Here is a 135,881-nt window from a genome sequence, read left to right on the forward strand (position 1 = left end):
TGGGATATCCGCCTAATATACGGAATAATTTCTGTTCTTTTAAGTCTTAGTGTTGCTCCTTACTTTCAGTTGAAGAAAAGTTATTTTAATCACTGAAAGGTAGAACCAATTCTCAGGGGAAAACATTGATATGTTGCTGATTTGAATAGCCAAAAATAGCCAGTAGTTTATTTGGCTTTACCCTGAGCCCGAGTAATTCCAAATCATGGTTTTTGTAATATACGTTCATGTAATAGAAGTTTTTGTATCTTATTCAAAATTTGGGGGGAAAATGTGCAAAATACTCCTTAATTAGAAATTGTGTCATTGAATTTTGCCAAAACCTAATGTTAATCTGAGCAAAAAAACTGATAAGAAATATCGATATATCGATTATCGAATATCGAAAGTAAAAATATCGATGTATCGTTTAATGAAATTATCGCCAAACACTAGCGCAAAGTCGCAGAAAGATATTTAGTGGATCACTAGAAAGCTACTGTCGCTGTGTACTTGTCTTATAAATTCGTCTTAAGTCTATCGTAAAGTGGTCCAACAATTACAGTTTTTGGTACCATTTCTGGAATGGGAAGAATAGTAAGGCTGCCTTTGTAATCTCCACGGCTAAAAATCCTTAATGGGAGGTTTATGATCCCTCTCCTGTACCCCTCACTTAGTTTAAACTAAAAACATAGAAAAAACTAACTAACGCAAAAATTATTCATTTATTAATTTTTATTTTTACGAAAAGATTGAATTTCTTTGATTTAAATTCTCTAATATACTCATAACATTGATTAAACTGCACAAATCAAAGGAAGTGCACTAGTGTTGCCTAAGTAAAGAGCGATGCCGCATCTATATGTTATTTTGTTGGTTTTTGTGTTTGTTTCTTACCAGGCAGATTCGTATGGAAGGAGTGTTCTTAGAAATTTTGAAGGAGGCGGATTTGATGGGGAAATGAAACTTCTAGTGCCCTTTTTTGATATTCAGAAGGGATTGGAGGGTAGACAACCCCCTCCCTCGCACTTTTTGTTATCTATTTTCTTTAACCCCTAAAGACTCCCGATCAAAAAAATTTATAGAGCCATTTTATTCAGAACACTCGGTAGGTTCAATAAATATGCCCTTAGGATGACAGGGCCTCCATAACCCCTGGGACAAGGGCTGTTGAATATATGTAAGCTCCATTTGTTTTCTATTAGGTTTCATTATGGAAAAGCTGGTCGCCGTGTTGAAACTCTCAAAGATCGGTCTCTAGGCCAAGAAAATAATTACTCTGTAACAGTTGAAACTTTCAGGGAATGTTGAGAGGATATGGAACAAAATTAAAAGACAGTATGTGCATCCAGGTTTTCAAAATGGCGGATGTGCAATATTTTTGGAATGGTTACGGGTATTAAGCTGAAGCTTCCAGGGGTTACTGAAACAGTTCAAAAGACACTATGGGCATCCAGGTTGTTAAAATATTTATCTACAAAATTAGATGTATCAAGATATATCTACAAAATTAGCCCAAATAAACTGACTTGTGGTATTTTCTAATGTTTGTAGAATTATAAAAACTAGAACTATATTGAAAACGGAGCTTGCTGAGTTTTTTTTAGAGAGCTAGGATTGTATACTAAAATTTATCGATATCGCGACAGGCGAAAGACTATTCAATGCCTTGTAAATTAGTCTCGTGCATGTTTTCTGCAAGCTATTTATGGGTTTTTGTTCCTGTTAGAAAATTCTATTTTTTAGTGGATTTCCTTTGTGTTTTCAATAAAGCACCCGTTTTTACAATTTTATCGTTATTGAAAAATATCACGATTCAGTTGGTTTTTTGGCCAATTTTGTAGATTCATCTTGTGTAATCTGTGAGGAAATTTTTATTAGTTTTAAGTTTCAACTTTTCTCTTTATCTCCGTAAAATGAAATGGGGCATCCCTCACCTCTTAGATTTTTCCGCCCCTATCCCACCCAAAATTTTGAGAAATCTATTTCTCTGATATTTTCCTTTTTGAGATTTTCATTAAAAAAACACCATACTCCCCCTCCTAGATTTTTAAAGACGTGCTCTCCCTTTTTCCTTCTTTGGCACCTAAGTGGAAAGACGTCACCCCTTCGGGATGAATAAAGGCTTTGTTGACGCCCTTTGCGCCACCAATAGCTCCAGAGAAACTAAGGTCTCCCCAGCATTTTCATGAATTTGCACCGCTGTGTAAGGTGTGAATTTGCTGTCAGAAATGTAATAATGGACGAAAGGTAGCTTCTACAGACTTAAACTTTTACAGTAAGTTTGATTGTTCCAACAAAAACCCTCTGAAAGCAAAAATAATCGGTCTAAAACCAGTTCAAAAAAATTCTTTGGTTGTCACTTGATTTTCCATTGTTTCCTGTTGGACAATATGGCGCTAGCTTACTACCAACCATTGTGAACTCTCACTGTTGAATCAGTTTTTACTGCCAGTTCGGGTCTCCAAGTATTAGAAACAGGAACGGGTAGTACTTACGTCATATATATCCTCCCCCCTTGGAAAAAGGCGTGAAATCCACCCATTGGAGTTCAGAGCCATTCAATAATCTGAGGACAATCATGTTGTGTTATTATTTAGCTAGTATTTCTCTAAAGTACATTTCAATCAGACTCGGTTGGTTCTAATCTTCAGGGGGTATACTTTTTTATGCCTAAATCATGAAGGCAAGCAAGTAGTGCATACAGCTACGTTTTATGGGGGTGGGTGTAAGAACATTGGGATTCGGTCTCTGGGTAATGGGAGAAAAATATCATTCTCCAGTCTTCACAAGAATTGTATAGGCAATGAGAACTTTTGTTTTTTAGGCCTCCCTTAAGATTTCGGTTCGAAATCATTAATTAATTACATTTAACTTGCAAAAGAGTTTGTGAGACGACAAACATAGCAAAAGGAACGTAGTGTATACACCTCCGTGGGGACTGGGGAAACAGAATTTTAGTCTCTTATCCTCCCCCCCCCCCCAAAAAAAAATCAGATTCAGCTCGACCCACTAGTAATGAGACAGAACAGGATATCAAATTCCTTGTATTTTGGGGGAATTTAGTAAAGAACCATATAGCTTCTATACAGTATTTTTTTTTACCCACGTCATATAGAAAGGGTGTCCATAAAAACTTAAGAGAAGGTTCGTTCAATTGGAAATTGAAAGTTATAGTGCCCTTTTTTTTCAAAGTAAAAAATGATTGAATCAAATTGAGATGCGATTATTCGCCAAAAAACTACATATTTTGTTACCTTTTACGTATTTTGACACTTTTCATCTCAAAACAGCTACCCGTTGATGCAGCATAATACCACTGTAAAAGCCTATTGAAATTAAGAAAAGTGGAGCGAACTCATTAAGCAGAGTAAAAAAAAACGTCACAAGAGCTTACTGAGTAACAAGAATAATAATAATTTTATTAACCCATTAAAAAAAAGTACATACAAAATGCATAAATGGAGAAACAGAGAAATAATAGAAAAAAAGAGACACTAATGCAACAAATTCACACAACACATGAAAACAATCAATTAAAAACAAACAGCTATTAAAATGAACAGCAACTCAAGAGATTATGGCCAAATTTAGGCTAAAAGATAGATCTAAAGGTCTTCGCAACTTGGCTTGGTTTTTCAAAATGGCAGCAACTGGCTCCGCGGCACTCTGCATATTACTTAAAAATGAATTTTTGGCCCATAGAGGAACATTCAATAGAGACTTTACAAATTTATAGAATGTAGAACGAAGTTTTGCTTTTATCCTTCAAAGAAGAAATCTTCCAAAACGGATCCAGTGCTAAAACATAGGGTATTATTAGTGCATTATATAGTCTAGCACGGATTCGGAGATTATATTTTACCTTTGTTGAACCAAGAGTTCCGTACGCTTTCCTGGATTTTCCTGAAAAATACAAAGTGGGTCAGCGTGAGTAGTAATCATATCTGGGTTTATTGGCAGTCCTAAATACATGATGGAACTAGATCCTATAACTTGCTTATTTCCAAATTTACAAACAGCACCAGAGGAATCACCATTAAAAACAATAAACTCGCTTTTACTATAATTAAACGACAGGCCAATCCCTCCATACTTTTCATTACGAATATCAAAATTCTCTTCAATACGAGTTAAAGATCTACTTATATTAAGAATATCGTCTGCATAATGTAATAACGTTATATTTACGCCGCGAAATATAAAACTTGGTTTAGCATACTTTTGCGCTTCTATAATGCTGGTATTATAAAGTAGAGGCGATGATATTACACCCTGCCTAATACCCTTCTTCACTTGGACTATTTGGGAAGATAAAACTGGACCCTCATTTGACGGTATATTAATGTGTACTTGAAGATTTTTATACATATTTCTAAATGCTAATATCACAGACTGGTCAACCCCGCGCTTAAGGGCCTACAGGAGTAGGTCGGAATGAATCCCCGAATCGAAAGCCCGGTGCAAGTCGTGACTTGCGAGTATAAATCTTTCATTTAAGTCATGTGCTTCTGCCATTACATTAGCAAGAATATAATGCACATGCTCGCGGCTAACCCCCTTTTTGAAACCAAACTGGGAGTCGGGAGTAGAACACTTATCTATGAGCATATCCACTACAAGTAGTTCCATTAATTTACATAAAACTGGCGACACGGTTATAAGACAGTACAATAAACAGTCAGATGGATTTTCCCCCTTTTTTAGTATCGGTGTAATTACCCTCCTACAAAATAAATGTGGAACAAGACCAGAGTTAAAGACCATCTGTAACAGTAGCTGCAGATGACAAAGCAATTTATCACTGGCATGAACTAAATGTAAACCACATAGTTTATCAGAACCTCTAGATTTCTTCTTTTTCAGCTTTAAAATAGAACAAACAAAATTAGAAATACCTACAACAAAACTGTACCTAGACCTACACAACATAAAACACTTATCAAGCTCCCCATTAAACTTATCCTGGAGCACAGGATGAGGGGATGAGAATTCAGCTGTAAAGGGAGATAATCAATCATGTTTATTTGGGGGAGTAGTTTCAGACTTTATAACTAATTTTTCGTTTAAGTAGTTTCCATAATATATTTGGCTCCTAACTAATCTTCTCACTATGCTTATGAATAACGCCACATTTATGCATAGATAAAAGCTGTCCAAATTCACGTTTACTATAAAGACAAATCAGGTTAACAACACCAGATCTAGGACGATCACATTCATTTCATATCCCAAGCCAAAATTTTTCTCGACGACAAGCTTCACTCAAAAATGGGTTCTGCGACTACTTAGGAATTTCAGTACCAACTTTGACCTTGCGTTTTGGGACAGCAACCGTTTCAGCACATAATAAAGCATGAGTTATTTCACTGCAGTAAATATTAAGTAGCACTTGTCTCTCCCTATCTGGTTGATGCACACTGTTGAAGCAACTGAAAAGGCGCTTTGATCTTATCTAGAATATTATCTAACATAGCTTGATAGAGGATAAGTTCAATCTTATTCCAATCTTCTCTGGTTACACCAAAAAGTGGATACTTTTTGGTGTAACCAGCAGTAGCTGCTTTAATTATTTTAAAACTGTTTATAATTGGAAAATGATCTGATACGCAAACACTCAGGTCTACATGAGAGTTGTTATGCCTCTCAATTATCGATGAACTTAACATAAAATCAAGAGAAGAGGTAGAGCCAGAATTATGTACATAAGTAAAGTCAGAATCATTGATGGTCAGGCACAGATCATCACAGGAGGCTAACAATAATTGGGTTCTTGCACTATTATTATTTGTTAAATCACAATTCATATCTCCGGCAAGAATACATTCGAAGCCTTGACTAAGACAGCTGCTAATAGAATTAGAAACCTTACTGCATGCCCCACTAAATTTCACTTCAGATTTACTGTTTCTATAGTCAGTAGGCATATACACAGAGAATACGATTGTCTTATGAATCTTAACAGCAGTGAAAAAGTCAGATGTCTTATATAACAAAGAGTTTAATGCGCCACTAACTAAGATGGCCACCCCACCAGATGCTCTGGTGGATACTGGATACGGGTGGATCGATACTGGTGGCTTCTATTGAAAGGAAATGTTCCTGTAAACAGACTATATCATTAAAACACAACAATCTCTCCAATAATGGTATTTTTTTCATCACACCACCATTTAAGTTCCATGAGGCTACGCGTAATGTATCGAAATTCATTGCTTAGACAGGACTTTCTGGGCTTCTGGACATTTAATACTGTAGCATGGATGCCTATCAGATCCACACAAAGCACATTTTTGAGCATTTTGGCAAGGATTAGCCCGAGAATTTAAATGACTTCCACCGCACCTGGAGCAGATTGGAGGACTGATGCACGATTTAGCTGCATAACCGAATGATTGACAATTATAGCATTGCATAAGCTTAAGTTTGAATTCCTTTACTGACAACCTTTCGTAACCAAAAATTGGTGGAATATCCATTACAGAACTTAACTGAAGCTTGTTATCGAACTGTATCTTAAAGGATCGAGTATTATCCCTCTGTATTAGTACAATTTGGTATCATTGCACAAAGCTCTTCAGCTGAAATATCATTTGGAACATGACGAATAATTCCAAAAAACGAAGGGCTTTTTAATTTTGCATTTACTGTTATATCTTTTACACTCACTGTTTCAGCGAGTGATTCCGCTGCACTTTTGCTGTTAAAAAAAAGTTTCCATTCAGTTTTTCTTCCTTTTAATTCGAAAATATTGAACTATTATCTCCACATATACTGTCTAAATATGCTTTTCGCGCTTTAGGGTTTGGTAGATCTTTAGGGGGATTCTTTAAGACTACAGTATATGACGATTTCGCTGCAGTAGAATGAGACTCAGCAACATACAGAGGAGGAACAGGAACATGAGAAGAGGGAATAGACTCAACAAAGTTGTTAAACTTGACGCACAATTCGTTTACTTTTCTGGTAAGAGTAGCCGTGGTCCCGCCTGTGATTATTGGAACTTCGTCGGGCTCGAAAATTACAAAACATGCAAACAAGTCTTTTTATCTTCACACGCATGAAATACTTTTATTATATCCAAAACATTGTTTATAATTTTAGTTCGCATAGTAACACGAGTAGAAATTCCTGCCAGAGGCCACAAAAATTCTTTGGCATTAACAGTCGAATCCTCTGAAAAAAAATCCACTGCTTTTCGGGCTATATCGTCAGAGCGATTCCCGTCTTTAATTGCCCGACAAATGTAATTCAGAATAGGATTCCATATAAGATTGTCGTCACTCATTATTGTAATAGCAGAAATTGTATTGTATTGTAGCAGAATGTATTGTGAAACTACCACAAATCAGCATCGATAAATAAATGAAACCCAAAACGAACAGAAATTACAATAAATAACCGAGTCAAACTCAAAACGAGCAGAAATTAACATGAGTAGGGCTTTCAACCCTTATGCCTTCCCAAGGCCAGAACAAAATTTGCACTTTACTGAAAAAATATAAATGTTTTTCCTTTCATAACTTTAATAAATCAAATAATATTAACGTTTTGATTACTAAATATCAGTATATTAATATTGAACTGAAAATTCACATTCATTTGTATTTTTTTCATTAAAGTGCAAATTATGTTCTGGCCTTGGGCAGGCATGGGGGTTTCAAGCACTACTCATTTTAATTTCTGCTCGTTTTGAGTTTGACTCGGTTATTTATTTTAATTTCTGTTCGTTTTGGGTTTCATTTATTTATCGATGCTGATTTGTAATAGTTTCGAAATTGGTAGATTATTTGATTTTATTTTTGCTCATTTTTGATTAATGGAGTTCTTCACTTTTCTTTGAAAAACTTATTTTGTAGAAAAAGTTTTTTAAATTAATTTCTCTTCGTTTTATATTGACATAGTCTTTACAAGGAAAAAGAAAATAATACTTAAAATCTTTTCTTTTTTAAGAATTTATAGTTTGACCTGCTATTTTTATGCTGGAGAAAAATTTTCAGCAATTTTTAACAACATACACCCTTTTAAAAGTCTGGACACAAATAGTAGTGTTTAATTTAGTTTCATACCTCCTCTAGTTGACATGAAATACAAAAATTGATACCATTCACAAAAAAAAATCTGTTTACTTTATTTGATAGCTTGGATACACTTACGCTATTTTGAATTGGTTAAATTTTAAGAGCAGAAGTAGCCCCGAAAGTTTGAGTATAATATCCTCAGTGGTTCTTGTGATGGCTGAGATGCCTTATTGGTAATTAGTATTAACACAGTGCATTTTGATTTAGTTTTTAAACATAATAGGAAGGTGGGCGTGGGAGGGGGACTAGTTGCCCTCCAATCACTTTCGACTATAAAAAAGGGCATTAAACGGGGTTACTTGAACTAAAAGTACCTTTTTTTCTCCTTTATTTCGCAATAAATTTTGTAAATGGTAACATAACAACCTAGAAACACATTTCCATATGTATATTTGACCGCTGAAGAGGGTGGACGTTACGTATTTTTTCTATCCCTTCCCACATGGCCATAATTTTTTTTTTTTTAAATGGTGTTCAAAGTTACCCACACTTCGTCCAACTTTGAACGACGTTATTTTATTTTATGTACTGTTCATGTAGTTTCCTAATTTGTTCAAAGTTGGCAATGCTTTCGGTAAGTTTGAACAACCACTTCTTTACAGACTTTTTCCTCTAAGATTCAATGTAAAACAAGTCACTTGAACAAAATAAAAAAAAAATACAGAAAATTAGACTATGATCATGTCAAAAAACAGAGCTTGCAGAAAAATTCCGGAAAACCGGGGGCTAGAATTTGTGTTCTTTGAAAGTTTTTTGTATGACTTTGTAACTTCACGGTGCCCCTGCAATTTGGAAGGGGCCATGTCCTTTTCGAACGAGTGGTCCAGCGAAAATATATTTTTCTTCAACAACACTGACATCACCTTTCTTGGGCCAGTTTTAACTGAAGTCAGCTTTGCTCACACGTTCCATAAATTTGAACTTCACCATCCCCTCATCTGGAAAGTCTTCTGTTCGCCCAATGTAGAAATTTTTCTCCTAGAAATCAGACAGTTTAATTGGGAGACCTGAGTACTTCTTAGAAGTAGAATTGTCACCAACTTCATGCTCACTGTTCTGGCCTTCATCCCAACTAAGTTCACTGAAATTGTCGCACAGTTTTTTAGGTAAGTTGTCTGATGCGTCGTCAGATGAGCAGTCTAGATTCAAGACCTCTCGTAACTTGTTTCCAGCTCCCTTTCCTTTATTCGGCTTCATTTTAGCTTCGCCAGATTTCACTTCACTCATCCTTGAATCCTCAAGATTCATGGGCGTGAGAGGGGGTTTAGTTGCCTTCAAATCACTTTCGACTATTTAAAAGGGCACTATCTTTTTGAATTTCCAATCAAATGAGCCCTTTTTCAAGTTTATATGACAAAGATTTCAATAAAAACCTTATATGCCTCCAGGTTTTAACTTATAACCCTTGCCCTGAAGACTGTGGGAGGAGTGTCCTGCTCAAAGGTATAATTTCCTGAACTTTGAACTGCATGGAAAAAAATGGCTATCTCAAAATCTTTATTGGATGTGTTTGGGAAAATGGTGGGCGTGAGAGGGGCATTAGTCACTCTCCAATCACTTTCGACTATTGAAAAGGGCACTAGCCCTTTGAATTTCCAATCGAATGAGCCCCTTTTGAAGTTTCACGACAAAGGCTTCTATAAAAACCTTATATGCCCCCAGGGCATAACTTAAAACACTTGCCCTGAGAGTACTGGGGGAGTGTCCTCCTCAAAAATATATTTTTTATCCAGAAATCAACTACGCTGACCAAAATGGCTATCTCAAAATTTTGATTGAATGTCTTTGGGGGAATGATGGGCGTGGGCGGGGGGGGGCTAGTTGCCCTCTAATAACTTTCGACTATTAAAAAGGGTACTAGCCCTTCGAATTTCCAATCAAATGAGCCTGTTTTGAAGTTTCTACGATAACTCCTTCTATAAAAACTTTATATGCCCCCAGGGCATAACTTAAAACCCTTGCCCTGATTGTTGTGGGGGGAGTGTCCTCAAAAACATATTTTCTATCTGGAATTCAACTACGCTGAACAAAATTGCTATCTCAAAATTTTGATTGGATGTGTTTGGGGGAATGATGGGCGTGGGGGGCGGGGCTAGTTGCCCTCCAATCAAAGGAAAAAATAATAAATAGTACATTGTGTCAACATCGTTTTTATATGCCCTCTGGGCATAACTTAAAACCCTTGCCCTGAGGGTTGTGGGGGAGTGTCTTCCTCAAAAACATATTTTGTATCTTGAAATCAACTACGCTAAACAAAATGTCTATCTCAAAATTTTGATTGGATGTGTTCGTGGAAATGATGGGCGGGGAGGGGGGGGATTAGGTGCCCTCAAATCATTTTTGATTATTGAAATGAGCAGTAGCTCCTCTAATTTCCAATCGAATGAGCCCTTTTCGAAGTTTCTACGACAATTTCTTTGATACAAAGTGCCCGGGAATGGAGAAAAAAAAACATTGTGCCCACACCGTTCTTTACTTAGGCAGCGCCAGTGCGCTGCCTATGAAACAGCCAACAGTTGATGCGACATCATACCATTGTTGAATCCTATTGAAACTAAAAAAAAGGAATAAAATCAGGATTTATTACGAAAAAAAGAAGCAGAACAAGGAAAATATAAGACCATGAAAGTGAAATAGCATGGGAAATAATGAATACAGGGTCAATATGGGGGATCATCAAAATGAAGAAATGAAACAGAAATTGGCCGAAACCACTGTTATTTTTTAAAAACTATAGTTTCTGCAACTTAATCGAATGACTAAAATAAAATATTATATATATATATATATATATATATATATATATATATATATATATATATATATACATATATACATATATATTTAAAAAGAAAAAAAAACTAGGATTTACAACCATTGGTGAAAAGCTAATTTGACTCCACCTATTAAAAGAAAAAAATATACTTAGGGAGATTATGTAAGCACTTCCTAACCCCTTCCCCTATTAAGAAATACACTGTGTTTAGAAGATTCCAGCCGAATTATAAGAAAGGGTTCATCTTTTTCTTGTTTTAGTTATTATTATAACTTTTAAAATCAGTCTATTTTCTGATTTTTTTTTATTTAGAATTTATATTTAGAATGTTTATAGTTAAAAGGGAATCTATCTTAGACCGTCAAACCCAATCCCTACGTACCCCTTACCTTCCTGAATATTGGTGGAAAGGTATTCCTGGTGGTATTTGCATCTTTTTTTTAGTATCAGTTTTTTTTATTTTTTTTATCTTCTGTATATACTAATTTTGTGACAATATTTAATTTTGATGGGAACTGAGTAATAGGAATCGGATGAGAGAGTCGTGATAACCATGGTTTCTCAAAAGATCAGCATCGAATCGGGAATTGGGTGAATTTTCTAGATTATTAAGACAATTATAATGTGTAATTCATCTTTTTACACAAAAAAGCAATCTCATCTGTCATATTCTTAAGGATCCTTATTTAAAAACGAACCGAGATTGACTTAAGATTCTATTTTTGGACTGAACTATAGCACTACATTCAAAATTGTTTGAAAAAAAAAGTCAGATTGCAATTAAAATCAACTCAGTTTTATATAGTGTACGCGTATTTCTATTGCACCAGTGAACTAAATAAACCCGGCCCAAAAAATCAATTTTTTCTGTCTACAGACAAGAAGTATGTAATACTTCTTGTCTGTGTCAGACGTTGCGATTAAGTCACATTTTATTCGCTTGGTAAATACCATACTGACAACCCTGCCGAACTCTGAAAATTTTAAAATTTCAAATGGACGAGGGCATTCTAGTTGACTTAAATGATTGTTCTAGCCAAATTCCTCTCATGGAACCTACTGAAAAAGATAGAAATGCTGTTGGTTTTCCTGGAAAATATCTTAGTAAACATTTGAGTAAAGAAGTAAGCAGCCAATCCAATGATGGTGTAAAAATTGAACAGGATTTAAGAGACACATTTGGGTTTCTTGACATTCCTTCAAGACACCAAATCAATCTTCAGTCAGAATGTAAGTATTATATTTTCCATAAAGAGAATAACATTTTCTTTCATAGTAATTTTTAAAGTTCAGTACAAGGGGCTTTGGTAAATTTGCAGCTTACAACAGAAGTTAGGTAGGATGAAAGTGAATACATCACTTAATGCCTTTTCTTATGCTCTTTCATAGTTCAATAATTGTTTTTGGAGCAAATTCCATTTTGAGCTCTTGGGGGTTAAGGGTAAAACAGTCCATAGCTGCCAAAATTTTAAAAACATGTTTAATATCAAAACTGTTGAGCACGAAATAATTGCCATTGGGACTCCATCCTTTGACTATTGAAAAAAATTACTTTACAAGCTTATATAGAATGGTACTATCCAATCTCCTTATAATTAAAATATTTTAGTCTTCTAGTTGGAAAATTTGGCCCATCTGTATGGGAGAAATCTATAGGGTCGTTTTTTAGCACTGAGATCTTTCATCTTTCTCCAAGTATTATTGTTTTTTCAACTCATCTTTGTTCTAAGATCTTACAGCTCACTGATGTTAGCAAAAAGCATGAAAGACACCATCTTTCTGCCATATAGAACAATGATGAGAGAACTTTGATGATATACTCATCATTGTTCTCAGACTGCTGATCAGAGCAGAATGATGAAAGATGTTTGCATAAAAAACACAAGAGATGTAAGATCTTAGTTCAAAGATTTCACTTTTAAGCGTTTTCTGACAAAAGATGTAAGATCTTAGCACATTGAAGAGTGAAAAAGCAGCCCTTATATCTGCCAACTAGTTGACAATAAACTTTCCTTTTCCAACTAGTTGATTAATAACTTCCCGCCAGCAAGTCTAAACAAAAAAAAATATAGGCTAATAATACATTGTATCAACATCAATCTCTACTATAAAAATGTCAAGCCTTCTAATTACTTTTACTATTAAAAAGGCCACTAGCCCTTTCAATTTCCAATGAAATGAGCTCTTTTTGAGTTTCTACATCAATGCTTTCTATAAACACCTTATATGCCCCAAGGGCATAAATTATAACCTTTGCCCTGAGGGCTGTGAGGGGGCTGTCATCCTCAAAGACCTAATTTGCAGAACTTTCATCTGTATTAAACAAAATGGCTATCTAAAAATGTTGATTGGGTGTGTTTGGGGAAAAGGTGGGCTTGAGAGGGGGGTTAGTTGCTCTCCAATCATTGTCAACTATTAAAAAAGACACTAGCCATTTCAATTTCCAATTACATGAGCCCTTTTGAAGTTTCTATGACAACACTTTTAATAAAAACTATATGCCCCCAGGGCATAACTGACAACCCTTGCCCTGATGGCTGGGGGGGGGGGAGAGGTGTCATCCTCAAAGACCTAATTTCCAGAACTATCAACTATGCTGATGAAAATTGCTATCTCAAAATGTTGATTGGATTTGTTTGGAGAAATGGTGGACATGAGAGGGGGGTTAGTTGCCCTCCAATCACTTTCTGACTATTAAAAAGGGCACTAGCCCTTTTGATTTCCAATCAAATGAGCCCTTTTTGAAGTTTCTACTACAACAGTTTCTATAAAAACATTACATGCCCCAAGGCATAACTTAAAACCCTTGACCTGAGGGCTGTGAGGGGTTTGTCATCCTCAAAAACATCATTTCTAGACCTTTCAACTATGTTGAACAAAATGTCTATCTCAAAATTTTGATTGGATGTGTTTGGGGAAATAATGGGCTTGAGAGGGGGGTTACTTGCCATCCAATCACTTTCAACTATTAAAAAGGGCACTAGCTGTTTCAATTTACAATTGAATGATTCCTTTTTCAAGTTTCTACGACAACTCTTTCTATAAAAAAAATCTGATATGCCCCCATGGTATAACTTACAACCCTTGCCCAGAGGCCTGTGGGGGGAGTTTCATCATCAAAAACATAATTTCCAGACTTTGTAACTACATCGAACAAAATGGCTATCTCAAAATTTTGTTTGGATGTGTTTGGGGAAATGGTGGGTGTGTGAGGGGTGTTAGTAATCCTCCAATCACTTTTGACTATTAAAAAGGGCAGAAGCCCTTCTAATTTCTAATCAAATGATCCCTTTCTGAAGTTCCTACAACATAACTATCTATACAAAACCTTATATGCCCCCAGGTCATAACTTACAACCCTTGCCCCGAGGGCTCTGAGGGGGTTATCATCCTCAAAGACCTAGTTTCTAAAACCTTTAACTTACGTTTGAACAAAATGGCTATCTAAAAATTTTGATTGGATGTGTTATGGAAAAAGGTACGCATGAGAGGGGGGGGGCACTAGCCCATTGAATTTCCAATCAAATGATTCCTTTTTCAAGTTTCTACAACAAAGCTTTCAATAAAAACCTTATATGCCCCCAGGGCATAACTTACAACCCTTACCCTGAGGGCTGGGGGGGGGGGGAGTATCATCCTCAAAGATATAATCTCCAGAAATATCAACTACTTTGAACAAAATGGCTATCTCAAAATTTTGATTGGATGTGTTTGGAGAAACGGTGGGCATTGAAGGAGTGTTAGTTGCCTTCCAATCACTTTTGACCATAAAAAAGGGCACTAGCCATTTCAATTTCCAATCAAATGAGCCCTTTTTGAGGTTTCTACGACAACACTTTCTATAAAAAAACCTTATATGCCCCCAGGAAATAATTTAAAGCCCTTGCCTTGAGGGCTGTGTGTGTGGGGGGAGGGGGGTTGTCATCCTCAAAGACCTAATTTCCAGAACTTTCAACTACGTTAAACAAAATGACTATCTCAAAATTTTTATTGGATGTGTTTAGGGAAAAGGTGGGCATGAGAGGGGGGTTAGTAGCCCTCCAATCACTTTTGACTATTAAAGAGGCCACCAGCCCTTTGAATCTCCAATTGAATGAGCCTTTTTTGAAGTTTCTACAACAATGCTTTATATAAAAACCTTATAAGCCCCCAGGGCATAACTTACAACCCTTGCCCTGAGGGCTGTGGGGGAGTGTCCTCCTCAAAAACATAATTTTTATCTGGAAATCAACTATGCTGAACAAAATGGCTATCTCAAAATTTTTATTGGATGTGTTTGGGAAAATGTACGCTGTAGAAGGGGTGTTAGTTGTCTTTCAATCACTTTCAACTATTAAAAAGGGCACAAGCCACTCCAACTTCCAATCAAATGAGCCATTTTCGAATTTTCTATGATAACTCCTTTGATACAAAGTACCCTGGTCTAAGACCAAAAATAAATAATACATGGTGCCAACATTGTTCTTTACTTAGGCAGCACTATTGCGCTGCCTATGATATGTTCACTTTTGTCCTAGCTAAATTATGTTTTAAACTCCATGTTTAATAGGGCTCTTAGGAAATAGGCATCCTAGGATCAGATACCCAGGTGGACAGCTAATCACCACTTCAACAGTTAAATCATTGTAAGATCTCATTTTGACAATTCATGCCACTCTTCCCTGATGATCCCAGAAGAAGGCTAGTCCTAGAACATTTACAAAACTAATATGAAAACACTGAAAAAGATTTTTGACTTTAAAATGTACAGTATTTTTTTTGTTAATCACATCATCATACTTTTTTCCATTGTTGTTTTTGTTTGGGGTTTGACATGTTTGACCAATTGGTCAAATGTGTTTGTATCACATGATTAATCTGTGCCTTCTGTAATCACTAGCTTTCTTGGGTGTCACTTCAGTCAGTATTCATTGAGCCAGATGAGGTGTCACTTATTGTGCTATTGGTTGGGGGTTATTCACCTGAAGCAAATGCCTGCATTGAAAAACGGGAATCAGATTAATCCAGTTGTGCTTTTCATAAAACAATTAAAATACATTTACAATGCAATTAAAACAAATAATGCAAATATACAACATTCCTGTCACATACGCCAAATATAAAAAACAAAGCTGATAAAACAGATAAAAAAAGAAAAACTTAAAGGGAACAAACCAAACCAGTAGTCTTAACAAATCTACCTAAAAGGTTTGTGCTTAGTTGTCTAGCCCAAGGAGGAAACATTTGATGTCCCATAACAGAGTGCATTGTGAATGGCTTAAATGCCTTCTCACAGCAATTCCTTAGTATTTCTCTCTCCTTTTTGTATTTTCTATAGTTGAAAATGATGTGACATATGTCTTCATACACTCACATGTGTTGCAGTTGGGAGAAGGGGTAATTTTCCAATGGAATAGTGTTGATTTTGTCTTTGCATGGCCACATCTAAGATGAAAGAGACAAGTTGAAAGGATGCGAGATGAGAGGTACATTTCTTTTGATGGCTGCTCGTAATCATAGAGATCCAGGAGCTGGGTAAGGAAGGAACGGAGCCAAGCCTCTTCTTCCTCCAAAATTTTTGAGCTGATTGAAGACAGGAATTTAGGACCAGTAATTGGGGTTTGAGTGATCAGACCCAGATGGAAGGCCTCTTTTGCAGCCTGGTCTGCTAATTCATTTCCTGTTATACCACAGTGTGCTGGAACCCACATAAATTGTACTGATAAACCCTTATTTGCAAGTTGTGTAGCCAAATTTTCAATCTCCATGGCAACATTCCTTGCTTGGTGTTGCTGGTGTGAAAGGTAATCCAGAGCTGACAATATACTTCTGATGTTTGGTCTCTGTTTGGCTTGATATGGCTTGGAGAGCCATTGTTATCCACATTCTAGAATAATGTTTTATCCAATAATTCTATTAGAACCACAAACTTTATCTGACAAAACATTAGCCTATACACATTCCTTAAATCAAGCCAAAATTGCAATTGGCAATGCGTTCTGAAAATTTTGTTCAAAAAAGAAATTCAAGATACTATAATCAAGTTTGCTTTTCCATTGCTTTCACAGTTCCAATTTTCTTATTAGTGCTTTCACTTTGTTTTAATCAATATATACATTTGTGGCTCTTGCATTGATTTATTTAAAAGACTTCATTTTCTAAACATTTCCACCAAATAGGTAAGTTTAATAATAAAATCATTATCCCTAAACATATTTGCATCATCATTTTCTTCAAAAAATTGCAATTTTGTCTTTGACTTCAAGTACCCAATGACTAACTTTTGTCCTAAATAGCCTGCTTACTCTACAATAGTACAGAAGTGATATGTAAGAAGTTTCCATATACACAGTGCTTAGAAAATACAGGAGGGGGGCTGATTTGTAATAACAGTCTATTGGACTGTTTTTTATGTAGTTTATAACTTCCATTATCTTCATAAAATTTATTTAATTTTCTTGCTCACGTTTTTTTTTTTTATATACAATAGCTTTTCTGTGGAGCTTGCAGTGTGCTCAAAAGATATTGCATGTTTTACATTTAATTGGTGCTTATTGGCCAGTTTTGTGTTCGTACATTGACTATACAGTAGGCTATCTATACAAAGCCCAATGCAGTTATGCCACAACATACCATTCCCATTACAAAATTGTCAATAATATTAACAATTTCACTGAATTTGGCTTTGTCAGTTAGGTGTGCAAAATAATATATCTTCAGCTAGCCAATATTATTCTCTTCAACATCTTAAAAAAAAAATGCAATTAAATGTGCAAATTTAGCTACATCACTTGCTTATTCTACTTATAAGACAAATTTTTAAGTGCACATCTGAGAAACTAATTAATTGCAAAGATCATTGAATATATGATTCATTCTTCTATCAATTGTATTATTAGCTAGTGTGATTTGTTGGAGTCATTTTGCATATGATTTGTCAAGCATTGTTTTGACCACATCTGCTGGCAAAAGTAATGTATATCCTATTGTGTGTACATTTTTCATAACTTATTATCAACTGTTAAGCATCTTGAGATATTTTTCATGACTGTGTAGTTTTAATTTCACTACTTTTCAATCCTGACTAGTATTTGCACCCTCCCCCCTTTAGACTTGTCTGTGCCTCCCTAGAGAGGTGCACCTTCTAGGCTGGAAAATTTTGTTTTGGATAATCAATTTCTTTTTGAAGACTAATTTCTTTGATGTCAAGAAAGCATTTGGACAAGGTTTATGTGAATACAACTTCCAAGGATCTTCAGAAATTGATATTTCAACTGATTTCTTAAAGTTTTAATCGCTTGTTTCAACTACTCTCTTAAAATTGCAAAGAACATGTGCTCAGAGAGCTATTGTTTATCCTAATTTCATAATACTTGAAAATAATTCAGTGCTAACCTTCAGACAAAATTGTAACGTTGTCAAAAGAATGATCAGATCTTTTATCAGTGGTGCTGTAAAACCAATATTAGCCACAGTCCACAGTGGTTGTGTCTTCAGTGGAATGAAGTTGTATCTAAAAATTTGTGATCTATTCCACCTCTCTGTACATTTCCTCTAATGCCCAATAGATTGGCACAAATATCATATGCTTATTTCAAGGTATAGAGAAACTTATTCATACCATATGCAAAATGTACTAAAGTACATCATTTACTAAAGTGGCTGCAAAACTGTTTTAACTGTAGTCCAGTCTGGTTGGACTTGTTAACTGAGTGCAATAACAGCTGTATAGTTGTAATTTACTCTTCAGTTAAGGGTATACAAATTAGGTAATATATGACCATCTAAAAATATGTATTTGACTTCAAATAAAGATAGTTTGATGAGCAATGATAGCCTTCTGAAATTCAATAAATATATACCACTGCAGAAAGCACAAACTCAAGAGTTAAAAGTTTCAACTTCAGTAAACAGTATTTAGTTAACTACAACATACTAATCCATTTAATACTCATTTGCTGCTACACAACCTGTGGCTTAACCCTCCTTCATAAATTTTTAACATTCCCTCCTGTCAAATAAATCGCAATTGGTAAAAATAAAAAAATATCTTTTGGACCCTCTCATATTTATATTAGAATGTCTGCTAGGGAATTTTTTATGATTAATGAAATTGGCTCTTGTTATAATTGATGAAATTTGTAATCCTTCAAAAATGGAAATGAAAGTCCACACTTGACTTGACTTATGTCCCATCCGTCCTTGAAGGTCGTTTTGCGGCCTCTTCTTTAACCAGTTCATTGATGTGCCTCCTGTAGGTGCTTCTGTTGTCAGCCAGGCGGCAGAGTTGTGGCAGGTTGTAAGGTGAGAAGTTTTCCTTCCATCTCTTCGGAGGGCGACCTCTGGGGCGAGAGCTGTGTACTGGTCCATTGTAGTCTATCATTGGAACATGAGTACTTGCCATGCGCCGGGTATGTTCAAGTAGTTTGAGTTGCTCGAGGGTTATTTTATCCAGCGTTGTATATTTGACTTTCAGATTATGGAGAAGTTTGAGGTTAGAGATTCTGCCATAGTAGGTGATACCAGCGATGCGTCGTAGGGATTTGGTTTCAAAGGCAGCTAGGCGGCGTTGATCGTCTGTTTTAAGCGTCCAGGATTCACAGGTATAGATGGCGATCGGACTAATGAGGGAGTAGAAGAGTCTCGTTTTGAGAGTTGTTGTTAAGTTCTTATTCCTCCAGATGGGCATCAGAGCTTTAAAACTGGAGTTCGCAAGTGTCAGGCGTCTCTTGATGTCTTTCAGTTGGTTGTTATCATAAGTAAGTAAGCTCCCAAGGTAGGCGAAGCCTTCCACCCACTCAATGGTACCTTCACCAAGCTGAAGGCTGAGATTTACCTGTGAATTGAACTTGCGTGAACAGCGCATGGCTTTCGTTTTTGAGGTGTTGATTGCCATCCCGAAGAGGTTGGTGGACGAGTGAACGCTGTTAGCCTGAGATTGTAGATCTTGAAGGGACTCGGCTATTAGGACTATGTCATCAGCATATGCCAGTTTGTCTATCACCACTCCTCCGACAAGGGCGCCGGGCGGGTTATCTGTGAGTGAAAGGGCTGCAGTTAGGAAGAGATTGAACAGCTCCAGTGATATTAGGCAACCTTGAAGTACTCTGGTAGAGGTTTTGAAGCTCTTAGCAAGTCCTTCTCCAGTCATGATGCGGCTACTTAACTTCTTATACATGTCTTTGATCAGCGAGATCAGGTTGGATGGGATGCCAAAGGGCAGAAGGATGTGCAATAGACCTTCTGTCCATATCCGATCGAAAGCTTGTTTAAAGCCTATGAAAAGGAGGTAGATGCTGCGGTCAAGTTTGCTATACTTTTCCATGATTTGCCGAACAGTGAGTATCTGATCAATTGTTGATCTATTAGGTCGGAAGCCGGCTTGGTATTCCGGAATGATCATTGAGGAAATGGCTTGTATACGCCCGAGCATGACTCTTGTGAGGATTTTTGCTGCGTGGCTGGTAAGACTTATTGGGCTGTAGTTGTCGCAGACAGCTTTAGAGCCTTTCTTATGCAGGGGGATTATCGTGGCTTTGCACCAGGGTGAGAGGAAGTGACATTTTTCCCAAGTAGGTGTGGCAATTTTGTGGTAAAGGTCAAGGAGTGATTTACAGTTTACTCTCAGTAGTTCGGGCTGGATTCCATCGGGGCCGGCAGTTTTGTTTGTTCTCAAGTCTCTGATAACTGCTTCTATTTCAGAGTGAAGAGGGGGAGGACTTGGATCTGTAGAGGTTAAAGGGAAAGTGTCGAGAATTGTTGGATCTGGGTGGATGTCCAAATTCAGTTTATTTTTAAAATGGTTTTTCCATCGAGAGCGGATTCCGTCTGTGGATTGTATTTGGTTTCCATGTTTGTCGAGAAGGGAGAACGCTTTGATGTCCTTCTTTTTGGCCAATTCCCGCACACTTCTATACATGTAGTGGGGGTCTCCTTTCTTGAAGGCCGATTCACATCGATCACACGTTTCTTTAATAAAAGCACGATGAGCACGTCTGATGGATTTCTCAACAGCTCGTTTGAGTTGCTTGTATCGGTCCCTACTTTCTTTATCTTTATCTTTTGAATTTTATCAAGCCAAGCTGAGTCTGTTTATCTGTAATATTTTGGTTAAGTTGTAATTTTCTTTTGCATTATAGTAATTTCGTATAGTACTACTATTGATGCATGAAAACTCGTAATAAATTTTTGTTTTGTTTATAGCTTGTGTAAAGCTACAGGTCTCAGCCATTTTGCATTTAATAATCAGAGGTAATGCTAAAGCATTGTCTATAGTAAAGGCCATAAGGGTTCAATGTCTTATTGTTTCTTTATTTATTTATTTTTTCCACAGGCACTGAATATGGAAGGGGTGGTTGTATAAACTTCAAAGGGGGCTCATTTGGTCAGAAATTGGAGGTTCTGGTGCTCTTTTTAAGCATCAAAAGTAATTGAAGGGAAACTACCCCCCCCCTCCCCAACTTTCTTTTTTCCCCAAACACATTAGATAAAATATCGAGATAGCCATTTTGTTAAAATAGTCCAAACCCCAGATGAGAAAAACTCCAGGGTCAATCCAACCCCCCAGTGCCTGGGGACAAGTGTTGCAAGTTATGCTCTGGGGGCATAAAAGGTTTTAATGGAAGGGATTGTTGTATAAAGTTCAGAGGTGGTCATTCGATTGGAAATTGGAAGTTCTAGTGTCCTTTTTAAAAGTCAAAAGTGATCAGAGGGCAACTAGCCCCCCCCCCCCCGAAAAAAAAACTCCCTAAATGCATCTGATCAAAATTTTGAGAAGGCCATTTTGTTAAAAATAGTTCAAAGATCAGGTAACAAAACTCCAGGGGGAACACAACCCACAGAGACCAGGAACAAGTGTTACAAGTTATGCCCTTGGGGTATATGAGATTTTTTTGGAAGGGGTGGTTGTATAAACTTCAGAGGGGGTTCATTTGATAGCCATTTTGTTCAAATAGTCCAAAGATCAGACAACAAAAACCTTGGGGTCAACACAACTCTCCAGAGCCCTGAGGAAGGGTTGTAAGTTTCGCCCTGGGGCATATTAGATTTTTGTGGAAGAGGTGGTCATATAATCTTTGGGGGGGGGGGGGAGGGGGGGCTCAAATCATTAGAAACTGAAAGTTCGAGTTCCCTTTTTAAGATTCAAAAGTGATTGTATGGTAACTAGCCCCCCCCCCATGCTCCATTTTCCCCAAATACATCTGATCAAATTTTTGGAATAGTCATTTTGTTCAAAATAGACCAAAGATCATATAACGAAAACTCCAGGGTTTATACAACCCCCAGAACCCAGGGGCAAGGGTTGTAAATTATGCCCTGGGGTCATATAAGGTTTAATAGAAGGGGTGGTTAAATAAAGTTTTGAGGGGGATCATTTGATTAGAAATTAGAAGTTCTAGTTTCCTTTTAAGAGTCAAAAGTGACCAGAGGGCAACTAGCCTCCCACACCCTCTTTTCGCCAAATGTGTCTGATTGAATTTTATAGATAGGCATTTTGTTCAAAATAACCAAAGATCATAGTACTAGAACTCCAGGATTGACACAACGCCCCAGAGCCCAGGGAAAATGTTGTACGTTATGTCCTGGGGGCATATAAGGTTTTTATGGAAGGGGTGGTTGTACAAACTTCGGAGGGGCTCATTTGATTATAAATTGAAAGTTCTAGATCCATTTTAACAGACAAAAGTGATTGGAGGGCAACTAGCCCCCTTGCCCTTTTTGCCAAACACATTCAGTCGAAATTTCGAGATAGCCATTTTCTTCAAAATAGTCCATGTATCATATAACAAAGCTTTTGGGGTTGACATAGTCCCGCAAAGCCCGGGGCCAAGAGTCGTAAGTTCTTCCCCAGGGGCATATAAGGTTTTATGGAAGGGAATGATCGTATAAACTTTGGAGAAGGCTCATTTGATTGGAAATTGAAAGTTCTAGTTCCCCATTTTAAGAGCCAAAAGTGATTAGAGGGCAACTGGCTCCCCATGCCCCCTTTTCCCCAAATGTGTCCAATGGAAAATTTGAGATGGCCATTTTGTTCAAAATAGTCCAAAGATCATATAACAATGCGTTTCTGGGTTGATACAACCTCTGGAGCCATAGGCAAGGGTTGAAGGTTGTGTCCCAGGGGCATATAAGGTTGTTATGGAAAAGCTGGCTATATCAACTTTGGAGGAGGCTCACTTGATTGGAAATAGGCAGTTCTATATCCCTTTTAAAGAGTCAAAAGTTATCGGAGGGCATATAACTCCCCACACGTCCTCTTTTCCCCAAAAGTATCCGATCTAACTTTTTAGATAACCATTTTGTTCAAAATAGTCCAAAGATCATATTACAATGCATTCAGGGTTGATAAGTCTTTAGAACCTCGGGCAAGGGTTTTAAGTTATTCCTCAGGGGCACATCAGGTTTTTATGGAAGTGATGGCTGTCTAAACTTTTGGAGGAAGCTTATTTGATAAAAAAATTGAAATTTCTAGCTCTTTTTTAAGTCAGAAGTGATTGGAGGGAAACTAACCCTCCCCATACCCTGTTTTCCCCAATTGTAGTCTATTGAATAAAAATTTTGAGATTTCAATTTTGTTAAAAATATACCAAATGTCAAATAACTGTGGTTTTGTGTTTGAACCCCCCCCCCCTCCAGCTCTTGGTAAAAGGGCTATAAAATATGCTAGTTACCCATTATTAACATGTAAAGTTTTTATGGAAGGCGTGGTCATGTAAACTTTGAAGGGGGTCATTCGATTGGAAATTGAAATTTCTTTTGCCCTTTTTAAGAGTCTAAAGGAATCAGAGGGTATCTATCCTTCCCCCTCGTGCGCTATTTTCCCCAGATGCACCCAATTAAGATTTTGAAATATAATTTTTTTCAAAACACGCCAAAATTAAAATAACTATTGCTTAGGGGTTGAAAAATCCCCCATAGCCCCTCAGGGCACGGTTTGTTACTTATGGAAGTTACCCAATGTTAACATAAAAGTTTTTTTGTGAAAGGGATGCTTGTATTAACTTCGGAGGGAGCTGATTTGGTTGGAAATTGAAACTTTTAGTTCTTTTTTTAAGAGTCAAGAGAGATGAAATGGTAACCAGTCTCCCCCCCCCCCTTTTCCCCAAAGGCACCCTGTCAAAATTTTGAGATAACCATTATGTTCTAAAAAGTCCAAAGGCCAAATAACTATACCTTCGGGGTTGAACCCCCTCCCAGCCCCCGGAGAAAGGGCTGTGAGTTATGCAAGTAGCTTATTATTACTTTGATACTTTGTTGACGTTAATATATTTTTTTTACTTTGATACTAGTTTTGATACTTTGATGTTGAAAAAAATGTGATGTTGAAATAGAGAATTTTGAAAAACTTGAAATTTTTTCAAAAAAAAAACCAACAGACATTAATTAAAAAAAAATCCGAAAAAGAAGTTTAAAAAAAAGAAAAGTTAAGGCCATATTAAACTCAAGATCAGCAGAAATAAAAATATAATATAATTCAAACTTAAAACGACCAGAAATTACTATTAAAGAATAAATGAAACGGTAAACGAACAGAAATTAAATAAACAATCATAGGCAGCGCAATCGCGCTGCCTAAGTAAAGAACGATGTTGGCACAATGTATTATTATTTTTGTTTTTTTTTTTTTTTTTTCCATACCAGGGCACTTCGTATCGAAGGAGTTATCGTAGAAACTTTGAAAAGGACTCATTCGATTGGAAATTGGAACGGCTAGTGCCCTTTTTAGTAGTCAAAAGTGATTGGAAGGCAGCTAACACCGCTTCCACTCCCACTATTTCGCCAAACACATCCAATCAAAATTTTGAGATAACCATTTTTTTTCCCCACAACCCTCAGGGCAAGGGTTTTAAGTTATGCCCCGGCAGCATATAAAAACGATGTTGGCCCAATGTATTATTTATTATTTTTTTCCTTTAGACCAGGGCACTTCGTATCGAAGGAGTTGTCATAGAAACTTCGAAAAGGGCTTATTAGATTGGAAATTGGAATGGCTAGTGCCCCTTTTAATAGTGCAAAGTGATTGGAAGACAACTATCACCCCTTCCACGCCCACCATTTCCCCAAACACATCCCATCAAAATTTTGAAATAGCCATTTTGTTCCACGCAGTTTAAAGTTCAGGAAATTATACCTTATAGTAGAAAGTTCTGGAAATTAGGTCTTTGAGGATTACACCCCCCCCCCAGCCCTGAGGGCCAGGGTTGTTAGTTATGCCCTGGAGGCATATAAAGTTTTTATCATAAAGACTATTTTGTTTAATCAAGCTAGCCTAATTTCGCATGACAAAGGTATTGTCCAGCACTACAGAGAAGCTGTTGAAATTTATAAATACCAACATTTAGGTCTAGCTTTAAACGGAGATTCCGGTGATTGAAGAATAAACGAGTCATATTTCGGTTTTCTCAAAAGAGAAGCCGATACTTTAGTCATCCTTGAAATAAACCTTGGACCACTGTCCCAGTCATATAATCAAACACATGAATAACCCCTTGGGTTTCAAAGAGTGTCTGCAAGAAATGCAATAATTAAAATCCGAAATCATATGACATAGTTCTCCAACTTATTTGATTGCTGGTTCATTTGGTTTTTGAGTGAATGAATTGTTTTCTTTTCTTTATTTCTCAGTTGTTCGCTAGTATCCGTCGATAGCAGTTCATAATTTTTTGGGTTTTGTGCAAATCGCGGATATTGGTGAATAACTCGCTTTTTATGGTTGTTAGGTATTTGGTTTTAATTCATATAATTTTGGCTTTTATTGAATTTTATTCATCTTTTAATTTTTTGGTTTTTTCTTTGGTTTTTTGGTTCTTTTCACATTGACTTTCCGCGTTTGTTTTTTGTTGTTTTTTTCTTCGGTACTTTCCTTGGATACATTATTTCGTTTCGCGCTGAAGAAGAGAGGCGTTTGTCCTCTCGAAATATTAGCTTTGTTGTGTTTTTTCAGTATTTTCATTTGGCCTTTAAAAACACCATTTTTGCTCGTTTTTCTTTCTTTATGTAAGGTTTTTATAGAACGCGTTGCCGTAGAAACTTCAAAAAGGGCTCATTCGATTGGAAATTGATATGGCTAGTGCCCTTTTGAATTGTCGAAAGTGATTTGAGGGCAACTAACCCCCCTCTCACTCCCACCATTTCCCAAAACACATCCAATCAAAAATTTGAGATATCCATTTTGTTCAGCATAGTTGATTTCCAGATAGAAATTATGTTTTGAGGAGGACACCCCCCCACAACACTCAGGGCAAGGGTTGTAAGTTATGCCCTGGGGGCATATAAGGTTTTTACAGAAAGCGTTGTCGTATAAACTTCAATAAAGGCTCACTCAATTGGAAATTCAAAGGGCTAGTGCCCTTTTTAATAGTCGAAAGTGATTGGAGGGCAACTAACCCCCTTTCACGCCCACCTTTTCCCCAAAAAATCTAATCAAAATTTTAAGATAATCATTTTGTTCAACGTAGTTGAAGGTTCGGGAAATTAGGTCTTTGAGGATGACCCCCCCCCCCCTCAGCCCTCAGGGCAAGGGTTGTAAGTTATGCCCTGGGGACATATAAGGTTTTTATAGAACGCGTTGTTGTAGAAACTTCAAAAAGGTCTCATTTGATTAGAAATTGAAATTGCTAGTGCCCTATTTAATAGTCAAAACTGATTGAAAGGCAACTAACACGCCTTCCACGCCCACCATTTCCCTAAACACATCCAATCAAAATTTTGAAATATCCATTTTATTTCACGCAGTTTGAAGTTCAGGAAATTATACCTTTTATGCGGGACACTCCCCCCCCCCCCCGTCTTCAGGGCAAGGGTTATAAGTTATGCCCTGGGGGCATATAAGTTTTTATTGAAATATTTGTCGTAGAAACCTGAAAAAAAGCTCTTTCGATTGTAAATTCAAAGGGCTAGTCCCCCTTTTAACAGTCGAAAGTGATTTGAGGGCAACTAAGCCCCCTCTCACGCCCACATTTCCCCAAACACATCCAATCAAAATTTTTAGATAGCCATTTTATGCAACTTAGTTGAAAGTTTTGGAAATTAGGTCTTTAAGGATGACAACCCCTCCCCTCACAGCCCTCAGGACAAGGGTTGTAAGTTATTCCCTGGGGGCATGTAAGGTTTTATAAGAAAATGATGTTGTCAAAACATCAAAAAGGGCTCATTCAATTGGAAATTGAAAGGGCTAGTGCCCTTTTAATGGTCGAAAGTGATTGAAGGGCAACTAACCCCCCTCTCACGTCCACCATTTCCTCAAATACATCCAATCAAAATTTTTAGATATCTATTTTGTTCAACGTAGTTGAAAGTTCTGTAAATTAGGTCTTTTAGGATGATAACCTCCTCAGAGCCCTCAGTGCAAGAATTGTAAGTTATGGCCTGGGGGCATATAAGGTTTATGTAGAAAGTTGTTGTAGAAATTTAAAAAAGGGCTCATTTGTTAGGAAATTGAAATTGCCCTTTTTAATAGGCGAAAGTGAGTGCAGAGTAATTGACCCCCCTCTCACGCCCACCATTTTCCCAAACACATTCAATCAAAGTTTAGAGATAGCCATTTTTTTGTCCTTATATACCTCCAGGGCAACTAACCCCCCTCTCACGCCCCCCTTTCCCCCCAAACAAATCCAAATAAAATTTTAAGATAGCCATTTTATTTAACGTAGTTGAAAGTTCTGGAAATTATGTCTTAGAGGATGACAACCACCCTCACAGCTTTTAGCGTAAGGGTTGTAGTTTATGCCCTGGGGGCATATAAGGTGTTTATAGAAAGCGTTGTCGTAGATACTCAAAAAGGGCTCATTCGATTGGAAACCCAAAGGCCTAGTGCCCATTTTAATAGTCGAAAGTGATTTGAAGGCTTGAAATTTTTATAGTAAACATCGATGTGGATATAATGTATGTTTTTTGTTGTTGTTGTGGGTAGATCAGGGCACTTCGTATCGAAGGAGTTGTCGTAGGAACTTCGAAAAGGGGTCATTCAATTGAAAATAGAAAGGACTGATGCCCTTTTTAATAGTCGAAAGTGATTGGAGGGGAACTGACACCGCTCTCAAAACCACCAATTGCCCAAACATCCTCCCACGCCCACCCTCCCATTTTCCTATGTTTCAAAACTAGATGTTTGAAAACTTTTGAAATGGCTAGTGCCCTTTTTAATAGTCGAAAGTGATTGGAAGGCAACAAAAACCCCTTGCGGCTTGGTGCTGCGGTGAGTTGTTAGTTGTAGTAGTAGTAGTATTTCCCCAAACATATCCGATCAAAATTTCTTGATAGCCATTTTGTTCCACGAAGTTTAAAGTTCAGGAAATTATACCTTTGAGCAGGACACTCTCCCCATAGTCTTCAGGGCAAGGGGTATAGGTTATGCCCATGGGGCATATAAGGTTTTCATTGAAATGGACAACTATCCCCCCTCTCACACCCACCATTTCCCCAAACACGTCCAATCAAAATTTTGAGATATCCATTTTGTTCAATGTAGTAGAAAGTTCTTGAAATTAGGTCTTTTAGGATAAAAACCCTATCAGAGCTTTCAATGCAAGGGTTGTAATTTGTGCCCTGGGGGCATATAAGGTTTATATAGAAAGTTGTTGTAGAAATTTCAAAAGGGGCTCATTCAATTGGAAATTGAGAGCGATAGTGCCCTTAATAGTGCCTTAATAGTTGAAAGTGATTGGAGAAAGACTAACGCCCCTCTCACGTCAACCATTTTCCCAGACACATCCAATCAAAATTTTGAGATAGCCATTTTGTGTAACGTAGTTGAAAGTTCTGGAAACTAGGTATTAGAGGATGACAACCACCCTCACAGCCCTTAGGTAAAGAGTTGTAATTTATGCCCTGGGGCCATATAAGGTGTTTATAGGAAGTGTTGTCGTAGAAACTCGAAAAAGGCTCTTTCGATTGGAATTCGAAAGGCCTAGTGCCCTGTTTAATAGTCGAAAGTAATTGGAAGGCTTGACATTTTTATAGTAAAGATCGATGTGGGTATAATGTATTATTTTGTTTGTTGTTGTTGTTGTTTAGACCAGGGCACTTTGTATCAAAGGAGCTGTCGTAGGAACTTCGAAAAGGGCTCATTCGATTGAAAAAGAAAGGATAGATACCGTTTTAAATAGTCGAAATGAATTGAAAGAAAATTAATCCCGCTACCCCGTTCACCCATCCATTTGTAGTTATGTTTAAAACTAAATTTTTCCCTAAGATTAAGTCAATATTAACCGTGTTAATGCGAATTCCCAATTAGACATCTCTTCAGTATCCCAAGAACGACTGAGGGTATTATGTTCAAACTTTTGGGGCTGCTTCTGCTCTTAAAATTTAACCAAATCAAAATAGCGTAAGTGTATCCAAGCTATCAAAGAAAGGAAGCAGATTTTTTGCGAATGGTATCAAGTTTTCCATTTCAAGCCATCTAGAGGAAGTATGAAACAAAATTAAACACTACTATTTGTGTCCAGATTTTTAAAAGGGTGTATGTTGTTAAAAATTGCTGAAAATTTTTCTCCAGCATACTCGAGTATTATTTTCTTTTTCCCTGAAAAGACTGTGCCAATATAAAACGAACAGAAATTATCTAAAAAAACTTTTTCCAAAAAACAGGTTTTTCAAAAAAAGTAAAGAATTCCACTAAACCAAAAATTAGCAAAAATAAAAATCAAACAATTTACCAAGCGTGAAACTACCACAAATCAGCATCGATAAATAAATAAAACCCAAAACGAACAGAAATTACAATAAATAATCCGAGTCAAACTCAAAACAAGCAGAAATTAACATAAGTTTGGCTCAAACCCCTATGCTTTCCCAAGGCCAGAACATAATTTGCACTTTTACTGAAAAAAATACAAATAGATAGATAGATGGATAGATAGATAGATTTATTTTCCATATACCAATAAAATAATTACATAACAATCTAAGAATCCCCACAAAGGCTCCATGGCCTGTAGAAGGGGAATTATGAAAAGATCAAATAAACATTAAACATTTAAACGCTTAAAGTTTAAACAATATAAACATAAGATCCATATTTAAACATACAAGCATAAGCATTTGAACTTTTAATATGTGAAGCATTTGCTTCATAAAAAAAGGGAGAGTTCACTAGATAAGCTTTATCTAACTACTGGGAGTCACAGCTTCTATAAAATTAAATAAAAATAATAAAAAAAAAAAAAAATACACATAAAAATGAAAAAAAACCATTGGCAGCAGACAAAAGTAAAGAAAATTAATCACATGAAAACAAATATTTTTTTACTAGTCTTTTGAAGGTGCCAAACGAGTGGCATTCTCAAGCCGAATCGGGAAGGTTGTTCCATGTCCAATGACACGCAACAAAAGAATTAAAATCGGATGTTATTGTTGGTGTATCTGGACTCTGGATATTTAGAGAACTACGGAGTTGATAATTTGACCGATCAGATACAAAAGAAGACGTAAATCTAAGGGACCTAGGAATATCACCATGAAGCTGAAGAAAAGCGAAACGCCCAGGAAAGAACATAAAGTTTTTTAATATCTAGTAACGGTTTAGTTGCCGAACGATTTACATCCTGGATAAGATTTATAGCTTTATCAGAAGTATTCGAAAGCGGTTTGAGAAAAGAAGGGACAGTAGACATCCATATGACTGAACAATAGGAAACATAAGAATGAATTAAGCTATGAAATAGGATTCTTAGAATTAGTCTTGGAAAGATATATTTTAGTTTTCTTAGAATACCGAGGTTTCTGCATACCTTCATCTTACTCAAATCAATATGGTGTTTAAAAGATAAATTTTCATCTAAGAGGATACCTAGGAAACGGAGATGGCCATCCTTTGGTCTACTAATAAAGCCTTTGGATATATGAATTTCAGATAATTGAGGACAAGCCTGGGATATACGAGAAAAAACTAAAAAACTAGTTTTAGAAACATTTAAGGCAAGAGAGTTAGCATCAAACCAAATTTAAACTCTTTCAAAGAGGTCCACTAACTTTGTACGAACCTCATCCTCAGTTCTCCCAGAAGTAATAAGGGTGGTATCATCGGCAAAAGTAACAAGAGAATCCGAGGTATGCAAACTATAGTTATGGGTAAGGGAGACTGTTGGATGACATAGACGACAGCAATAAAGAGGATTTTTATTTCTAACTGCAAAAATTAGGTCATTTATATAAATTAAAAACAGTGCCGGCCCTAAAACTGACCCTTGAGGGACCCCCTGGTCAACACTAGATGGTGAGCGAAAAAGTGGATCAAAAGAAATTATTCTACCAGACATGAAAGACTTGAACCTATAAAACGCACAACCTCTTACGCCAAAATGAGAAAGTTTAAACAGAAGAGCCCTGTGGGTTAAAGAATCAAAGGTTTTACGAACATCCAGAAACAAAGCAGCAGGAATCAAAAGGGAGTCTATGGCAGAGTGAAGATAATTCAGTAAAACTGCACAAGCATGCTCAGTCGAATGATTTGCTCGAAAACCAAATTGAAAATCGTGAAAAAAATCTTTAGAAGTAAGAAAATTATTAAGACGAGAAAGCATCGCCTTCTCAAATATTTTGCTAAACACAGACAACAAAGAAATTGGCCGATAGTTGGCTGGATCATTTCGTGTCCCCCCTTATATAATATGATGACTCGAGCACGCTTGAGACTACTCGGGAAAATACCATGCTGAAAGGAGAGGTTAATAAGTTTTGTTAAGGGATAAATAATGGAAGGAAGTATGAACTTAATTAATTTAGTAGGAATATTATCAGGGCCAGACGACGAACAATTTTTCAATCCCATAACAATTTTAGCTATTTCTTTCTCCGTCGCTGGTTCCAAAAACATTGACTTTATACAAGGTGGCCCAAGATAAGACCTGAAGTTGGATCCCGAAAATTAATATATATATATACTGATATTTAGTAATCAAAATGTTAATATTATTTGATTTATTAAAGTTATAAAAGTAAAAATATTTTTTTTTTTAGTAAAGTGCAAATTATGTTCTGTCATGGGAATGCATAGGGATTCAGGAAATCAAGCTAAAAAACGAACAAAAATCAGTACAAATAATAATTTTGATACTGCTCCACTTCCCTAACTGTAAAAGTATAAAGTCTACTGCATCATTCGCGCTTTACTGAAAACTATGTGTGTCTTGAACAGTCTTGGAAAGAACTAGTAAATTTAAACTGAATTATTTGCTATATATATAAAAATTTGAAAGCTCATCAGTTCATGATTTTATTTCATTGTAATTTTCATTTTATTTTCAATGTTGTAATAAGTACAAAAGAAGATATTTGTAATACAATTCGTTGTCAGTAAAGTGCCAATAAAGCAGTAGCCTTTATACTTTTACAGTTAGGGATGGGGCTTTGTACAAGTATACATATACAGTCAGGCTAAGCTGAGGCAATTAGTCTGTTTAATATTTCGGTTAAGCTGTAATTTTTTTGCATTATAATAATTTTGTATATGGTTACTAATGATACATGAAAACTCTTAATACATTTTTGTTGTTGTTTGTAGCTTGTGCAAAGCTACAAGGCTAAGCGATTTTGGATTTATTAATGTTATAAAAAGACAATGTTTTGAAAATATTTTATTGTGGAAGCAAAAATTAGACCCTGGCCTTTAGAAGGCTTAGCCCTGCTCTTGTTTGTGGTAATTACTGATCGTTTTCAGTTTTTATTATTATTTGACTCTATTTCTGCTTGTATTTAGTTTAATGTAGCTCTTTACTCTTCATTGACAATTCTCAGTTTTGGAAGAAGTTTTTCTTTGTAATTAAGTTCTGCTTGTTTTTAATTGATAATGTCGTTTTAATGGTTTACGAAAGGAATGTTGTTTTTTTCGGTTTTTCTTCTTCAGAATTAGCATTTTTGGCCTTCCATAGAACTGAAGCCATTTTGACCCACATCCCGCCTCTACCTTGAATACAGACAAATATTGATTGACAACTTTATTATAATAATCTTATTGTATTATATATTGTTTTAACTGCTTGTTTGTTTATATAAAAGATATTTCTGAGGTCGTTTATTATAAAAAGTTCTGTTTTGTCATTTGAAAAGTAAAAATAGAATGTCAAGAAGCAATATCGCTAGATGGGTTTCCCTGGCTCTGAAAATTCAGTTGAGATGACTTCATGTTCTCAAGTTTTAAGCAATAAGCATAAAAAGGGTATTTTGTATTAAGAATCAATACAGTTATATTTTTCTTCGATTTTTTTACCTTGGTAAACTCCCCTCTGTCTCCCCAAATCAACCACTTGATCCCATGTCCAATGTCCCCTTAAAGTTTCAGCTGGGTCCCTTAAGGTGTTAATTTATAGGCTACCCTTAGCCATTTCTACAATATTTTTAATCAGCCTTATTGACAACCTGAGTGAACATAGTGTTTCTATACTCAGTTTAACATTCTCTGAAAGTTTCAATTTAATAGCCTACCTTTGGTCACTCCTGAGATATTGCAAGATGTGCCATTTTGACAACCCGGATGCACATACTGTCTATAGATTCATTTTCATATCCCCAAACGTACCATGAAAGTTTTAATTTAATACCCTTGCCATCCCTAAGATATTACATATATGTCCTCATGACAACCTGGATATACATAGAGTTGATTGATTTAGTTCAACCCCCTGCCCGTCGGTAATCTCTGAAAGTTTGTATTTAATATCCTTAGCTGTTTCATAATATATTGCAGATACGCTCTTTTGAAAGCCTGGATGCATATAGCATCTTTTGGTTTAGTGAAACATTCCTTGAAAATTTCAACTTAAGAACTTAAGTCACTCCTGGGGTATTGCAGATACACCCTTTTGACAATTTGGATACAATCAGTTTCTTTTGATTTATTTCAATATGCCCTGAAAGTTTCAAAATACTACCTTTAGCCCTAAGCCACGGATGGAAGATTTGAGAATATCCATTTCAAATTTAAAAGCTGTGTCCCAACTGCTTCTTGAATGTAGGAACATTCATGCTTTTTTTATATATTTCTGTCCTGCAGCCAATAAACGATATAGGCTAATTAACATTCTTTTTTGTTCAGTGCTTATAACCTTTAACACTATAGCGGACCCCTCTACATTAGTTAGTTTGATCTTGACCCTTATTGGCTTTGTAGGTGAGCAATTATAATAATATACAAAATCATTTTTTGGATCAAGCTGCTAAAATTAGATTTTGCATTATGTTCACTGTTTAATACTTCCATAATGTGCAAGCATGCTATTAGAAAAGTTGTTGAAAACAGGATGTCTTTTGTATATTTTAAGACTCCAGATATGGTAGCATGAGCAGACCTGGTAAAAAAAGAAAATGACAGAAGCTAATAATCACCACAAAAAAGTTGTGGCGGGGAACATTTATTTCTATTTCACCGTTTTTTCACAAATTTCACCGTTATTCTGTGCATTCTATCTTTTGTAATGCAGCTGATTAAAAAGCTGTGAAAATAAGCGATAAATTAATTCTAGCATTTAATTATCTCAGTATGTAAAAGCTTAAAAAAGAAAAAAAAATCAAGTATTTCTGATAGCTGTAAAAAAAAAAATGTGTAAACATTTGCGAAATTTTAGCTTTTTTGGCCTATTAAAGCTTATTGCCTTTATTTTTACTCATTTTCAAATTCAAATTCATTTAATTCAAAAACAAGACATAGCTCTCGTGGGCAAAGCCCAAATATGATTCCTCTTATTCATAAATAACAAAATAAAGTTTTCTGACAAAACTTCGTCAGGATAAATAAACTAAAGGATAAAAACCCTTGAGATTGAGAATAAAATTGTCTGATAAAGCTTCGTCAGGATAAAATAAACTAAAGAATAAAAACACTAGAGATCATTTAATATTTCACAAAGTTTGGCACAAAGCTTTTACTGTAGCGCATGGTGTTACAGTGGACTGGGGTCAGTTTCGGAACCTTCTAAGCCACTTCCCGGAGGGGGGGGAGAGATCTTATAGGGACAAAGGGGGGGGGAAGGAATGATCGTTAGATGGGATGTTGGAGGAGGGAGGAGCCAAATCTTTGGCATTTTCTCGGTGGGAAGAAAGGGATTCAAGTTTAAATTCTTTGAGGTAAAAGGAATAAGGTAGAGGGGAACTGCCATAAATGATTTGCAGTGGTCTCTTCTGAACTCGTTCTATTTTATCAGTTTCATCCTGGGTAAGGACAAAGTGCCAAACCGAACAAGCATATTCAACTAAGGGGCGGATGAAAGTGCAAAATATTAGTCTCAGCTTGTCCTTAGGAACTCGAATTTTTTTTTTGTGTTTTTAGTATTTGGATTGCGCCGTTAGCTTTTTTTTACAATTGTCTTTGTAGTCTTCCGCCATGAGAGGTCAGAAGAAATTAGCCTACCACACCAAGTAAAGTTATTTTTTGACTTATTAGCTCGGAAGCGATAGGAGGTTCGAAAGACGGTTGAGTATTCCAAAGAAAAGAAAATGTCGTGAGCGAGCATTTGTCTTTATTCACGACCATGTTTAGTTCAGCAACCTCTGAGGTAACTTGGTCGATGAAACCAGCAGCATTGCTCTTCGAATCCTCAGATACGACTTCCTTTAAGGACAAGTCGTTAAAAGTTTGAGCCCATAAACTAGAAGTAGAAGGTGAATATACCTATCCTCCCCATTCCCTAAAGTTAGAAAGTATAACTGGGTTGGGAAGTATACATTCTTAAATAAACGATCCTATGTTATATTAGTTTGTGTTCTGTCTCTTGTAATGCGACCCATTAAACAGATGTAAGTACAAGCTATAAATCAATGCTAGACTATTTTTTAAACATGTCCAAGCTAAAAACAAGCATTGCTAAAGCCTTTAGAGGGATGTAATAGCAAATTGGACGGAATTCTTTATTATATAATGGCAAATTCCAGAAATTGCATATTTTATTTTAACTTCCCCTAAATTTTCGAAACCCAACATTTTGACATATAAACTTCAACATTTCGGAGAATTCTCCTTCTTCCAGTTATATGAGCTCAGATCCCTCCAAAATTTGACGATTATTCTTTACTATAATCATGGTATTTACTATATATTTTATGACTTGTTTGATTGTTTACTGTAACTATAATTTACTATTCACTATGGCTGTCTTGCATTAGTATTAACTCAATTTTTTTCTGTAAGGCTTGACTGTAATTCTAGTTAATAATCTTATCGCCATGTGATGGGTTTTCTAAAGTATTTCCGATGGGTCAAAAATTAATGTCTAAATCTATATGTTAACTTTAACATGATATTATCCTTTATGCCTATCAAAGTTTTATGCTTATTTTTGCACTTATTTTAGGTGCAGAACCTGGAGTAGATTTGGTAAAAGCAGAAGCTACAAGTCAATGCCAAGAAGGCTTACTTATAGATGTAAGTAAAAAGGGTAGTTCAGTTAAGTCCCTTTATCTTAATTAATTCTTAAAATCATGAAGTTTCCTTAAAAAGATTTTTTTTATTAATTAAATGACTAATTGTTCTAACCTCTTCAAATTGGTCTCGCCGTATCCTAGGGACTCTTAGGGATCCTAGGGACACAGATCTTATCACAAATAAGAACATCCTTTTTTGTGTTATATTTACTTTCTAGTTGATAACTTTGCCAGTATTTTTAAATATCCTATAAAATTCGTGTCTTCTAAATAATTCTATGTATTCTAAGTATGTAATATCTAAGTATTTCTAGTAAGTATTTCCAGTAAGTACTTCTAAGTATTTGACATCGCTGCGCAAAAAATCCGAGTGAAATATTGTTTGTAATTTTTGTTTTATAAGCAATTACGGGTTTAAGATTGCGTCCGCTCATTTAAAGGAAACCTCCTCCAAAAGTGCTCCAAGAAATCTTTCTCCCAAGAGTTAGGCCATTACTTGTTGGAGCTTATTTATGGTAAGTTTTAGCTGTTTTAATTTTGACTTCTTGTATCTCCAATCCAGTTGATATCTTTGAGTCAAGCTGGAAACCTATGTTTGTATTGTGCATGGTTTGGTATTTCTTGGCATTTCAGGCTCTGGCTTGGTTTTCGGCAAGTAGTCAGTGGCGAAGGGTTGCTCCTAATTTTCCCTTTGAGTGCGAATGTTTTGTTGTTGTTTTATTCTTGTATTTTTTTTCTTCTCCCTTCACTCTCAGTCACAGAGCCTTGCAGGGCAACATATGATATGTGTCATATGAGGAAATATAACGTATGCTCTAACGTTATAAACGTCATAAAACGTTATAAAACGTCAATACGTTTTGACGTTTTAATAACAGCCTTGGCTTTTTGTCGGAAAATATATGTTTTATACATTTCCATTTTTCATCAAATGGGGAGGAACAACTCTCCTGGATTTAGTTTATGCTGATAATTTAAGTATCACACATGAAAGTGTGGTCAAAATGAATGAACTTTTAGAGGTTTTGCGAGTTCAGGGTGCTAGAATAGGTTTCAAATTAATGCGAAGAAAACTAAGATGCCAAGGCTAGGAATAAGTGAAGATGAAAAGGTGACGTTGGGTAACAAAAGATTGATCATATGGGCAGCTTCATTTACCCTGGTAGTATTATTAGTATAGTAAAGACGTTGGGAGCAGTGAAGATGTTAAAAGTAAAATAGCCAAGACTCAGGGTGTAATAATTGGAAGAATAGGAATATAATTCTGCAAAACAAGATTAGAATATTAGAAGCTACCGTGATGATAGTAGTCAAATATGGCTCTGAAGCATGGGCGCTCCGAAAAGTGGATGAAGACTTGCTCGATGTTTTCCAGAGAAATTGTCTACGGATTGTTCTGGGTACCCGGCTGACTGACCGTATTTTAAACAGTAGGCTGTACAAAAAGTGTGGTACAATCCCACTTTCTTGGGCTATAATGATAGAAAGGTTGAGATGGCTAGGGCACGTTCTGCGGATGAAGGATGACAGAATGCCAAAGATTGTCCTTTTCGGCCAACCGTCCAGGGCTAAACGTAAAGCAGGTCGTCCTCGTCTGGAATGGGAGGATGTCATAAAGAAAGATTTAACGGAAATGGGAACTTCCTTGGAGGGTGTAAAGAGGGAGGCTTTGAATAGATCGGGATGGAGGAGGAGCGCGCGTAGCTGTGTTGGCCTCAGGTGGCTTGGTGCTACGGTGAGTTGTTAGTAGTAGTAGTAGTATAGTCGTAGCATCAGCAAGGGAAGCTGTAGCAGTCAAGCACACTCGCTGTACACGGGATCTTTAGACTGCCCCCCCCCCTGAAATTTCTTTTTTGTGTGTTATTTTTATCTTACTTTTCTACAATTTTTGTAGTCAGCCTCTAATTTGACTGTTGACTAAATATTATTAATGTGTTATTATTAATATTGTATAAATAGTATTTATATGATTAAAATAAATATTATTTTTATTGTGAAATTATGAAATTACGATTGTTTTATTACGATTGTTTATGAAATTACGAGTTTATTTGTTTGTTTTAAACAGTTACATTTCTAATATAATCAATAGAATATTTTGGATATCTTAGAATTTTCAATCAATAGCAAGTCAGCCTTCTCTTCAATAAAATTGTGGTTTTGTGCCAAAATGGTAGAAAACACGAATTTGTTGTGGTTTAGTCTTTTTATCTACCTATAAAGGGCACTATAAAGCTCATTTCCAATGCAAATGTTTGTTATATTTGAATTCAGGATAAAATTCTTATTCTAAGGGTATATCAATTGCTTAGTTATCTCATAATTGAGTTAATCAGAAAACTAACTCGTTTATGATTTCCACAAAAATAAATTTTCGCAAAATTTTCACAGCTGGAACAATTTTCAAAAGGCCGCTTTTGAAAACGTAACTACCCAAGATTTTGTCTATTCAAGAACTACCCAAGAATTGGTCAAGGAAGAGATTTTGTTTTGATTTTTTCTTGTAAAGCCCCAAAATATGCCAATCCAAAAAGTACTACGCTATAGTTTTTTTTTTTATGAATTCCTTCATAAAAAGACTTTATGAATCAGCCTCATTTTGTTCATGAATTTCTTCTCAGCCTAATTCTTAGGTGGGCTAGTGGAATTATTAAAAAAAAACTTGGTAAATATCTACAGATATCGTCTCGGGTATCTGTGCCTGATCCACCAAAGGGACCTTCAGGATCTCAACAGAATTTGATGCACTACTAATCCTACCAAAATTTCGGATGACTGCAGTGCCAAGTGCAGTGCAGTGCAGTGCCAAGAATGTATCCCGTTCGTGATTTGTCGAGTAAACAAGCGTTCATAGTGTAAAATTTATGATGGCCAATCAGAGGCAGTTTGAGCCAGGTAAGATGGGTTGTAACAGGTAGATGAAAAGCTGCTATGAACTTGAATGAGATGATTATATCCTAGCAATTGAATAAGTTAAACCTATGCTTCTTTTTCGATTGGTTTTCAGTTACGCTCTCGGATATGACTGAAGTAACTGGATTGTATATTAATTTTAGCTTTATTTTAGCTACTTTCTGGATTAGCCACGGTTTATTCTATCGCGCATTTGTTTTTTTAATTGTGTTTTCCATCTTGATGTTTCTTTTTTGTTTTCGGTTCTATCTAGATGACTATATCCTAGAAAATGAATAAGTTAAACATATGCTTCTTTTTCGATTGGTTTTCAGTTACGCCCTGGGATATGACTGAAGTAACTGAATTGTATATTAATTTTAGCTTTATTTTAGCTACTTCCTGGATTAGCCACGGTTTGTTTTATCGTGCTTTTGTTTTTTTAATTGTGTTTTTCCATCTTGATGTTTCTTTTTTGCTTTTGGTTCTATCTTATTTCTTTGTTTTTATTCTTTTTACATCCATATTTTTTTAGTTTCTGACACTTTTAATTCCTTTCATTCTTCTTCATATGGGTTGAACACCTCTTAACACGTACGATATAATATACGTATTTGAATGCTAGTCAAATCGGCTATGGTTGATAACGCCGTTCTTCTTGCTTATGCTTATTCAGGTGAAACACCCACGATATGTTGTTCTTTGTGAATTCCACTTATTTCTTTAGTTCATTTTATAATTTTTCTTTTGAATTCTGTTGGCTGGTTAATTCATCTTTCGATCTTTTATTTGCAAATAATCATTTGTAATTTGGTTCTAGGTTGACATCGATGATATGACTGATACTATAGATTGGAATTTGGTCCAAGCAGAAGTTGACACAATAACGTCACAGCTGACTTTATCTGATTCAAGTCCATCAAAAGGTGAAGTCTATTATATTTGACTTGTCCCTGTGTGTATAACCAAACTAACTATGACTAACTAACTATAACCAAACAAACTATAACTAACTATAACCAAACAAACCTATAACCAAACTAACTATGTGCTTGAGGAATCTTGGTTCCTCAAGCCCTTCTTGAGTGGCACCTTTGAATAAAATTTTCATTTATGGGAAAATTTGAGAGAGAGAGACAGATTTTTTAATTAAAGCTTATATTGCTATTGTATTTTTCTTGCATTCTGAATTTAAATTGATTAAATTAAATTTCTCCTAAAGGGATTGTGTACCGGATACTATTCGAAATTAAATTTTATGGTTTATCTAATTTTAGGTTTTCCTAGTAAGTACTCGAACACATTATTTACTCTTTATTTTTCTGAAACGGAACTGGACGTTCTATTTAAGTACAATGGATCGAAAATGCTCTTATTTACTTATTAATACTAGTTTTTTTTTTGCACAAATAAATACTAAAAATATGTATTATATCATAGATGAAGAAGAAAAAATGAAAGGTAGAATAGAAAAGTTCCATTTTTCAGAATTAAATGCTGTTTAAGCGAAGCGGTCTTTGCCCTTAAATTTTTACATGTTTCATAGTCACATTCGGCTGAAATTTAATTAGATTGAAAAGAAGAACTGGGAGCAGGATGAAGACTCTTCTGCAAATATCGCAAATTGTTTTTTGCAAATTGTAATTCTGCAAATTGTTTGAAGACTCGTCTGGTAATTAGATGAACCCAGCAGGAATAGAAAATTAGATTATTAATTAGCAATATTAAAATTAAAAATTTATATTGTTAATTAAAATAAACACTAAAATTAGTTAGCAATAAAACACCATCAGCTTTCTTGTAGGTTTGCACAGGTCTGATCAATGGGAGGAGGTTCAATGGGGGGATGTACGGATCAATGAAGGAACTTCGAGGAATAAGCAAATTTTATGAAAAATGTAACATATTGGAGGGACATTGACTTGACTTTTCATTATTAACATAAATTTGTACTAAGGAAACAGAGAGGCAACTCGTTACGTCCCCTTTAATAATAAAAAAATTTTTAAAAATATATTACATTTCAATTACTCTTACGGAGTACAGAGGAAAATAAAGAAAGAAAGAAATAAGAAAGAGAAGAAAACGAAAAAAAAACATTGACTCACAGGGATAAGAAAGGGATTTAAAAAACAAAATTTAATTAAATCAATAATTCATTTAATCCCCGCTACTTGAGGCGGAAAGGACTATCTCTTTCAATTTCTTTTGATATATTTTATATTTCAATTTCTTTTATTTCAAACTTAGTATTGATCTTTCATTTTAACAATAAGCGGGAAAAGGTACTTATTCCTTAATCTTGATAAATGGCTATGCTAATTTTGAACTGAAAGTTTCATGCTACGGAAAAAATTATTACTACGATGGATGTTTAAAAACCATATGCCCAAATTAAGGTAAAAACTTGTTGCAAATCAAGAATACCCAGAAATAAATAAGATGTTTTAGTTTCAGATAATTTTTCTGCCTTCCTAGGGTGTGTTAAAAAATGGTCCAGGATTCGTATTGATTCATTTTGAACTCTTTGGAGTCCTCGTAAATGCGAAGGGAAAGCTCGGGCAATATTGCCTGAAAAGCTCGGGCAATATTGAAAATAACATTCAACTTATGAAAAATATAAAGTCCTCATGATCTGGTACGGAAACAGAAACTTCAATCGATGCAAACAACCGAGATTCCTGGACACTGTTGCCATGAGCGTACTAATATGTGCTTTAAACTACAAAAGTTGAATCTATATAAATACCTAGATATCTAAATACATCCACTCTTTTTATGGATGAAATTCCAATATTATTAGTTTGTATGACACACGCCTCACTGACTTCGTATTTCTCCCAAAACAATAAATCCCGGCTTCTCTAGATTAGGTATTAGTCGATTATCATGAAACCCAGAATTTAGATTCAGAGCAATAGTTTTGAGGAACACTCGTAGGTCCTCCTTATTTCCCGCCTTCAAACTAATCGTTGTGTCATCCGCAATCAATATCGGTAATTCTTCTCCCGAAGGCATGTAATTTGGAAGATTATTTATATAAATTAATCGCCCCCAATACAGACCCTCCGAGCTACCTCTATATTTTCTAGTGGAACAATATGATTTCTCACCAACTTGCCCTTTAAAACTTCTTTTAGATAAATACAATTGCACTCCTCCAATCACTTTCCCTCCAATCACTTGAATTTCCCTCCAATCACTTTCGATTATTAAAAAGGGCATCAGCCCTTTCTACTTTCAATCGAATGAGTCCTTTTCGAAGTTCTTACGACAACTCCTTTGATATCAAGAGCTATTCCACGGATTCCTATATTCTCCAACTTATCATGAAGAACCGCATGGTTTATTGTATCAAAAGCTTTTTTTATGTCACAGTTATAACTGCCGCCAGATAATAATTATCCATAGCCTCTGATAAGAAATGATGCAAAGCGGCTACTGCTTGCTCTTTTGACCTACCACTCGAAAAAATAAAGTGAGTGAAAAAAAAACAAAGGGAGAACATTTTTTTTTATTCTTTACCAGAAATGAAGTCAACCTAATCTTTACTATCTTTTCAAAACTTTAGAAACAGATGACAAAATTTTAATAGGCCTATAATTGCTCGGATTCTTTGTCACCTTTTTTAAGTAGAGGCAATACTTTAGCTACTTTAAGACAACCTGGAAAAAATGCATTTTTTTATACAAGAATTAAATATATACAAAAGTTGCTGAAAAAGTAAATATGCTAAATCTTTAGAGAAGTCGACATACTATCAAATCCTGTCGAAAATGCATTTTTCAAACTAGTAGCAGCTTTTTGCTACTAGTATAGTAGCAAAAAGCTACTATACTAGTAGCAAAGTAGTTTTTCTTATGTACTTTGTACTTAAGTACTATACTAAGTAGTTTTTCTTATGTACTTTGTTTGGTAAATATTTTCTATGATGATGTGTTCCATCAGATAATTCCACAAGATAATTTCCAACTTTCCTAAAAGGGTCTGCAAATACATTTGCCATCCCTCTCATCCGTTATTTTAACTCCTTCATCAAATGTGAGGTAGAATTTTATTTGTTTTAACGTTATTATTTTTTCATTTATTATTTTCCGTGTTTTCCGAGGGGAATGGCATTTATGAAAATCATTTTGATAATATTTTGCTTCTGTCTCTCTGAGAGCAAGAGTTAGTTGATTTTCATATTTTTAAAAATTTGTAATACTAGTTTCATTTGGATACTGCATCTTCATCTTATACAATCTATTTTTTTCTTATATACAAATAATTACTTTTTCTTAATACCATGGGACATACTTGATCAAATATTTGGTTAAACTTGCTATAAGATGAAATAATTGACTAATCCAGGTCTTCAATACTAAACACATTAGTCCAATTTATCATGTTTTTACTTTCATCTCATCAATTTTTTTTCTGGTTAATTATTCTTTCATAACTTTTATTTAGTCTCTTTTCAAGTTCCATTCTTGACCCAGGGAAGTCTGAAACAACAACCCAATGATCAGATGTATCATTCACGATAACATGGGTATTAAGGTAATTACCAGATGTAAAAATGTTATCAGTAAGAGGTGCATGTTTGTTACAAATCTTTGATGGTAGTAAGCAAGTAGGTAACAAACCATGTAAAAATTGTTCAAAAATTATAATCCCTTATTCGATGTTGCAGGATTATGTCGCATTAAGTCGATATTAAAATCCCCCATTGCATAAAATGGACGGTGTTGTGTGTAAGGTCATCTCACAATGACTCATATTGTCTTAAAAACTCTTAAAGACTGGACGATGATGACTGATATACTACAATTACCAAAAACGTATTTTGGTAATTGTAGGTAATTTGGTAACGTATTTCTTTCATCATTCACTTCTACTACACAACTCTCAAATAGCATCTCATCATTCCAAATCATACATTCATTACGCAAAAAAGATGTAAAAAAAAATCTCTTATAAAAGTACCAACTCCTCCCCTCTTATTCTGTTTCCGACTAGCATGAAAAGATCGATAGTTTTTACTGTGTCAAAATGTATTATTTTCATCGAGAAATGTTCCGCAAACTCCTAACAGATCTTTTGACGACCCTTTAAAAAAAATCATAGAAACAATTTTGACTGCTATTTAGTCCTCTACAATTCCAAAATAACATTTGTTTAGACTGATTTTTTAAAGGTTGAAGATCATCAACATGTAGATATTTATTTTTAGTTGCGTTATAAGGGTCTGATAATCTTGATCTTGCGACGAAAATTTATAAAATATTGATTTATATCAAGGGGATTTTTTTCCAGGTCATCCAGCCTAACGGCAGCGATATCTAAAATACTAATCATCTATAATCCAAACTCAGCAAAAATTCCACATCCAATCCAAGTGAGCTGATATAAATAAAAAAGAAGTATTAAAAACAACAACCAAAATGTTGGAAATAAGAATAAAATAAAATTATAGCAACAAAAAAATGACTTCTTCTTAACTTTAACCATTATCATTATCATCATCCGAAGGCGAGCGCAATCTAACACGGATACCCGAGCTAAATCTCAACTTAACAGCAATCATAAATCCAATCGAACACTTTACAGACGCGGTTTTATTTTGAGTTCTATTTCGTTTCTGTCGTTTTAAAAATCTCATGACATACCAAACAAACTAATTAAATTATTCTATCATTCTAATTCTGATATTTCAATAGCCTTTGGGAACGAGTTACTAAGAAATCGTAAGTTTTTAAAAATTCTCTAGTGGGCTTATATATTAGTACCGGGAGCATGGCGGCTTTGCCGCCTGGCTCCGGCACCTGGCATGCGGCAAGCTTCTATGTATGGATTTTCATTGTCGCTTGTCTTCTAACCGCAGACAATTTGAGCCTTTTCTTGATGTCATGACGTCGCCACAGGTTCGATACAGCATAGATCGTTTTTGTGGCCCGAAATGTCAATTTGCCAGTTTTAAGAAGAAAAAACAACTATTTAGCAGATTTTGGGGCCAGACGCCGTCATGGCTATTTGACAGGCTTGTCTATATGGATTTCATTGTCACTTATCGTGTAACCGAACTTATGTTGTAACTTATCTCGTATTTTTTGGATTTGCCACCCTCGTGCATATAGGAAATTTTGCATATATGTTTGGCTTTAGTGCTGATCTGCTAAGTAAACATTGGATTAAAAACAAACTTTAAAAATCTCTAATTTATAAAAAATAAGATAAAATCATTCCTGTTGTATAGTTATTAGTTATTTTTTTTATTGGGGGTTTGTTTCGGGTCCTGATCTCCCCCTTTTTGTCCCATTGATGGTTGAGAATGTTTTTCATTTATCATCGTGTGGGGTGTCTGTTGTGGCTTGGTGAGTTATTCACCTTACACATATTGTTTTTTTTTATCATCTCTTTCATTTTTTTTAATATCCATTTGTTCCTCTTTTTTTAACTGTGGAAAACGAGCACATCTCTCTGCCAGATGTTTGTATATTTAGTCTGATTTGTAAGTATGACTGACTAATTGAAAAATAAAAATAAAATAACAAATATATAAAAAATTAAAATAAAAAGTCATCATTAATTCATCAGGAAGCTTGAATTTTATGAACTATTTTACAAATCGTTCATCTTTGAAGGAGCACTGCCCCGCCGCTTCTGGTATTTTTAATTTATATTTGGGATGTAATTAATTATGCTTAGATTTAATTACAGTTCTTGAATACAAAAAAATGAAAACAAATATAACCCAATGATATAGCCACGAGGCAGAGTCCATTTTGTTACAAGAAATAAGTAAATACACTAAAAAAAAGTGTATCGAAAAGACAGCCCTTTGGAGGGATCGCTGTCATTATTGGTTGTATTCCTAGTTATGAGAACGAGCCTTCACTTCCCATAACCCATCAAGTTTTTTATATTTTATTCATTATTATTATTATTATTTTTATTATTATTATTTCAGAAATTTAGAAACAACTGTTGTATCAGAAAAACGAATTCGATTAAGTGCTGTCGCTGCCTAAGTCTTGCAATTATTTTTGGTACCGTGATTAAAAGCCGAGTCTTCTCGGAATCGGGAATCTTACCAGGATTGAGACACCGGGGTTGAACCAGGATTAGGATTGGATTCGAAAAAAATTTGGGGCACCGTCCTATGATTAACAATGAATAGAAACGAGGAGAACCTTTATATAAATATGGCGCTCCTTTTAGCCAAGTTTAAGAAAGAAAATGTCTATTTTTGTAAAGTTTAAGTAGTTTTTGTTCTCTTTTTAACTAAAAATGGAACGGATCTACTCCCTCCCCGATTAACAGCTTTCAGTCTTACATTTTTTTAATTACTATATTACTGCATCTTGAAGTAACACCAAATAACTAGCCATAAGTTGAGTAAAAAATGTGCATGGCTATTTAGCTCCTTTTGAATGGACAGGGGCCCCTTTATATATATATTTTATATATATTAGGGGCCCCTATATATATATATATATATATATATATATATATATATATATATATATATATATATATATATATATATATATATATATATATATATATATATATATATATATATATATATATGCCACCTCTCGCCACCTACTCAAAATTAGAAAAGGGGCCCCTTTATATATATATATATATATATATATATATATATATATATATATGCCACCTCTCGCCACCTACTCAAAATTAGAAAAGGGGCCCCTTTATATATATATATATATATATATATATATTTTTTTTATATGAGGGGCATTTATTCTAATAAAAATATTATGGGGATATATAAGTTAATTAATATGGAAGGTAGCCAAAGTTCAAATATTCGGCCTTTTGATTAAGCGATTAAATTGTATGGTCACTGTAGCTATTACATGGACCACTTGATTCCTTAAACGGCAATTTTTTTTCTGAACCTTCTAATTACTTAACTTTAATGATATCCAAAATGGCAATATAATAATAATGAAATGACCCGATGCCAAATTGATGCTTCTGGGGAGAGGGGCACGAATGAAAATTTAGCTCTCCCTTTCGTATTTTTCACCCGGTAATTAACGCAATTTTTTGCCTTCTAAGGAGGGGGTTGAGGGCGCGTATCCCTGGATTTTCCCCTATCCACTATACAACTCTCCTTTAGAGGTCAGTTAGAGTACGTCTTTCGCCCTTGAAGAATTTTTTAAATTAGGGTACTTGTATGATAAACGCCTTACTGCTCAAGTTGTTCATTCATTGACGCATTATAGAAACCGATTTTTTTCGTTAGTTTCTTTCAGCTTAGCGCGAGAGGAGATAAAGAGAAGTGACAGAATAGATGGGAAATATATAATTTGCGCTGTATATTTGTACAGTATGGGGGGGGGGGGGGTTAAAGTATTTGGACAGTGTGAAGTTAGAAAACAATTCTTACTGCATAATATGCAGAATAATTATACCTAATACATTGGGAATGCAGACCCGCCATACGTTAACGCCCCTCCTCTAATACGCAAATATATAGCCCACATTTGTTTCTTAAGTATTATATTTTTATCTTACTTTGGTATATTTCATTACGATCGAGTGTCAGAGAAATATGTTTCAAGAACATTTGGTAGGGCGTATATCATACAAGTAGCCAAAGTAGTTTGATTTTCTTTTGCTTTCAGGGTTTTCTCTTAGTCCCTTTAAAGCTGTACAACTCTACGACTCCAGTCCTGAATCAGTTAAAAGTTCTCCGGCCAAGAAAACCCCAAAGAAAGTTGCCACTTTTACCCCGAAAGCGACGGACTTGTCACAGCTAAAGAAAGCTTTGGATAGGGTGAAATCTTATTCTGTGACACCAAATGCCACAAGCGCAAATAATACGGCAACACCATCTAATCGTCAGCAACAAGTAAAACGAAATGGACCTTTACATTTAAGAGGAAAACGATTAATGCAAAATACAGGAGAAGGAGTGTCAAAAAGGTATTTTAAACCTTTCTGCTTTAAATATGACAGGCGCCGGTTAGGCACGTAAATAGGGGGAGTGGAGGAGGGGAAGCTTTCGAGTTCATTCCCCTTCCCAGATATCTAGAGAGCCTTGTGATTTATAAATTTCCATATAATTTGAATATTATTTTTTGTACTTTTTCGAAGCTTTGTCATCCCCTCCGCAACCCCCCATCGGATATAGATTCCTACCTTCCATAGGTGTTTGTGCCTAAAATTCCAGCAGAAGGATCGAAGGGTTTTCAGTTGTGCATGGTCTTCTAAACTTGTTTGTGTTTTAGTACTTTCTTATCTGTCTTGTTTGTCTCTTATTTTCCCTTTGTCTCTTATTTGTTCCTTATGTTTTCTTACTTTTTCTCACTTACCTTTATTATATCTTTATTATTACTTTTTACTTTTTTTTCCTTATTTTTTCCTATCCACTGTTCCTTATTTCAGATTCGGTTGTTTCGGCTTTTCTTTTTTTTGTATTTTAGCTTCGTGTGTGTGTGCGTATGTGTGTGTGTGTGTCTGTGTGTGTGCAGTACGAAAACATCTTGTGGGGGTATACTTAGTTTAATCTTTAGATGTAAAGAAAGTATTCTGTGTCGTATTGAATCCGTAGCTTTTCAGAAAGAAACAGGAATCAGAAATCATTAAAAAAAAGTATTTCAGAGAGAAAGTTTTCTGCGTTTCAAAAATATATATTAATTGAGAGGACAATAAAGAAATCACATCCTACCAATCGAGAAATTAGAGGATTGAAATTTAAGCAGAATCGAGAGAACAAACTGTTTTTTAACCAGCTGTAACCAGTTTGCTTGCGAACAGGCTCCCCTCCGATGTTGATTTAAAGACCCACCTCCATCCTGAATAAAAAATGATGAATTAAAGTGTAGTTTAACCCCTTCCCCTTTCTCACCTTGGAAAAATGCTCTCATTTTATATGTATTTGCTAACGTTGGATAATTTCGCTTCAAACCGCTGTATATTAGTTAATTTGCGCTTAGCCCTTATTGTTTAATAGATAAAGTAACTATATATAAGACAATATCTTTTTTCATCAATTTACTAAAATTAGTTAGTGTATTTTCTTTCCTTTCGTATGTGTGATTGTGCTCTCTTGACAAGTTTCGGAACATAATTTTATCATTTAAAAGAATTTTAGTTGTGGTGTCAGGAGAAGATCTGTTAAAAAAGAAGGTAGAAGTAAGGCAGCATTCATTCTTAAATGAAGTTTCCAATTTTGCCTCTGATCTGCGCCTTCCACCTTTCGGAATGTGATCCATTTATCAGCTCTGATTATAGACCATACATTTATGCTTGTATACAATTGAACAATCTCAAAATAAAAATCGCAGTTTTATGATGCGTTAAAAAATAATGCGCGAATCTTATGTGTTGTTTTAGCCCACCCACAAAAAAATTCTGAACACCCTCAAGTATTATCCCAAGAAACTTTATTTCATGTCTGTTTCTAGAGGACTCTATGAAAAACCATTAAGAAAAAGAAAGATATTCAGTGATTTTTTTCCTGTTGGGGGTGGGGGCCTAAATACTATACAATATATTTATAATAGGTACTTGTTAATTAAACGAAACACACCAAAGGAGTGAGGTAATGAAATATATATATAATGAAATATAAGGATTAATGAAACATAACCTTCATATAACCTTTAGTTTATATAATAATATAATTTGGACTTTATATTTGCACATTAGGGGGGGGGGGGTGCTGGTGAAGTATTTGGATAGTTTAATTAACAAGTACCGTATAATATACTGCACATTGGAAGTGTTTTATTTGTGTCCTCTAGAATTGTCTGTTTGTATAATTCTAATGCCTCTGTGTTTTCGGTTTGAGCATTTTACGAAAGCTTTTAAAAACACATGCTTTATTATTCACGTAAAACCTATCTATAAAAATCTTATTCGGGGGCTACCATTTGGCATTTTGAAGGCAAGATTCTTCGTCGAAGCTGAAAATTAATATGTTTAAGCGTAATATGTTTGGCTAAGATTTCATTTTTAGATGGAGAGCGCTAATGGCTGACAATTATATGAAATTTTCATATGTTCTTTAGTCCTGACGATTTAAAATTTTGGAAGTAATTTTGTAATTCGCAGGGATGGATACATATTATGTTACTAGCTGGGTTTCCAACTTCACAGACAAGGAATTATTGAATAAAATATCCTATAAAGAAATAAAGGTCATGTTGAGTGCCCTAATCATTTTTATTAGTTCAACATCATCTTCCATTGAATATTGTAGCTTGTAGAGTGTAAATTGTATGTTATAAATACTTACAGGTTAAATCACAGAGTATATGCCCGTTTTTTAACTTGTCAAAGTGCTAAGACCTTAATGTAAGATCTTACTTGTTTCTTCTCATATTATTGTTTTTCACTTCATCAAAGTGATAAGATCTTAAAACTCACAGATTATCGGTTTTTTTGCTTTACCAAAGTGCTAAAATCTTCTAGCTCGCTGCCAAATAGAACATAGAAGAGAGAATTTTGATGACAATTTCACGAAAGTGCCTAGACCACTGATCAGAGTAGAATAAAGAAAGATGTGCAACAAAAAAAAACCCAAAAAAAACGACTTATCAAGTAAGATCGGATCCCTCGGATTTTCGTTAAAATCGTTTTCTGTCAGAAGATATAAGATCTTAGCACATTGATTAGCTAAAAAACAGGGCTAGGTTAAAAATATCAAAGCCTAAATAGGCTAGTAGTATCTCTTTGTTGAGGCTTTATAATATATTGCCTCTATAATTTATTTCGAATAAAGTTTTTTTTTGTAAGGGTATCATATACTTCTTGCGTTCAAAGTTTGTACTCACTAATCAAGACGTTGTCTGCCCTCCACTGTTCTAGCCAACTCTGCCCTCCTGTCCTATTGTGCTCGTTTTGGGCTCTTTTCCCTTAGTACCGGGCAGTTGTTGAAGCGTATCTCCTTAATTCAAGCACATGTTTATTCTTGTAATATTGAAGGAAGCTTTTTTTCCCGAACGTTGCTAATTACTTTCTAATATACCTTACTCACTAGAATAACCCCCTCCCCAGTAGCCCTCTATATCTGTTAATATCTGATAAGTGCTTTCAGCACTGTCGGTGTTTTCTGTGACTTATTGGGGGGGGGATCAGGAGTTGGAACCATCCTGATCAATATGTAAAAAAATGTCAGTGATATTTCTTCGTTCAGAAAAGTAAGTGAGGAAATTCTTTTCTAACAAATATGATCTTAAATATTTTTTTTTTGTATCGGAGGGGGGTAATTTTTTGTGGTTGAGTTCTCGGGTATTTTTTAGAATCTCTTGCGTTGTGGCAAAGGGGTAGTGTGATCTTTTCCGTTACCATATTTTATTATTGAAGGACATGTATTTGCCACCCTCTCTCAAAAGTTTTTATTCCTTGAGATAGCTATTAAATGGTTGTTGTAACTTTCTTAGTTATAATAAGTTTATCTCAGTATGTTCTTCAAATGTATACGCCATCGTTGCGTAATTAAAATTGAAAATTTCCTTTTCCAGCACAGTATCAAGAAAACCTGCCAATCCTCCTTCGTCAACCACGCCTAAACCACCCGTTCCCAAAACTGAAGTGAATAAACCTGGTGGCTCTCGAAAACCGAACCTGCCATCAATGAAACAGCCACTTAGGCCAGTTTCGTCAACGAATGATTCTAGTTTGAAGAATTCTTCTACAAAGTAAGGCAATGTTTAGTAGATACTAAGGGAGTGGATACACCAAAGTATCTTGAAGTTGCATTTAAATACACCAGGGGGTTCCTTTTTATAATCAGCAACTGTCAAATTAAAGTTATGAACCAAGCTACCCAGACTTCATGGTAACACTTTCAATTTTTACTTCCTAATTTCTTGATTACGATTTTAGCATGTATAGTCTAAATAAACTATGGCCTTCTCGATGCATAATTTTTGGTCGTTTAAAGTTTAGTTGTGCTTGCTCTGCGTTTCTCAGAAGCTATATTTTATTTTACAGTACAGGGAGAAAATCCACTTCTTGAGCCTATGCCGGACCCCCCCCCCCCCGAGTGGTGAAATTTCGTCAAAATCCGGGGGGGGGGCCGAGTTGGAGTCAATTTTTACAAATAAAGTGGGAATGACAGTGAAAACTGAAAAAAGCCATATAGTATCGTAAAGGTGAAGATATACTAAAGAAAACTGACCCGTTTCTGTGGATGCTTGAATTATGCAGGTTCATCTTAGTTTTAACAAGATTCTTGAAAAAAAAAACAACTAAATTTAAGCTGGGGGTGAGGGGCAAACTGGGGTCTGTGTGGGTGGCAAACCAAGGTCTGGGAGGGGCAGCTGCCCCAAGCCCCATACCAAATTACGACTTTGGCCCCCCTTTCTTGAAAAATTATTGCCTAACATTTTTTTTTCAATCTTGCACCCTTCCCCTCCTCGCTTTTCCCAAAAAAAATGTACCTAAAGGCGACTTTTCTGCTTGTTTATTGCTCACTGCCTTTAACTAAAAATTTTCTGGTGGAAGTTTTGTATTTCAAACAACAAACAGTTTCGGAAATTCTGTTTCACATAAATTTTGTAGCAATCAATCAAAAAATTTTTAACAATAGTCAACGTGTCGTTGTTACCCTGTCTTCTATGAAAGAACTAATTAAGCAGTTTCATTAACAAATAATTTGAGTTGACCTGTTTTTCTATGTTTTTTGTTTTAGTTTCTTCTTTTCTTTATTTTCTATTACCCCACTTTTCCCTGTCTTTTATGGTGGATTAGGAAAAAAAAGTAAACATAAAATAGATCTGGTGGCCTCAGTCAATTAAGACAATTAAGTGGTGGTTTTGGTCACTGAAGACATGTTTTGCTTTTAATAACCCTGGTTGCTCTTCAAACCATCCTAGGGCCAGTAATTAGGGGAGGGGTAGTTATCCACCTCTTGATTTTATTTCCTTCTATGTTTTCGTAAATACCTTCTTTTTATATTTTCATTCAAAGAAAAAAAAAATTGCGCTGAAAAATATCGTTTTTGTGTATCTTTATTGAAAAGATCTGGAAGAAATCTTTGCCCCTCCTCCCCACTACATTTTCGTGAATTGAGGCATTAGAATAGGCGCAAAGGTTTCTTTTATACAAAAGGAACAAATATTTACAAAAAAAATATTAGCATTTAATAAAATAATATTTACTAAGGCATTGGTTGCCAAAATTTTCTTTTTAGCGCCACATTTCAATTTACGATTGTCATGTAGACGGGAGGTTGCATAGATACCCAGTAGTGCGGCCCATTTTATAACTGAAAACTTTCAAATTGCTACCACGAGCTAAGCTACCCTTTAATTTTTCATACTTACTAAACAAAAATGTTTTGATCAACTTTTAAAATCATGCGTGTATGTCCAAGGCAGTGCTCAACAACCTCCAAGTTTATAAATAACTAAACTTAATTAATTTCAATCCACGGTATAAATAATTAATTCTATTGAATGAGTTGTACGCTCAATTATAAATAATTCGATGTTCCTCGAGACGCAAGACTGTTGAAAGTGCCTATTTCTAGCTCGTTGGGAGGAGTTTTCTCTTTATGACCTGTTTTGAGATCCTGGCTCAGGCTTAAATAAGAATGAGGTAAAATTTGAGGGAAAAATTATTTCAGACTTTACCGGAACACTAGAATTTATTTTAAACTTCAATGGAACATTAGGAAATAATTCTCCTACAGGGTTGACGAAGTATTAGAAAATGCATATTTGATCATCTTTAGTAAATTTTCAGTTCGTCTCATAACAATTCGTCGGGCGTTGGCAAACAGATCAAAATAAATCGACAAGTCCCCCTCAGAGCTACGAGTTCTCTCCAACCTTTTGTTAGAAGTTTCTCTAGTGTTGGCTCTACGTCTACTAACGAATCTTCTGGTAAGTACACAGGTTTAATGCTTAGAATCCCAACTGGAACCAGAAGCCATGCTATCCTGGCCAAGTGCCTGTTTGTCAATTCTAATAATAGCACCCCATCTTAAGATGAAATAGATTTCTTGGGGGAGAAAAGGAGGAGGTTTTGGACAGGAAAGCAGGAGGTTTTGTAGATATGTAATTAAAATCCGGCTTTCTGACACTTAGACACCTCCCTCTCCTCCTTTTACACTTCCATACTCACAGTTATATCCTAAAAAATGTCACTCCGCTCATTACGGCTAGCAGGCTGCGTCTTTAGCCCTTGAAAATAGAATCTGCATTACCTACATCAGCTCGCTATGGCTTGCAGATTGGGCCTTTTGCAGTCGCCCGCTTGTTATCCTTTGTTTCTTTTGTAAAATAAAAGTCCAAAATAGGGATAAAATCATATTTAATGGACAGTGTATCATGTACTTCATAAAAAATATCAGATATTTCGGCCATACATGTAATGGCTGTCCTCAATAGTAAAACTAAACTAAACGCTTTAAAACAAAAGTTTAAACACTAAATAAAATAACATCACATATTTTTTAAATCTCTAATTCTTTTCAAAGCAAAGGCGGAAGCTAGCCTCTTTGACCTTCTTGGATTCGGTTCATTAGCGTTCAATGATATAACATTTGGACAAAGGTCAACTACCTTGGGTGAATTGAACTTTACTCTGTCAGATTTTAATAAATTATCATAGATAGAATTCAGCCCATATTCACCTGTATCCCGATTCAAAGCAATATTCTTGAATAAGATTTTCTTTATTTCAAGCGTTTTACGAAAAGTTTGCTTTAAAACCACGATCCCTACAAATCAAAGAGACATTCTCAAACAAAATAAAATGGTCTGGAAAATTAAAAATATGTTCTGAAAGGGCTGAAGTAAAATCTTCAGACTTAGAATCCTGCTTTAAAGCCGAAGAAATAGAATCTTTATGTTGTAATAATCTCATTTCTAGAGTTTGGAAACAGAGTTCTAAGGGTTGGCTGTATACCTTTCTTGGGGGAATGGGTTTATAATAATAACAATTTATTTATAACCCGCTACAAAAAAGAAGAAGAAACGGGAGTAACGAGAAAATAATTCAAACGAGAAAAATCACACACACAAAAAAAAAATCACCAAACGAGTATGGCCACTGTGGACGGGTAGATACTTGTAGGTACAGTAGGGTAGTTTGCCAGCAAACTCCGTAAGTTTTAAACCGATGTCGAGGAGCACACAAACAGATATGAGGTTTCGATTTCTAAACCTCGGTGGTAGATGTAATAAAAGAAGGGACAAACCAAAATAATCTTTTTTATGAAGACTAGGGGTAAGCCCCCGAAAGAAGCAAAACCAATTTTCATAATAAATAGAAAAAATGAGACATTCGATATTAGTTACAGAGGGCTCTGTGTGTAGATTTGTTGGATTTGAACGGAAGCTTTTTAAAGTAACGAGCTATGTCAGCAGCAGACGCAGGGTAACGTACTCTTTTTCTGGATAGTTAAACTTAAGCTATTATATTTTCTCAGCGTGACAAATTTTAGATAAAAGTCTACGATTACTTATGAATCTAAGTACCACAATTTGTCAGCGTGACAAACTCTAGATAATAGTCTACGATTTTAAATATAAAGTCTAGTTAGTACTATTATCCTTGAGCTATTGAGACAGCTCAGTTATATCTCTTGAAGCCTAGTTTGTGGTATCACATCTAAGTGCCAAGGCTATCAAAATGATTTTTTTTCCCCTGGATCCATCTTAGGTCTATTCATGCCTGTAAACTACGTTTTTTGCGATTTTTCTTTTAGTTGTTTCAAAGTTATGAAGTTTAGGGAAGTACCACTTTTTTGTCAGTGCTACCACGTTGAACCGTGAAAACAAGTAAGCAAAATTAATTAGCTAAATTTGACAAAGCTTTGTCTGTAAAATGTAAACATTAACAGTCAATTGACTCCCAAAAGACAACTACACCTTCAAAAGAAAGCTGCACTCTAGGCTATTTGGTGGCATATTTGGCTGATTTTTTGATGATTTTCTTTCGATTTCACCCACCTTACCTTAGACCTTAGATCCGGCTGTGCCTCCAGAGGCACTCAGGGCGTCAAAGAGCAGTCAATCTTCCCGCAAGTTTGGTGCTGCCAGTATATCCTCCTACTGAGGCTGGATTGAGGTGTTCAGTTCTCGCAGATCCGTCTTGTACGTTTGGCGCATGGTGTTTCTGTGAGTTGCCAGTAGACCGCTGCATTCGATAGCCGAGGATGGTCTATACGTAGTACATGGCCAAGGCATCTCCACCGCCGAACTCTTATGACATCTGTCACAGAGGCTGACCCGTTTTATTACGGATAGATTGATTGGGTATCCTCTACTGCCAGTAGATGTTTGATTTTCATTGATTTTCTATTGATTTTTCAATTCTATTGATTTCAATAGAATTGAAATAAATTTTCAATAAATTGAAAATCAATTCTATTGATTTTCACCCAACTTAAAAAAAACAAAAAAACCTGTTGATTCTCAAAGACAACTGCACCTTCAAAATAAATTTAATCATTCTTATGCTGTTTGGTGTCATATTTTTTAGCTTATCCTTTTTTTAACACACGTTTTCCATTTTTCTGTTTAAATTTGATGTCCAATTGAAGTTAAAACTCCTTATCTGCACAGGGAAATCTTTTTCATTAAAATTCAAGCTGTGCTTTTTATTTATTTTCTTAGTATACATGGTTGTGTATATTTTCTGCCACCTTAGTTTCCACCCCGCCACCCTCGTTTCTTTAAATATATATGGTTGTGTAAGTCTCCACTAAATTAGTTAAAACAATCAGACTCCATTTTCACTATTCTCGGTACCTTAAGGATTCACACTGAAAGATTTCACTGAATGTTTCTTTCGATAAGTAAAATCATATATCTGATACACTGTCTTCCGAGTTCTTACTAAAGTGAAAGTATTCATCCCTTTATTCTTCTTTATCCTTTACTCATCAAATTAATTTACTTCTTTCCAGTTTTGACTGAAATGGGCGAAAAAACTCCTGCCGTACTGCTTTATCGGAAAAGCTAGTCAGCCTATCCTTGGTTGTATTGATTCCATACATCTTCTGATGATTCCAAAATTTGAACTATTTAGTGTTTCTTGGGTTTCGTCTGGTACCGAGATACCTTTGATTTCTATCTTGAGTGCATTCGGACCCTGAATTGTGATAGTTAATTATATTGTGCTTGCCTATAGTCAAGTCACTCGTAGTTTTGACTATAGGTCTAACCAAGTCCTACCGTTTAAAGAGATCCGAAACTTCTAAGATCAATGAGGCTATGCACTGACTCAACTAAGTGACAGTATTCGAGGATGAAACGACCAGAGCATATTCGGGTATATACAACCATGTGCGTTCGTTTCAGAAATGACACACATCACAGCGCCACGAACAGAGGTGGTCACCGGAGTTAACTATCGATTAATTTCCTAATAACGTCATTCACTACATTCCCACCGCATGTACAACCAGCCATCGCAAAAAATTCGTCATTGCACACGTGGGAAGGAGGAACCAAGAAGAAATGTAGAACACATAATGTGTCTGAAAAATTTCCAATAGAGAATAATAGGAATGAACATAACTTTATATATACTTAGGCTGTGGATCAGAGCTCCTGTGGCTACCGAGGGTAAAACACTTGATGTTGACGATAAATCTGAAGTTGATGAAGTAGTAACTAGTTGTCCTTGATTGAGAATAGCAACTTTTCCCATTATTGAAACTAAAAATGGATGTTAACTTAAAGTACCTTAAATTTGCGCTAGCTAGTGATAAGACGAATTATGTTTCCACCAGTGTCGATCGATAATCACCCGTGGCGTCCCAGAAGGTGCACCGTGGTTTTTGAGTCACTCCTTGATTTATGATTATTACTTTAACATTTTTTATAACATTTATCCTTATTCTATAACATCAAAGTTACTAAAACGCAATGACCAAGTGAAACCAACATTATCTTCATTTGAAGACATATTGGGCTATATTTCCCTTATCATCTGTCATTAATATTTCGAGACTATTTTTTTTTATATCCCTCTCATAAAATACTTCTACTATTTTTTATGTAAAGCTGTTGTTGCTGAAGTTTTTTGCTGAAGGTTATTGTAGCGTTGCTGAAGACTGGAGGAACCTTCAATCAGGGGCGGTAAAATCACCTACTATGCGAGTATTTAAGCATAGGCTGGTCAGCATACCATTTTACATAGATTTTTTTACTACCTGGTAGGCTGTCAAACGTATTTCTTTTTTTTGCTTTTCATTTATTCGCTATCTCTTTTCGGGCTCATTTTCTTGATATACCCCTCGTGCGGTATGCGTTCTTATTTCATACGACAAGCATTGTGCTTAAGTTTATTCGTATTAATAAAGAAATACAAATACTAATAAACATCTGAAGAATTTGGCTTTATATTTGGAAGCTTTCATCAATGGGGGAAAAATGAGTAAACAATTAGATTAAACAAGTTAATGTATACTAAAAAATAACATAGTAATCTCATCTTTCGTTATTAACTACCGCATATTACCTGTTATATTTTCATTTTTCACTTTTTCGTTTCATTTTTTTCATTTCATTTCCACTAATTTCATTTCATTTTTTTTTCAATTTCATTTCATTTTCATTAATTTTTCATTTTGTTTTAATTTAAAATGGAAGGGCAGTGGGCTCTAAAAGATAACTTACCTCTTTTTAGTAGGCTAAAGTAGGCTATTTACTTACCTCTTTTCATGGCTATTTAGTTGAACTGTTGCCCAGGCTACCAAAACTCTTATGATAAGAATACTTAATGGAATCGGTCACGTTTAGTACATCTTCATCAAGCTTTATGTCAAAATTCCGCTTTGATACTTTCTCCGAAAAAAATCTATATTATTGTGGACGTTATGGATTTTTATGGACGTTATTTCATCAAGTTTTTTTCAGATGCATCAAGAACGTCTATTGCTTCTCCTGCACAAAAGATGTCATCGGCTCCTGCTGCTGCATCAACCCCGGCTTTAAGCAGAACCAGCAGACTAAAACCCTTACAAATGCAAACGCCATCTAAAGTGCCTCTAGCTCTAACAGCGTAAGTTTGACTTTCTGTTATTCGGGTGGGACAGTTAGCACGCTCCTGAAAATACGAACTAATTATCGACCAGAATTGTATCGACTGGATGGTTTTATTTACAGGACAAAGGAGGAATTACCGACGCATTTACACTGAAGTTTCAAAATGAGGGAGGGCATAAGGAGGAAGGGATTTCATCCAGGGGGAGGATCTTAAAAGTAGATAAACTGCATTTTGATGACCGTTTTTTTCTTCACATTTTGCTGATAGTAGCCTATCCTTCAGGATAATTTTTGGATGGGGAAGGGGTTCTCACTAAGCATGGGCACTGTTCTGTTTTTCTGAAGAAACAGAAAAAAAATAAACAGGGCTTGAATGAAACAGAACAGAAACAGAACATGTCAACAAAAAAACAGAAGACCTGTTTCTGTTTCTGTTTTTGGTAAAAACAGAAAACAGCTGTTTTCGTTAAAAAAATTGCTGTTTAAACAGCTGTTTTTCGAACACCTAAACCTTAAAGAAGAAAGAAAAATGTAAATGATAAAGTTTTGGTGTATTATCAGTACTATCGCAGCATTTTTCCGCCAAAAAGAACAGTTTTTTAATAAAGGGTTGAAAAACTGTCTATGCACACAACATCGCCATCCTTTTTTATGGTTATTGTCTTCTATTTTCACGTTCCTTTTTTCCAAAAATGCGCTTTTACGTTTATACAGAATCTTCTCGAATTTCCCGGAAATGCATACTAGTTATTTGAGACGTTTTGAAAATAAAATAATTTTCGTCGTCAAATTGCACAGTCAGCTCAAAGTCACTAAGTATTTTTAACAGAGCCCATAGTTGCTTTGGCTGGGGACAGTCTCCCTCTCCAGACCGTGCTTTCCCCTTCCCCTATCCTGATGTTTGGAAGCCATCTGAAACAATGTATGAAAGAAGAAAAATGCACGGGAAAAATGACACTTCTTACCGCCATGTAAAAAATTTTTGTTGCCTCGCAGCTTAAAACAACTTTTTAAGATTAATTGTTTCCTAGTCAATTCGTGTGAGAGACAAATCAAAAGAAAATTCATGGTTTAAGAGTCCTTTGTAAGTTTGTACGGCGCTTTGCGCTAGAAAATAATGTTCTATGCCCTCCACCGAATTCATTCTTAAGCAATTATGTAAAATAATTTCTCAAATTCTGAATTTCAAAGAAACTTAGACCCTTTGCTACACAGTACTTTCTTCAAGCATTCTCTTCTCTTAAATAGGTTTTCAAAGTGATGCAAATATAAGAACAATTGCACTTTTTAATAATTTATTTCAAAAATTTCTTTCGCTTTATGGCAGAAAATACTTTTTCCAACCCATACACTTGCTTTATTATAGAAAGTGTTACTACTTCAAACTTTTGTTTTAAGAATACGAGTGGGCATGCTTTTGATTATTTTGGCACGTTTTCATGGTCCATTCCCATAGGAACAGGGGTAGTGACAACCTCGACTATCAATGTTTGAGCAAGTGTAATGTGTCTTCGAATAGCCAGTGCTGCAACCTAATTTTTTGATAGACATCCAGCTCTCCACACGTCTTCTCCATTACTTTCACCGCCCTTTTACTTAGACACTGCATCAGTTTATTCTGATTCTTCAGCAAACGTATCTTCATTTCCGGAGTTTTCAGAATAAGGAACAGAAAGACTGTCTGAGTCATTTTCACCAGTTGGATGGACATCTTCGACTTCATCAAAGGATTCCAAGCAATCTTCTTCAGGGATGTCATTGGCTAAACTTCGAGTAGACCAAAATCCAAGAACGCGTGCAACAGATGAATGAAGACAATAGTTCAAGTTCAAGTTGGGTTTTAATTAAAAAAAAAAAAAAAAAAAAAACACTTAACTCAATTCCTTGTGCATTGATGCACGTCTGGACCCGTAATAGTTGCACACTCTAAATACAGTGTGGCCTCCTGTCCTCTCCAATGTCCACCCCAAAACACCATCAAATAACAGTAAATTTAGCACAACTTCTCCTCAGCTTACATCCCCTGAAGTGTCAAACTAAAATACAATAAATAATAATAATGTCAAAAAATTCTAAACATAATAATAATTAAATAAATATAATAAATACATTTTCAATCTCGCAGGTATTTTTTTGTATTCTTTTTAAAGAAGCCTAGAGATATATATGACTTCAGCTCTTGCAGAAGTGAATTTCACTCTAGCACACGCAATTCTAGGAGAAAATTCCAACCTAGCTGTCGGTGTCGGGGGTATATAAATGTCTTTCAAAAATAATAAAAATACTTTGATAATTTCGCCCACTGTAATTTATTGTTCAACGCCAAGGACAGTCCAAGAAGGTTGAAACCTTATTCACTATTTTGGAATATGTTCTTTATTAAATTTATTCTGTATTATATATTTACTAAGTTATATATCAAATTATTTATAAAAAAATTTTGTTTTTAAATCTAGAATAAAAACTAATATAAGAAAAATGTAATAAAAGTTTATTATTTGTTAGAAATTATAATTAATTATTTATAAACTTATAAAGTCATTTGTTTATATTATTTGTTAAATTATCTGTATAATATATTCAGACACTATATATTTAATAAATTTATTATTTTGCTAAATTTGTTTCAGTTGTATTTTTAGACGAAAATTTTAGCTCATTTTATAAGAAGCTCGACGTTGATTCTGTTTCTGAGGCACATATTAAAATCAATATTTCATTATTGATCCCTCCCACTGTAAAAATTAGCAGGCTCCAAAAAGTAAGTACACGATTATCGGAATGTTGAAATAGCTTTTAAAAATATAAAAATCGATAGATAGATAGATCGTATATTTAAAAAGCCCATGAGTCATATACACACAAATATTTATGAAAAATAAAGAAATCATCACCAACAGAACAAATTACAAAGCACATAGAAACATAATACATAGTGAAAAAATACCTAATGGTAATTTAGCGAGAAAAATTGTAATTCTCTAAGATAAATTGTACCTGGCTTAAAATATTTATAACTTACCTAAAATTATTCATATAAAAAAATATCCGTGTAATTAACAGCGCGTTATTTTCTTTTTTAAATTTAGTTCAATTCAGATTTTCTTTTTGCAGATTTATATTGGTGGATACCTAATTCCTGACTAGTATTTTGGCCTTTAATAAGCTATTTTTGATAACAGTATTCATTGTTTACCTAAAATTACCGAAGTTAACCTAAAATTTATATTGGTGGATACCTAATTCCTGGGTAAAATTTTGGCCTATAATAAGCTATTTTTGATAAAAGTATGCATTGTTTTACTACTGCTACTACTAACTACTAACAACTCAATGCTGCACCGAGCTGCCTGAGGCCAACACCGCTGTGCACGTTCCTCCTCCATCCCAATCTCTTCAAAGCTTCTCTCTTTACTCCTTCTTCCTGCCCAATTAGGGGATAACCTGTTTTTCGTTTGGCCTTAAATGGATGGCCGAAAAGAACGATCTTTGGTAATTTGTCTTTTTTGGTAATTTACTCCTTCTTCCTGCCCAATTGGGGGATAACCTGCTTTTCGTTTGGCCTTAAATGGATGGCCGAAAAGAACGATCTTTGGTAATTTGTCTTTTTTGGTAATTTACTCCTTCTTCCTGCCCAATTGGGGGACAACCTGCTTTTCGTTCGGCCTTAAATGGATGGCCGAAAAGAACGATCTCTGGCAAGTTCTTTTTATAATTGGTTATAAATTTGATTTATTCAGTTTTTTATTGTATGTGAAGAAAACAGTTGAAATACTTCTAATAAATTTGCAAGAAGGTTAAAGCTGAAATAGAAACGTCGATTATTTGGCTAGAAAGGATGCCTAACTGTTACATTCTCTTAGTAACCTGAATTAATTTCGTATACTAATAGAAGTTTTAAAGTTGGCATCCCGAAACGAGGAAGAAGCGACCTGGAAGGTTTGAGACCATCCAAAAAAGAGCTGTAAAAACCGCAACCTCCAGACTCAAGTTTGCCCCCTCCCAGACCTCAGTTCCACCCCCCCCCCAGCTAAAATTTATTTTCTGCAAAAATCTTTTCACACCATTTTCTGGTGTGAAAAACGATCTAGATAGGACACGACTTTGGGAAAAAAGAGCTGTACAAATTATACTTGAAGATCATGGTATTCAATTATCCAATCTTATTTAACGAACAATAATTGCATATAAGTGTATTTATTTATTTATCTGTAATTTTTTTCCGAAAACGGCATTACAATTTTCCCTAAAAATTGGCAACCTACCATTTTGTGATGTGGAAAAACGGTCTAGATAGGACACGACTTTGGAAAAAAGAGCTGTAAAAATTATACTTGAAGATCATGGTGTTCCAATTATTTATCTTATTAAACGAACAATAGTTACATATAAGTATATTTATTTATTTATTACAATTTTTCCTAAAAATTGGCAACCTACCATTTTCTGATGTGAAAAAACGATCTAGATAGTTCATGACTTTAATAAAATTCGTTTAGGGCCTTAATTTTGGGAAACATTTTTCATATGAATGATGTCACAAATAAGCATGGGCAGTGTTCTGTTTTTCTGAAGAAACAGAAAAAAAATAAACAGGGCTTGAATGAAACAGAACAGAAACAGAACAGGTCAACAAAAAAACAGAAGACCTGTTTCTGTTTCTGTTCCGTTTTTTCGTAAAAACAGAAAACAGCTGTTTTCGTTCAAAAAACTGCTGTTTAAACAGCTGTTTTTCTAACATCTAAAGCTTAAAGAAGAAAAAAAAATTGTAAATGATAAGTTTTGGTTTATTATCAGTACTATTGCCGCATTTTCCGCCAAAAAGACGTTTTTCAATAAAGGGGCGAAAACTGTCTTATGCCCACAACATCGCCATCCTTTTTTATGGTTATTTTTTTTCCTTTTCCTGTTCCTTTATTCCAAGAATACGCTTTTATGTTTATACAGAATCTCCTTGAATTTCCCAGAAATTCATACTAGTTATTTGAGACGTTTTGAAAATAAAATAATTTTCTTCGTCAAATTGCGCAGTCAGCTCAATAGTTGCTATGGGCTCAAGCAGAGCCCATAGTTGCTTTTGCTGGGGACAGTCTCCCCCTCCAGACAATGCTTTCCTCTTCCCCCATCCTGATGTTTGGAAGCCATCTGAAAAAATGTATGAAAGAAGAAAAATGCACGGGAAAATGACACTTCTTACCGTCAAGTCAAAAAGTTTCGTTGCCTCACGGCTTAAAACAACTTTTTAAGATTAATTATTTCCTAGCCAATTTGTGTGAGAGACAAATCAAAAGGAAAATTCATATTTTAAGGGTACTTTGCATATTTTTACGGCGCTTTTTGCTTGAAAATGATTTTCTAGGCCCTCCACCAAATTCATTCTCAAGTAAATATGTAAAATTAAATTTCTCAAATTCTGAATTTCAAAGAAACTTAGACCATTTGCTACACAGTACTTTCTTTAAGCATTCTCTTCTCTTAAATAGGTTTTCAAAGTGATGCAAATATAAGAACAATTGCACTTTTTGATAACATATTTCAAAAATTTCTTTCGCTTTACGGCAGAAAATACTTTTTCCAACCCATGCACTTGCTTTATTATAGTGTTACTACTTCAAACTTTTGTTTTGAGAATACAAGTGGGCATGATTTTGATTATTTTGGCACGTTTTAATGGTTCATTCCCAAAGGAAAAGGGGTAGTGACAACCTCGACTGTCAATGTTTGAGCAAGTGTAACGTGTCTTCGGATAGCCTGTGCTGCAACCTCGTTTTTTGACAGACTCCCAATTTCCCCCTCTTCTTCTCCATTACTTTCACCGCCCTCATCCTTAGACACTGCATCAGTTAATTCAGATTCTTCAGCAAATGTATCTTCATTTTCGAAGTTCTCAGAACAAGGAACAGAAAGACTGTCTGAATCATATTCACCAGTTGGTTCGACTTCTTCGACTTCATCCAATAATTCCAAGCAATCCTCTTCAGGGATTTCATTGACTAAGCTTCGATTGGACCAGAAACCAATAACGCATGCAGAAAAAGAATGGAGACAATCTTAAAAAATGAAGTTCAGGAAAGGGCTCATATCCTACAGGCTTCGGTGATATTGTTCCCAGAATCAGTCACAACATGGAACATTTTATCTGTCATTGAAAACTTCCTGATTGCAACTTGGATTGCTGAAAAGATGTTAGTAGTTGTATGAGAATGCTTATGCCACTTGAAATGTGAAAGATAGTGGTGCAACCTCTGCTTAATTTTCATCTTCATATGGTAATAGGCAGTAATACCTACAGAGCCAAGTCTTTTTGCAGACCAGCAGTGAAAAGTCAAGCTAGTCTGAGTGGCAGATCTTAAAGTAGCCTTCTGAACTTTTTTTTTTCTGGCAGCAAAACTTATGTGAAGATGGACGGTTCCCTCAAATGATGCTTTCAAGCCCCCTGTTGTTTTTTTAAATAAGCTGTTTCATATCTAGCTTATCATACACAGAAAGTGGGCATTTGTCCTTAAACAGGGTTTTGTAGTAGAACATCTGCAGAGCAGATTGTTTTGATTAATTGGAAATAAAAAACTGCTGCATCTCTGCTCTTCTTATTCCAGATTTGACTAATTCATTGTCCTCTGTGTCACTTGCTTGGCTGTCTGGAGCCTTCTCAAGGGAAACCGCCTGACTTGATATTTTTTTTAGCACCAGTCGCATATACTTTATCTTTGTGCATATCAATTGTGTGCTTCCTTTTAAGATAGTATATATATGTCATGGCAGAGACTTCCTTAGCCATTAGAGACGCTCTCCAGAAGTTGCACTTGATACTTTCTTTGCTTCCTTTTTCCGCAGGGTACCCAGAAAGATGTCTTGGAACATCCAAGTCGTCATCAGAAAATGACATCATGCTTGTCTTAAAACAAAGGTTGATTTTAGTATTTTTCACAAAATTAGAAGCACCTTCCAGTAGCCTACCGTTTTGAAAATTGCACCTCCAGCCAAATATCTGACCTCTTTCACCTCAATGGCGTAATAGGGAGAAAGGGAGCAATTTTCCCTTGAGCGGTTTCGTTTGTGCAATGAGCCAAGAAAACCTGTCGGCAAATAAAAGCAAAATGACAGCTCTTAATTATGGTTTCCTAGGAACTTAGACCATCTGCGGTATAATATTAATTTTTGGGGGAATTTACTTGTCTATAATTGGTATTTAAGAGACAGATACAAAGAATAATATACTGCTTAGTGACAATTTTTTTTACAATTTATTTATTGTGCTGTATGGCAAAAATTACCGTGTTCACCGGAAGATGTGTTATCCTACAGAATAAGAGAAGTGTATCAGCATTTTATAAGATTTTGGCCAGCTAGGCCAGAATCAGCTAGTTAAGCCACTGTTTCAACTCTAGGTTTTTCCCCGAAAGGGTTTCCATTGATTATATTTAGACATGGTTTTATTAAGGTTTTATTTTCATGGTATTATGAGAAAAAGTATATTTGGCATCTTGAAAAAGTATATCTTGTTATGTTGATGCAATAAAACGTGCCAGCAGAAACATACATTTCTACTGGACAAGACTTCAATACATTTACATTCCTCTCTGACTAAACACGTAAGAAAATTTGCAATTAATAATCGGTATTTATCTTGTATAGGCTAGTATGGTATTCATAGCAAGTCACTGTTATCTAGCAGCATAAATTCCATAAAAAACCGTTGAATTAAAGTTTTCCCGGTTAAAGGTGCAGATTACTTCCCATGTAACGTAGGATACAGAGGCCCTACCAATAGAGCCAGAATATACAGTAATAAGCAATTTTGTAGTATCTATGCAGCTTTGCTGCTCAATTGGCTGAATAGTAAACACTAAAAAAAATAAGTTGCTTTAGCGGAACAAAACTGCACCTTTAGCGTTCTCCCATTTACACACATCTACTACTCTCATCTGACTCCTAAGCCCTAATTTTGCCTAGCTGAGTGCCATAATTTTACTTACTTCTACTTTATATTAACGTTCCAATTATAAAAACCGTATGGGGCGTAACCACACTTCTTCAAAATTTCATATTATGATTTAAAACACTATTTTGTAAGTTCAATATTTCTTATTATTTCCTTCTCGAATCAATAAAGTAAAATTGAAAACAGAAGAAAAACAGGTGAAAAAAACAGAAACAGGGCAAAATAATTATTATAAAAACAGAAACAGGACAGGTAAACAGAAAATCGGTCATCTGCTTCTGTTCTGTTTCTGTTTTTTTGTAAGTAAAGAACAGAAAAAGGTGCTTCAAAAAAAGAGCAGAAAAAAGAAACATAGCCCATGCTTAGTCACAAATACCCACACGTCCAATACCCTAATAGTCTTAATTTCTACAGCGAATTAAATAAAATTAAAGTTGTTTTACGGAAAATATTAAAAAAAACTGGCTTTCTTTTCACCTAGCGAAGCTCAGCACCCTGTTACTGGTTGTTCTGTATCATAATTAGATACAATTATATTCAATTATGAATCAACTTGGAATCATGTGCTGACACATTTTAATTTGCAATCCTTTGATAATCGCAAACAAGAGCTGACGTATTGATTCGGGCTAAAATATTTGAACTCTTCCACTCACCGTGAGCTAATATCGACCTTGTCAACAAGAATCGATATCATGAGCTAATATATGGTCTTGTGAATTCTCCTGCCGAGGGATTTTAACTTTAGACCCCAACAAATGGATAAGAATTATAGGAAACTACTGACATACCCAGCCTCTAGTACTTCGTAGGACATATTATCTGTCCCTTATTTTACCTGTTAATTCGTTAAGACACTTTAGAAATATTGGTATTTGATTTAGTTTGTTTTATGGATTAACTTACTTATTTATATTTGTCGTGGTATTGGTTCGACTGAATTTGTGATGCACATGTGCTTATAGGCTATTTTATTTATACAGCATTATTTACTCATTTATATAGATCGTGTGGATAGTGTACCTGTCGGTCCAGGGTTGGTAGCTTCGTCTAGTTCACCAAGGAATCTTGGTTTCAATTCCCACGCGAGTAGCGATTTTCTCAACAATTATTTTTCACCCATTTGATAGCCCAGTGGATTCATCTCCGCCTGGCAATATGGGACCCGATCCCAGCTGCCGCAGAGGCGACAGGGTTCCTACATGTCCTTTTGAAATAGATGCCACTACTGTAACGTCGACATTTGTCGGCATTGAGCTGGGCTGAAGAGCCTGTATCTTATCTCAAGTACAAAGTAAAACCAAGATCATGTAGACGACGTAGTGATCACGCTTATCAATTGGACGTAAATTTTACCATGTAAAGACAATTAATCTTTTGAGGCAACTTATTGCGATGCCAAATTTAGGGGCTACAAAATATTGCGCTTTTTGTGTTAAAAATAGCAGTGTTTCGTCAATAGGTGCGTATTTTACACAATCTTTCGGTTGGGAAATTTCGCCTGGGTGTGATCATTTCAGCGATTCGCGTTGAGTTTCCAATGTCGAGAGTTCTACTCAAAGACCTCAAAATACTAAAGACCCCCAATCAACGCTTCTTTAGGTGATTTTTATGTGCCTTGTTTTGGGCAGAATACATCTTACTTTAAATAGAGGATAATAGAATGCTCATATAGCCCTTGGCCCAAGGGCTATATCAGCATTATACTACCCAAGGGCCTTGGGTAGTATAATCGCAATTATGCACAACATGGACATAATCTATATAATCTCAGGTTTCTAACTGTAATTTTATCACAGTTGGACTCTTATTAATATGAGGTGTTTGGTTCTACATTATAAAAGTAAGCACTTATAACAAATATACCAAGGAAGTATCCAGGATTGTTTTTTCTACGGGGGGGGGGGGGCGTACATAAAACCTTTTCAAAACGCATCGACATTTCGTTTACATGCACTTTTGTTATTTTTTTCAATTCGAAAAAAGAATCGGGGGGGGGGGGGCAAAACGGGTGCGCCCCTGAATACGGCACTGAGATTTACTTACATTTGGAAATGTTTATTGTGAATGCAGAAGCTCATTCAATCTCAACTGATTTTTCAAATGACGTAGTAACCTAGGAAATGCCCTTCATGACCCATTATGCCACGAAAATATAATATTGAAATATTATGCCACTAAAAAGCTATTTGTCTCTTTTTCCGGAAAACCATATAATTTGGAAGAACAGAAGATAAGTTGGATATGTAAGTTAACCTTAAGACATCCGAAGGGGGGGGGGGGGTATGGGAGGGGAAGAGATATAACCTCGAGTCTTTTCTGGCCACTAACCTTGATATCAAAAATTTTGACGGTCGGTACTAATAGTGTTTTATGAATAATGGTTTCTTTTGTCTCTGTTAGAGAGCGGCTGGCGTATTGGACTATTGATTCTTCCCCCTCAGAATTTATATTCAGTAATACTGCTCTAATACCGTAGGCTGATGCGTCCGTTTGCAAACAAAATTCTTGGTACAAGTCTGGCATTTTAGCAACGGAGCTTTCAACAATTCCCTTTTTGAGATTTTCAGGCTTACGTGATAATATTAGTCTTAGCAGTTTTTTCGGTAACCCTTGTGTAAAGGTATGTAATTGTACCTTTTGTACTGTTTCGTCACTTCCGCTTTTGCCCAAACATAAGCATACAGACCGACAAATCTTGTCTGCATACTCCCAAATACTAATAAAGGTGTTAAACGTAACTAACCCTGTTCTCAGCCTCTCGGAAAAACTCGTTTCTACGAACCTTGTTTTAAAGGATTCTATTAGTGTCAATACCCTTCGCCTCTTTTTATTTAATGGATTCAAAATTTTTTAGCGCATTTCCCCTTAATCTAGCTCCTACGCATTGCTCTTTGACTTTATTGTCAAATGATTCTGCTAAATCGTCGAAAAATCCCAATTTTTCGATGAATTCATCGACATCTGAAATTTCCCCATATTCTGGTATAATTTTGGCAATTTTAATTTTGGTACCGTTGTTAGGGAAGTCATTTTGTCTTCTGGTAAAGTCATTTTGTTGTAAATTACAACTTTATTTAGGCTTCTCGACCCAGTTTTTCCTAAAGCCACCAGTTGCAGTAAAGTTTCCAAAACCCATGATTTTATCTTGCGTTATAAATATTTTATTTATATTAAATTATTTCTGATTAATTGGATAGGTTACCACAGTAGATTTGCTTAAATTTATAGTGGACGGTGAACGGCTTGATGTTCACGAAGACGAGAGGCATTAGGATTGCTTGAAGCAGCGTTATTGAGTATATAATAAAATAAGATTTTTGGTCTAGCCCTACAGTTATCTTCGGGGGCTATTCAAGAAAGCTTAGGGGTTTAAGTAAGTGTTTTTAGTAACCACCGGAAGTTTGGACATTGAAATTCTATCCTACTTGCAATTGATGGAGTTATTAGGATAAAATTGTGCGGATAGGCGAGGGTCGTCTCCCTCATAATGTGTAATACTATTTTATTCCTGGCAACAGGAGACAGGTGCAATAGAAATTGACGCTCGAGTTATGTTTGAAAAGGTTACTGCGACGAACAGGAAGTCCCTAGAAGATCTTAGGTCTACAGCAGTCGAGAGGTCATCTTATATAGGCACCGTATTGTCCTATCTGCCAGTCGCCTTGGGAAGACCCAAGTCGACGCAAGTCTACTTTAACTCCGTTGGGCAATCTAGTCTATAACTTACAAATTCAGTTCCCACCAAAAATCCTATATTTTAAGATGAATACGCAGTAACTTGAACAAATAATTGTTTCTTGAACGTCCATAAGGCGATGCACCAACTAGCGGCCCATGCTAAGATGTCAAGTCAAAATAAGTGTTTTGAATGTAAATAAATGCTTCAAGTAAGTTACAGGTATTTTAATATAAATAGGCTATTTTAACGCAAATGGAGTTCTAACCTAACGTTGTCTTAATTCATGCTTTTTATTTTGAAATATGTAAACAATGGTTTATCTGGGCAGTACAAATATAATTTTTTCTTTTTAGTTATTATTGAATGTTCTCAGTCATTTGCTGATATTACCATTGATACATCAATTATACCAATATTTTTTTTGGATAAAGGCATTTATTTATTTGTTATTTGCAGTTCGTTTGCAAGTCCAATTGCTCCCCCACCTAGATTTCAGCTAGAACGTCAAAAATCGCTCCCAGTCTCAAACATTGGGAAAAGAGTATCTCCTGTCAGATCGAGTAATGTTTTATGTGAAAAGAACTCAAGAAGCGTCAATTCAGGACAGACTCAGAAATCAAGCCTTGTAAGCATTTTTTTTTTTTTATTCACTTTTTTTTTTTATTATGACAAATGAAGAGCCAGTGGTTATGCTCAAAGTGTTTATAAAGTAGAAAGAGTGTTGATTACGCGGTGTAACGTGCACAAACGCGCTTTTTATATGCATAATTGCGCTTTTTCTTCTGGTGACTTTGCGTTCCCAGGCGATTTATTTCGAAACCTTTCAGTCACTGCGTAATTTAAAATATTTCCTAAAAACTAGATGTACTAAATCTGGAGCCAAAGATTTATCCTGTCCCCCAAATAACGCCAAGTATGCTAGGTAAGTTAGGGGGAATGCTCCCCCCCGTACATTCTGAAAAATACCTTTTTTTGCGTTTCCATGGAAAAGTGTCTTTTTGCGTTTTCATCTAAGAAATTCGCCTTTATGCCCTTCAACTATAGATTTAGTTCGCCCGAATCTAAAAAAAAAAACAGATCTGATTTACTTTTTAGGTTTCAAATATATGCCATTATACTCAGATTTGCATTTGAAATCTATAGTTACCCCCCCCCCCTCTGGAATGCGCCTTCGGGGAATAAGTATCCGCTTCGGGGGATAAAGTCATGCTGGATCGATCCACATTAAACCAAAATCATTGTTATTGGTCTAATGCATAGTTTCCAAGATATTGAATTTTAACATTTCTGTTTTCCTGTTGACGTTTCTCGTACCTCTTCAAAAGGCAATGGGTGCCCATATCAAATTTAACTGGCTAACCTTTTAAATATACAGTTTGGAGGGGTTTTTTTTGCTGGGTAGGACGGAAAGGGTCAATGCTTCTATAAATATTTATGACCATTTCAAGGTTGCTTTAATATAAGTTGCAAGATTGTTGCAAGGTATTTATCTAAGATTACGATAGGTTATAAAGGTGAAATTTTTTTCGATGAAGATTGTGTTTTAGGACGATTCAGCACAGAGCTAGTCGCATTGGCTTCGATAATTTCTTTTTTTATTTAATTACTATTCACTGGCCGAAAATACTGTCCCCCATTTTTGGGTTTTAATTTTTATGGAATTTCTTCTGGAAAGTAAAAATTTTCGATGACAGTGATCGATTTGTCTTCTGAAAGTCTCGTATTTCAAAACATCATCTATGTTTAACTTATCCAACAAAGCCATAAACAGTCTCAGTCCGTGTCTGGTTTGTGGTATCATATTCATAACCATGAAATCCTTATTTACTTAATAATTAATAAAAGTAGATATCAACGATTTGATTTTATAAACTAAAATTATAGTTAAAACTCAATAAGGCTCATTTTGTCGTTTTTTTTAAAACTAAAAGACAAATGCAAGGGATTAAACAAGTTTTGTAAACTGTAAACTCTGTAACTCTTAAGTTCTTAAACTCTGTAAGCTCAGGAGAAGTAAACATCAGAAACATCAATATAATTCAGTTCTTGTCATAAAAGGTCAATCAAATTCTGGTCCTATTCCTTTCCCTTTAAAGTTATAATATTTCCATGGTTGTCTTCAAAGGAAAATGGCCCTAAAGACTCTTGTTTATCAAAAATTTACACGAAACAGTGAGTTTTTGGCGAGTTTAAGTATCTCATGAGGATATTAAGACTTTCACCCCCCAAGATTCGACGATTTGATCGGGATCTACTACTACCACTACTAACAACTCCCCGCAGCACCAAGCCGCCCGAGGCCAACAAAGCTACGCACGCTCCTCCTCCATCCCAATCTATTCAAAGCCTCCCTCTTTACACCCTTCCAGGAAGTTCCAATTTCCCTTCAATATTTCTTTCTGACATCTTCTCACTCCCACCGCGGAAGACCTGCTTTTCGGTTAGCCCTGTACAGTTTTCTAAAAAGGACTATTTTTAACAATCTGTCATCCTTCATCCGCAGAACGTGCCCTAGTCATCTCAACCTTTCTCTCATTATAGCCCTAGGAAGCGGGATTGAACCGCATTTTTCGCTCAGCTAACGAAGGACAATGACCGAAAAGGACAACCTTTGGCAATCTGCCATCCTTCGTCCGCAGAACGTGCCCATCTTAACCCTTTTTCTCTCATTATAGCCATAGAAAGGGAGATTGAACCGCATTTTTCGTTCAGCTAACTGTTTGAAATACGGTCAGTCAGTCGGGTACCTAGAGCAATCTGTAGGCAATTTCTCTGAAAAACATCTAGCAAATCTTCGTCCGCTTTTCGGAGTGCCCATGCTTCATAACCATATTCGGCCCCTGACATCCCTCCAGCTTCCAATATTTTAATTTTTGTTTGTAGACCTGTCATTCAATTTATCCAGACCTTTTTTAAATATGAAAAAACACCCTGAGCCTTGATTATTCTACTTTTAACATCTTCACTGCTCCCACACCGCCTGTACTGATAATACTACCAAGGTAGAAGCTGTCCACCTGATCAATCTTTTCGTTACCCAACGTCACCTTTTCATCTTCACTTATTCGTAGCCTTAGCGACTTAGTCTTCTTGACATTAACTTTTAAACCTATTCTAGCACCCTGAACTAGCAAAACCTCAAAATTTCATTCATTTTGCTCACAGTTTCGTCTAGGATGCTTAAATCATCAGCATAATCTAAGACCAGGAAAGTCTTTCCTCCCCATTTGATTCCATATTCTCCCATTGCCTTTTCTGTGCTCCTTAAGATAAAGTCCACCAAAATGATCCATATAAAGGGGGATAAAACACAACCCTGCTTAACTCCTGATTCAATACGAAACCAGCTACTAACCTCATTTCCTACCTTAACCACAGCAGCGTTATTCTCGTACATAGCACTAATCCCTTTAATGTATTTGTCTTGTATACCATACTTTGAGACAATATGAAAGATCTTAAGCCGAACTGGCCAGCCATGACAAAAAACCAACAAAGAGAAAAATCTCTAAAAAAAAAAACAAACAAACGAGACTGTGGCCAGTGGAGAGAAAAGGAAAACAACAGAAACAAAACAACGTGGATATTTCGCCTGTATGCAAACAAGGCGTCTTCAGCACGAAAGACACAAAAAAAAAAAAAAAAAAAAAAAAAAAAAAAAAAACACCACCACCAAAAAAAAAAAAATTGTACAATCGGCGCAAACTAATCCACGTAGGGAAAAGATGCTAATATAGAGTTACTTCAGTGAGGACACCAGAGTAACTGACTAGTCAGTTACTCTGGTGTCCTCACTGAAGTAACTCTATATTAGCATCTTTTCCCTACGTGGATCAGTTTGCACCGATTGTAAATTTTTGTATTTTTTTTTTTTTGGGGGTGTTTTTTTTTTTTTTATGTTTTTCTTTTTTTTTTTGTTTTTTTGTTTTTTTTTTTTTTTTTTTTTTTTGTCTTTCGTGCTGAAGACGCCTTGTTTGTATACAGGCGAAATATCCGCGTTGTTTTGTTTCTGTTGTTTTTCTTTTCTCTCCACTGGCCACAGTCTCGTTTGTTTGTTTGTTTTTTTTTTTAGAGATTTTTCTCTTTGTTGGTTTTTTGAGACAATATATTAAAATTTTTTAATTGGGAATTTCGGAAAGTCCTTGGAAATTTAAATTTTTGTTAGGGAGGCGTATCCTCAGCACCTAAATAGAAAATGATTAAAATTGTTTTTGTTAGAGAGTAGAACAACTTAAAACTGGAAGGTAATTTTGTGTTTGTTATTTATTTATGCGTAATACAATTTATTTATATTTGGTTAAATGTGTATTTAATTATTATCATGATAAGCGATTCTTTATGATCTGATTTTTTTCTTGCCTCTTTCGACGAGTTTGATGATTTCTTGTTTTTATTTGTATTTCAGTATTATTAAATTAAAGATTTTAAAAGGGTTATACTTGTATCTGTCTAGTGTTAGAATATTTTATGTCGTGTCATTAGTGGCTGGATATCATAATAGTTGGAATTTTTATTTGTAATATATCACTAATACCACGTGAGTCAAATCTTATGCTATTATTCTAAAATAATACTTTCAAATAGCTCGTGGTAACGAACTGTAAGTAAGGAGCGACTCGGCTCAATAGTAACCGAAACTCTAAAAACGTATTTCGACAATAATGGATACATTAAAAGAATTAGCTTTTTATTCTGATTCCAAATATATGAAGTTCTTCTGAAAAAGGAGAGAAACAGCCCGAAACGGACAAGCGAATTCCACGAAAATTACACTATCAGGTACAACATATCAGAGAACCTTACTGTAGAGATTTCAAGTTCCCACCTACAAAAATGTGGAATTGCGTATTTTTTGGTAGAAGAAAAATTACGGATGCGTTTTTATTTTTTTTCCAGGGGTGGTCGTATCGAATCAATGGTCCTATAAAATCAGGAGAGAGCTCATTCGAACGAAAACCACAAGTTATAGTGCCCTTTTTAAGTGACCAAAAAAATTGGAGGGCAACTTGCTCCCCGCCCACGCCTTTTTTCCCCAAAGACGTTTGAAAATATACGGAATTTTTCGGGTAATTTTCAGTAGAAATGTTACACAGCGGGGGGGGGGGGGTGGATTCCCTGGCATGATTCGAAAAACAGTCAGAAATTAAATAAAAAAAGTTTTCCAACTGAAAGTAAGGAACAACATTAAAATTTAAAACGAACAGAAATTATTTTGTCTGTGCCCCTTCCTCACCCCTCGCTCTTTACGCTAAAGTTTTAAAGCTTTTTAAAAAGACTTCTCATTCAAAATCAACGGCCCTTGTGTTTATGTAGTCTATCCTAAAGAATCAGGACAAAAAGTCATACTTTAGCGTAAAAAGCGATGGTTGAGGAAGGGGCAGCGCACTCATACAGAATAATTTCTGTTCGTTGTAAGTTTTAATGTTGCTCCTTACTTTCATTTGGAAAATCTGTTTTTTTTTTAATTGCAAAAAGGGAAGAAGTCAATTAATATTTTCTGATAGTTCTTTTATGAAAAACAAATCCCTTGAATTTTGATAAGTAACTTTTGGATTACCCCTCATTTATATCATCTTTCTAATTCTAAATTGTTTACCTCTTTGTTGTATATCAAACGTTTCTTAGTGCCCTTTTTCTAATTGTCAGATTTATACAAATTAATGGGTTTTTTTTGCAGCCTAGACGACCGACGACGCAGCATGTGTCGAAAACGCAAAAAGAAAATTGGGCCAAATAATTTTAATTGGTAATTTTTTAAAGAATTGTTTTAAGCTTTGTCTGTATCAAATTTGTTTCTGTAAGATAATTTTGAAAAATAAAATGTAAAAATTGTCCATAAGTATCTGTGCAGAAGATAGGTGAAGTAAGTGGTAATTAATTTGATATCTATGTGATGATAACGGTGGTGGTGCCATTTATCTTCATTTTTTATAAACTCAGAGGTTCGACGAAACGGATTTAGGCGTTTAAGGAAAGAGTTAAGCTGCACAGAATAAGAGTGAAGTAGATTATAGTTTGTTTGACACCTACGTGATGGGTAGTTGTGGTGTAATTTACCACCATCACTTTTGTATGATACAACGTGAGGCTCGAAAACCTGATTTAAGAGGTTTCAGGAAGAGCTGCACAGAATAAGAGTAGTGTAGATTGCAGTTTGTGTGAAACCCACATGCTGAATAGTTGTGGTGCAATTTACCACCGTCTCTTTGGATGATATTAATTAAAAAAAACTTTTTCCTCAAAATAAGTTTTTGAAAGAAAAGTAAAGAACTCCATTAAACAAAAAATGAGCAAAACTAAAATCAGATAATCTACCAAGCGTGAAACTACCACAAATCAGCATTGATAAAAAAATGAAGCCCAAAACGAACAGAAATTACAATAATTAACCGAGTCAATCTCAAAACGAGCAGAAATTAACATAAGTTGGGCGCAAAACCCCTATGCCTTCCCAAGGCTAGCACAAAATTTGCACTTTACTTAAAAATTATAAATGTTTTTACTTTTATAACTTTGATAAATCAAATAATATTAACATTTTGATTACTAAATATCAGTACATGTATATTAAACTGACAATGCACTTTCATTTGTATTTTTTAAAAAGGGTACTAGTCCTTTGAATTTCAAATCGAATGAGCCCTTTTTCAAGTTTCTACGACAAAGATTTCAATAAAAACATTATATGCCCCCAGGGCATAACATATAATCCTTGCCCTGAGGGTTGTGGGTGAGTGTCCTCCTTAAAAATATGTTTTCTATCTGGAAATCAACTACCCTGAACAAAATGGCTATCTCAAAATTTTGATTGAATGTGTTTGGGGGAATAATGGCCGTGGGGGGGGGCTAGTTGACCTCCAATGACTTTCGACTATTAAAAAGGGTACTAGTCCTTCGAATTTCAAATCGAATGAGCCCATTTTCAAGTTTCTACGACAACGATTTCAATAAAAACCTTATATGCCCCAAGGGAATAACTTATAATCCTTGCCCTGAGGGCTGTGGGGGATTGCTCTCTTCAAAAACATATTTTATATCTGAAAACCAAGAATGCTGAAAGATACAGCTATCCAAGAATGTGTATCAAAGATGCTTCCATGAATGGTGGGTCTGAAGGGGGTGGGAATTCCCCTTTGATTAATTTCGTAAATTAAAAGGGCGCCGACACCTCCAATTTCCAATTGAATGAGCCCTTTTCAAAGTTTCTACGACAACTTCTTCGATACAAAGGGCCCTGCTCTAAAGAAAAAAAAAAATAATAAATAATACATTGTGCCAAGATCGTTCTTATATACCCCCAGGGCATAACTTAAAACACTTACCCTGAGGGTTGTTGGGGAGTGTCCTCCTCAAAGATATATTTTCTATCTGGAAATCAACTACGCTAAACAAAATGGCTATCTCAAAATTTTGATTGGATGTGTTTGGGAGAATGATTCTCGTGGGGGGGGGGGGGGCTAGTTGCCCTCCGATCACTTTCGCCTATTAAAAAGGGCACTAGTTACTCCAATTTCCAATCGAATGAGCACTTTTCGAAGTTTCTACGACAACTCCTTCGATACGAAGTGCCCTGGCATGGAAAAAAACAAAAAAAAATAATACATTGTGCAAAATCGTTCTTTACTTAGGCAGCGCGATTGCGCTGCCTATGATAATGTGGGACTCGGAAACCTGATTTAAGAGGTTTCAGGAAAGAGTTGTAGCTGCACAGAATAAGAGTAAAGTAGATTGCAGTTTGTGCGACACCTACATGCTGAGTAGTTGTGGTGCAATTTACCACCGTCTCTTTTGTATGATACAATGTGGGGCTCGAAAACCTGATTTAAGAGGTTTCAGGAAAGAGTTTAGCTGCACAGAATAAGAATAAAGTAGATTGCAGTTTGTGTGACACCTACATGCTGAGTAGTTGTGGTGCAATTTACCACCGTCTCTTTTGTATGATATAATGTGGGGCTCGAAAACCTGATTTTAGAGGTTTCAGGAAAGAGTTTAGCTGCTCAGAATAATAGTAAAGTAGATTGCAGTTTGTGTGACACCTACATGCTGAGTAGTTGTGGTGCAATTTACCACCGTCTCTTTTATATGATATAATGTGGGGCACTATATTTTCGTAATACATTGTTGGTATTACTGCACGAAACGTTAAGCCACGCGTATTATTGTGCTAAAAAGGGGATTGCGTGCTGTTGCCGCCAATATTACCATAGTACGTGTTAGCGTGCCGGTGAAGGTAGCCACGCTTAGTGCTTTAACCAAGTGTTCTTGCCTTATTATAGGCAAGCACCTTTAACTGCCCGGCCATATATTGAGCAGAACAAATCTAACACTCCGCTATTCCCTCTCTGAGGATACCGCTACCAAGCCTAGGGATCACACACTCCCAAGCCGAACTAATTAACTTAGACAAACTCCCTAACCTATCCTGGGTCAAGGAAAAAATACTCTCGTAATATATAATTAATCTCTCAAGACACAGCAGGTAAAAAGCAGAACAAAATGTAAAAATTAACCCAAAGCAAAGTGCAGCAAGAGAGACGAATTTTTCAATGAAGAAAGATAACAATGCTGATTATTGGAAAGCATTAAATGCCTACTTTGATCTCAAATCATCCGGTTGAAGTATCAAGAGCAAAACGCACAGTCTGATTTTCACAAACATAGATGTTTAAGTTATTTTAGCTACTACTACTACCGCTAACAACTCATTAAACCAACAGGCCGCGTGAGGCCGACACAGCTGAGCCCGCTCCTCCTCACATCAGACTCTTCAACGCCTCCCTTTTTATACCTGCTCCCGATTTTTTTATGTCCTTTCAATATTTTTGAGTGGCAACATGCCGCATCAGATGAGGGGGATTCGCTATCCGTTCAGCCTTAGATGGTTGTCCAAAAAGAACAACCGTCGTCAGTCGGTCATCCTTCATCCGCACAACGTGCCCTAGCCATCTCAACCTTTCTTTCATTATAGATAGATAGATGTATAAGTAGGAACTGTGTGACTTACCCTTGCGAAATGTTCTGACAGAATTTAAATGCAATTGGCCATTGCCAATTGAATAAGAAATTTAGATACAAAAGCACAAGGAACCTTACTTAAATTTAGAATCATTTTTTTAGTGTTTAATTACGTAAAACTAGATAATTACATTTTATATTTATAGTATTATTGCAATAATTAAGCATTATATTTTAGTTATCATGGGAGGGCCTAGAGCGGGACCTTTGGGCTCGAGTTTTAATCCATATTTTCTTAACTAGAACTGCTATTATTAACTGGAAAATGGAACATTTCTGGAAAATGGTGAATTATAATGGTAAATGGTGAATAATTTGATAAAATGAAATATGGTTTATTGATAAAGAAGAAACTAAAGTATCACTATAACCGTGCCAAAAAAATAGACAGCTAATTAATACATCCTTAATTGCTAATTAGCAGATTTAGAAGAGCTGAAAAATGATTATAGGACAGAAGAATTTGTAAACAGTTTTTTAATATGTAAAATATTAATTGATCTTTTGCAAGGATAAAGTTATTAACTTACTTTTATGATTTAAGTGGAAAATTTTCTTTATAAGTAAGAATTATAAAATATATTATTAAATAAGTAGATTATCAATTATTAAATAGCAATTATAGCACAAATGATAATTACCAAGACGAGGGGTATGCCACCATTATTTCTAAGCGAGAGTCGAATTTCCCGTGCATTCACCCACTATACGCCGTAAATTTATGAGACTTTGAACATTAAGTCGAAATTTTGTGGATATCGAATTGTGAGATCCAAACATATCAGTGCTTTTATTTTGAAGTGCCTTTACGTAACTATGAATGTTAAAACGTCTTAAAGGTAAGCTAATTTAACAATGTTACAAAAAAAGTTTTTTTTTTAGAAAGAGCTTTATTCTTCTTTCAAACTTGTTCGTGTGAAACTTCGTAACATTTATAAAAAGAGCAAAGAAATAAAAATAAAAAATACAATTCAAAAAGACAAACCATCGTCTTCGCTAAGAGGAACAAACGGTTGAGTGAGTTGTTCATCCTCCACTGGGTCCGTTAGAGCAGTAAACGAAACTTCAGTCGTTTCAGCAGACACACTTCTACAATGACGTAAACGTTTCTGCAATTCGGCCGGCAGTTTTGCAAAAATTCTTTGAAAAAAGTCCGACCCTACAGATTGTGTCTTGTTTTTGCCTAAAGTTTGTACTTTTTCATCAGGTTGGCGTTTATCTAAAAACTTTACACTGTTTGTGATGTTTCGCTCGACTGATTCTTCACTTTGCAGGAATTCTTGTTTAACTTCTACATCAACCTGTTTGATGTGTTCAACAGTTATAATTTCAGCGTGCGGCTCACCTTGCTTCAATGAACTATCTTCATCTGTGGCATTATCATGGAAAGAGGGGCCAACTTCAGGGGGAGTTATGAAAGAATTTCCATCATTAGGTAGCTTTTCACTAAGAACAAGTCCAGTTTCATGTTCAGATTGAATTCGATTCCTTGTATTTTTTCCTTTATCAGCATCAAATTCTTCAACAACTTCAATTTTATTCCCTTTATCAACTTCAAATTCTTTATCAGCTCCCATTTCACTTTCTTTATCGACTTCAAGTTCATCATCAGCTTCTATATCATTTGCTTTATCAACTTCTATTTCCTTTTCTTTATCAACTTCTATTTTATTTTCTTTATCAACTTCTATTTCCTTTTCTTTATCAACTTCCATTTCCTGTTCTTTATCAACTTCTATTTCATTTTCTTTATCGACTTCTATTTCCTTTTCTTTATCAACTTCTATAACATTTTCTTTATCAACTTTATGTTCTTTCTCAACTTCAATTTCATTTCCTTTATTAACTTCTATTTCATTTCCTTTAGCAACTTCAAGTTCTTTATCAACTTCCAATTCATTACCTATTTCTATTCCGTTTTCTATGACACACACAACTGAACTTCTTATCTCATTAGCATTACATTCTTCAACCAAACCATCAGCATTTTCATCTCGTTCTTTTCTAGTAGTTTCAAGGCGATTATCCTCTTTTTTGTCAAATAATGAGTTCATATTTGTAGAGGCGTGTAAAAAATCTTGTTTTTTCCGCAGGGGAGGTGTGAATATCTTTCGAAAAAGAATTGGTTTCAATAGAAGACTTTCAAAATCATCAATTGAAGAAATGCCTTTTTTACTCAATTGAGTTAAAGCGGGGGATAGTTCCTCCGCCTCAGTACCATTTTTCTCTTCAATTCCCTTTTCATCACACCCAAATACTGTTTTTATTTTGTTCAAGTTTTCTATTTCAGTAGCGTCATCTTCAGAAACATATTCGTCTTCTTCTGCAAAACACTGCTGTTGACACAGGATCTGATTCTGAGAGTGAAGTGTTTCAAACTGAATAAGAGGCTGGGGCGTAGTCTTTTCATTTTTCCAAATGATGCGTTTCATTTCATCAGAGAAATTAATAGAGTTTAATGATATCTCTCTGCCGTTGCCAGGATTTTTGACATTCTCTAAATTTCCTTCACCAAGAAAATGCATTTTCTTGGAACTGAACAGTTCAGTTTCAAGAAACTGAACATCGTGGTTGGTACTGTCTGATGATCCCTTCTGAAATTCTGTCCTATTGTTTAGTGAGTCTTCAGTTTTTTCATATCTATCAGAGATTCTTGGCCCTCTATATGGACCTGCTGTTGGCTCCTGAAATTCTTTCCCCTGTTGTATCATTGGAAGTTGGTCTTTGTTAGAATGGAAGTTTGCAACCTGTTCTACACTCTCATCATTAAAGGTCCCTTTAAGTTCCAAATTATGTGGGTCAAATACACTGACATGGGGAGCCAACTTCTCAATACTGGGAGTTCGGTCTCCACCAACCACCTTCTCGAATATTTCATCATTCTCTTCATTAACAAGCTCAGGTTCTTCCAGGTGCGGAAGGTTTTTAGTAAAACCGGTTATGGGATTCTTATCTAAAACACTTTCAGTCGGAGAAATCACAACTATGGAGTCTTCGAAGTGCAAGTTCATCCGATTAATTGATTTTTTGCCTTTTCTTTGTTCCATATTGATACTTACATTTTCAATTTTAGATATTTTCTTTTGATTTGTATCCTTTACTAAAAGTTTTTCAGAACCGCCATCTACTATTTCTTCTGATTTGCTGTCCACGTATTTCTGTTCTTGTTCTGAATTGCTTGAAGGAGATGGAGATGTTGTAGCAGGTATTGGTTGGATCTTGGTTTTTAAGTTTAATTCTGGTTCACCAGTCAAACCAAATAAATCTTTCTCTCTCAAATCTTCAAAAATGTCAACTTCAGCTTCATAAAGTAAACAGTTGTCTAACTTCATTCTTTTTGCGTCACGCTCATTCTGTGTATTATTACATTCTTCACTTACGTTATTTCGCACAATACCGAAATTATCAGCGACATATTTATCACTTGAATCGTTGTCTAATTTCGGCCTATTAGCCGCGCAACTGACCTGTCCACCAGTATTTACTGCAAAGACATCATCCCGCACTGTATCAACACCAACCATCTCAAGATCACATTTATTACTTGAAGGGTTATCAAACTTCATTCTTTCCGTCTCATGCTCAATATGTACATCATATTCTTCACATACATCGATCTGTATATCATCTGATTCAGAAAACATGAAAACGTCATTCCGCACTGTATCAACACCAACCATCTCAAGATCACATTTATTACTTGAAGGGTTATCAAACTTCATTCTTTTTGTCTCATGCTCAATACGTACATCATTTTCTTCACATACATCGATCTGCACATCATCCGATTCACCAAATGCTTCTGATTTGCAAATACTCCTCTGAGATTCAGGAACAAAATGCTGGGCTAGGTCAACTTCAGCCACGGGTGACAGCTGAGTGCATGGTACAACTGGTGGTAGATTCATTGCTGCTACAGTGTCACTGATTCGGTCTGTTTCATCATTTCTTTGAGACATGGAAAAAAATCGACTTGCATGTACATTTTTCAATTTAAGCAGCTCTTCCTCCGCTTCCCTGCAAACAACAGAAAAGAAAACATTTTTTAATTTAAGCAGCTCTTCCTCCACTTCCCTGCAAACAACAGAAAAAAAAAAAATTTTTAATTCAAGCAGCTCTCCTCCGCTTTCCTCCAAACAACAGAAAAGAAAACATTTTTTAATTTAAGCAGCTCTCCTCCGCTTCCCTGCAAACAACAGAAAAGGAAACATTTTTTAATTTAAGCAGCTCTCCTCCGCTTCCCTCCAAACAACAGAAAAGAAAACATTTTTTAATCTAAGCAGCTCTTCCTTAGCTTCCCTGCAAACAACAGAAAAGAAAACATTTTTTAATTTAAGCAGCTCTCTTCCACTTCCCTGCAAACAACAGAAAAGGAAACATTTTTTAATTTAAGCAGCTCTCCTCCGCTTCCGTCCAAACAACAGAAAAGAAAATATTTTTCAATTTAAGCAGCTCTTCCTCCGCTTCCCTGCAAACAACAGAAAAGGAAACATTTTTTAATTAAAGCAGCTCTCCTCCGCTTCCCTGCAAACAACAGAAAAGAAAATATTTTTCAATTTAAGCAGCTCTTCCTCCGCTTCCCTGCAAACAACAGAAAAGGAAACATTTTTTAATTTAAGCATCTCTCCTCCGCTTCCGTCCAAACAACAGAAAAGAAAATATTTTTCAATTTAAGCAGCTCTTCCTCCGCTTCCCTGCAAACAACAGAAAAGGAAACATTTTTTAATTTAAGCAGCTCTCCTCCGCTTCCGTCCAAACAACAGAAAAGAAAATATTTTTCAATTTAAGCAGCTCTTCCTCCGCTTCCCTGCAAACAACAGAAAAGGAAACATTTTTTAATTTAAGCAGCTCTCCTCCGCTTCCCTGCAAACAACAGAAAAGGAAACATTTTTTAATTTAAGCAGCTCTTCTTTAAGAAGAGCTTCACAGTGCTTCACAGGTTGTGAGCAACTCTCACAGGTTTAAAGCGTTTATAAATAATGTATTTACCGACGCTATGCCAAAGTACGAAATAAAAGAAGTATATCTTTGGTAAATACAGTTATTTCCTTCATAAAATATGAATATTTCTCAAATATCTCAATGGCATTTGAAAAAAAAAAATGTTGCAAAACGAGGGATTTGTTGCTTAAAAATATTTGGATATTAGAAAGTTGTATTAATAATATTTGAGCAAAAAAAAAAAAAATATCTGTTGGAGCTGTTGCTGAAAAAAATTTGAATTATTTGACAAATATCTTTATGATATTTAAAAAAAATATCGCATAGCAAGGGAAAAGCTGCTTAAAAAAATATCAACAGTTGAATATTAAAAAGTTATCACAATATATATATATATATATATATACGTTTATATATATTACATTATAGCAACCACAGTTTATAAAATTAGCAGTAAGTTTACCGCAGATGATTTCTGGCTCTTCATTCTCGGTGCGAACAAAAAGCTCCTTCCACTTATTTGTGCAGTTATGGATCAGTGTATTTGCGTCAGTCAATGAGAAATGGTTAGAAAGTGCATTATTCGAAATTGCGAAAGCAGAAAAAAACTTGGTGAGCCGGCCAAGTAGTTTGCAACTGTCCCATCTCACAGGTATGACTTTATTTATATACAAATTATTAAAATATTTTATTTATATAATGTGGACTAAACTTATTGTCATATTTATGATTTTATAACACAGGGGGCGGGGGGGTGAGGAAATTGGTGAAAATAAGAAATTTTCTTTCTTCCAATAACTGGTGGAATAGGTGTGATGGTTTCAGGGGCGGATCCAGGATTTTTTTTAGGAAGGGGGGGCGCAAAATAAGTTGATCCGACAAACTTACGTTAGGAGCAAGTTTAATTAATGCAAACTTGCGTTAATTAGGCAAATTACACTACTTTAGACTACTTTAGGGGGATACCCCTGGCCCCCCCCCGCTGGATTTGCAACTGGATGGTTTATCATTTTTTTTTCACGTTGTGTTATTTATTTTCTCAGATTGTAGTTCCTGTGATATTTTAATAGTCTAGTAACATGTTTATTCGGAGAGCCTAGATAAGACTAGTTTTGTTTTCAATCAATGTTTTAGTATGAAATTAAATAAAAAAAAACAAGTTTTTTAAACTGAAAGTAAGGAGCGACATTAAAACTTAAAACGAACAGAAATTATTCCGTATATGAAAGGGGCTGTCCCCTCCTCAATGCCTCACTCTTTACGCTAAATTTTTTTATTGTTTTAAAAAATAAAGTTGTGAGACAGAGTCAAACTTTAGCATAAAGAGCGAGGCGTTGAGGAAGGGACAGCCCCTTTCATTTAAGGAATAGTTTCTTTTCTTTTTAATTTTTAATTTCGCTCATTAATTTCAGTTTAAAAAACTTGTTTTTTTTATTTAATTTCTGATCGTTTTTTAGTTAGTGCAGCTTTTATTTTGGCTCAACGTCATTGAATAAGTAAACAAAATTTGCATAAAAATTTTACTTTTCTTTTGTTAAATGGATGTCTCTAAATTTGGCTATGACGTAATTTACAAATTAACTTACGTAACTAACTTCTATATTCGTATATTTTTCTTCCGGCAAAAAATACAAAGTTGCAGATTTTTGCAGATATGAGCTTGAAACCTACGTAAGAGGGTTTTCTGATACGCTGAATCTGACAGTGATTTTCATTAAAATTCTTTCACTTGTAGGGGATATTTCCCCCCTCTTTAAAAAATCGGATAAATTTTCTCAGGCTCGTAGCCTTTGATGAGTAATACTAAACTTAATAAAATTTATATATTTAGAATCAGCATTATAAGCACATTCTTTTGATACATTTATTGACATCAAAATTCCGTTTTTAAAAGTTTCGATTACTATTGAGCCGTATCACTTGTTTTTTTTTATTGTTCTTTTTTATTACGTATATGTTATTACGTATATGAGGGGGTTCTCCCCTTAGTCAATACCACGCTCTTTACGTTAAAAGTTGAAAAAAAATTTTTATTCACAAACCCCTGAATCACAAAGGCCGTTTAATTAGAATAGATAGCTCTTTTGAAAGCACTTAAAAAAAACTGCAGCGAAAAGAACGAGGTATGGACTAGGGGGATAACCCCCTCATATACGTTATAATTTCTTCTCGTTTTAAGTTCTAATGTTGCTTCTTACTTTTAGTTGAAAAAACTTTTTTTTTTATTTAATTTCTGATCGCTTTTTAAATAATGCTTCGAAATCCGGCGCCCCCTTCATAGAAATGTCCCTTACCCCAAAGAAACATCCTCCACGGAAAGATTCTCCACAGTAACCCCCTCCTCTATGCCCCCCCCCTTCCAGAAAAAAATCCTTCCTGGAAATGTCTGTATACTTCCCAATAACCAATAAATAATGCTGGCAGGCCTAGCGCCCCCTTCATGGCAATTTCCCTTCCCCATGAAAACTTCCTTCATGGACAGATCCTCCCACATAACCCCTGACCCAGCCACCCCCAACTACCAGAAAAAAACCTCCTGAAAACGTCTGTATACTTCACAAGAACCAATACTATATGTTAACATTGGGTAAAGTTCATAACTTTTAGCCCTCCTCCAGGGGACTTCGTGGTATTAAGTCATCCTAAAAGACATATTTATCATATTTTCGACCATGCTGAACAAAAAGACTATCTCAAAATTTTGATCGGGTGACTTTTGGAAAAAAATAAGCGAGGGAGGGGGCCTAGTTGCCCTCCATTTTTTTTTTGGTCACTTAAAAAGGGCACTAGAACTCTTAATTTCCGTTCCAATGATCCCTCCCACGATATTCTAGGACCACTGGGTCGATATGATCACCCCTGGAGGAAAAAAAAACCAACAAAAAAACAAATAAACACGCATCCGTGATCTTTCTTCTGGCAAAAAATGCAAAATGCCACATTTTTGTAGATAGGAGCTTGAAACCTCTACTGTAGGGTTCTCTGATACGCTGAATATGATGGTGTGATTTTCATTAAGGTTATATAACTTTTAGGGGGTCTTTCCCCCTTTTTTTAAAATCAGCCCCTTTTTTTCTCAGGCGCGTAACTTTTGATGGGTAGCACTAAACTTGATGAAAGTTATATATTTGAAATCAGCATTGAAATTTGATTCTTTTGATGTATCTATTGGTATCAAAAACCCGTATTCTAGAGTTTCGGTTACCATTGAGCCGGGTCGCTCCTTACTTAAAGTTCGTTAACACGAACTGTTTGATGGGCAGACCTTTCCTGAACTTTAAACAATAAACACCTCTGTTAGAAAATCTTTGCACTCTGTGAATTTAGATAGCGATAAGGGTTCCTGATTGAGACCAACTCGAGACTTCGAAACCTACGTGTAATTCCTATAAACATCTGAACTAATTTTATATATATATATACATATATATATATATATATATATATTTATATCGGCGCGTACAAACAGCTCCTCTCATTTGATCTGTCATCAGTGGTCCAATTACCCTGGAACACGTACTTTGGCAGAAACTTTCTCGAAATACCTTTGAAACCAACTTGAGACTTCGAAACCTATTTTTAATTCCTAAAAACATCCAATAATAACATTGCACTACTAATTACCGATTTTCATGTATGTATTGGAATAAATTAATTTAAAATTAGTTTCTTCAAAATTAGTGTTCCAACATTGAGGCCAAGTTTCGCGTTCAAGAGAGATCTGACTTGTCTACCCGTGAAAAGATCTAATGCCGCTTATGTTTATAGGTTCTCTGGAGCACTTGCACCTCGGTCCGGGTTTTTATAATGGGTGAGATAGGGAATGATCATACTGCTAATTCTATAAACTGTGATAGCAACACAGAGATTGCATGCACTTAGCAGGTTTATTTATAAGATAAAACGAACACAGGTTACTACCAATGAACAAATGAAACCCAAAACGAACTGAAAGTGCAATAAATAATCATTATAAAAGACGAAGTCTCTTATAAATAATCTATATTCAATACGAATTGGAATAGTATTAAAAATCTGCAATAGCAATATAAATAAATAATGAAAGAAAAAAAACCTGAAAAGATTTTCTTTTCTGCCAACTTCAGCTTTCATTTCTTCCAATTCTTCTAACAATATTGACTTAGACGCTAGAATAGAATTCATTTTTCTCTGTTCTTCTTTAAGGCAATGATTCAATCTGGTCAACTCTTCATCACACACTTTTGAAGCTTTAACTGATTCTGTTACCATTTTTGACATCTTCAGAGTTTCTTCTTTTTCACCATAAAGTGTTTGACGGAGATCGTCTGTTTCTTTCGAAAGCTTATAAAAAGAAGAAAAAGAAAGATATTTTCAATGCTAGGCAAAAGTAACTAGAATTTTAAGGCTGAAGAATGGATATTAATAGAGTATATAATTACTCCAATTATTATAGTATTTTCTATTTTAACTAAAATACACCATGTTTGAGTCATCTAGTTTTCAGTAGATGGCTTTCAAATAGATGGCTCTTGAATGTATCTAGTTTTCAATAAATGATTTGATTTGAAGAGATTTTTGATCACCTGAAAGCCTCACAAAATTACGTTTTTAAACCTATAAGAGATTTCCAAGCTAATATGAACAAGCCATCATTATAATAATAATAATAATAATATATTGAAAACCCGGCGTATACAGTAAATGTACAATGGTAGGGTATACAAAAATCCAAAAAGAGGGAGGAAACAAAAAGAAAACATACTAAAAAAATAACAACAAAAGCAACAACTTTTTAAATAGTATACAAAATAATACGAATAGAGGAAACAGAAAGATAACATACTCAAAAATTACAACATAAACAACAACTTCTTCGAAAATAGCAACAAGGACAACAACTTCTGAAAGGAAAAAGAGAGAAAAAAAAAAGAAAAAAGGGAAACAAGAGGGAAAACTTAACAAGCAAACTTGCCCATTCGTGCTTTAGAATTGCTGGTTTTATTTTTTGCCGGCTAATAAGTGTCTCAATAGCTAGATTTGGGTCCGCTAGGCTGTAGCGCCTAATCAGAAAACCATGTTTTGTCCAAGGTGGCAATTTTAGTAGGTACTTGGCAAAACAGAAAAATAAAGAGCGGATTTTAGACTTTTCACGGTTTGCCAATAATTTCCAGAAAGGGGTCACATATAATATATGTGGCAGAGTGGTAACGTTGTAAATACTTGCCAGTAGTGGACGGTTAAATCTCAGAGTGGATTTAACGATCAAAGCATAGGATAAGATAAGATATTTATTTCAAAAAATAACTATCACAAGCCCCAAAGGGCCGAATTCGCATTTCGGGGTCATATAATAAAAAAAACATAGAAATAGCACAACAACTAAAAAACTGGTTAAACAATGCCAAAAAAAAATATCAGAAAGGCAAAACCATTCATTAGTCTAAAAAACAAAAAAGTGTCAAATGTAAGGCAGTTAAAAAGGCACAAACTAAAACAAAAAAAAAATTGAGATAAAAATAGTGTTAAAAAGGTTTAAAAGAGAGTAAAAGGGGAGGGAACGGAAGAACCAAACAGACACAAAAAACTAGTGGTTTATTTGATCAGTAATGTAGAGGACAAAGGTTTTTTCATATCTGGAGGTTAAACAGCGGATGGGGGACAAGAGAGGGACAGGTTCAGAAACAGTATATGCCAGGCGGTGTCTGGAGGGGGAATGTCTATTGGGGAAAATGTTTTCCGTGCAAGGGTTTGTTATTGCATTTTTTGCAAAACGGAGGCACAACTTTCCTCTCCTGTGCTCAAGAGTTTCCAGCTTGGACTTTTTTAGAAGGAGTGAATATGGTACCAAAGTTTCTTTAAAAATTATTCTTAGGGCTCTTTTTTGAATAGATTCAATTTTATCTGATTCATCACGGGAGATGCCAGGATGCCAAACTGGACAAGCATATTCATGCGGGCGGACAAAGGAAGTATAAATCCTTAAAGAATGCGATGGGGGGACGTTAAATTTATTCAAGAGCTTAAGGAGAGACAAGGACGCATTAGCTCTACGGACAATATCTTTCACGTGGATATCCCACTTTAAATTAGAGGAAATTGTAACCCCAAGTAATTTAAAGGAAGACACAGAAATATCTGGGGGGAGAGGGACAAGGAAGGCGGGAGTAGATTTCAAGAAATTTATCGTCATTATATTTCATTTAGTGGAATTTACTTTCATGTTTAGGTTCATAGCTTCATCTGAAATGTGGGTTAGAATTTCGAGGGGGTCACTTAGTATTCCTGTGACATACTTTAAGAATCAACAAATCATCCACGTATTTCCATCTTTTGGGGAAGTCCTTACCAATATCGTCAATAATGACTAGAAATAAAAGTGATCCCAATAAGGTTCCTTGAGGAATTCCACAATATATAGGGAGGGGGTTAGAGAAAATATTTTTGTATTTAACAACTTGAGATCTATTTGAAAGAAACGATATAACAATATTTACTAACAGCGGATCAAGTTTAAAGTTAATCAGTAGTGAACGAATTAGGGTGGTGTGGTCAACCAGGTTAAAAGCGTTTTGGAAATCAACTAAGACAAGGTTCATCCAAACATTTGGTTTATCAAGGTTACTTACGATGGTATGCATTAAGTGCACAAGGTAATGGGTGGTGGAAGTTTTCTTTAAGTTACCAAACTGCCGAGTGTCAATACGTGGACAAATTTTATCCTTAAGCCAGTCACAGAGGAAACCTTCATAAAGTTTGGAAAAAACAGAAGTGAGTGTAATGGGGCGAATGTTGGCGAAAGTCAGACTGGTGCATTTTTTAGGGACAGTTGTTATAAAACCTTGTTTCCAGCAACTTGGGAATTTACCAAATTTTGTGATGTGGTTGAAAATATTTGATAAAGGCTCAACAATTTTGTCCGAAAAGGTTTTAATTAAGTCAACTGGGATGTCCAAGTACTTAATCAAGTTAAGTACTTGATTTTCTAAGCTTAAGAATTTTATTTATAGCATCAGAGGGAGAAATAAAGGGGAAGGAAGTATTGGGAGGAATAGTTGGACTTGAGCCAGTGGAAGGGGGGAGACTTTCCACGATGGAAGCAAGGTACAAATTCAAATCGTTGGCAGTCTTATTAGGGGGTTCAGGGGGATGAAAATCAATTTCGGAAGGACTTTTTCCGCATGTTTCTTTAATTTTTCTGTACCATTGCTTGGGCTTGTTAGAATATAGATCTTTGACTTTACTATTATAATAATTAGAAGCTGCTTTTCTTAATTTTATCTTTAGGAACTTCCTTAGACTATTAGCCTCAGTAATACGACCTGCTTTGAAAAAATTGATTTTTTTTCTCTTAAGTTTTTTAAAAGACTCTGTAACATAAGGCTTATCTGTAGAACACGTTTTAAACTTTTTCTCAGGGAAGTGGAATTCATAATTGCTCCTCAACAGATTTTGGAGGGACAAAGCCATGTAGTCAACGTCATTTGTTTGATACACAGTGGACCAATTTTCAGTAGTAATCCAGGAGCAAAAATTGAAAAGTCCTGAGTCAGTGAGAGGTCTATAAGCGGTTTCAGTTATAGAAAACGACTGTTTAACTTTAGCCAGCGGAGATAGGAAAAGGCTAAAGTGGTAACTACCCCCTAGAGGGGGCAGAGTGGAGACGGGTTTGTAAAACTTTGAAAGATTAATGATAATTAAATCAATAGTAGTATTGCCTTTTGTAGTAGGGAAATCAACGATCTGTTCTAAATTAAGGGCAGTAACCGCAGACTCAAATATTATATTACTTGTTTCACCCATTAGGAAAATTCCTGCATGTGAGTATTCCGATTGCACGAAGTCAGTACATTCGTTTAATTCTTCGATAAAAGTTGTTTTGTCAGTGGATCTCTGAGCAGGGGAGTAATAAATACAACACAGGACAATTAAATTGAAAGGACGCGGCAAGACTTTAGGTCGAACCCACACCCACATAATCTCATCAAAGGGAGTAAGACACGGAATTGGGATTTCACTTGGGTATAAATCATTACGGACAAAGAACAGAATTCCGCCACCTTTCTTACCCAGAGGATGGTTTTCTGGTCTGAGTTTAATAAATTGAGAAAAATTGTTAATCTTTAACATGTGCAAATTTTGAGCTTGAACTTCAGTAATAGCGATTACATCTAATCTATATATTTCAGAAAGGGTGTCTAATTCATTAAGTTTTTCAAAGTTAAGGCTTTCAGCGTTGCTCAACAAAAGTGTGGGGGATCGAAAGCGACTTGTGAAGGTACTGTTTTTATACTTTACTTTTTTTATATCACAGATGGGGTCAGGGGTTCTATTGTAATTCTTGACGGGGGCTAAACTTGGATAGTGAGAACAAGGGACAGGGGGATCAAATCCGTATTTTTCAAATATAATTGCATTTAATTGAGCAGGTACTAACGGAGACTCTAAACAGCGGTAACTATTTGAAGTTTTAGAAACTCTGCATGGAGGTATTGCAAGTGGATCGTTCTACCTGCTTACTCTTAAACCAGAGTCATACTGGAAGGGTAGCCAGGGGGTATAAAGTGCAAGGGAAGGGAGAAAGGTTTCCTGGTGATCTGGGAATAAGTCAAATTGGGAGTGTTCTTTATATGGAAGGGTGGGGGGCAAGCTGATGCTGAGGGAGGGAAGTACGGTGGGGGTGTCTGCGAGGGGAGGGGTTGGGTTTGTTTCGGCAAATAACGGGTGGAGTCCAGAACCGGCCGGTAACTTCTTGGACGCACGGAGAAGAACGGAGTCGAAAGGGAATTTTGGGAGGAATATGAGTGAGGGGGGGGGGGGGATGGTCCGAAGTGAGTAAAGGGAGTGTGGGATTTGGAGTGAATGGGTACGCGTAAGAACCTCGGGCAGTGGATTGTTCCGAGGAATTGAGTCTTGAGGTATACTGCTCTGTTTTAAGCCTGCAGGGGGATAAGAATGAAAATAGAATAGCACTCGAACTAGGGGAGGGGGAGGGGGGTTATGAATACTTTAGGTGTCGCCCTAAAAAAGGTTGGGTTTTAAACCTGCGCTCCAATCCTGAAGATGCATGAGCAAAAGTACATGACTTATCAATACAAGATAAGAACACAGATCAACATGGTCAAAAATACACTTATCAGACACACAAACTCCCGAAATAAAATGACGACAAATATGTAGAAACTTGCATTGTTTGCGAAACTTGCAGAAACCACTATCAAAATGCTTGCAGATCACATTTTCCTTTCTGCTTATTTTTAAATTTGTTTCCCTTTTGCTTATTTTTAAATTTGTTTCCCATCACTTTTGTAATTTTTTCAAAATAATAACAATGTCATCGTCTGGTAATGACTTCTCCATAACCTTGTTAATCCTTTTGTTTAGTTCATTATCACCTGATAATTTATGTGAAAAACCAGAAGTCACTGGACTATTCACGAACTCAAGGGCGTCATCAGTAGTCATACTACACGTAGGTATTTGTATGCTCTCATACAAAGTAGGTATTTGTATGCTCTCTACACGTAGGTATTTGTTTGCTCTCATGGGATACTTTGCAATTAATGGTGGATTTGCTGAACTCTGATAATTAATCCCCTAGTGTAGTAATAATTGTTTCATTGTTTTTAAAGTCCTCTAGTAATTTGGTGATTTTCGATTTAGGGGTCACTTGATTGTTTTCTAGATTGTAGAGTTCATCTTCCATAAGGAGGCGGTGGGAATTATGGGAGTTGATATTTTCACTTAATTTTTTAATTTCAAGATCGCGTTCATGGAGTAAATCGTTACCAATTTATGGGTCATTGAGAAAAATGTCAACTTGTTTTTTCAAATCTTCTATGGCTATGTATGAGAATAACACTGCTGCGCAGCTGGTTTTGTATTAAATCAGGAGTTAAGCAGAGTTGTGTTCTATCCGCCTTTATATGGATTATTTTGATTGACTTTGTTTTAAGGAGCACAGGAAAAGCAATGGGAGACCACGGAATCAAATGGGGAGGAAAAAGTCTCCTGGACTTAGATTATGCTGATGATTTAAGCATCATAGAGGAAAGTCTGAGCAAAACGAATTAACTTTTAAAGATTTGGTGAGTTAAGGGTGCAAGAATAGGCTTAAAATTTAATGTTAAGCAGAAGTCACTAAGACTAGGAATAAGTGAAGACGGAAAGATGATCTTGGGTAATGAATAGATCGATCAGGTGGGCAGCTTTACTTACCTAGGTGATATTATTAGTAAAGACGGTGGGTGCAGTGAAGATGTTATAAGTAGAATAGCCAAGGCTCAGGGTGTTTATTCACAGTTAAAAAAAAAATTGGAAGAATAGGAAGACAAGTCTGCAAACCAAGATTAGAATATCAGAAGCTACAGAGATGACAGTTGTCAAATATAGCTCTGAAGCATGGGCGCTCAGAAAAGCGGATGAAGATTTACCAGATATTTTCCAGAGATATTGCTTAAGGATTGTTCTGGGTACCCGGCTGACTGACCGTATTTCAGATAATAGGCTATACGAAAAATGTGGTTCAATACTGCTCTCTAGGGCTATAATTAAAGAAAGGTTGAGGTGGCTAGGGCACGTTGTGCGGATGAATAATGACAGATTGCCGAAGTATGTTCTTTTCGGCCAACCGTCTAGGGCTAAACGGAAAGCTGGTCGTCCTCGTCTGGGGTGGGAGGACGTCATAAAGAAAGATTTAAAGGAGATGGGAACTTCGTGGGCGGGTGTAAAAAGGGATGCTTTGAATAGATTGGGATGGAGGAGGAGCGTACGTAGCTGTGTTGGCCTCAGGCGGCTTGGAGCTGCGGTGAGTTGTTAGTAGTAGTAGTTGTATATTTTCATTTTTTTATTTGTTTATTTTACAAGTTATTTATTTTCATTTATTTATAGTAGATTGAATTAATTGTCTGATTTAATATGTAAGTAGTTATGTGTACATTTCCACGACCGCAAACCCTTATGGGTTTTTCTTCATCGCGAAAGTTTTTCTTTTTTTATTATCGATTTCTAAATGTTAAAAACTAAAATTTGAACTTCAAGTTATTCTGAATATACAAGTGATTAAGTAAATATTGACCATCATATTCTTTTCTTTTAGAATTAGAGAAGAAGTTTAACAGATTACAAACCTTTTCAACATTTTCTTTCAGAATTTGAATTTGCACTAATAAAGGGCTGCTGTCTTCTTCTTCTTCTTGCTGCATATCTTCACGTTTCTCATGGCTTTGAGCTATAAGAAAAATGAAGTCATGCAATAAATGTTTTTCTAGGTCCTTTACGTTGCCCTTTTTAGTTAGAGAAAAAAAGCTCTTATAAAGACCATTTGTTTAACGTCTGCTTTCTGAGATAAAAAAAGACTTTGCGAGATAAATCTACTTTCTAAGATCTGCTTTCTAAGATATGCATGAGTTCAATCAGTGAGTATTTGGAAAGCGTGATGGTTTTGAAAATACAGTGATAAAAATTTAAAAGCTTCCAATGTTATTGCCTGTTTGGCCAAAAAGGGTCCTTATAGGCAAAATTTAGCAATGGAATTTGTTAATAGTTAGTGCTGGGCAGAAAACAATACCCTTCAAAATCCAGAGAGAAAAAGGAAAAAACAAAAGAGGCAAAGAAAGAAATTTAGAGGAGAGAGAGAGAGAGAGAGTGAGAGGGAGGGACTTCTTATTATGAATTAAAGTTGTGACAGTAGATGGTGAATTTCGCAAAGAAAAAGATTAAGAGACGACGTCACAACGTCACTAATTCTGGGCAGCATGTTTGATTGAAAGAAAAATAGTCTGAATACTCCCTAAAAAATAAAAAAAATAATTAAACTTTGAAAACCTATATAAAAAGAATATCGTTAGCACCGTTTTATATAACGGAATGAAAAGAAAGTTTTCACTTCTTTAAACGTAGTTGCGTCAGCTAGAAAAATGCATTTTTTTCAATTCCAATCTGAACCAGAAGCGATCCGAATCTTCAACCGGACAAAGACTTATTTTTACTGGAGAATACGAAATGTGGATGCCGAAACGACTCTGTCTTTTCGATAGTGGACTGTTGTTACCACCCAGGATTGGTTAGAATTAAAACATTAAGTCAAGCTATTTTGGTTTCTGTTTGCCCTGCAATAGCCACTAGAATCCCCCTCGCTCCATTAGAGAATGAAAGCTATGCACAAATTAAAAAATGTAGTATTTGGAGAACGCATGACACTTTTATGAAAAATAAATGTTTTCTGAAACCTTCACTTTCATAAAAAAAAACTTGAAAGAATCTATAAAACAAGGAAGGAAATTCTGTAAAGAATAACCACAAGCGTTACCAACACGGCACCGTTTTTGGTAATGTTAGAGTTTACGGTTCAATGCAGAACACATGGACATTTTATGGTGTAATTCATTATTTCTAGAACATTATTTCTAGAATGCCTGGTTAAGTTTTGCTTTTTCGAAAGTTTCCAAACTCCTCCATTCACCTCTTAAAGATTAAACGAGAAGTAAAGATTTTTGTTGAGTATGAACACGACACAAAAAAATTCTCCGCCAACTTGAAACAAAATATTGTATGGTAAAAGAGTGCTTAAATTAATTTCTGAGTGAGGATGAAGATATGAGCGATATGAAAGGTTTCCAGCTTTTATTTCAATTTAGTACTTTTGTCTGTGAAATGTAAACGTAATGCAAACGTACGTATAATGCTATAATCGTACCAAAAACAATAATTTGTTGTATAATTTTGATTGTAAAACCGTTGCAGTTTATTATCTTAAAACGTTGATAACGCAGACCACATCAGAACTACGTGTAGGGGCGGGGTTGAGAATTTGAAACTACCCCTGGCTAAGTCAATATCTACTTCTTCTTGTGATAGTTTTTCAATTGCATTTTATTCTTCCTATAAGATGTTTCCTCAACTCTTAGTTCATAAGCGTTCAGTCCAAATATTGTTATTTTACCTGTTTTGGCTGAGGGCCAAGAAAATAGCTAGATTTACCTTGAATGAATCTATTGATCTCATTGTATGAGTGAGACCTTTCCTGACCTTTGAAAAATAAACATGTCTATTGAAAATCTTTGGACATCGTGAATTTAAATAGCAAAAAGGGTTCCCAAGGCAGGGCGAGGATTGGCAAGGGCAAGGACCCTCCTAAAAAACTCACTATCCCCCGTAAAAGTATTCAAAAACGAGTGTAAAGCTAAGTTATGAAAGACAACAGTATATTTACAGTTTTCAACAGCTAATTCATTGAATAGCAGAGAAGCATTATGAAGGCCCCTTGAGCAGGGGCTTCCTGAGGCTCATTTTATTGGGGGTGGGGGAGTGATCTTCGTAACTTTGACCGAATCGCTACCTGAGTTATGCCGAATTTCCTACAGAACTCAAAAATTTTGCTAAATTTCGGCCAATTTTGCAAAATTTCTGCCAAAATTTTCGCCTTTGGCGAAAATTTTACCGAATACCAAAAAAGTTGGGGGACCGCCCCCCCCTCCCGGACGCCCCTGCCCTTGAGCGGGACGGTTGAACAAAATTGGTCCGAATCTGACGGAATCTGAAAGGACTCTATCATCAACTAGCTAATATTAACCCTTCATGGCGTGTATAAGCGTGTAACTACATAGTTGCATTTGCTTGATCTTTTTCTCTTTCTAAAGGGTAGAAATGACACAAGACAAATTAACATGCAAGTTCAGAGATCTATCAAGTATTTTCGATAAATGAAGCTACAACGATTTTTCTCTAAACTGAAGTTTTTAAAGGTTGCTAACTTTGAAGTTGCCTATCAATGAAGTTCAAACGATTTTTCTCCAGCCTGAAGTTTCAAAGGTCGTTAACTTTAAGGCTGCCTAAAGTTACTGAAAAAGGAGGCAGCAATAGATGGAAGTGAAGCATAGATTTTTTTGTTTATTGTTTCCACTTTTAACAGTTCAAGTAGTGAATAAGTTATCATGTAGCAATACTTTGTCTTTGATTTTTTTTTTCTCTCTTTTTCAACACATAAAAAAAAAATCCCGTACTTTGAAATTCATTGTTGAAAAATTAATTCTTTAATCTTCTATTAGATCTTTTTTAAATATATTTTGGGTTTCTTAGAGTTTTCCTATTTTCATTCCTTACATCGGTCTTGTAAGGTGTAAAAATATCACGTTTGGAAAACTGATAAACAATCTTCGGTCTAAATTGATAACCACTTTATGTAAATCTTCATATTTTTATGAAAATCAAAAACCAAACGAAAGGTTTTCTTAGATACTATGTTTACTGGTAACCAAGAAAGAACTTTTTTTGTGTTCTAAATTTCACAATTCATTTAAATTAAAATGAATAAATAAAAAAGTATTTATTATACTTACTAAGGTTACAAATTACCAGAAAAAAAAGTAGAACTGGCACCTTAAAGTTAGATGTATCATATAAAAAACATCATTGTTCTAATTTTTTCTAACAACTAATTAAATCGGTTCACTAGCGACAAGACTAAAATATATGAAAAAAGAAACCTGTAGAACCCCCTCCTTATAAATGACAAGAAGTTAGCTGGACAGCGTTGCTAAATGCAGCTTACACGTGACGGCATTTGTGCACCCGAAAACAATTCAAACTTAGCAAGCTAATACTAATTAGGTCAAGTTCTTAAATGCTTAAAACAGAAAAAATAAATAAATAATTACAGTAAATAAATAGTTAAAACAGTTAACTACATAATAAAAAATAAATAATTAAAACAATCAAATTGAAATAGATTCCGAAATAAAATAAATAGCAATTAAAATAATAATAATGACTAAATAGTAATGAAAAAATAATTAAATAATAAGCCTATAAATAATAAGTACAGCAATAATAAGCCTTCCAAGAAATAATTCAAACTTAGCAAGCTAATCCTAACTGGGTCAATTTCTTAAATAAAAGGATACAACAAAAGAATGTACCTCTTAAACGGATAGTCTCCGCGAGTAAGTCTTCATATTTTGATTTCATTGCGACAAGAATTTGGTTCTGTTGAACTGCAAGTTGACTTGATTCTTTGGCAATAACTTCGACGAACTTAGCATACTGTTTCAATTCAGTGTGAGAGGACTCAACATTCCGAACTTCTCTATATATAAAAAAGAAGTAATATTCTAAACAGTTATCAATTTCCCTGATTAATTAATCAGTTTGATTTATTTAGTTACCATTCAGCTGTTCTCTGCTAAAACCTAGTATCTACACAAAAATTTGGTTTTAAGTTAAGGACGGACCTCCTTTTATCTCAACACGGCAAGCCCAATGGCGCAGTCATAAATTTCCTATCTGCTATACTTTCTGAGATACGATCTACAGGGGTTAAAAACAGAATTGTTCCACAGGTAAAACCAAGAAAACAGGCAATGGAATGGCAAAAGTTAGTACTCAGGTCCAGCAAAAATGGGTGACAAAGACGGGAAAAAAAATTGACTGGAAACTTGCTCATGGATTTATATATCTTTATCTACTTCATTCGTTCCAAAAATGGAAAACAAAAATCACTGTTTTGCGATTTTCTCGAAAGCATAATAATGCAGATGCTAAGTTTTGGGAGAAGATAGTCCCATCAATTGGACGGGTTCAATCACTCCTGTCTTCGCTATATACTCCGAATTACCAGGTGGTATTCAACTCCCAAAAGAGAAGTAAGAAGTCGTTGCGACCAGTCTGACGAGCTATGCCTCGTCATTCAAAGACGTTACCTCAAGCTCCTTGGACACACTTGGTGTCGCCTCGAAGGAACAATATGTTGAAACGTTTTTACCTACAAGCCAGCACCATCCTAGATGAGAAAACGAAGAGGACAGAGAGATTAATTTAAAAAAAATCGCAGAGGGTTAAACACCCTCAGGAGGCTTCTGGATGCAAGATCAGAGATGGGACAGAGATTTGCTGAGGATTTCCAGGGAGGCTGGAGTCGAGAGCAGGGGCGTCCCGAAGGGGGGCGGGGAGGGGCGCGCCGCCCCTCCAACGATTTTGGCAGTCGGTAAAATTTTGCAAAATTGCCCGAGATTTAGCAAAATTCTTGACTTCTGCAGAAAATTCGGCATAAATTAGGTAGCGATTCGGTAAAATTTACGAAGATCGCCCTCCAATAAAATGAGTCGGTACGCCCCTGGTCGAGAGATTGAAGTGGTCCTCAGATACAAGATCCTTTGGTGCCCGGTTCATCATCTGTTCCCTACCGAAGAGCAAAAAGAAAAACCTGTTGCCATCAGCATGAAGAGTTACACACCAAACCATCCATCCAATCGGACAGCTATGACAGAATGCTAAATAGCAAGACAAATGCTTATCATAATATAAGGAAGAAAATTGTATTTATAAAGCAGCGACGTTACTTACCTTCACTTTCATGCCTGTTTTATTTTGGCGTTTCATGTATTTCCAGAGCACCGTTTTAAACTACAAAATTGGGTTTTGGTGGGATTATTTATTTTATGAAAAATCTATTATAATTTTGGAACGATTACATAACTTTGGAACGAAGAGAAACACCTCCAAAAAGGGCCTTAGAACCACATATCGAAGGTTTCAACTGTCTGTTTAGAGAAATACAAAATTTTGAACTTTTTTCTGAAATGGGTCATCACGGATACGTGCTTAATTATAGTCAGTCAAGCCCAAGATTAGGGACATACTACCCATGCATAGGAAAGATGAATTTTAATTAAAATATGTTGCATTGTCCAAGCAGTGGGGGTTTTCTTTGGCCCGTTTTTACAGGCTATTACTATCTAAAATTACGTAAGTAAAACCGATTTTGGCATGAACAGGACCAAATTAATTTCAAACAAAATTCAAAGATAGCCACTAATTTAAAAATTAACAAAAAGGCTCGCTGCTACCCAAAACATACTTGTATTTTAGACGAGACACAGGTGGTTTCAGTCAAATTCAGCGCTGACTACTGTCGACGTTTCAGTTGTCGTACTACTACTAAGCATTATAGCCACATATTATTATGAGGACCAAAGGCGTATCCAGGATTTGCGTCCGAGGGCGGGGGGTGCAAAAAAACTTTAAAAATCGCATCAAAATATGTTTACATGCATTTTTGTTACGTTTTTACAAATTGGACTCTTTTTTTTGGGGGGGGGGGGGGGGGGAGGGGAGTCAAAACCGGTGGCCCCCCCCCCTGGATACGGCCTTGATGAAGACATGCTATTATAGCGAGGTACATTCCACGCCTAAACAAACACACGATTCGTACGAGAAAGAAGGTTAATTCATGGAATGATTGAAATGCTTTATATGAATGAGTTGATTCATTTCAGAATTTTTCGTTGGTGCTCAGTACTATTATACGTTAAACGAGCGTTAAATAGGAAGGTTTATTAAATATGTCCTTGGGAACAGGAGGAGGGGATACCTGAAGCCTCAAAAGTTCTGTTTAGGCCCAATTTTTCGCTGTTTTCGAAAGAGAGGAGAGGACAATTTGCCATTTAAACTCAATCATTTGAAGTAATGCCAAAATCATTCAAATGAAGGAAAATGTTTCGAAGGCTGGACGAATAAAGAAATATTTTTTTTAATTCCAGACAGACTTAAATAGTAAAATGGAAGACTAAGTTCATATTCTTACCTACAGATTAAGATTTGACAAAACAACTCCCCCCTTCTTACAAAATTGGATAATTTTTACCTCCAAATCTAATTTTGTTATTTAAGAGCCCCAGAAAAATGAGATAGAGAGGGAAAGAGAGAGAGGAGAGAAAGAGAGGTGGGGCTAGGAGTTAATTAAAAATGTAAATGATTTTATAATACAACAAGATTAGATTTGATCAGAAAACAAACAACAAAGAACGTGCGAAAAAGCAAAAAACGCAAAGAATGAAGAAAAAAAGACAAAGCAAAAACACACGAAACGAAAAACAAAGAACCAATCTTTCTAACTCAGGACTAAAAATTTGCCTTTTAAGATCTCTTTTTTGAAAGAAATCAAAGGATGAAGAAAAAGGGACAAATAAAAAAACACTTGAAACAAAAAAAAGCAAAGAATGGAGAAAAAAAACGAAAAAACACATGAAACAAAAAAAAATAATCAAAGAATAAAGAAAAAGAAAGACAAAGCAAAAAACACAACGAAAATACTTGCACAATCAAATCTCTATATTCTTCATCTGCTTCTTTCAGTTTGTCAACAACAGCTTGAATTTGTTTCGATTGTTTCATAGTAAGCTGCTCAAAATGCTCAATTTTCTTCTGCCTTGACCTCACTTCCAGCTATGTTTATATTGACCACAAAAAACAAAATTAGTATATTAAGAACAAAATTTCATGCAAAAACCCTATGAGTAATATAACACATATGTTGCATTTGATCGTACCCATGCGATTCTCGTTATTTTCTGGGGTTCTATATAACTCCCTTAAGTTCTTTACAATACTGTCTTGTAATTCCAAATCTACCCTTCAATATTTTCCAACATTTTATTTTCCAGTTCTAAGTAAAAATTTAGCTGTCATAACAACTGAAAGACCCCTCTTCTTTTGTTCTTATATCAAATCTAGAATAGTCAACAACATGGTCGTAATTACATTGTTTTTTTAATATGTATATCTCTATGATTTTTAGGCATAATGGGTGAAAGATACACACGTAAAGCTGGCATTGTGACAGTAACCTTACCTTAGATCCTTTTGTACCTCCAGGGGCGCCTAGGGCATTCAAAAAAATTCACCAGTCATCTCTCATCTCTGCAGCCGTCCAGACATCTTCCCATTCAGGTTAGATTGAGGCACTGAAATTTGTGAGGTCGGCCCGGTAGCTGCGTCAAAGGGTGTCTTTGGGGCGTCCTCTTCTTCTAGTACCACATGGCTGCCATTGCGGAACGACCTTCGGAAGTCGATTTTCGGGCATGCGAATCACGTGACCGAGGTATCTCTACTTCCTATATTTGATCAATTCGGTGAGACGTCTTCTGTCGTACAGTAGTGATCGTTACTTTTTGGGACCAGTTTATATTTAGAATGTACCTTAAACACATGTTTTCAAACGCGAGGAGTTTCCTTTGAAGTTGTGGATCTAGTTGCCAAGTTTCAGAACCATAGCAAAGCGTCAAGAGGACGTTGTTGTTGAACAGCATCAATTTGAGTCGCAGAGAGTACTTCTGGCTGCGTCAAATTTGAGACAGTTTCCCGAAGGATGCATTAGTCTGGCCGATTCTTGGCTTGACTTCTCGATGAGACGATCCTGAATTGTTGATGGTACTTCTTAAGTACCTGAACTCCATGACTTGCTCTATAGTCTGGTTATTGCATCGTAGGTCGAGTAGAGATCCAGTGCTCACCATACTTATTGTTTTGTTGGCATTTATCGTAAGGCCAACAGGTTCGGCGGCGTCTCTGACTTGATTAAGGTATTGCTGGAGCTTTTATTTGCAGGACTCCAGGAGGCTGATATCGTCAGCGATCGTCTCTTATTATCCAACTGGATTCCTTGTCCGTCGCAGGTCCAGAGAATATAGTCAATGATGAGGATAAATAATAGTGGTGATAGCACACAACCTTGCTTCACCCCTGTCATAATGCGAAAGCAACGGGTACTCCCATCACTTGTTTTCACGCAACATTCTGTGGCACTATGGGACTATCTAATTTAGAATAAACTAAAACAATTAAATCGACAAGAAAACAATTTTATAAAATCTTATAATTACACAATATTTTACAGGATTTTTATAAAAATGTATTTTTTAACGTAAGATACATTTTTATTAATACAAATAGTCGTAACAACATTTCTGGTCTAGTCAAGGGAGACCAAAGCTCAACAGCGTTTTATTTCATTTAATTATTTAAAGTTATTCATTTAATTATTTATAGTTTACACGCCTAGATGGTTACCGAATATTAGCTTTTTTATCAACCCTATCTGCCTAATCACGCAGTACTTCAAGTAAATTTCTTTATTTAGGCACCTATAAGTGAGAAGATCATTGGATTATTGGATTATCACTGGATTATCCTTGTTTTGAAACTTAAATCCTTCATGAATTGTGATATTAAAATGAATCAAACGTTCTGTTGCTGACAAAGTGAATTAGATCTTGGTATGCGCTATCGAATGAGCCCTCTTTCAACTTTCAACGGTTATCTGTTCAACACGGCAGGGAGACACAGGGGGTACATCACTCTTTACAAAATGTACGGTACTGTGTAGACTAAAACCACCTTTAAATCAATTAAAAAATAAATTATGTAAAGTTGTATCGCAATAATAATAATAATTTATTTCAACCCTCTTTACATACATGATATGCACTTAGAGGAGTACAAAACAGAAAAATAAAAGAAAAATTGAAACAATAAACAAGAAAAAAAATTCTCAAAAAGACAGCTACTTAGGCAACACAATTAAGCTATACAGTTAAGTAAAAAGTCGGCAATATTTTCTTGATATTTACAGAATCTCTCCACAAGCTGTTTATTTTTGAAGAAATATAAAAAACGCCATATCTACTCGCAGTCTATGTAAATCACTGGTTCTTTGGACATATAATATTGAGTATTTTTTTTCTAATATGGTTAAATCCAAAGAACAAGAATGAGCCGAATAGTAAATTATTTTCGCGCGACAAAGAAAAGGCTAAAACAGAAAGGAAGAAGCATAAATTATGTTTTGGGGATCAGGAATTGGAAAGCTTCGATGAAAGAATTAAAAAATACTTCTTCTAAAAATGAGCACGGCTTTTTTGACTAAACAGTGAACCAGGGTATGTTTTCTATACTTTTCTTGGAATAATAATAATAAAAAATAAAATAGAAGACCTCTTCGGATTGTTATAGACTCTATCGGTGTTTTTTTTTTATTAAATTTTTTAGGTAGAAGGATCCTCAGAAAGGCTTTAGAAGAAATGAAATTCGCCGCATTTTTCACTAAATGTATTTGGATGTTCTGGAAACAGTAGAAAAACGACGCCAATACAGAAAAAAAAATTGCTGTATCTGGCTCAATTCAACTTCACAGGGATTGGTGATCCTATCTGAGGAGCATGGATGTAGTAGGTACAGCAGGTTATCTAGGCTGTTTTGGGAGACATAACACCTTGACTGAGGATAACCTATGAAGTCATTATAAAGGACTTCAGAGATAATCTATGAAGTCCTTTTGATATAAATCAAAAACGCATATAATCAAAACACTTGTAACATAAAATCAGTTAAATTATTATGCCACAGATGTTCCTGTAAAAAAAAAAAAAAAAAAAAACAGAATTTAACAATATTCTTGAATTGCTACACTGACGATTGCCAACGATCATTGCCAACACCAACGCCCTCATTGCCAACACCAACGCCCTCATTGCCAACACCAACACAACGCCCTCACTGAGACAGCTATTATGACTCCTCGGAATATATTTAGTAAAAATTCAAAATTTCTTACTCTGAACCATTATTAGTATCTACCATACTCAATAAAAAACTATAGATTCTTGAAATTTAGACTTTAATACTTCTACCTCTGACTTTTGATACTTGGAGTTCCGTTAAAATTGTCCTTAGTCCTACCTAATTTACTTCATAAGAGCTGAAATTAGTTGGGTAACGTATACCCCTCAAACAGATCCCCCATACACGTCCGACATCCCCCTGAATACACAAAAGACCTTGGGATATATAAGGACAGTTAAGAGAACCGTAAAAATTGTTCTAAACTAAAAAATTCGATATTCTGAACTAAAACATTTGATGGGAAAGTCAGTGGAAGAGAATATTTCAGGAATTTAACCTGAGGGTACTTCGGAATCCTTGCCCTTACCTTATATGTGTAATTACCTTATTACCTTATTACAAGAAAGTAGTTTATGATTCACCAGACCCGAAAGTTGTTTAATTTGCACTAGAAAACCACTAACCCCATCTCCAAAACTCAAGTTGCATTCTTCATTGCAGCCCAATAAAAACCGTCTTAATTTGACACTTGTACTTCTGTTATCGCTTCCTTCTGTCCTACTTCCGTTGTCTGATTAAGTAAAAAAAATAAATTTTTTTTCAATTGAAAGTAAGGAGCAACATTCAAACTTAAAACGAACAGTAATTATTACGTATATGAGGGGGGCCACCCCTCCTCACTACCTCGCTCTCCGCGCTAAAATTTTTCATAACTTTCAAAAAAACTTTTTATTGTTCTAATTAAACGACCCTTGTGTTTCAGGAGTCGTTCTTAAGGGAGTGGGACAAAAAGCCAAACTTTAGCGTAAAGAGCGAGGTAGTGAGGAGAGGGTAACCCTCCTCATATACGTCGTTTTAAGTATGAATGCTGCTCCTTACTTTCAATTGAAAAAAACATGTTTTTTTTATTTAACTTCTAAATGTTTTATAAATAATGCCTGGACAATTTTTTTATAAAAATTTTGATTAGACTACTTTGGGAAAAAAGGCACGTGGGAGGGGGGCTAGGTGCCCGCCAATCTTTTTGGTTACTTAAAAAGGGAATTAGAAATTTTAATTCCCATTAAATTGAGAAGATTTAATTTCCCTTTTTGAATATTCTAGGATCATCGGTTCGATACAATAACACCTCGGGGAAAAAAAAAATAAATAAACACGCATGTGTCATCTTTCTTGTGGCAAAAACTACAAAATTCCACATTTTTGCAGATGGGAGATTGAAACGTTGACGGTAGAGTTGTATGATACGCTGAATCTGATGGTGTGATTTTCGTTAAGATTCCTTGACTTTTAGAAGGTGTTTCCCCCCTTTTTCGAAAATCAGGCAAATTTTCTCAGGCTCGTAGCCTTCGATGAGTAACACCAAGCCTAATGGATTTTATATATTTGGAATCAGCATAATAAGCCAGATTTATATATATATATATATATATATATATATATATATATATATATATATATATATATATATATATATATATATATATATATATATATATATATACATATATATATATATATATATGTATATAGGCTATATTGATATCAAAACTCCGTTTTTTAGAGTTTCGTTTACTGTTGAGCCGCGTCACTCCTTACTTACAGTTCGTTACCATAAGCTGTTTGATAATTTGAAAGTTCCCACACACCAATCTCATGAAGAATCTTCCTCCTCATAAGTTGCTTTCAGCTTGCATTAAGTTGTGGTTTGCCCTCGACAAACCACCTCCCAACCTCTTTGTGACCCAACAATTAAACTCTCCCTTTCACACTTGTAATTATGTTAAAGCTGCCTGTAATCCTATTTCATTAATCTGGTAATTTTGATGTTCCTATAGACCAGTCTCAGGGAGTATCTCCTCATATGTGTAGGTGCGCATTTAAGTATCAATTTTGAATTTAATTGAAGGTCACTATGTGGAATGATCGACACCCCCCTCCCCTAAAAAGGGAAATAATTTGCTTTCAACTCTTCTGAAGCTGTTTAGTTTGTCCTCAAGAAATGATTAGCTTTTTTTTCAAAAACTGAAAGTTGTATTTTTAACCTCTCTACTTCCTTATGGCCCAACGAAAAATATTTTCCTTTTAGCATTTGCACTTCCGGTAAAGGTGCACGTAACCCTATTTAATTGGTCTAGTATTTTTTATTATACTGAGGACCAAGTTTGAAACTAATTAAGGGTTATTGTATCCATTGACCCCCTAAAAATAAAATATTTTTCTTCCAACTCACCTGAAGTTGTCTAGCTTGCTCTCGAGAATCCACCAACTCCTTCTCCAAAATTGAAAGCTGTATCCTTAACCTCTCTACTTCTTCTGTGGCCCTGCAAAAAGCCTCTGACTTTGATACTTGAGCTTCCGTTAAAGCTGCCTTTAGTTCTACCTCATTTGACTGATAAGCTGAACGCTCCTTTTCCAATAGTCTTTCTAGCTCATGACTCCTATTTGTCAACGATTGTATTTCAATCTGTGATGATTTGTACTGCTTCTACAAGATACAAATTTTCATATTGATTTAAACTGAAAAACAATTGCTAGGAATGGGAAGTACTAAAATGTGTTCTTTTGATGATAATTTCATTAATGATAGGTTTTGGTTGCTCAATGGTCAGATCAACTCTTTAAAATTTCAAAATGGTTTGTATGTTAGGAAATTAAAAACAAAAATTTTACAAAATAAATAAATTGCAAGCAATAGAAGAAACACAAGAAATTATACAAGAAAACATAAGATTCTCGAGATTTTGTGAGGAAGTTAAGAATGCATTTTAAATTTAAACCTAAAAACAGACTACTAAGGGAGAAGCATTATAAGGGACATTTCTTCCATTTAAAGATTTCTACAGACCTTCCTTGAAAAGAAATTGCTCGGTCTGTCTTTCCCTCCCTTTTCCTCTGTAGTTTACCTAGTCACCAACAGATAAACCCCCTCCCCCCCCCCCAAAAAAAAAAATTAGGTTTGTGTTTTCCTGTGCAACTTTTTGGTATGCCATTTTTCTGCTTTCCCATGGCTTTGATATTTTACTGTAAAGGGATGATTTTACCATCATTTCATAGCTGAGGCATAGTCCATCTACAGAATAAAATATCGGATTTTTTTTTTTTTTTTTTTGAGGTGAAAAACACATGGCAAATTGATTACAACAATAAGAAAATAAGCAAAAATTGTTTTTTTTTTAATGATTTTGTATCATTCTCTAAAAAAGTCTAAGTAATATTATAATTCTGACTTAATGAATAGAAATACTTTCAACTAATGCATCCAATAGTATTAGTATCCTTTTGTATCCTGTTAGTGTCTATTTGTATCCTATTAATATCCTTTTGGTGCAACTTAAAGCTGCACACTTGCCACAATATCATTTATTTCACAGGGGAAATAAATTTTAAGACCTTTTTCTTTGTACAAGGAAGCAAAGGCAATACAGTAAGATTATCTTGCGTCAAGATATTTCAGCTGAAAATAGGGGATATTTTTTTTTTTACTTTAGTAGAGAAACATCATCTCAATTTTTCTTAGGAGGGTGAAGAGAGAAGAGCTAAGGCTTTATCAATTAAGGGGGTAGCAGTATAGCACTGAGGAATTTTTACACCATCCTTGGTTTTAAAAAATCTTCTTAGCTTCAACACATTTGGGATTTCGAGCCTCATGGCCTCCTGATCCTCCTCCAAAGGAAGTCTCTAGTCTTGAGAAGGGATATTCAACATAAAAAGAACTTTTTGACATGCTGACCAATGGTCTGCATTGCGCAGGTACTGAACTCATGATTCAGTGCCTTTGGCCAGGAGTGCAATGCGTGGTTGGGGGCAAATCATCCAACACTTCCTGTATATACATGAAGGGAAATCAACATGAGTACAAAAATGAAGGAGGGGGGGGGGGCTGATGCCAAAGCTGTACATTTACACGCTTGACATGTATTCCTGATAATCTTGATTAAAATTGAGTTTTAACAATCCCAACTCAGTGGTGCATTCCAGCTTCAGTTAGCAGCTTTAAAAACAAGACTTTATCAGAAACTATTGGCAAGGCATTGCTAAGGTAAGAAATTTTCTATTTTAAAAGAAAAGCATCTGTGTCTTAGCTGTCTGAACAGACAGGTAATTCCAGATTTAGAGGCCTTCAAGTCTACACTTTGTCTACTAATACGTCACCATTTTGCATAAAATCTGCCTACAAAAAACGGAGCTTTAGTAAATGAGTATAATTTGGATAAGCTGCGGCTTTTGGTTTGCAATGACTGTGGTTGCCCACAAGATGGCTTAGTCAATAACCTGAGGCTCTGTACAAAACGGAATTTCAATCAGGAGCTGAAGAACCATAAGTTAATGCTGATTCAGGAAAATGTGATCCTTGTTGCTGAAGACCCCTCCAAACTCTGGAAGAACAGCAAGCCTACGAAAGCCAGAGTACCAGGTGTGTCAAAATAAGGGGTTGAATATTTTGAGAGCTAGTTTAATGCACCCAACAAAAACAAAGAAGAGTTTTTTTCGAAAAACAGCTAAATCTAGCTCCTTCAAATAAAACAAATTCTGACCTGTTTGTGTCACCAAGTGATGTTCACTCTAATTCTGCAATTAAAGAAAAATCTTCTTCTGGTATTGATTCTATTTCAGCAACACACCTGCAACTTGCAAGTCCTTTAAGCAAGCAACATTTGGCTGTACTGTTTTAGATGATGGTCTGTGGTGTAGCCCCACTGCAATTTTGAGTTGGTCAAAAAACTCTTCTTCCTTAAAAAGGGCAAAAAAAAACTCTTCCATGTGCAGTTCTTATTGCCTCATTACTATCTCATGTAGTACATTTAAGTTCTTTGAGCCATTTGTGATAAGAGACACTGAATAAAAACCTTCCACCTCTCATTGCCAGTTTGAGTAGCAGTGAGGTTAAAGCTGATAGCACACTCTCTTCTTATAAATGTGCTAAAGGACACTGAAGACCAGGGTATTTTTTATTTTTTTATTTTTGTGCACTTGATGTCACAAGAGCTTTTGACTCATGTATATTTATGCAGGATTTGCTTGAGGTTCATATGAAAGGTGCCAATGTTGTAGTAATTACTTGTCTAAGATACATGTACAGAAATCTGAAAGCTAAAATTAAAGACAGTAATCTGCTATTTCAAATCCAAAGCTTGCCAAGGAGCTTTGACTTCTCCAGTTTTGTCCAATAATTGTGTTACTGATGCCCAGGATAAGCTAAACTGTACATTTATCTTAAAAGGAGTTGACGTTTTGTTAGTTATGTTGTTGATGATTTACTAAACTTTTCTTGTACTTTCCAAGAATGCTATTGAGCATCTCCAAGAAGAGTATGAGCACATTAGTTTGATTTTACAACTGATAAAACAGAGAAAAATGTAGCATATACTGCTTTGTTACTACAAATAGTGCCTCCTTCCCCCAGACACAGAACTATAAATCTCAATCCCCAACAGAAAAAAAAAATAAAGAAATTGACTGGGTAGGCCTATGTCTATTGGAGCAAATCTAAAACAACTGTAAACCTGACACTGAAAGATTATGCTTGCAATATCTGGGCTGTGTATGCATCTCTGGATTCAAATGTTTCCTACCTGGGTAAAGCACACGAATCTCATTATATAATAGACTAATATCTCCTCACCTACTTGCTCTTTCCCTTGTCTTTTTTTTTCTTTTAATTGTGGTAGGAGAAATGACATTCATCCCTTTATTTTAAATTTGAAAAGAATTTGATGAAACAGCCAACATGGACAAGTAGCTCTTTTCTGCAGAGAGAGCATTGAGTGGTAAACCCAGCTGGAGTTACTGAGAAGTATATTAGTGATTTTTCTGCTGAATACCAGGAGTATTCCCATCTTTAGTCATTTCTGTTTGTTCTATCTTCATAGCCGTTAAAGTATATTTTTCTTTTTGTTTTTTTGTTTTTACTCTTCCTTTTATGGACACGCCCAGCTTGTTTTTTTTTTGCGGTGGGTTACAATTAAAATGATGATGATATGCTATTCACTGAATTGTACTACAGTAAACAATCACTTTCTGGCCAAGCTTTCTTTGACATTTAAAGATATTAGTTGAGCACAGCGAGTTCAATGTTCAGTAATTAGCTAAAATATAAAAAAAATATCATACACCCCCACCCCCCTAGATTTTTAAAAATACCTGTTTTAGGTATTTTTAGTGAAAATGCGATTTTTAGGTATTTTCTTTGAATAAATTGAAAAAGAACAACAGAATTGCCTCCTCCTAGATTTAAAAAACAACACATTCCCTAATTTTCATGAATTGAAGCAACTGGGCCTCAGAATCCGTAATTGTGTCGTGGAATAAGAAATGGTAATTGCAAATCATGACAAAATAGACAGTCCACTATTGATAACAGACTTTGAAGACATGTCTGAACACATACAACATAACCACACAATGCAACACCACACAAAGCCTGTGTAATCAGTGTACTAGCAACAAGCAGCAACACTTGAACTTATTTGTACAAATTTTCTGACCCCTCATCTTGGGATTGGACCTGTATGCATCTATATTTGTAGGTGTAAAAGGTCACAGGCTGGAGGATTATTGCATGGTCTTAGCGCTTATATACAAAGGGCTAAAAATCGTAACGCATTGTTAGTTAACACTTTGCACTAGTTAACACTGTAAATAATTGTGCATATAAATTTCAGAAAAGCAAGTACAAAAATATAATATAAATCAAACAATTAGAAAACTTTTTTTATATCCTAGGTCTATATCAAACCCTGTTTAGGGGGAGGGGGCTGGAATACAGTTAAACTGGAAGCATAATCATATTCTGAACAAAACTTGTTATTACTAATTAGTTCAGAAGAGGGGGGGGGAACTATGTCCTAGAATTTAACTAGCAGTGGGGGGAGGGGGAGGGGCAAGGGGGGCGTTCCCCCTAACATAGTTTAAAGTAGTGTAATTTACCTAATTAACACAAGTTTGTGTTAGTTAAACTTGCTCCTAATGCAAGTTTACTGGATCAACCTATTTTGCCCCCCCCCCATAAAAAAATCCTGGATCTGTCCCTGTTTACTAGAGCCATTAAAATATATTTTGTCATCTTAAAAAAAAGTAAATGTGTACAGCAGCAGCTCTCAAGAAAAACACATGCTAAAGAAAAAAAAAAGACATTTTAGATTGCTAAGTTTCTGCCCTTTTTCTGGTTCAAGTGATGTTTGTGGCAATTAAAACCGCCCCCCCCCCCCCTTTCTGATGGTCCATACATATATTTAGGACATGTATCAAACTTAAAGGAAACACTAAAACAATGAAGTTATTACTTTACAATACGCAGCATATTTACATTAAACAGATTATTATGTTTGTTTCTATTATTAGATCGACTTCTAGCATTACATACACTGGCTTATCATAGGCAGCGCGTTCGCGCTGCCTAAGTAAAAAATGATGTTGGAACAATGTATTATTTCTTTATTTTTTTTTCCATACCAGGGCACTTCGTATCGAAGGAGTTGTCATAGAAACTTCGAAGAGGGCTCATTCGATTGGAAATTGGAGTGGCTAGTGCCTTCTTTAATAGTCGAAAGTGATTGGAGGGCAACTAGCCCCCCCCCCGCCCAACGCCCATCCTTTCCCGAAGACATCCAATCGAAATCTTGAGATAGCCATTTTGTTCAGCGTAATTGATTTTCTAATAGAAATTATGTATTTGAGGAGGGGTTGTAACACTCCCCAACAGCTCTAAGGGCAAGGGTTGTAAGTTATGTCCTGGGGGCATATAAGGTTTTTATAGAAAGCGTTGTCGTAGAAATTTCAAAAGATACTAATTCGATTGAAAATTCAAAGGTCTAGGACTATTTATCATGGTCAAAAGTTACTGGAGGGCAACTAACTTTTCGTTCATGTCCACATTTTCCCCAAACCACTTCAATAAAAAGTCTAAGACAACGATTTTGTTCAACGTATTTTAATTTCTGGAAAATAGGTCTTTGAGGATGTCCCCCCCCCCCAGAGCCCTCAGGGCGAGGGTTGTAAGTTATGCCCCGGGGTATATCAGGTTTTTATAGAACGCGTTGCCATAGAAACTTCAAAAAGGGCTCATTCAATTGGAAATTGAAAGGGCTGGTCCCTTTTTTAATAGTTGAAAGTGATTGGAAGGCAACTAACACCCCTTCCACACCCACCATTTCCCCAAACACATCCAATCAAAATTTTGAGATAGCCATTTTGTTCCATGTAGTTCCATGTTCAGGAAATTAAACCTTTGAGCAGGACACTCCCCTCACAGTCTTGAAAGTTTTGGAAATTAGAAAGTATGTAGTTGAAAGTTTTGGAAATTAGGTCTTTAAGGGTGACAACCCCTCCCCCCCCCCCCCCACAGCCCTCAGGGCAAGGGTTGTAAGTTATGCCCTGGGGGCATGTAAGGTTTTTATTGAAAGCGTAGTCATAGAAACTTCAAAAGGGCGCTAGTACCTTTTTTAATAGTTGAAAGTGATTGGAGAGCGACTAATGCCCCTCTCACGCCCACCATTTCCCCAAACACATCCAATCAAAATTTTGAGATATCCATTTTGTTCAACATAGTTGAAAATTCTGGAAACACAGACACACATTTTGTTCAACATAGTTAAAAGCTCTGGAGACACATCCAATCAAAATTTTGAGATAGCCATTTTGTTCAGCATAGTTGATTTCCAAATAGAAATTATGTTTTTGAGGAGGACACTCCCCCACAGCCCTCAGGGCAAGGGTTGTAAGTTATGCCCTGGGGGCATATAAGGTTTTTATTGAAAGTGTAGTCGTAGAAACTTCAAAAGGGCGCTAGTGCCTTTTTTAATAGTTGAAAGTGATTAGAGAGCAACTAACGCCCCTCTCACGCCCACCATTTCCCCAAACACATTCAATCAAAATTTTGAGATACCCATTTTGTTTAGCATAGTTGAAAGTTCTGGAAATTATGTCTTAGAGGATGACAACCACCCTAACAGCCCTTAGGGTAAGGTTTGTAATTTATGCCCTGGGGGGATACAAGGTGTTCATAGAAAGCGTTGTCATTTCAAAAAACAGTCATTCGATTGGAAATCGAAAGGCCTAGTGACTTTTTTAATAGTCGAAAGTGATTGGAAGGCTTGACATTTTTATAGTAAAGATTGATGTGGGTATAATGTATTATTTTTTGTTGTTGTTGTTTAGACCAGGACACTTCGTATCAAAGGAGTTGTCATGGGAACCTCGAAAAGGGCTCATTCGATTCAAAATAGAAAGGGATGATGCCCTTTTTAATAGTTGAAAGTGATTGGAGGGCAACTAATGCCCCTCCCATTTGCCCATTTCTTTTTCCCTGAAAAGACCATGTCAATATAAAACAAACAGAAATTAATTAAAAAAACTTTTTCCACAAAATAAGTTTTTGAACGAAAAGTAAAGAAGTCAATTAAACAAAAATAAAATCAAATAATCTACCAAGCATGAAACTACCACAAATCAGCATTGATAAATAAATGAAACCCAAAACAAACAGAAATTACAATAAATAACTAAGTCAAACTCAAAACGACCAGAAATTAACATAAGTTGGGCTCAAAACCCTTATGCCTTCCCAAGGCCAGAACGAAATTTGCACTTTACTGAAAAAAAATACAAATGAATGTGCATTGTCAGTTTAATATACATATACTGATATTTAGTAATAAAAATGTGAATCTTATTTGATTTATTAAAGTTATAAAAATAAAAACATTATATTTTTTCAGTAAAGTGCAAATTTTGTTCTGACCTTGGGAAGGCATAGGAGTTTTTAGCCCAACTTATGTTAATTTCTGCTCGTTTTGAGTTTGACTTGGTTATTTATTGTAATCTCTGTTCGTTTTTGGTTTCATTTCTTTATGAATGCTGATTTATGGTAGTTTCATGCTTGGTAGATTATTTGATTTTATTTTTGCTCATTTTTGTTTAATGGAATTCTTTCCTTTTCTTTGAAAATTTTATTTTGTGGAAAAAGTTTTTTTAATTAATCACCACAAGAGAGAGAATATGATTATAAAATCCAAGCTGTTCAACCATGAAAAGCTAGTTCTTCCAGAACAATAGAGCATAATAGAAACTTTTGAAGGAGTCCAGCTCAAGGTTCCATACCAAATTCTTTTCCAATCAGGTTGTGAGTCTTTGGAACTTGTTAGACCACGATACAGTCTCTTCTGCTAGTATTGGGTCATTTAAATCATTATTCCACAAAGAATGGTGCAACAATCCCTGGCAAACATTTGATACTCACTTGAACAGTAAGCACACTATTTTCACTGACCAGCAACAAGGCCATAGGATCATCTTATTACTGGAAAATATGCTTTAAGGTGATTAGCCTATTCCCATTTCAATATATTTTAAATTGTAGCCTATTTTTTTCCAGTGGTTAATAGATTCACTTAGGCTTAATTGAATACCTTTTACCAAAAACGAGTGAGTCCAGATTTTTCTGCTCTAATTACTAACGTTGACCAACTTTCTAACAAATTGAGTGACCTGAAATCCATGATTTATTCCAAAAATTATGATCTGGTCCTTTTGACTGAGGTTTGTCCCAAGTCTAGTAGCAACAGGCTCAAAGATTCCCATGTTAAGATTCCAAGGTATGGTGTTGTGTCAAACCTACAATCTTCAGAATGCAGGCATGGTATGTTAGTGCTATTCAAGACATGTTATAGTATATGGTCATTATGTCTCCCAGGTAACTCACAATTTTTCTTATCTGTATGGTTTGACCTGTACAATGACGGCAGTGGAGTAATAACCAGAGTAGGCTGTATTTATAGAAGCCTATCTGCCTCAGATTGCAAAGAAACCGAGTGGACAATAGCAACAATGCTGCATAAAGCAACTATGAATTACACAGGGAACCTACTTATAGCTGGTGATTTTAACTTCCCTGACCTCATATGGAAAGGGGGATACCCATATATATCTGTACTTGTAAACACAAGCAAAAGCCCAAATCTATTCACAGAGTGCCTTCATGCCCTTAATCTCTACCAGATTGTCAAACAAGCTACTAGAGGCAGACTTTTCCAGAGACCACCTCTACTGGTACTAGTGTTCTTATGGGATAAAGACCAGCTTTAGAACATAAATTACTTACTTCCTCTAGGAAAGAGTGATCTTTTAATCCTAGAAGTGAATCTGTCATTTTGTAAGATAAAAAATGATTACATAAAGAAAACTAGATTACAGGGTGATCAGAAAAGAGCTGGAAGGCATAGTTTGGTCACTTTTACTTCAAGGGGATGTCAACCAACAATGGGCTAACCTAAAGGACAAGCTACTTACAGTTCAAAAAAAGCACACATCTGTAAAACCCATGCCAAAGCCCAAAACACTGCCTTTCATGACCCCCGAGATAAGCAAGGAAAGAAACAGGAGGGGATGGTACTGGAGAAAGAACAATAAAGGAGGGAAAGAAGAACACTACCAAAAGTTTGCAAAAGCTCAAAACAAACTAAGAAGCCTAACTAAAGAACTTAATGCAAGTTACAAGTCAAAGCTAGCTGATGATAGTAAGAATAACCCAAAGAAGTTCTGGAAGTACATATCTAGAAAGGACCATAGCAGACAGTCAGTAAAAGCACTCAGTACAGATGATAGCAAGGAAGTGACCAACTTGAAGGACATTGCCAAACTCCTCAACAGGTAGTTTGCATCAGCTTTACCAATGAACCAAATGGCCCTCTTCCTCATAGCCCATCATACTACATCCCTAACCCAATGTCACCTATTCTACTCTCCCCCCTGTCATCCATAAGCGAGTTGAAGCACTAGACATCAACAAGTCCGCCATTCCTGATAACTTGCACCCAAGACTATTGAAGAAGCTTGCCAAAGAAATTGCACAACCACTATGCAATATATTCTAACTGTTGCTTGACTCAAAAAAATTACCCACAGACTGGAAGCTGACCCATGTCACCCCAATACTTAAGAAAGGGTGACCACACCAAAGCCAAAAACTACAGACCCATCAGTCTGACCTCAGTGGTGGCAAAAACCCTTGAGTGGATTGAATGGTGATATTCTGACACATCTCCATACCAATAACATAATTTCCCCCAACCAGCACAGCTTTCAGCCAGGAAAATCAGTTGAGACCAATCTCCTTGAGACATACAGCATCATAACAGATCACCTGGAGAAAGGAATCCCTGTGGACCTGATTTTGCTGGACCTAGCCAAGGCTTTTGACAAGGTACCACACAACCATCTCAGAATGAAACTTTCTGCAACAGGTACCCATGTGGACATGATTGATTGGGTCATGCACTTTCTGACTGGTGAGACTCAGCAGGTTTGACTCTTCAGAGCTAATGGCGACAAGGTTTTCTTCAAACCATGTGATGTTGTAAGCAGAGTCCCCCAAGGTACTGTTTTGGGCCCTACCCTATTCCTCATATACATGTATGCTGACAACTCCAAGCTGTTTGGGCCTGCAAATCAACAAAGTCTGCAGTGTGACCTTCATAAAATCCAAACATGGGCACAAGATTGGCTACTTAAATTCAACACATCAAAGTGCAGTGTCCTTCACTTTGGAAGCAACAACCCTGTCACCAGTACAACATGTCCAATCCCAATTCACTGGCTGACTTAGTACTAAAGACAAGTCCCAAAGAAAGAGATCTAGAAGTGCTGATAAATGAACAATTGAAGTTTCACAGCCACTGGCAATAAGCAGTTTCAAAAGCAAATTCAAGTCTTGGTCTCCTCAAATGCACCATAACCAGCTGCTCCCACATAGTCTTTATAAGGCTATAGTTAGGCCTGTTTTGGATTTTGGTACATGTCTCACCTCTCCTTCCTATAAGAATGATACCAGTCTAATTGAGGGAGTTCAGAGGTGTGCCACAAAGTGCATAGCTGGCCTACAAGATCTCCCTTACAACAAGAGACTGGAATACATGCAGCTGCCAACACTTGTCTTCAGATGCTGCTGTGGTGATATGATGCTGACCTACAAGTATAACGCACAACCAAATAACCCCCTTTTTACCAAACATTCAAGTCAGCACCATAAAAGAAGACACTCACAAAAACTGTCAAAACATTCTGTCAATACACAAATGTGGCAACACTTCTTCTCCAAGTGTGTTGTCAACAATTGAAATAGCCTTCAAGCTGAAATGGTGACTGCACCCACAGCTGCATCCTTCAAGTCCAGACTGGATGAGGAATGGAATGACAAGCCATTGAAATATGAGTGGGACTGTCCATCCCACTTAACTACTGACTGATGCCAACTTCATCATAATGAATGTCTTGCTAGGAGGCTGATGCTGCTTTGGGCTTAAATTGCATCTCTCCAGCAGACCTCTCTTATGGTGTGTCACTGGACCCTAACACAGTGATGAAATTTTGCCATCATTGACCTGGAGCACAACAGATCCAGTATGGACCTTAATTTTGCTCCAAAGTGCAAATTAAGGTAATTAATTAATTAAGGTAAGTCTATATATCAAAATAGGATAAAAGGTATTTCTAAAAAAGAGGTTCTTGTAGGTAAGCCAATAAACTAATAATTTCAAGTATTTAATCTTGAATAATTTTAATAATAACAATATTGATGCATAGCTTAGATTTTTAGCTATTCATAGCATGTTAAGAAAGTTAAGAAAACATGTTAAACATGTTAAGAAAGCACTTCTTACTTAACAATATGCAGAATAATCATAGTTAACACACACATCTTGTATACAACATTGCTATACTTTACCCCTATACTCCCTAACATGCAAATATATATCCCAAATTATATAAATCCTATCTTTAGAAAGCAATTTTTACTTCATAATATGTAGAATAATCACAGTTAATACATTTTTTTTTGCAGCCCTGTTCCACTTTACCCCCCCCCCCCCTGATGTGCAAATATATAGCCCAAATTAGCCTATAGCCTATATTTCTTATCTATTCTTGAAATGTGTCTTAGTTGTTTCAACCAGTATAAGCTACCTGGAAATTGAATCAACTGTGACAAAACAAACATTGGAAAAACAGATTACAGGTGGCAGAATGCATTGAAAATATATAAGGTGAAGTTCTACAAAATCATATTATTGAGTTATGAATAAAGTGAATACACTATTTGATGCCCTTTTTTATGCTGATTATGAATATAATAAGCATTTCTATTGGAAATGAATTTCAGCTCCCCCCCCCCCTATATAGGCTATACCTAACCTAACTTAACACTGAATTGGCATATATAGGGGGGGGGGCTGAAATTCATTTCCGATAGAAAGGATTATTATATTCGTAATCAGCATAAAAAAAGGCATTGAATGGTGTATTCACTTTTGTCCTAACTCAATAATATGATTTGGTAGAACTTTACCATATATAATTTAGGGTATATATTTGCAATTTAGGGGGGGGGGGGTAAAGTAGCCTAGGCTATAACAAGGCTGCATGCAAAATGTGTTAACTATGATTATTCTGCATATTATGAAGTAAGAATTGTTTTTGTAACACTTTTGTTCTTTTCAGTTAGTCCTCTAGGCAAATACTCTCAATTATATTCTGGTTTGTTACCCTAGCATAAACAATTTTACAACAGACCAAATAATGGAAACAATTATGCCTATATAATTGAAAAGAATCACAAAATAAGGAATCTAACAGTAAAAGAATTATTTACATTAATTTTGAATATAGCCTAAGGCTATATCTGAGTTCATTAGGAGGGTTGGGGCTTTATAGTTGCAATGTGAGCTTAAAAAGTGTTAAAAAGAGCATAAAACTAGTAAGCTAAAAATGCCTCTCTTTGTTTTAGGATTCTCTTTCTGAAGAGTGGCTACTCTACACAATATAATCACCTTAAAAACTAAACTAAATTTACAGTAGCCTAACTTTTTGATTTTGGTCAAGGGTATGTGAATGGAAGCTGCTTAACCTACCCTAATAAAATCAAGCTCTTCCACAAATTCATACAGTTTTTGTTGAAAAGGCAAAGACGTAGTTTCCATCCTTTACATTGATTTTCTTCAGCTACGGAAGTATTTTGACGTAGGAAATTGTTTTTCTACATTTTGGAATTCAAGACAAAATCATATTTTATTATAATTGAATAGATTGCTAAGAAAATCCACAAATAGATGGCGATTTGTTGAATTTCGTTAATCTGCCAAATATTTGGTTGCAGTATCGTTTTTGGTCTAATAATAAATAATACATAAAACAAAACAAGTTTTTCCTACTGAAAGTAACAAGCAATATTAAAACTCAAAAATACAGAAATCATTTTTTATATTAGGGGGCCCCTCCTTAATACACCTCTCTTCACGCTAAAATCTTTCAGTAGTTTTAAAAAGGCTTTGATTCTCATAAACTGCCCCTGGGTTTCAAGAATCGTTTTTAAAGAATCGGGGAAAATATCAAACTTTAGCGTGAATAGTGGGATATTGAGGAGGGCATTCCTTCTCATATACGGAATAATTTATGTTCGTTTTAAGTTTTAAGGTTGGTCCTTGTTTTTAGTAGAAAAAAAAAATTGTTTTTTATATTTAATTTCTTATCGTTTTTCAAAAAATCCATGAAAAATTCCCCCCCCCCCACAAAATTTCTTCCATAGAAGTTTCCTCCTACGCAAAATCCTTCTCCCTAAGAAACTACCCCAGACAATTCCATTCTCGCTACGAACTTGCCCCAGGAAATTTCTTGCGTACGGTTCCGACTAAAAAATGCTCCTTAGTATGCTTTTATTTGAGAAATGACTTTTTTTTATTTAATTTTTGACCATTTTTCAGGTCATGGCGAAATCCCTCTGTGTGGAAAATTTTACTCGGAAATACCCCTCTCCCAAATTGAAAATTTTTCAGCGTAAAAATGTCCCATGGAGAACTTGTTCTGGTAATAATTCCTCCATGGAGAGTATTTCCCGTGAGGAATCCCTCGCCCACGTTAAAATCCCCCAGAGAGTTCCAAATACGCAGGAAATTTTCTTTGGACAGCTCTCCGACTGCTTCTCCACATGTAAGATGGGGTCACCAGTGAGGAAGTAAGACACATAAAATAAAATTTTGCACATGAATTCTAATAAATTCCCCCAGTGTAAAATTCCCCCTGGAAAGTTCACCCCCCGAAAACTTCCATCCCAATGGGGATTTCTCCCCGTAGAGAATACATCCCCAGAAATTCTCTATCCCTGAAAAATGTCGACAAACACTATATATAAACAACAAGCAAATTTTACAACGTTTGGCCCTTTTTTGGAGGGCTGTAAGGGGATGGGTCTCGTCATTCTCAAAGAAATAGCTATTTGACCTTTCAACTATACTGAACAAAAAGAGGATCTCAGAGTTTGGTCGGCTGACTTTGGGGGGAAAAGGCGTGGGAGGGGGCTAGTTGCCCTCCAATTTTTGTGGTCACTTAAAAAGGGCACTAGAACTTTTAATTTCTGTTCAAATTAGCCGTCTCCCAATCTTCTAGGACCATGTATCTGTGATCTTTCTTCTGGCAAAAAATAAACAATATTCCACATTTTTTAATGACGGAAGCTTGAACACACTACAGTAGGGTTTTCTGATACGCTGCATCTGACGGTGGGATTTCCAGTAAGATTCCTTTACTTTTGAATATGTTTCCTCCCCTTTTCAAAAATCAGGCAAATTTTCCCAGGCTTTTGATCAGTAACATCAAGTTTAATGGGTCTTATATATTTAGAATTAGCATAAAAAACAAATTCTTTTAATGCATCTACTGTTATCACAATTCTGTTTTTTTTTAGAATTTTGGTTACTCTTTGGATTGTTTGATAAATTATTTTCAGAAACTGTTGCATAAACTATTACCTAATAATTCAGCAAACTACTTCAAAAAGAACCAAAGTACTAAAATCTACATTCTTTAACAATAAAAATAAACTTTTAAACTACAGGTCAGACAAACGGAGAGGATGAACGTGGTGGAATTCCACGGGGAGCAGACTTAATATGTGATAAGCAGACCATTGGTCAACATGCAAGAAAGTTTTTTTTTAAGTGTTTGAGGTCCTTATTGCACTCATTAATATATTTAATAATGGTGTTATTGTATAGTGCTTGATTACCTTTTGGTCTAGCTCCCTATGTTTCACAACTGTGTCCATAATATCATAGAGTTGTTATAAAATTAATCAATTATGACTTTCGAAAAAAATTGCCTTGGTGTACTCCCAGGTTCTGACAGGGAGGATATGGTATCAAAGTTAAACTCTTCTAAAAGAAATTGAGTGTCCAATATAAAATGATATCGGAACGAGCCAATTTTTGGATTTTTTGAATGCTCATGATGCAAGAAAAATTATTATTTAGAAAACAAAGTCGCTTAGACTAAGAATAAATGAGAGTGAATAGGTAATTCTGGGTAACGAGGAAATCGATTCAATGGATGGCTTCATTTACTTGGATAGTATTATCTGTAAGGTAATACGGTGCCTAAAAACTCATTTTACCACTTTCCGTCTGATTTAACCGTTACAAGGAACCATTAGGAAACGGTCCTATGCGACAAGCTATCGTCAAAAGCTGTTGAATTGTTTGAATGTTGAATTTGACTGAGAAGATAATAGAATTTTATGTCCCTTTGGTCGGCATGCTTTTTAATCAAAGTGGGTGACACCAAAAGAACTCCTAGAGCAGCTGAATTGCTCGTATGACAATTCCTTTAAACTGACTTTTAGAGTTTCATTAGCAGATATGCAAGCAAGGACAATTTTAGGAACTACCGTTTCCTGGACTTCATAAAGAAAATTCTGCTTCATTTAATCTAAAAATACAGACTTCACACTTTCTGATAGTTCAAGTTTCATTATAACTAAGTGTCGCTATCTCTGGTACTAAACGCGAGAATGTAAATTGTTTTTCTGATATTTCTGGGAAAGTATTTGATCTCTTATACAATCTCTAAAGGTTGTGGCAAAACCGCAAAATTAATTCTAAAATACTTTGGCCACACAAACTGAAAAGTTTCGTGTGGACAAGATAAGGAAATCCTTTAAGGTACCATAACACCTTAAAGATGATGAATGAAATGAAGATATAAAAAAGAGGCAAGACTTTAGGTGCTTTTTCGCAGTTAATAAAAGTTTGGAAGAATTAGAAGATTTGTCTATAAACTAAGATTAGACTTTTGGAAGCCACGGTCGTAACAGTGGTCAAAGACATTTTTTAAACGTGGACACTTCTAAGAATGAGGAAGATATTATAGTTATTATAGTTCAAAGAAAAATATTCCAATTCTTGATGCGAATTAGTTGTCCTTAAATGTTTCCAAGTCATATTTTCTTATTTTGTCTCGAATTGGTATAGCCTTCCCTCAGCTTACACACCTTCAGGTGACACGAGGCTCATTGCACAGACCAGATAATCGGCCGGTTCAGTTTTTTGTTATCCTGCTTGATGAGAAACTTTTGTTTGGACACCATATAGCCATTATTAGAGCTAAGATCACACGGAGTTTGGGTATCATTCTGAAACTCGAACACACATTTCCCGGATCTATTCTGAAGCTTTTTTTTCTGCCTTGTCCGGTTACATGTTTCGTATTGGCCTATTTTATGGATGTCTATTTTTCTTTCTATACTGCGGTCACTTTCTGTCAAGCATAATAAAACACGGTGTCTGGTTATGGACACCAATCGTTCCTCACCAAAACTACTCATGATGTACTGTACGTTTAAGTACAGTCTATTTACATTCTTTCTTGTGTTTCTTTTGTCTTTGATCAATTTCAGGGCAATTTTCCAAAATCTCTTCAAAAACTCTTGTGTTTATATCTGATTCAGCTCTTTATAACATCTTCACATAATATCTACATTCCTTCTACCCTTACTGTACGGTCATATTTCAATCCCCTTATTGCTTGTCAACAGGTCTGGAATTTCCTACCTTCTTCAATACTGAGATGCCACTCGTTTGGGAATTTTAAAAGGATTCTTAAGGACCATTTAGTTAAGTATCAAACAGAATAGCATTTTGTGATTATTTATTTATTTCATTATTTTTTTTCCTTTCCTCTGTTGAGTTCATATACCCTGAGGGTTTATTTCATGCTTATAATTTCCTTCTCTGCGCTTTGAGTCCCAGGCCTCAGGTATGGTTTCTTTTTAATCTTATATGTTGTTTGACTATTGTTCTCTCTTTTTGGTTGTTGCTTATATTGTGTTTTTTTTATCCCCCTTGTACCCTGGCCAAGGAGACTTTCGTGGGGGAATTGTATTTCCAAATTGTATTTATTGGTGAATAAAACTCTGAACGTTTGACTAACCGTAGATCCAACAATAAGCTGTACGAGAAACGTGGTTCGATCTTATTATTTTTTTTTCCAATAGACCAGGGCACTTCGTAGGAGGTGTCGTAGAAACTTCGAAAAGGGCTCATTCGATTGGAGACTGTTGTGGCATGTGCCCTTTTTAATAACCGAAAAGTAATTGGAAGGCAACTAACACCCTTTCCACGCCCACCATTTACCCACACACATCCAATCAAAGTTTTGAGACAGCCATTTTGTTCAACGTAGTTGATTTCCAAATAGAAATTATGTTTTTGAGGAGGACACTCCCCCAGAGCCCTTAGGGCAAGGGTTGTAAGATATGCCCTGGGGGAATGTAAGATTTCTATAGAAAGTGTTGTCGTAGAAACCTCCAAAAGGCTCACTTGATTGGAAATTAAAAGGGCTAGTGCCCTTTTTAACGGTAGAAAGTGATTAGAGGGCAACTAACCCCCCTCTTACGTCCACCTTTTCCCCAAACCCATTCAATCAAAATGTTGAGATAGCCATTTTGTTCAACGTGGTAGAAAGTTCTGAAAATTAGGTCTTGAAGGAAGACAACCCCCCCCCCCCGACAGCCAACAGGGCAAGGGTTATAAGTTGCGCCCTGGGGGAATATAAGGTTTTCATAGAAATCGTTGCCGTAGAAGCTTCAAAAGGGGCTCATTCGATTGGATATTGGAATGGCTAGTGCCCTCTTTAATAGTCGAAAGTGATTGGAAGGCAACTAACACCAAAATAGTCAACAAAAATAGTCGTTTTGTTCAACGTACTAGAAAGTTCTGGAAATAGGTCTTTGAATATGATAACCCCATCAGAGCCCTCAAGGCAAGGGTTATAAGTTATGCGCTGGGGGCATATAAGGTTTTTATAGAAAGCGTTGTCGTAGAAACTTCCAGAAGGGCTCATTCCATTGGAAATTGAAATGGTTAGTGGCCTTTTTAATAGTCAAAAGTAATTGAAGGGCCGCTAACCCCCCTCTCACGCCCACCATTTCCCCAAACACATACAATCAAAATTTTTAGATAGTCATTTTTTCCGACGTAGTTGAAAGTTCTGGAAATTATGTCTTTGAGGATAACATCAACCCCCCCAGAGACCTCAGGGCAAGGGTTGCAAGTTATGCCCTGGCATATGAGGATTTTATAGAAGCGTTGTCGTAAAACTTCAAAAAGGGCTCATTCGATTGAAAATTGAAAGTACCAGGACCAATTTTATGTGATAGCTGTAATTGATGGCCAAGTAACCCCCCTCTAATGCCCACAATGTCCTCAAACACTACCCTACCGGTAATAGAGATATCAGAATGCCCAGTGTGTTCAGATGTTCTAGACCGTAGGTCTATTTGGCTGACAACTTCCTCAGAGCCCTCAAAGCCATCGTTTTTAACCAAACTCTGGGGCATGTAAGGTTCTGATAGAAATTGTTGTAGTAGGAACTTCAAAAATGGCTCATTCAATTGGAAATTGAAAGGGCTAGTACCCTTTTTAATTGTCGGAAGTGATTGGAGAACAAATAACCCCCCTGTCACAATCACCTTTTCCCCAAACACATCTAATCAAAATTTTGAGATAGCCATTTTGTTCAACGTGGTTGAAAATCCGGGAAATTAGGTCTTTGATGATGACAACCCCCCACACCCCTCAGGGCAAGGGTTGTAAGTTATGCCCTGGGGGCATCTAAGATTTTTTTTATAGAAAGCTTTGTCGTAAGAGCTTCAAAAAGGGCTCATTTGATTGGAAATTGAAATGGCTAGTGCCCTTTTTAATAGTCGAAAGTGATTGGAAGGCAACTAACACACCTTCCACGCCCACCATTTATCACAACACCTCCAGTCAAAATTTTGAGATAGCCATTTTGTTCAAAGTACTTGAAACGTCCGGAAATTATATCTAAGAGGATGACACTCACCCCACAGCCCTAAAATTAAGGGTTGCTAGTTATGCCCTGGGGGCATATAAGGTTTTTATTGAAAGCTTTGTCATAGAAACTTGAAAAAGGGCTCACTCGATTTAACATTCAAACGGCAAGTGCTCTTTTTAATAGTCGGAAGTGATTTAAGGGTAACTAACCCCCCTCTCATGCCCACCTTTCCCCCAAACACAGCCAATCAAAATTTTTAGATAGACATTTTGTTCAACGTAGTTGAAAGTTATAGAAATTATGTCTTTGAGGATGATAACCCTGTCAGAGCCCTTGAGGCAAGAGTTGTAAGTTATGCCCTGGGTGCATATAAGGTTTTTATAGATAGTGATGTTGTAGAAACTTCAAAAAAGGCTTATTCAATTGGATATTCGAAGGGCTTGTGCCCTTTTTAATAGTCAAAACTGATTGGAGTATTACTAACACCCCTCTCACAACCACCATTTCCCCAAACACATCTAATCAAAGTTTTGAGATTGGAACTCCTTCGCATCGAAGGAGTTCTCTTATGAACTTGAAAAAGGGCTCATTTGATTTAAAATAGAAAGGCCAAGTGCCCTTTTTAATATCGAAAGTAATTAGAAGGCTTGACATTTTTATAGTAAAGATCGATGTGGTTGCAATGTACTATTATTTTGTCCTTTTTTTTGTTTGAAGACCAGGGAACTTCGTATCGAAGGAGTTATGTTATGAACTTGAAAAAGGACTCATTCGATTGAAAATAGAAAGGACTAGTGCCCTTTTAATAGTCAAAAGTGATTAGAAGGCTTGACATTTTTATAGTCAAGATCAATGTGGGTGCAATGTATTATTATTTTGTTCTTTTTTTGTTTGAAGACCAGGGAACTTCGTATCGAAGGTGTTCTCTTATGAACTTGAAAAAGGGCTCATTCGATTGGAAATCGAAAGGCCTAGTGCCCTTTTTAATAGCCGAAAGTGATTGGAAGGCTTGACATTTTTATAGTAAAGATTGATGTGGGTGCAATGTATTATTATTTTGTCCTTTTTTTTTTTGTTTGAAGACGAGGGAACTTCGTATCGAAGGAGTTCTCTTATGAACTTGAAAAAGGACTCATTCGATTGAAAATAGAAAGGATTAATGCCCTTCTTAATAGTGAAAGTGATTGGAGGGCAACTAGTTCCCTTCCCTTACCCACCCTCCCATTGGACCATTATGTTTAAAAACTGAATGTTGAAAAAATGCTGAAAAAAATACAAATGAATGTGCATTGTCAGTTTAATATACATATACTGATATTTAGTAATCAAAATGTTAGTATTGTTTGATTTATTAAAGTTTTAAAAGTAAAAACATTTATGTTTTTTCAGTAAAGTGCAAATTATGTACTGGCCTTGGGAAGGCTTAGGCGTTTTGGGCACTACTCATGCTAATTTCTGTTCGTTTTGAGTTTGACTCGGTTATTTATTGTAATTTCTGTTCGTTTTGGGTTTCATTTATTTATCGACGCTGATTCGTGGTAGTTTCACGCTTGGTAGATTATTGGATTTTATTTTTGCTCATTTTTTTTTTAATGGTGTTCTTTACTTTCTTTCAAAAACTTATTTTGTGGAAAAAGTTTTTTTAATTAATATGTAAAAAAGGCAGAAATTTCACAATTTTGACATAGGTTTTGGGATTATTTTTGTTTCTGTTAGGATTATATGTACAAAAAAAATCTTTATTAATTCATGATCAAACATGTAACTTTCATTTAAGAGAGCTAATTAACTTGGTTGAACAATTTTATTAAATTAGTATAATTTTTAGGTTTAATGTATAGCAAATGTCTTGTCGATACCGATGAAATGAAAATAGTTCCGATAATCATTATCTATTAAAATAAATTAGAGGTATTATGAAAGAGTTTTGGGGACTGCCTCTACTGGAAGTCAATCAATCGATCGCCGATGAGTCGATCATTAATCCATCGGTCGCAAGATGAGACTTTCATTCTCGCGCATAAGTTCTGTGAAGGTTACCAATATGATCAAGATTACAAAGAGTTACATTTGTAGTATTTACTCTGGCAAGAACTAGCTTGAAATAATTCTTAGCAGGGGAATATTTTCAATAGTTAAAAAATATTCAAAGACAATCAACCGTCCATAAATATAAAGTTGATGACAGTTTTGCCTAAACAATTCTTCATAATTTGAATAAAATAGTAACTGCATGCTTCTACCCATTATTCATTTGCTGCTACTACTACCAAGTGCCAACTCATTGCAGCACCAAAACACCAGAGGGTGGCACAGGTGTACGCAATCCCCCCCCCCCCCCAGGTTAGGTTGTGCACTCTCTGTCTCCATCCCGAATTATTCAAAGCTTCACTTTCTACTTCCTCCTATACAGTTCCAATTTCCTTTTAATCTTTCCTTATGAGCTCTTGCCACCCCATTCATGGACGATCTAATATACTTTTTTTTACAACTTTTTATGATATTTACGATCCTTTATTACCATCTAATATGCAAAAAATTCAAATGAATTTACTGAAAAAAATTTGCATTGTCAGTTTAATATACATGTAAACGATAAATGTTGGCACATGGTCTTTATTAAATAACGTGAGAATACACATAGAGAAAATAAGGTAGCACATGAACAACTAGCTACGACGAAGGCGAAAGATGGACTGCCTTTAGAAATGAACCAAGAATATAACTTTTCTGGAACGGAAGTTCAAGGCCTGGGAACGAGCCCTTTCCCACGACTAGCTTTAGTCCCAAGAGCCCCCCCTGGAATGCTCTCGTTGACGCATAAATGCCCAAATGACTAAGAAATGAGACACCCGGAGATTCTTCTCGAATTGATGTTAAATACTTTACATACATATGCTGATATTTATTCCTTAAAATCTTAATTAATTTTTGATTTCTTAAAGTTAAAAAAGTGAAAACATTTAAAAGAATTTTTTCAGTAAAGTACAAATTATATTTTGGCTTTTAGAAAGCATAGGCTTTAGAACCCTACTCAGATTGATTTATGATCGTTTTGAGTTTGACTTATTTTAATTTCTGGTTGTTTTGGGTTTCATTTATTTATTGATACTGATTTGCGGTAGTTGTATACTTGGTAGATTACTTGATTCTATTTTTGTTTTCATTTTGTTTTAATGGAGCTCTTTACTTTTTTTGAAGAATTTGTTTTGTGCAAATTTTTTTAATTTATTTCTGTTCTTCTTATACTTACATGGTCTTTTTCAGAAATAAAGACTGAGCCTCTTCTGAAGTTAAGCAAACCCCTTCCATAAAAACCTTTAATACCCCTGGGCATAACTTACAACCCTTGCCCCTAGTCTTTGGAGTTTATTTTAACTTCAAAAGCCTTGTTATACGATATCTAGACTATGTTCAATAGAATGACGATGTAAAAATTTCTAACAGACGCATTTCGCGGTAATATGACATGTCTGTAGGGGGGAGAGGATAGCTGCCCTCTGATAACTTTGACTTATAAAAAGAGCACTAAAGAGCGTCTGATTACAAATCCAATGAGCCCCCTTGAAGTTTATATGACCACACTTTCTATGAAAACTCTATATGTCCCCAAAGCACAACTTACAACCCTTGCCCTTCAGGCGGGGGGGATTTGTTATCCTCAAAGACATAATTTTCAGACTATTCTGATAGGCTTAAAGAAACAGCTATATCAAAAGTTTGATTGGAAGTGTTTGGGGAAATAATAGGCGTGGAGGGAGACATTTGCCCTCTGATCACTTTTGACTAATAAAAAAGGCACAAGTCCTGTCAATTTCCAATCAAATGAGCCCTTTTTGAAGCTTCTACGACAAAACTCTTTATAAAAACGTTATATGCCCCAAGGGCATAACTTACGACCCTTGTCATGAGAGCTATGGGGGATTGTTGTCATCCTCAAAGACATAACTTCCAGACCTTTCAACTACGTTGAACAAAATGGTCATATCAAAATGTTGATCGGATTTATTTGGGAAAATGATGGACGTAGGGGGGGGGGAGTATTCTCCCTCTTATTACTTTTACTACTAAAAAGGGCAATAGCCCGCTCAATTTCCAATCGAAAGAGCCCTTTTTGAAGTTATTACGACAACACTTTCTATATGACATTATATGCCCCCAGGGCATAACTTACAACCTTAGCCCTGAGGGCTGTTGGGGGTTGTCATACTCAAAATCATAGTTTCTGGACCTTTCAACAAAATTGTTATGTCCAAATGTTGATCGGAAGTGTTTGGGGAAATGATGGGTTGGGGGGGGGCATTCACCCTCCAATCGCTTTTGACTATTAATAAGGGCACTGGCCCTCTCAATTCCCAATTGAATGAGTCCTTTTTGTAGTTTCTACGACAACGCAGGCAAATACCTAATTTCCAGAGCTTTCAACTACGTTGAAAAAAATGTCTATCTCAAAATTTGTATTGGATATGTTTGGTGAAATGGTAGGCGTAAGAGGGGCCTTAGTTTCCCTCCAATCACTTTCGACTATTAAATAGGGCACTAGCGCTTTCAATTTCCAATCGAATTAGTCCTTTTTGAAGTTTCTACGACAACGCTTTCAATAAAAACCTTATATAAGTTCACAAGTTCATAAGTTTATTAATCCATATTCATAAACAAATAAATTAAACAATTAAACAACTAATAAATTAAACAACACTTTCACGCTGGAGAAAACCTATGAAGGTTTGCGATCGCGCGAAAGTCCACGTAACTACTTACCTATTAACTCAACTATTTATATAAACCACAACTATTTAATTAAAACTATTATAAATAAACCAAAAATAGATAAACTATATATATATATATATATATATATATATATATATATATATATATATATATATATATATATATATATATATATATATATATATATATATATATATATATATATATATATATATATATATATATATATATATATATATATATATATATATATATATATATCACACACACACACACACACACTACACACACACACACACACACTATATATATATATATATATATATATATATATATATATATATACACATATATATAAAATAATAATAATAATAATAATAAAATAAAAATAAATATAGAAAAATAAATAAATAACTGAATTAAAAATGATAGTAAACAAATAAAATATAAAAGAAAAATAATAATATAAAATATAAAAAAAATAATAACCAATCCAGTCTCCATCACTCATTATACTCAACTCCCTCTCCAACTCCCTATATGCCCCCAGGGCCAAACTTATAGCCCTTGCCCTGAGGGCTGGGGGGGCTCTCTTCTTCAAATATATAATTTCCAGAACTTTCAACTACATTGAAGAAAATTGCTATCTCAAAATGTTGATTGGGTGTGTAAGGGGAAATGGTGGGCGTGAGGGGGAGGTTGGTTGCCCTCGAATCACTTTCGACTATTAAAAAAGACACTAGCCCTTCTAAGTTTTCAAAGTTTCTATTACAACGCTCTATAAAAACCTTATATGAACCCAGGGCATAACTTACAACCCTTGCCCTGAGGGGTGTGGGGAACTTTAAACAACGTTAAAAAAAATGGCTATCTCAAAATTTTGATTGGATGTGTTTGGGGAAATGGTGGGCGTGAGAGGGCTGTTAGTTGCCCTCCAATCAGTTTTGACTAGCCTATTGAGAAGGGCACCAGCCCTTTCAATTTACAATTGAATGAGCCTTTTTTGAAATTTCTACGACAACATTTTCTATAAAAACCTTATGTGCTCCCAGGGCATAACTTACAACCTTAGCCCTAAAGGCTAAAGTCGTATCATCCTCAAAGACCTAATTTACAGAACTTTTAACTACAAAATGACTATCTCAAAATTTCGATTGGATGTGTTTGGGGAAAAGATGGGCGTAAGAGGCGGATTTGTTGCCCTCCAATCACTTCCAACTATTAAAAAAGACGCTAGCCTTTCTAAGTTTTCAAAGTTTCTATTACAACGCTCTATAAAAACCTTATATGAACCCAGGGCATAACTTACAACCCTTGCCCTGAGGGGTGTGGGGAACTTTCAACTACGTTGAAAAAAATGGCTATCTCAAAATTTTGATTGTTTGTGTTTGGGGAAATGGTGGGCGTGAGAGGGAGGTTAGTTGCCCTCTAATCAGTTTTGACTAGTCTATTGAGAAGTGCACCAGTCCTTTCAATTTCCAATTGAATGAGCCTTTTTTGAAATTTCTACGACAACATTTTCTATAAAAACCTTATGTGCTCCCAGGGCATAACTTACAACCTTAGCCCTAAAGGCTAAAGTCGTATCATCCTCAAAGACCTAATTTACAGAACTTTTAACTACAAAATGACTATCTCAAAATTTCGATTGGATGTGTTTGGGGAAAAGATGGGCGTAAGAGGCGGATTTGTTGCCCTCCAATCACTTTCGACTATTAAAAAGGGTACTAGCCCTTTGAATTTCCAATCGAACGATCTGTTTTTGAAGTTTTTACAACAACGCTTTCTATAAAAACCTTATATGCCACCAGGGCGTAACTTACAACCCTTGCCTTGGCGGCTGAGGGAGAGTGTCCTCCTCAAAAACATAATCTCCATCAGGAAATCAACTACGCTGAACAAAATGGCTATCTCAAAATTTTGATTAGATGTGTTTTGGGAAATGTTGGGCGTGGAAGGGGTATTAGTTGCCAGTAGAGATGACCCTAAAGGTCCGAACGGGAGTCCATATATGGGCATAGCCTCCCTGGGGAGAACACGTGGTTAATGGGGTCAATGACCTAAATTTCCAAGGTCGACGTTGTTGTTGTTGTAAGTGCACGCTCTCAGCGAATGTCAAGGTCGATTTATTTGTTGTTGTTGTTGTTTTGGACAAGTGTAAGCTCTCAGCGAATGTCATGGTGTCCAGAAATAGGAAACACTATTTGTTGTTGTTGTTGTTTTGGCCAAGTGCACGCTCTCAGCGAATGTTATGAGTTTCCCGGAATTTGGAGCACCTGTGCTGTCGACCTCAATTCACCTATCGTGAATCAATAATTCCCCTTAGAAACAACAAATTAATTCCCCTTTCTTGACAGATCAATCAACCAATGACATCATCTGTCAGACTTTAAAAATTTTCGCATAGAAACGATTCTTCAGGAATAGATCCAAGTCATTAATGTCTTTGCCTCGGAAATAACTCTTTTGGTCGAACTCCAAAGGATATTAATAGCCAAAGGCCATGGAAACAATTCTCCAAGAAACAGCTTAGCGATGAATTGTTTTAGCGCGGGAATCAGGTTTCTTATTAATTTGAAATGCATTAGCGCAGAGATGCCAAAAACAAAAGGAACACGCTGAATTACGTTTAGGGATTACTTGGGCGAAACTGTTTTAGACAGGTTATGGGATTATTTCGGCGAAACAGTTAGAGACATTTTGAAAGAAGATTTTAGGATAGGTTTTAGAAGAGAATTTAATGGTGAAACTATGTGGTCGTTATAATACACAAGTTTCATTTGAACAGTGTTGTGAGGTCCTCTAACCCAACCCCAAAGGGTTCCAATCCTCCTACCCCAACCCCGAAGGAAGCCCCCGGTCCTCAAAGGTCCCCCAAGCTCCCAAAGGGCCACCGGCACCTCCAAAGGCCCCCCCAGACCCCCAAAGGCCATCCCCAGGCCCCCCAAAGGCCCATCGAGCTCCCAAAGGTCCCCCGGACCCCAAACGCTCTCCTCAGACCCTCAAAGGCCCTCCCCTGGTCCTCAAGGGTCCCCCGGACCCCCAAAGGGCCCCCCGGACCCCAAATGCCCTCCCCCAGACCCCCAAAGGGCCCCCGGATCCCCAAACACTCGCCTCAGACCCTCAACGGCCCTCCTCTGGTCCTCAAAGATCCACCGGGCTCCCCAAGGGCACCCCGGACCCCAAAGACCCCCCCCTCGGTCTACACAGGTACCCCAGGCCCCAGACGCGCCCCGGGGCCCGAAAGCGCCGCAGGGGGATGCGCCGCAGGGGGATGCGCCACGGGTCGAGGGAAGCGCCGCCAGGTTGCGCCGTGGGCCAGGAAAGTGCCGCAGGATGTGCCGCAGGGATGCGCCGCGGGTCAGGAAAGCGCCGCAGGGGATGCGCCGCAGGGAGGCGCCACAGGGATGCGCCGCAGGATGCGCCGCAGGGATGCGCTGCAAAAAAAGTAAACTAAAAAGTAAAAATTTCGAAATGTTATCCCCCAAACGCCCTCCTCAGACCCCCAAAGGCCATCCCCGGGTCCTCAAAGGTCCCCCGGGGCTCCCAAAGGGCCAACCGGCCCCCAAGGGTCCCCCGGATCCCTAAAGGTCCTCCCCCGGTCCCCAAAGGTCCACTGGGCTCCCAAAGGCCCTCCCCCGGTCCCCAAAGGTCCCCCGGGCTCCCAAAAGACCACTCAATCCTCAAGGGCCCCCGGATCCCCAAACGCCCTCCCTGGGCCCCAAAGGTCCTCCCCCGGCCCCCAAAGGTCCACTGGGCTCCCAAAGGCCCTCCCCGGGTCCCCAAAGGTCCCCCGGGCCCGAGAAGCGCCGCGGGCCAGGAATGCGCCGCAGGGGATGCGCCGCAGGGCGGCATCGCAGGAAAGCGCCGCAGGAGGCGCCGCAGGGATGCGCCGCAAAAAAAACTAAACTAAAAAGTAAAAATTTCGAAATGTTATCCCCCAAACGCCCTCCTCAGACCCCCAAAAGGCCCTCCCCGGGTCCTCAAAGGTCCCCCGGGCTCCCAAAGGGCCAACCGGCCCCCAAGGGTCTCC

At 35.9% G+C, this 135,881-nt stretch overlaps 3 protein-coding genes across 4 annotated transcripts; 1 reads left to right on the forward strand and 2 right to left on the reverse strand.

Annotated features, from left to right (window-relative positions):
* Nucleotides 1-3,840: 3,840 nt before the first annotated feature.
* On the reverse strand, nucleotides 3,841-4,350 carry LOC148944701 (uncharacterized). The gene has a single exon (XM_089099998.1). The coding sequence runs from the start codon at nucleotides 4,348-4,350 to the stop codon at nucleotides 3,841-3,843; it is 510 nt and encodes a 169-aa protein (XP_088956124.1).
* A 7,481-nt stretch (nucleotides 4,351-11,831) lies between these two features.
* Nucleotides 11,832-76,503, forward strand: LOC148944702 (uncharacterized). Of its 2 annotated transcripts, XM_089100313.1 has the most exons (9): nucleotides 11,832-12,066; nucleotides 36,102-36,172; nucleotides 39,884-39,989; nucleotides 47,709-48,009; nucleotides 51,555-51,731; nucleotides 53,782-53,921; nucleotides 58,911-59,055; nucleotides 71,120-71,288; nucleotides 76,341-76,503. In XM_089100313.1, exons 1-9 carry the CDS (start codon nucleotides 11,832-11,834, stop codon nucleotides 76,398-76,400), a joined length of 1,404 nt encoding a protein of 467 aa, XP_088956439.1. In that variant the 3' UTR covers nucleotides 76,401-76,503. The 2 variants fall into 2 exon arrangements, with proteins under 2 accessions (XP_088956439.1, XP_088956440.1); XM_089100314.1 differs by lacking the exon at nucleotides 51,555-51,731 and having other exon boundaries at nucleotides 11,846-12,066.
* A 3,941-nt stretch (nucleotides 76,504-80,444) lies between these two features.
* LOC148944703 (uncharacterized) lies at nucleotides 80,445-121,079 on the reverse strand. Its single transcript, XM_089100833.1, has 7 exons — nucleotides 120,901-121,079; nucleotides 108,228-108,482; nucleotides 102,693-102,820; nucleotides 99,517-99,683; nucleotides 95,728-95,828; nucleotides 88,695-88,942; nucleotides 80,445-83,695 (listed from the first exon to the last, which is right to left on the reverse strand). Exons 1-7 carry the CDS (start codon nucleotides 120,967-120,969, stop codon nucleotides 80,650-80,652), a joined length of 4,014 nt encoding a protein of 1,337 aa, XP_088956959.1. The 5' UTR covers nucleotides 120,970-121,079; the 3' UTR covers nucleotides 80,445-80,649.
* Nucleotides 121,080-135,881: the final 14,802 nt, after the last annotated feature.

The sequence above is a fragment of the Artemia sp. Qi Xiang Cuo genome, chromosome 14 (assembly GCF_049724085.1).
Source record: "Artemia sp. Qi Xiang Cuo chromosome 14, ASM4972408v1, whole genome shotgun sequence".
Taxonomy (NCBI): Eukaryota; Metazoa; Arthropoda; class Branchiopoda; order Anostraca; family Artemiidae; genus Artemia; species Artemia sp. Qi Xiang Cuo.

What these genes read in the sequence shown, in the direction of transcription:
- LOC148944701 (XM_089099998.1), bottom strand. Translation starts at nt 4,350, where the DNA reads ATGTATAAAAATCTTCAAGTACACATTAATATACCGTCAAATGAGGGT.
- LOC148944702 (XM_089100313.1), top strand. Translation starts at nt 11,832, where the DNA reads ATGGACGAGGGCATTCTAGTTGACTTAAATGATTGTTCTAGCCAAATT. An exon ending in AATCAATCTTCAGTCAGAAT is followed by an intron (nt 12,067 to 36,101) that starts GTAAGTATTATA and finishes CACTTATTTTAG; the next exon opens with GTGCAGAACCTGGAGTAGAT. An exon ending in GGAGAAGGAGTGTCAAAAAG is followed by an intron (nt 48,010 to 51,554) that starts GTATTTTAAACC and finishes TTCCTTTTCCAG; the next exon opens with CACAGTATCAAGAAAACCTG.
- LOC148944703 (XM_089100833.1), bottom strand. Translation starts at nt 120,969, where the DNA reads ATGGAAACTACGTCTTTGCCTTTTCAACAAAAACTGTATGAATTTGTG. An exon ending in GAATATAGAGATTTGATTGT is followed by an intron (nt 99,684 to 102,692) that starts GCAAGTATTTTC and finishes TTTTATATATAG; the next exon opens with AGAAGTTCGGAATGTTGAGT. An exon ending in AGAAAAGAAAATCTTTTCAG is followed by an intron (nt 83,696 to 88,694) that starts GTTTTTTTTCTT and finishes TGTTGTTTGCAG; the next exon opens with GGAAGCGGAGGAAGAGCTGC.